Source organism: Schistocerca americana, chromosome 1 (genome assembly GCF_021461395.2).
Source record: "Schistocerca americana isolate TAMUIC-IGC-003095 chromosome 1, iqSchAmer2.1, whole genome shotgun sequence".
NCBI lineage: Eukaryota > Metazoa > Arthropoda > Insecta > Orthoptera > Acrididae > Schistocerca > Schistocerca americana.
The window spans coordinates 472914090-473035985 of NC_060119.1; the positions used below are offsets into that span (position 1 = coordinate 472914090).

The window sequence follows — 121896 nt, forward strand, 5'->3', positions numbered from 1 at the left end:
AGTCGATTCATTTACTAAGTGGGATGCTAACAACTGCTTATCTGCTCTTTCTAGTAAGAATACTCTCCTAGCCTTCTTGAACGATTTTTTAACTTTCGTAACCATAGTCGTAATGACAATATCATGATCACTAGTCCCTGTCTCAACACTGACACCGCCGATGAGGTCTGGTCTGTTCGTGGCTACTGGATCTAAAATATTTCCATTACGCGTTGGCTGTCGATTTAGCTGCTCAAGACAGTTTTCGGATAATGTGTTCAAAAGTAATTCGCACGACGGCTTGTCTGTACAACCTGTAATGAATCCATAGACATCCCAGTCTATACTAGGTAGATTGAAGTCGCCTCCGACTAATATAGCATGATCCGGGTACTTCTGCTTTACAGAATGTAGACTCCCTTTGAATGATTCTAGAACTGTCACGGTGGAACCTGGTGGCCGGTAATAACACCCCACAATTAACTTTATTTCCCCTAGCCCTGTTAAACGTGTCCAGATAACTTCACAACCACACTCTACTTCGACCTCAGTAGACGCAATATTTTTGTCAACTGCAATGAAGATACCACCTCCTAAGGTGTCTAATCTGTCTTTCCGATACACGTTCCAACCCTCACTAAATATTTCAGAACTTCCTATCTCAGGGTTCAGTCAGGTCTCAGTCCCTAAAATAATTTGCGCGCCACACGCTTCCTGGAGGGCAGTAAATTCAGGAGCTTTATTCCGAACACTCTGAAAATTTACTGCTAATATCTTGATAGCTGAAGTGTCTTTACACTGAGCACGTCCTGATTTCCCTGCCTGCACGTCGACTGTATTGGATCCTATGTAAATGTCTTTTATTGATTACAGCCACTAGTAAATCACATTCGTGGTACTCTCGTATCTCGAAACAAGTCACCTTTTTCAAACCTATCGGCTACAGTAAAACTCCAACTTGGTGTTTTCGGCAGCTCCTATGCATCTTGTAACTGTTCCTCAGTATCTGCAGCTTTGTCCATGTGATCATTCCAATTTAAGTTGGAACTGAGAAGAAGTCAGAGAGCGCTACACCTACCACCTTCTGCAACCCACGTAGAAACAGGGTGAGCTGAGTTAGTGCGACAGGATCATGTTTTTACGATTTGGTCGAAATGGGAACAGGTTGACATAGTTCCATCAATAGTGTATGATGTGTAAGAACATCGCCAAATGAAGCTTTCTCCGACAAGACACACACTCGATGATTTTAAATAAAAGATAGTCACAACATATGGAAACTGGAAGAGTTTTATGGCATTGTGGGGCGTTTCCAAACAGGTTTCCGAAGGTGATTGATGGCCTCTACATTTAAACTCATCTTTCATATTGATGGTATAGCTGATACCTCAGCGTTCCATTTTGAATTATTCCTCATATCGCAGTCTGTATGTGATCATTGTTTCAGTGCTAGCTATCCCTGGAAAGTGTCACCCCTCCACCAAGACTCTTTCTCCATCTCAAACAAACGATGTCAGTCTATCATTATGTGATAATCAACAGCATACCAGTGGATGGATGGGATGGAAAAGACACCTTTGATGTACTGTAATAGTAAGAACCACAGTTGATAGTACAATCAATATCAGCAATTTTTCTGTAGTTTCAACTCTGACCAATAATGCGGCAACATGTTTCCCAATTTCTGCATCATCGCTAAACCGCCACTCCACTACTTTCTGAGTACCATATACTTGATTGCAAATGTAGATAGATGACTGTGCAGTACATCCATTCATTGTTAATTCTCGAACATACGCACCAAAGTATACCAGACAGCAATCTACATATTTCTAGAACTTCGATGACAATGCGTAATTTACGATCTTTCCCTATGCGGATGGAGGCCACAGAGCATTCTCCCATTCTTAGGATGAAGTTAGAGATTGAAAGATCTCCTCGCATTGTCTTTGACCAACCCTCCCTGCAGCACTGTCACCAATTTAATCTACAGCTGACCGGAAGTAGACCGCAAAATCCCATGTCTTATTTACATAGGAACAGGGCGTGCTGAGTCCATAACTGCTGTTCCACACCAAACATACTCCAAGTGCACAAGATTTCTTCAGATGCATGCATGTCAAGGAGGTTAGCATCCATCATTGCTGTATAGTAGATGTGAAAGTGTTGTGATGTTAACAGCAGGTGGTTAAGGAGCAGAACAAGAAACGGCTGGTTTTTATACATGATGGAGCTCCAGACAGACGGAGTTTCAAATGTTTTACATAAATCAACTGCACTATCAATTCTTAAGTATTGTTCTAATGTCTGGGATCAGTACCCAGAAAGTATTGGTACATATACACACATCAAAAAAAATTTTGCATCACCTTGGTTCCGTGAATTTTGGAACCTGGACAGAAAATGGGAATATAGATCAACAGATTCATCATTTCCGCCCTGTTTATTCCTCATGAAAACCACACATTGCTTGTTGTACCGCCATACAGCGAGACCTTCAGAGGTGGTGGCCCAGATTGCTGAACACACCGGTACCTCTAATACCCAGCAGCACGTCCTCTTGCATTGATGCATGCCTTTATTCGTCATGACCTACTATCCACAAGTTCATCAATTGGTCCAGATTGTTCCAGTCCTCAATGGCGATCCGGTGTAGATCCCTCAGAGTGCTTGGTGGGTCACATCGTCCATAAACAGCCCTTTTCATTCTATCCAAGGCATCTTTGATAGGGTTCGTATTTGGAGAACATGCTGGCCACTCTAGTCGAGCGATGTTGTTATCCTGAAGGAAGTCATTCACAAGATGTGCATGATAGGGGCGTGAATTGTCCTCCATAAAGATGAATGCCTTGCCAATATGCTGCTGATATGGTTGCACTATCGGTCGAAGGATGGCATTCACGTATCGTACAGCCATTATGGCACCTTCCACGATCACTAGCGGTATACATCGGCCCCACAAATGTCACCCCAAAACAGCAGGGAACCTCCACCTTGCTGCACTCGCTGGGCAGTGTGTCTAAGGCATTCAGGCTGACAGGGTTGCCTCCAAACACGTCTCCGACAGTTGTCTGGTTGAAGGCATATGCGACACTCAATGGTGAAGAGAACGTGATGCCAATCCTGAGTGTTCTATTTGGCATGTTGTTGGGCCCATTTGCACCATGCTGCATGGTGTCGTGGTTGCAAAGATGGACCTCGCCATGGATGTCGGGGGTGAAGTTGCACATCATGCAGCCTATTGCGCACAGATTGAGCTGTAACACGATGTCCTGTGGCTGCATGGAAAGCACTACTCAACATGGTGGCGTTGCTGTCAGGGTTCCTAAGAGCCATAATCTGTAGGTAGTGGTCATCCACTGCAGTAGTAACCCTTGGGCGGCCTGAGTGAGGTATGTCATCGACAGTTCCTGTCTCACTGTATCTCCTCTATGTCTGAACAACATTGCTTTGGTTCACTCCGAGATGCCTGGACACTTCCCTTGTTGAGAGCCCTTCCTGGCACAAAGCAACAATGCGGACACGATTGACCATGGTACTGATCGTCTAGGCATGGTTGAACTACAGACAAGGCGAGCCGTGTACCTCCTTCGTGGTGGAATGATTGGAACTGATCGGCTGTCAGACCCCCAAGGGTTGACAACCCTGACCGGTATGGGCATAGCCTTTATTTTCGGCGACAGGAGGTGTCCTTTATGGTTACCCATTGATATGGACATGTCAGATTCTTTTAAAACATTCATACATACATTTTTTTCCTAACAAATGTGCTTGCTGTAACCGTATAGTCCCATTGTTGTCATTTTGCATCCACAGTGTTTAGCTTGCAAAGCACAACATCCGTTACTGTACCAGATCCTGCTCACATGTTTAGTACAAATCCAGAGTGTCCTGTCATGCTATTACACTAGCTTTCACTGCACATATTTGTGAAGCTCACGTTTAGCAGTGTGATCCTTTGTGAAATCTTCAATGCAGTGACAACTGGTTTCCATATCAGCAGACTGAGGAATTGATGTCACCTTGTTGCTCTCACTTATTCTGTTGGAATATATATATATATATATATATATATATATATATATATATATATATATATATATATATATATATATATATATATATATATATATATATATATATATATTCAATGTATACAGCAGCAGCCGGCCGGTGTGGCTGAGCAGTTCTAGGTGCTTCAGTCTGGAACCGCGCGACCGCTACAGTCACAGGTTCGGATCCTGCCTCGGGCATGGCTGTCTGTGTTGTCCTTAGGTTAGTTAGGTTTAAGTAGTTCTAAGTTCTAGGGGACTGATGACCTCAGATGTTAAGTCCCATAGTGCTCAGAGCCATTTGAACCATATACAGTAGCATAACTTAAGTAAATATATTGTAGTTTAGGGTCTCTTTCCATGTATAAAATCCATTAGCTTTTCTTTGTATGTGTTTATTGTGTAGATACTTGTAGTATAGATGTTGCCTTAATTTTCTATGTCCCTGTTTAAGCAACAGGCCTTACAAATGCCAGTGCAGGCTGTAGCTCATATGGTTAGTTTGTTTTGGGTGCCCCAACACTCCCAGTTGTGTCTGTCTGGCACACATGCGGCTGCAGTTTGACTAGCTTGCTCCCCGATGCACATGCGCTATGCCACTCTGATACACTTACATCATGGCGAGTTGTGTATTGCATTGCATGCTACTGTGCGTTTCACAGGTTCGTTTATTTGTTTACAACTGGGCCACACGCAAGGCAAAGTGCTGTATTTAGAGTATCATCATCTCTAGACACATAAAAGTAAAATTCTTCTTTGTTACATCCACTATATCTTACCGTTTACTCATTTGACATATAAGTAAAAACACACACACACAAAAAACAACTAACAGCATAAACTCTAGAATATGAATTTCCAGCATCCTAAATCTAATATTATTATACACATATACAACTTAGAGGGTATACCACTCTTCTTCAATATATAAATGTTCTCAAGTCTTTGTGTGGGTAAAGGCCATTGTCTTTACCCATGTTCATGTGTACCAATCTGTATGCTCCCGGGTAAGGGATTTTAGTAATTATGTATGGTCCGGTGAATAGTAGTTGCCACTTATGCCTCAGTTTTCCAGTTTTTGGGATTTGGGCTGTGTGCTAAGTAACACCTTTTATCGTATATAAAACTGTGTTGTACATTCCAGGTTTCTGTCATAAATAGCTTTAGCCCAGGTTTCAAGGTTGATTATTGCTTGTCATAATTTATCATCCAGTGATAATTTCGGTATTGGTATCTTGGACAAAGGTCTTTCCCGCTCGTCAACTTGTTTGCACTTGAACATCAGCTCATTTGGTGTAAATACAGTTGATGTATGGGGAAGGTTGTTAACTGCCTGTATGAAGGGAGAGACATATTCAATCCACTTGGTATATTTACGAGGTATATAGGTCCTCACAAACCCGTTGAATACCTTAAACACCCTCTCTACAGGGGATGCTTCTGATGAAACTTGAAAACTGAAATGTCTTTGATTTGATTGGAATCTACAAATTCTTTCCATTTACATCCAACAAAACATGAGGCATTATCTGTTAATATGACTTCTGGTTTTCCTACTCTTGCAAAATAATCCTCTTTGATTTGTCTTATAATTGAACTGGCTGTGATGTTCTGTACAGCATACAATATTATGTACTTGATGAAAATATCATGTAGACCTACTATAAATTTTACTCCCCCCTTACCTCTGGGATAAGGTCCAGCCACATCTAACAATACCTTTTCTTGATGTTTTTTTAGCCACAGTGGGATGTAGTTCTATCTGTTTGGAGATATTGGAATGTTTTGATTTCTGGCAAACAATACACTTTCTTACCATCTGTAGCACTCTCCATCTAAGGTTGGGGAAATAACAGTATTTACCTATTATGTCAGTGCATTTTTGCAGTGCCATAATGACTCCAAGCATAGTGTGTGTAAAAGATAAAATGATCCAATATTCCTATGGCAAACACACGTGCCATTGTTGTTGTTCAGGATAGTTCCCATGGAACAGAATGCCTTTTTGAACAGTGATAAACCATTTTAACTTTTCATCACTGTCTTGCATAAGTTTCGCTCTTACTTTACTCCAGCGTGTGTCTTCCTGCTGTAATTGTTCCATGTTTTTACACATGTGAACTAGTATGGTCGGAGTGTTTTGTCCTCCATCAACATAGCTCTTATTTCACTTTACTGCTCTAAAAGATCGTTGAATTCCTCTAAGCCTTGTAGTAATCAAGAAAGAGCATAGGCTATTATGTTTTGATGTCTTTTTATGTACACTATTTCAAAATCATATTCTTGAAGATACGTACATGACCTGGCTATCCATTGGTGCAGTAATTTACAAGTTAACAAAAAAGTAGGGACTGATGGTCACAGTATACTTTTGTGTGTAATATATTCAAACTTTTGAAAGGACCAAATTACAGCCAAACCCTCCAGCCTCGTAACTGAATATGAATGTTCAGCTTTGGATAAGGTGCATCTGGTGAAGCTAATTACTTTAGGGATGAGATTTCCCTCTTCTACCATTTGAGTAGACATGTTGGTGCATAAACAAAAATCCTTCTTCATGTTTGATTGAGGCAAAATATTAGCATTTTATAAGGTGTGCTTGATGTTCTCCAAACCAGTTTGACATTGCTTGTCCCATAAACCAGGTCTGTTTTTCCAGAGAAGATTGAGTAAAGCATCCATGTTCATAAACTGGTTAGGAATGAATTTCCTGAAACATGTGACTAGGCCAAAGGATTGCCTTTACTTATCTCTTGTTTTAGGAACAGGGCAATTCCTAATGGCATCGAGTTTTTTAGGATCTGGCAGTATACCTTACGAAGAGATTATGTGTTCTAAAAATTTAACCTTTCCTTGTACAAAATAAGATTTCTTGAGATGTGCTGTTACTCCACATGTGGAAAAGCGGCTCAATACTTGTCCAATTAATCGTAAGTGGGTATAGTGACTAAAAGGTCATCCATGTATACTGTTACCTTACTCAAAAGTTCGGGCACTAGCACTCTGTCCAGTGCGAAGATAAATTCACCTGCACTTACATTTAATCCAAATGGTAATACTTGAAGTTTGAAGCTCCTGCCCCCACATACAAAGGTAGTATACTTCCGACTTTCTTCATGCAGTTTTATTTGCCAATATGAAGACCGGAGGTTGATTATAGTAAGAAATGTAGCATCATGGAATTTCATAAGCTGTTTCTCTATATTGTCTGGATGTCTTTGGACTGGTAGAATAATCTTATTAATGTTATGTACATCGAGGACTAAGCACACTTTGCTATCTGGCTTACCCACAGCCAAAATAGGACTACAATAAGGGGAAAATGATGGTTGTGTTATGACCCATTCAAGCATCCTGTTAATCTCTTTGCTTACTTCTTCCCTCATTGTTCATTATATATATATATATATATATATATATATATATATATATAAAAAAACAAAGATGAGGTGACTTACCGAACAAAAGCGCTGGCAGGTCGATAGACACACAAACAAACACCAACATACACACAAAATTCAAGCTTTCGCAACAAACTGTTGCCTCATCAGGAAAGAGGGAAGGAGAGGGGAAGACGAAAGGAAGTGGGTTTTAAGGGAGAGGGTAAGGAGTCATTCCAATCCCGGGAGCGGAAAGACTTACCTTAGGGGGAAAAAAGGACAGGTATACACTCGCACACACGCACATATCCATCCACACATACAGACACAGGCAGACATATTTAAAGACCAATGTTTCCTTCCATTATATATATATATATATATATATATATATATTAAATATGTCTGCTTGTGTCTGTATATGTGTGGATGGATATATGTGTGTGTGTGTGTGTGTGCGAGTGTATACCCGTCCTTTTTTCCCCCTAAGGTAAGTCTTTCCGCTCCCGGGATTGGAATGACTCCTTACCCTCTCCCTTAAAACCCACATCCTTTCGTCTTTCCCTCTCCTTCCCTCTTTCCTGATGAGGCAACAGTTTGTTGCGAAAGCTTGAATTTTGTGTGTATGTTTGTGTGTCTATCGACCTGCCAGCGCTTTCGTTCGGTAAGTCACCTCATCTTTGATTTTATATATAATTTTTCCCACGTGGAATGTTTCCTTCTATTATATATATATATATATATATATATATATATATATATATATATATATATATATATATATATACTTCTTTAAAGACAAAGAGTTTGGGCAGAGATGTCAGTCGAGGCGGAAGTGCAGAGGCAAAGATGATGTTGAATGACAGGTGAGGTGTGAGTGGCGGCAACTTGAAATTAGCGGAGATTGAGGCCTCAATATATTAGGTATATTTTTCCCATGTGGAATGTTTCCCTCTATTAATTCATATATATATATATATATATATATATATATATATATATATATATATATATATATATATAATAGAGGGAAACATTCCACGTAGGAAATATATATCTAAAAACAAAGATGATGTGACTTACCAAATGAAAGTGTGGCAGGTCGACAGACACACGAACAAACTCAAACATACACACAAAATTCAAGCTTTCGCAACAGACTGTTGCCTCATCAGGAAAGAGGGAAGGAGAGGGAAAGACGAAAGGATGTGGGTTTTAAGGGAGAGGGTAAGGAGTCATTCCAATCCCGGGAGCGGAAAGACTTACCTTAGGGGGAAAAAAGGACGGGTATACACTCGCACACACACACATATCCATCCACACATATACAGACACAAGCAGACATATTTAAAGAATATGTCTGCTTGTGTCTGTATATGTGTGGATGGATATGTGTGTGTGTGCGAGTGTACGAGGTGTGGCTAGAAAAAAACCGGACTAGTACTGGTGAAACAATAAAACGAATGCAATAAGGCTGAAAGTCGCGTGGCCTGTCACGTGACTCTCGCTCCGCCTACTGCTCGAGTTTCATCTGCCTCCTGCACTCAGTCTGCCCGTGGCGTCTGTTTTAAGTAGTTGACGTTTTGTCTGTGTGTCGGAAAATGTTGAGTCTACAGAAAGAACAGCGTGTTAACATCAAATTTTGTTTCAGACTAGGAAAATCTGCAAGTGAAACGTTTGTAATGTTACAACAAGTGTACGGTGATGATTGTTTATCGCGAACACAAGTGTTTGAGTGGTTTAAACGATTTAAAGATGGCCGCGAAGACACCAGTGATGACACTCGCACTGGCAGACCATTGTCAGCAAAAACTGATGCAAACATAGAAAAAATCGGTAAACTTGTTCGACAAGATCGCCGTTTAGCAATCAGAGCAGTGTCTGAGTTAACAGGAGTTGACAAGGAAAGTGTTAGGCAGATTCTTCATGAAAGTTTCAACATGAACAAAGTGTGTTCAAAAATGGTTCCAAAGTGTCTCACAATTTCACAGAAGGAACGCCGAAGAATGATTTGTTCTGACATCCTGGAAAACATTGAAAGTGATCCCACCTTCTTACAATATGTTATTACTTGCGATGAATCGTGGTTTTTTACTTACGATCCCGAAACTAAACGCCAATCGATGCATTGGAAAACTCCTGGTTCTCCACGACAAAAAAAAGCACGAATGTCAAAATCGAAATTCAAGGCAATGATGATTGTTTTTTTTTTTGACATCAAAGGGATTGTGCACATTGATTGGGTACCAGAGGGACAAACAGTGAATCAGCATTACTACATTAGCGTCCTGGCTACCCTACGTGAGCGAGTACCGAGAAAACGGAACGATTTGTGGAGAAAAAAGTCATGGATCCTTCACCAAGACAATGCCCCAGCTCACAGTGCGTTGTCAGTGAAGACGTTTTTGGCAGAACACAACATTCCCATCTTAGATCATCCACCCTACTCACCTGATTTGGCCCCCTGTGACTTTTTTCTTTTCCCTAAAGTCAAGTCAGCTTTGAAAGGAACTAGATTTGAGACTGTTGAAGCAGTAAAAGAAAAAGCGACGGAAGTAATGTATGGACTTACCGAAAATGATCTGCAGCATTGCTATGAACAGTGGAAAATTCGTATGGAGCGGTGTAGAGACCGAGGAGGAGAGTACATTGAAGGAGATAACATGAAATTGTAAATAATTGTAAATAAATGTTTTTTCCAGCATCAGTCCGGTTTTTTTCTAGCCGCACCTCGTATACCCGTCCTTTTTTCCCCCTAAGGTAAGTCTTTCCGCTCCCGGGATTGGAATGACTCCTTACCCTCTCCCTTAAAACCCACATCCTTTCGTCTTTCCCTCTCCTTCCCTCTTTCCTGATGAGGCAACAGTTTGTTGCGAAAGCTTGAATTTTGTGTGTATGTTTGTGTTTGTTCGTGTGTCTGTCGACCTGCCACACTTTCATTTGGTAAGTCACATCATCTTTGTTTATATATATATATATATATATTTCCCTAATTTCCACCTAATGTTCTTGAGACAAACACTTTGATTCACTTACCTTTGTGCTTATTGTATCAAAATTTACTTCTTCTGGTGCCAATTGTTCGTTATTGTATGTGTTGGCAAACATAACTATTGGATTTACTAACTGAACTTCAAAGTCGTGAGTAACTTCAGTTTTATGTCTATTAGTACTTCCCCTGATTAAGTCTATTACAAATAATTGGCTATTCACAGTGGAATGACGCTGGCCTTTTCCTATATCAATTTATACTTGCTATGTCCCCACTGTATCCATACCGATTAAACAATCAACTTTTAATTTCTCTACTATCAACATATGGCATCGTGCAGAAAACTGTTCTAATTGTACAAGAATTAAGGCTTGTATTTTGACTCCTTTCAATTTCTGACCAGCGGCACTTTGTACCTTGCAATTTTGCACTGGCAGTATGGGTATACGCCCACATTTCTTCAGCTCTTGAAAGAATCCCTGTGACATCAAATTAGTCATAGCACCTGTGTGAAGCACCAGGGGTACATCAAGATCAAATATTTTGGCTTTAATTGTAGCTTGTACCTTGCTCTCTGTCAAGCTTTTCTGTGTACCCTCATTACTTTGATACAGATCATCTTTCACATCACTACCATAATCGTATCTGATAAAGCAACTGTCAAACAAGCTTGTGCCCCTACTCTCCTCCACAGACACAGAACGGGGGCCTACTGTGACTGTTCAAGTTTTCCAGCATCGCAGTGGCATTGGTCTCTGGCTTAGGTGTAACTTCTACCATATTGATTATGTCACTGCCTGTGTGGCTCTCAGCTGAAATTCTCTTTGTTTTTGCGCAGTATTTGGCATATGTGTGTTATTTTGCTCTCTGAATCCTGCTTCTGTGGGTTATTTGGCTGTCTGCTATTGTTTTGTGTTTGCCAGGTGATCAGCTTATTATTGCCAGTAGCTTGTGTCTGTACATATTGTACAGGCTGGTCATACGCTACTTGCCCGTTGTAGTTGCTTTTTGTTAAATTTTTTCCCATTTCTTTTGTATCCACCCATGAATTTATGGCTTTGTCCATTGCTATTGTGATTATCGTTACCATTACCGTAGGTCTGTGTAGGGTAAGGTTGCCATCCATGTTGTACTACGAATCCGTTGTCTACTTGTTGGTCCATAAATCTATGTGGCACTATATGTGTATTAATATGCATGGGTTGTACTGGCCTCTCTTTGTATATAAGATCTATTGAATCCAATACAGATACAAAGTATTCGGTGTCATGTTCTGGAATGGTAATTAATTTTTCCCCTTATGTGGGCAGGAAGACAACTTTAAAATTTTCAGCACATCTACTTGAGATACCAGGTTGGTCCAGTATCTGGTTTATTCAAATATATTTCAAAATAGCCCCTTAAGCTCCCATATTTACTATTGAATGGAGCTGGGTTGAATTCTTCATGTCTTAGCCTCTCTTGTATGGCATCAGACTAATAATTATCAAGAAAGGCTCTCTCAAACTAGTCATAGCAGAGGCAATGTTCCTCCATGTCCATAGCCCATAGCACAAGTCACTTGGGTGCATCAAACAACAAATCTAATTTTGTGGGCTTCAGTCCAGGTATGAGGTAAAACATTTCGAAATGGCCAGTACTTACTCAGCTCAGTACAGCCGATAGATACACAAAACAGAACAGAAAATTTACGTTCCTAGCTTTCCGAACTTTGTTACTTTATCAGGGAAGAGACAGGGGAAAGAAAGGGAAGAAGGGAAAGTGGATTCAGTTACTCATATCCCAGGTTATGAAGCAACAGGGAAAGGAAAACAGGGAGGGTAGCAAGGATGGAGGCATGGTTGTCAGAGGGAAGCCAAAGATATTCTACTGTAAGTACTGTGCCAGCTTCAAACCAAAGAGGATGCATACAGATGTAAAGAGGTATATAGTATAAAGATAAACACAACTATGTAGGATGAAAAGATGAATGATTGGCTAAAGAGGAAAGGGAAAGAGGAGAAGACTAAAGAGTAAATGGGAGTGAGGTTGTTTAACGTAGGTTCAGTCCATGGGGATGGCGGGATGAAAGGATGTGTTGGAGTGCAAGTTTCCATCTCCGCAGTTCCGAGGGACTGGTGTTGGGTGGGAGAAGCCAAATGGCACATATGGTGTAGCAGGTTCCTAGGTCCCTAGAATTATGCTGGAGGGCATGCTCTGCTACTGGGTACTGGACATCTCCTAGGCGGACAGTTCGTCTGTGTCTGTTCATGCGCTCAGCCAGTTTAGTTGTTGTCATCCTGATGTAAAAGGCTGTGCAGTGCAGGCATGTCAGCTGATAAATGACATGTGTTGTTTCACATGTGGCCCTGCCTTGAATTGTGTATATTTTACCAGTAGCAGGGCTGGAGTAGGTGGTTGTGGGGGGATGCATGGCGCAAGTTTTGCAGCGGGGTCGTTACAGGGGTAGGAACCGCTGGGTAGAGAAGGTAGTCTGAGAATATTGTAGGGTTTGACAAGGATGTTACAGAGGTCTGGGGGGCGACGAAAGGCAACTCTGGGTGGTGTGGGGAGAATTTTGTCAAGGGATGATCTCATTTCAGGGGTTGACTTGAGAAAGTCATATCCCTGGTGGAGTAATTTGTTGATGTATCGAGGCCAGGATAATATTGGGGGACAAGGGGGATGCTTCTGTGTGGTCTGGGGATAGGAACACTGTTGTTGGACGGGGAGGAATGTATTGCTCGGGGGATCTGTTTGTGGACAAGGTCTGCAGGATAGTTGTGTGAGAGGAAAGCACTGGTCAGGTTATTGGTGTAATTGTTGAGGGATTCGTCACTGGTGCAGATATGTTTGCCACGAATACCTAGGCTATAGGGAAGGGAGCGTTTGATGTGGAATGGATGGCAGCTATCAAAGTGAAGGTACTGTTGTTTGTTTGTGGGTTTGATATGGACAGAGGTGTGGATGTGAGCTTCAACAACATTAAGGTCAACATCCAGGAAGGTGGCTTGGGTTTTGGAGAAGGACCAGGTGAAATTCAGATTCGAAAAGGAGTTCAGGTTATGGAGGAAATTGGGGAGTGTTTCTTCACCCTGAGTCCAGACCACAACGATGTCATCTATAAACCTATTCCAGGCCAGGGGAAGCAGCTGTTGGGTCTTCAGGAAAGCCTCCTCCATGCGGCCCATGAAGAGGTTGGCATAGGATGGAGCCATCCTGGTTCCCATGGCCATTCCCCTGATTTGTTTGTAGGTCTGGCCTTCAAAAGTGAAGTAATTATGGGTGAGGATGAAGTTAGTAAGTGTGATAAGAAACGAGGTTTTTGGAAGATCTTCGGGTGGGCGTTGGGAGAGGTAGTGCTCAAGGGCAGAGAGACCATGGGTATGTGGGATGTTTGTGTAAAGGGATGTAGCATCTATGGTGACAAGAAAGGTTTCGTGTGGGAGAGGAGTGGGAATGGATTTGAGGCGTTCTAGGAAGTGGTTTGTGTCTTTTATGTAGGATGGGAGTCTGCGGGTGATAGGTTGGAGGTGTTGGTCTACCAGAGCTGAGATGCGTACTGTTGGGGCTTTGAAGCCTGCTGCAATGGGACGGCCGGGATGGTTCTCTTTGTGGATTTTGGGTAATAGGTAGAAGGTAGGGGTACGTGGCTCAGGTGGAGTGAGTAGGTCTATGGAAGCCGTTGTGAGGCCTTGTGAGGGACCTTGGATTTTTAGGATTTTCTGCAGCTCAGTCTGGATGGAGGGAATGTGATCCTGGGTAACAGCTTTGTAGGTTGAGGTGTCGGAGAGTTGACGCAGTCCTTCTGCCACATACTCCACACGGTCAAGTACCACAGTTGTGGAGCCTTTATCTGCTGGGAGGATGACAATAAAGCGGTCTGTTTTCAGCTCCTTAATGGCATGGGATTCAGCTGGAGTGATGTTGGGGGTTGTCGAGATGTTCTTCAAGAAGGACTGGGAGGCAACACTGGATGTGAGGAATTCCTGAAATGTCTGCAAGGGATGGTTTTGGGGGAGGGGAGGAGGATCCCTTTGAGAAGGCAGTCGGAACTGTTCTAGACAGGGTTCAACACTGGGTCTAGCATTTGGGGGGCTGTGTTTGGGTAGTGAAGTGATATTTCCAGTTGAGGTTCCGGGTGAATGAGAGGAGATCTTTAACCAGGGCAGTGTGGTTGAATTTAGGCGTGGGGCTAAAGGTTAAGCCTTTTGATAGAACAGATGTCTCTGGAGGAGAGAGGGATCTGGATGAGAGGTTTAGAACTGAACTGGGACTGGTGATAGGTGGCATTTGACTGTGGTTATAGTTGTGATTTGGTCTGTGTGGGGTATGTGCTGGGATTGGGAGATTGAGTAGGGTGGCTAGGCTAGGTTTGTTGGCTATGAGGGGGTTTGTTGAAGGTTCTGTTGTGGTTGGTGTTTGTGAGGGATAGGGAGAGGGACCCCACTTCTTAGGTGTTGCACTAGCACTGTGGATAGTTTTTTCAGGTGGTGTGTGGCATGGAACTCAAGTTTACAGCTGGCTTCTAGGATGATGTTCCTGAGTGTGTTCTCCAAGCAAGGGTTTGAGAGGTGGAGGACTTTGAAGAGAGATAGGAGCTGTTGGGAGTGCTAGTTACATGAAGTAGTGTAAAGATTCAGGACAAGTTGGGTAAGGCCTAAGGATTGAAGGTTCTCGAAGTCCAGGAGAGACTGGTGGAAGGAGGAATTGCATCCAGAGATGGGAACTTTTAAGGTAAGTCCTTTAGGGGTAATTCCAAAGGTTAAGCAGGACCGGAGGAAAAGTATGTGGGATTGCAGTTTGGCTACGGTGAATGCATGTTTCCGGAATGAATGTAAATAATGTGGTATAGGATTAGGGTACATAGTGGGTAACTGGTGGGTAGGGAAAATAAATAACTAAAGATAAAATAGTAATAATAAGAAGGAATAAAACAGAGAGGGAAGGACGAGAAAGAAAGAAATTGTGTTGGTAATGTTCAGTACCAAAGGAACACCACTAAATAAGAAAAGTATGGATAAAGGTTCATCAGACCAAGCAAGTATGTCCAGATGAGGGGAAAAGAACACACGTTGCTCAAAAAAAGAGATAGCGAGTGGCGAAAATGAAGATCGCGCGTGTCGTAGAAAAGATCGCGGGTGCCGCAGAAAAGATCGCGTGTGCCGCAAAAAAAGATCGCGCATGCTGCAAAAAAAGATCGCGTGTGCCGCAAAAAAAGATCGCGCGTGACGCAAAAATGTTCGCGGGTGGCGCAGAAATGTCCCCAAAAAAAAAAAAATTTCCTGCGGCAGATAAAAGATAGCCAATGGCACAAAAAGATCGCCAGCAACACGAAATCGACGGAAATGGATGACACTGGTAGGTGTGGAAGAGATTGTTGGCTGGAAAACAGAGAATAACGAGCGTTAAAACTATGGAATGCTAAATAAATAAATAAATAAAGAGAAGTGAACCATAAACAGAACAAGATGATAGGGGAAATGAAACTAGCACAGTTGGTGACGAATATATATATATATACTGAAGAAGAGAAAGTGTTTAGATGACAGATGTAAGTGATAGCTCACAAAAAGGACAAAACAATGAAGGATGTGGACCATATAGGTGATCTAAATGATTAATGGAAAATTTCATTTAAAGATGTGAAACAAATCCTAACAAAGAGATAGAGGGGCTGGCCAGTACTTACCTCAGCTCAGTACAGCCGATAGATACACAAAACAGAACAGAAAATTTACGTTCCTAGCTTTCAGAACTTTGTTCCTTCATCAGGGAGGAGAGAGGGGAAAGAAAGGGAAGAAGGGAAAGTGGATTCAGTTACTCAAAACCCAGGTTATGAAGCAACAGGGAAAGGAAAACAGGGAGGGTACGGTAGCAAGTAGGGTAGCCTACGTAATGCTACGTCATCGTGACGTAAATAACCTAAATCGACTAAATGAGTACGTATATCGATCTTTGCAGTTGTAGCGGTAACGTAAAAGCTAAATGTAAATTCATGTGTACAAACGAAGTGGCAGAATTTGTGTGATATGCTCATCCCAGCTGATTGAATTATTGAATGTAATGCCTACAATTTGCAATGTTATTGTGTACTTCATGAACATAATTAATGTCTGAGCGAAGGAGCCATAACGAAATAAAAAAAGCTTGTCATTATTTTTAAATCCGACGAATCGTGGATAAATCGTGTGGACAGAAAAGTGAAATAATTAATTATTAAGCTGCAATCCAAAGAATGTGGGATGTTATTGTGTGTTTTGTGACCATAACGAATATCTGAATGAAGGAATCATAACCATAACGAAAGTTAAAAAAGTGTCTAGTCATATTTTCAATCCAGTTAATATTGAATAAATAATGTCGGTAAAAACGTGAAATAGGAAGAAATTAAAGTGTTTCGCATTTTTATAAAATCCAATTCTTTGTACATTATTCATGTGGGCAGAAACGTTGAACTGAGAAATTGAAGTGGTTCTGAAGATAATTCCGAATGTTGCTAGAAACATTAAACCATCTAGTTCCATTTAATTTTGCCTTTGTGTTGTAAATCAACTAAGAAAGATAATGAAATCTTTCAGACCCTCTTCATGGATCTGCTCGTTAGAGCCCATGTTCAGAACGACGTACGCGCTAGCAACACCGGACAATAGGACAATGAAAGGACATAAACAAATAACAATGCAGATTCAAGACGCACACAACAGTCGATAGGATGATACATGCCTACGTCACTATGACGTAGGGCTCTCCTCACCTAGCGTGAGATGAATGCTACCCTAGCAAGTATGGAGGCACGGCTGTCAGAGGGAAGCCAAAGATATTCTACTGTAACTACTGTGTGAGCTTCAAACCAAAGAGGATGCATACAGATGTAAAGAGGTATATAGTATAAAGATAAACACAACTATGTAGGATGAAAAGATGCGTGAATGGCTAAAGAGGAAACGGAAAGAGGAGGAGACTGAAGAGTAAATGGGAGAGAGGTTGTTTAACGTAGGTTCAGTCCATGGGGATGGGGGGATGAAAGGATGTGTTGGAGTTTTGGGTTTTGGAGAAGGACCAGGTGAAATTCAGATTCGAAAAGGAGTTGAGGTTATGGAAGAAATTAAGGAGTGTTTCTTCACCCTGAGTCCAGACCACAAAGATGTCATCTATAAACCTATACACAGTTCAAGGCAGGGCCACATGTGAAACAACACATGTCATTTATCAGCTGACATGCCTGCACTGCACAGCCTTTTACATCGGGATGACAACAACTAAACTGGCTGAGTGCATGAATGGACACAGGCGATCTGTCCGCCTAGGAGATGTTCAGTGCCCAATAGCAGAGCATGCCCTCCAGCATAATTCTAGGGACCTTGGAACCTGCTACACCGTATGTGCCATTTGGCTTCTCCCACCCAACACCAGTCCCTCAGAACTGTGGAGATGGGAACTTGCGCTCCAACACATCCTTTCATCTGCAAGTAATGTTGACAAAAATGCCGCGATGTCAGTGACAGGCATGTTTGTGTTTGCTTGTGTCATAGCACATGGCAATTACGCTTGCTCGACAGGTATAACTGCTGGCAAGTGTTCTTGTATTCTGCAACCTTCGCTATTTTCCTTTGATGGCTAGCCCCGTGTTGTGGGTAACCAGTGAAAGTATCTAACCTCTCTAAAAGCATGGATTTGTTTCCTGTCAAATGTTGTTGTGGAATGTCAGTAGTTCTAGCAATACTGCCTCATAACATTTCCTCTGCTTCCTTTAAACCTGTATGTATCCTGGCTTCAACTTTTTCAGTTATATTTTCTTTACATTTGCTTTTTGGCAAATTTTTGACTCTAACTTAACTGGTCTACTCTTAGACTTAACTTTTGTACTTCTCCAGGTAAGTTTTTGCATATGTCTTGCAGCTCTGTGACTGTGTCCATCACAGTTTTTACCAAGGCATCCACTTGCGTCTCCTGAGTTTGAGAGTATGCTTCACTAGAGTTTTGTAAATCACCTGCAAGTTGTTTCTATTTACCGTCTATGGATCATACATTTTCTGTTAACGTATTTATATTGCAGGACATGTTGGTAATTATTTCCTGTTTTAGTTGTTTACCTAGCTCAGAAAACTTTCCTGATAGATCGTCAGATAATTCAGGGCATATAGTTTAGCTCACCTCTTTGAACTGTTTACTAATACTGTTCTTGAAATTGTTAAATGCCTGCTTTTGCTGTGTTAGCTTTTTTCCTATATTTTCCTGATGTTTTGTGAACTGCTGTGTCACACCCTTTAGTTGTTGTTTTACACTTTCTTGAAATTCCTGTTGTTCTGTAAACTGTTGTGTTATTAGTTACACGAGTTGTGTCAAATTGTGTGTTTCCCTAATATTTACATTGCTTTTATGAACTGTTTCCTGTTTTTGCTTTTGCAACATTGTGAGCAAATAATCAAAGAAAGTTTTGCTGTTGTGCACTTCAGTTTCACTATATGAAAAAATGTTTCCTGGTGATAAATGAGAAATTGTCACATCAAGAATCATAAAAGTGACATGATAAGTTATATTACCAGTGTCATCATTTTTTGATAATGGGACACCAACCTCTTTGTTTTGGTAGCTGTCAGTCAGTTCATGAGTTGGCGCATTACCTTCAACTGTTGCCGAGCTCCGATTTCCAACATCATGACATATTGCATTTTGTAATGAATTTCCAACTATGGCCATTTCATTTGACTCCATTGTGAATAGTGTTTAAGAAAATTATGAAAAAATATTCAAAAATGAAATTTTTTCTGTATTAGTACTTTTCAACTAAAGTATATTTATCTGCGTACTCACCAATGGACCTGATTATTATCTGACATAGTAATATAGAATTTAATTACTTATCTTGCACTTTAATTATGACTTTCCACAAGTTTTCATCTTTTCTGTAGAAATGCACTTTCCATATAGGATATTATTTGGAAGGAAAAGAGATTACCTACTGCCAGAAAGATGGCGCCAAGGGTGGCCATAAAAACATACAGAATACCAGCCTTACCATAGAAACCAGCATTCCCAGCGCATCTCAGTGAAGAGCAGAATTTAATTTTAATTTGCTCCTTCAATGTTTTTCTTATTCCCAATCTCTCAGAAATGTAACAAATACCCCAAAAGTTTCATTAGTTTCTTGCGAATTCTGTTTGTGTAATTGTTCTGATTTTCCTGTCTGTGCTTAGGCTCTAGGGTGTGCTTCAAGAAATGTGAAAAATAACGTCCTGGCTCCAACAGCAGGAGATATAAAACTAAGCCCAACCCCTGTTTAAAAAACGTGATGAACACTGCAGCAGCTGTAGGACTCAGAAGTTGTTCTCTCTCTCTGGCAGTGCCTTCAAACAAGCAGATAAAACTCGAAAAGTGGTGAGCGACCTCTTTAGAGTTCCAGAGATTTTTATTTAGACTGCCAAATATCGTTGTTTTGGTGTGTAAAACAAGATATTGCAGCTGATATAGGTTTCAGGATCTGTTTCTCACAAAAGTATGTGAAATCTCTCAGGGAGGTTTCACAAGTGTGCCACGATCTTTTTTTACAATCTATGTTAAAGTGTGGCAGTATACTTGCAAAACTGAAGCAAACTGTTGTGTAGTGATCTTTCTGAAAGTGCGTTTAGAGACATATTCAGTTAGATTTAGTAACTCATAAAACAACCCATGCTCAAAGTCAAGGGTATTTCCCACAAAACTGCACAAAATATGTGTGTGAATTTCTAAGGGACCAAACTGCTGAGATCACTGGACCATAGACGTACGTACTACTTAAACTAACCGAAACTAACTTATGCTAAGAACAACACACACACCCATGCCCGAGGGAGGTCTCACACCTCTGGCAAGGGGCATGAAGTCTGTGACATGGCACCTCAAACTGCATGGTCACTCCGCACGGCCACGCATAATGCCTCAGTGGCGGTTTCACAAGTGAGTAGCGATCTTTCTAGAGTCTGCGTTCAAGTGTGGCAATGGTGGTATTCCTCAGAAAAAAATGTGTAATTGTGTAAATTTTCTTGTGACATCTGCAAGGCACTCTCTCCCTCTCTCTTTCTCTCTCTCTCTCTCTCTCTCTCTCTCTGTGTGTGTGTGTGTGTGTGTGTGTGTGTGTGTGTGTGTGTGTGTGTGTGTGTGTGGTGGTACATTTAGTTCCTGTGATACCTTCAACTTATGTCTGTGACAATATTCTGTAACACCAGATGTAATAACTCCTGAAGCAGTTCATGTTCAACAACAAAGGGTATCTGTGTGCTGGGGATGAGGAGGGGGAGGAAGGCCACGAGTATTTCCAATGTGACAGATGAACTCTGGGTGAACGTCTCGCCTCTTGCACTTTGTAAGACTGACTGACTGGATTTAGATCAAATGATATATGATTATAGGACAAGCATTTATTAATATGATTTGTGAAGTGTAACTCAGCCCATCTTCATTATTTCAAGAAGGGTATTCGTCTTCACCAAATTTCATTGCTATTGACACATGGGTGCAACACGTGCAAAATTAAGACCTATGTCCATCCTATTCAGCAGTCCATTACAGACTGAGTCCTTTACCAATGATTTTGGGATTGGGGAGGGGAGTGTAGGAGAGGGGGGGGGGGGAGGGGAGGGGGTTTAGTTTAGTGGAGGTAGCTCAATTGACCGATTTTGTTATGAAAATTTGAACTTCCCGCCATGATGTCACTGTGACGTTGCCACATTTATGGCCGTCATTTTGAATTCGCCATCTTGAATAAATTTATCAACAATGAAACATGGGGAGATGTGCAGGTCACCCCACCACTAATCTCATCTTTTTTCAGCATCTGCTTTCGTCAAAGCAAATTAAGACTTATTAAGTAACTGTTCTGTAAGCTTTTCAAAACAGTTCCGTGTTTTGGTTTCTCCTGTTTTACATTTTGTTTAATTTTTTTGCTGTTTGATTCACAATTAACTTTTTCCATCCTTTGCTGCCAATAAAATTTTGCCGTCCTAGGCAGCCATCTAGTCTTAGCTAATGGTACAAATGGCCATGATATTTATTAAGTAGGTCAGACAGTCCAGAGGCTGCATAGTCATGAGCAGGATAGTTGGGAATCCACTGTACTTTGACTACTGTATATTAAATATGACAGAATCAAATTCACTCAAATTACATACTCAAATTGCCACATTACAAATTACTCAAATTACATACCTTAATTTTATGATAAGAACCATGTAAAACATTGTGTTGTGTATGACGGTAACCCATGAATGGATGAAGAATTGAACAACATGCCACGCGCAAGAACTTGCTGGCTACATGATTGTGTGGAGCATAAAACTGTGTGACCTCCTCCATGTAGACCAGCAATGATTCTGAAAACAATGATTGTGTTAAACTCAACTCACACTTTTCTCATAAGTCATGAGCTCAGAAAGGTCTGTTAACCGGCATGGTTGCCTCTTGTCAAACAGATTGCAGGCACTACGCAGTGATACAGTTGTAAAATGGCGCTCATTGGGAGCAAGACAGCTAACGTGAGCAACAGTTCTCACAATGAATAACTGTTGCCTATACTTGCACTAGTTTCGTGGAAATGTAGAAAGAGGGAAATATGAAATTAACACTAAATGAAAAGATGACGGGAAATTTCACTGTTTTTGCAAGGAACTGTGGTCTTGTGAAGACAGTTTTTTCACTTATTTTTGAGCGTCTCACAAACAGTTAGAAATGTTACACAAGATCATTTAACCCAAAATCTAAAAAACTAGAGATAGCTCATAGGTTTAGAGGAAGGACATTCCAATTTGTTTGAGGCAAGCACATGATGCTAACTGAAGCTGATGTCACTGCTTGGTAGAACATTGTTTATGTTAGAACCATTTACTTTAGTTTGTTATTTACTGTAACTATATATTTTTAAAAACAGTAATAATTGTAAAACTTGGAACTATGCAAGTAAAATACAAACAGAAAGACATTGTCAACACTGTGCACAAATGAGTGTAAGCTACAGGTTAATTGTCTGTGATGTACACTGAAACTTTGGCTTTCTCATACATTTCTCTGGTAGTAGAAAAGTCATTGGAAGTTTTTCCTGGCTCCAAAATTGCAATGGTGATTTCGTTTTATGATACAGTATCAGCACTACATTGTGACACCACTGAGCTAGGTGATGCAAAGTCTGTGGGGGATAGATATGGATGTTTTTCATCATTTAATATCACAAATTCAGTCTCTTCAAATAAGATGCCAGCTGCATTTTGAATGCATTTGTGTTTGAGCTATGAATGTCTTGAAAGAGTGTGCATAACTAAAAAATAAGTTGCCATATGGTCGAGCTCGCGATCTCTTTCTCTCTCATTGTCTGTAGTGTGTCGATAATTTGTGACTGCAGCTACATCTTCAGTTATTTCTTTTCTTTTTGGCTTTTTTGCTGGATGAATTGACATTACAGATTCAATTATGCTTCTTCCTCTCAATCTCCATTCTCAAGAAATGGTTCCTCTGACTCTTCAATGTTTCATGGTGCTTGAAGTGGCGACAGTGTCAGGAAGAAACTACAAATGTCCTGCCCATGGCCATTTATGATACTTCTTGGCTGAACCTGTGCTTTGCTTTATGAATATTAAGTATTTGCCTTTGCCTTAGGAGTCTCTTAGGTTCTTCCATTTTGCTCAATCAGCGTCACCTGTTAGTCAAACTGTATGCAAATTATTTTATATCATATGATGCATTTATTACAAACAAATAGCACATTATGTTCCAAATATTTGGCCCTTGGTGTTTCACACCATTCCATCACTTTTTAATTCCACATGGGAAGGACAACTGCCTCCAGCTTAGTCAAACATGTGTGTCAACCACTGTGTTTACCTCAACCATAAGAGGAACTCTGGAAGCAAGTTGACATGGGATTGATGGAATGGTGCTAGTTTCATAACTGCACTGTCAGATAGATGGGAAGCATGTTAGAATGAAGTCTCCTAAAAACAGTGGCTCAAATTATTTTTGTTGCAAAAGCTTATTTTTGATTGTTCTGCTAACAGTTACTGATCATGATTACAACTCTGTGATTATTCATGTGGCCAGCTATGATATACACCATTACAGCACAATTTTTGAAAAATCTGCATCTTTCTGCGAATTCAGACAAGGAAAATGTATTCTGCCTGCAAAACCATTGCCAGGCATAAACGGGCCTGTCACTCATGAGCTGAAAGGTGTTGAAGGGTTTAAATTACAAACATAACTGGTACCCCTTTCTTGGAAGAGCAGTCATAATCAATTTTCAAATATGGAGGTGCCTTCTTGTGGTGTAAAATGCCTTTGGTATACTCAGTCACTTTATGCCCTAATGTGATATTACAATTGATACTGCAGAAGCTACTATCAAAGTAGCTTAAATTGTACTACAATGGCACCACTAGTTTGAGTGAGCATATTATTGTTTCAATTGATGGGTGTTGTACATTAAAATATTCATCTGGTACTATATCTGTAACTGCTCATTTCTTTATAAACAATGGAAACCAGCTAGATGAATACACATGCGTCAACTTTCTTCTTTGTTGCTGTCTTTTGCATCACATTTTTGTAATAACAATGTCATATATTGTACAAAAATACAATTGCATGCACCCACAGGAAACGCCAACCTGCCAGCTGCAAGCCACAGGAAAGGGCAGTGTACCACATGTACCCACTTTCTGTTTGAAGAGGATGATGCCAAGGCATGCAACACTGAGACCGTGGCAGACGCCTGTGCAAGTTGCATGCTCCCTGTTTGAGAGAGCCTTAATGCACTTTTTCATGGAAGACACTATACAGGTGGACTAGTAGTAAAATATGAGTTCAATGAGAGGTATAAATACTCCTCAACACTATACAAATAAGTTATTGAATGCCTGAGTGTTGATGCAGTGAACGTTAAAATTATATTTAAATATATATGTTTGAGTACATGGTGAAAACTCCCGGATATGGCAAAGTTAAAATTTATTAAAAAAAAAAAAAAAAAAAAAAAGCAGCAATTGACCATAAACATCGGCAAAGACATTAATTATGGATGTGCGGTAAGGCACAGACAAATGAACAAAAAACATCATTCACTTTTCTTTGTACATGATTTTGTTTCTTTCTCTCGTAAGAAGAAGGGTGGTTAAGATGTATTGCTCAAAGTATGATGTGCTACGAGTGTTATGTATTATACGTGATTCTCAATAAGAGAATGCTTAACAATAGTATTAAGTATTATTATTGAAGTGAAATGGAGCCAAGTTGGGAGGATTTTCTTCATTTTTGAGATGCACTGGTGTCCTTGGAGTGGGCTGCCTGCATCTTCAATTGAAATGTAAGAGAGGAAGTCTGAATAGCACAACTTCCTACACGCAAAACATTTACTAATAATGCAATTATACTATACTTTAAATTTTTTTTTCCACGACTTCAGAGCACCGGTTATAAGTATGGTTTGTTAACTGTTCTTATAGTAAGAAATTTCTATGGCATTGTTATTGGTCATAAAAACTAATTGTGTGTATTTTCTGCTTGCATGAATCATAATGGAGAACAAGTAAAGCAAAAAGGCAAAAATTGAGAAGAAATTTCGGAAAGAATTAAGAATTGGGCGCAGGTTACGTAAAATTTGTTTGGTGCAGCAAAGGCAGGACGGCTATCCAAGTTGCTTGCATGGTTATGCTTGGTAGCACCTCTTTCGATGTAGATAGAAACCTTTTCCTCATTATTCCCTTCCTTGAATTTTATGGTGGGAAATTTACAGAAATTTTTCACTGAGATATGTGATATGCATTGTCAGCGAAACATAAAGGACTGCGACACTTAAGTTTGCATATCCTTATAGACAGAAAACAGGCTTTGACATCATGTAAATTACAATTATCAAGTGTAATAATTAGCATATGAAATTTTGACATTTTTTATGAAATTTTTATTTTTGCATATTCATGCAACATGGCAGATGGATATATATGTCCATTGTTGATAGCAATAATGAAAATGCAATCATCCAAGATGGCATAGAATTGTGTGATTGAACAATTGAAGTTCAGGTGCCATGCATGCCTATCACAGAAAGTTTAAGTAGGTCAGAGATGAGTGTTGTAGGTGTGACAAATGACAGTGATGCTTCACACCACAATAACCTTGATGACACAATGTTAACAATTCATGAGACAATGTCATGCATCTCCCAGAGTGATATACCGCTCATGAATGAAATAATATAGAGTGATACAAATATGAATCTTGACAAGACACTTGTTCACAACACAGCTGTGTTTGACAGTAAAAAAGGTAACTGTTGTGACTTGCCGATCTTTCAAAGTGCCGCCGCGCAGTTACGCGTGTCCTCTACATGCGGCGGGCGCTGTCTGCCATCCATGCAGCACCAGCACCACCTAAGCGGCCAGCCAGCCAGCGGCTGCTAGACTCAGACTCAGTTATGATTTGACTGTTAAAGTGTACACACATCATACTCTGTTTACTTGATCTGTGACTTTCATGTATTGCATCTTCCTTGAAAGATATTTGTTCAACTTGAAGTTATAACAATGGGCGACGAGGATGGCATTTTTCTTTTCCATCGTTGACCCACATGTTTCCATGGCTACTTTAGAGCAACTATTGAAAGGTCTCATAGAACAGCAAACGCTTCTCACAAATGCGATTCGTGATTTTGTTGCAGCATCAAATGCGGGGCATCTCTCCTCATTGTCTCTACCTCCTTTTCCTCCTTACGATGAGACGGTGGAAGACTGGTCTGATTACGAAAAACGTCTTCGACAGCACTTCTTGGCATTTCATGTCGCGGATGAACAAACATGTAAGTCTCTGTTCCTTTCATGGATTTCACCTCAAATGTATCGGTTGTTGTCACAATTGGCTCCTTTGAAAGATCCTGCGTCTTTGTCCTTTGCTGAAACGTGCTCACTTCTGTCCGTCTATTTTCAAAAGCAAATGAATGTGGTAGCCTCTTGTGTTGCCTTTTATTGTTGTCAAAAACAACGAAATCAATCCTATCGCGGTTTGGCTGCTGAGCTTCACGGCCTCAGTAGAAAGTGTCAATTTCTTTCTGAAGTTCACAAAGAATCCTACGCCGATTCCATGGTATGGGATGCTATTATCCTATCGGTGCCCGACAAAGAAGTTAGGCAATGTGCCCTTCAGTTGGCAAATCTGACTCTAGATGAAGTCCTATCCATCGCTCAGTCTTTTGAAATTTCTCGCACCACTGGAACGCAAATAGAGGCATAGGGCGACGTCGGGGAAATACAACCTCTGTGCGATGTTGATGAAGCGTGTGGTGTGTCCCCGCCGGCTGACGTGGCCGCAGTACACTCCCAAGCGCACCCTTGGCCTAACCGTAAACAAACCTCTAAGAAACTGCAGCAAAACCCTTGCCATCTTCCTTCATGTCCGCAGTGTTTTACGAAACATTCATGAGAAGATTGTCCGCAACATTGGGTCGTTTGTCACAAATGCAAAAAACAGGGTCATGTTTGCAAATACATGATGTTCATGAACATGACACTGATTCTGATTCTGTGTTGTCTGTCAATTGTACTTCTTCCCTTTCAGGGAAGTTATTCCTCACTGTCCAAATACTTTGCATGCAGGTGGATACTGGTTCTGCTGCCACTATCATCAATTCTCAGACGTATCTTCAGTTGGGTTCTCCAATCCTGTCACCTGTCACTAGGCAATTACAGACCTACAATAAACAGAAGATTTCTCTCTTGGGACAATTTGATGCTGAGGCATCTTACAAATCTGTCGTTCGCACTGTTTCCATATTTGTGGTCGACCATAGTAACGCGGAGAATCTTTTTGGTTTTGATGCCTTTCACGTTTTTGGGTTCTCCATAGATGACTCTGTCAATATCGTCTCTGATGCTATTCCTCATGCTCAATTGGATTCCTTGTTGACGACTTTTTTGACCCTATTTTCTCCTGGGTTAGGCCGTGCAAACGACTTTGAAGCTCATATCATGCTCAAACCCACTGCTCGGCCTAAGTTTTTTCGGTCTTGGCCCATTCCTATGGCCCTTTGTGATCAAGTCAAATGAGAGCTGGATTGTCTCACTGCTTCAGGGGTCTTGCTTCCTGTCACTTCCAGTGAGTGGTCCTCTCCTGTCCTTGGCGTAGCTAAGCCAAATGGTGATATTCATCTCTGTGGTGATTTAAAAGCCACTGTAAATGCTCAATGCCTTATCGACACTTACCCTATGCCTCGAGCTGAAGAACTGTTCACTAAACTTGCTGAAGACCAGTATTTTTCTAAACTTGACCTGTCAGAAGCTTATCATCAACTTCCTCTCGATGCTGCTTCCTGGCAGTTTCTGGTCCTTAACATGCCTTTCGGCCTCTATCAGTACCAACGATTGCCATTTGGGGTTGCCAGCGCCCCTGCTCTCTTTCAGCGATTCTTGGAACAATTATTGCTCACTGTCCCTGGGTGTATAAATTACCAGGACAACATTGTTGTCACTGGCTCCACCACTGACGAACATCTTCAAAATCTCTGAATACTTTTTCATGTCTTATAGACTGCCGGTCTTAAGTGTAATCTTCAGAAATCAAAATTTTTTCAGGCGTGTATCACGTACTTGGGGTTTCAACTCTCTCAGGATGGTATTCGACCACTTCATCAAACTGTCACTGCGATCAATGCCCTTTCTCGCCCTACATCTTTTCAGGGACTGCAAGCCTTCTTGGGGAAAATAGCATACTATCACAAGTTTAACTGTCTGCTGCTTCGGTGGCTCAGCCGTTGCATCGCCTGTTACATAAAAACGTGCCTTTTCTCTGGTCTGCGTCATGCAATGCAGCTTTCTGGAAATTGAAGACTATGCTGAAACAGGCCCCATGCCTGGCTACTTATTGACCTGGCCAACATCTTGTTCTTGCCATGGACACCTCTCAATATGGGGTCGGTGCAGTCCTTGCGCACCATTTTTCTGACGGTTCTGAACAACCCAATGCTTATGCCTCCAAAACACTCACGGATGCCCAACAAAGGTACTCTCAAATTGAAAAAGAAGCTTTGGCCATTATTTATGCTCTTTATAAGTTTGGTGTTTTTCTCTATGGATCCAAATTTCATCTTGTTTGGATCACAAACCACTTGTTTCCTTGTTTCATCCATCAACGTCACTTCCCGACAAGGCTGCACACCGCTTCCAGCGTTGGGCTCTTTACTTGTCTCGTTTCAATTATAAGATTCATTTCTGGCCGACAGCTCAACATGTGAATGCTGATGCACTGTCTCACCTTCCCATGGGTCCTGACCTGGCGTTCGATAGGGACGAACTTATGTGTTTCCACCTGGATGATGCCGAGCAGGGGGTTGTGGACGGGTTCCCCATCACTGGGGATGGGCTGGCGGCTGCTACGAGTTCTGACCCTACTGTCTCCTGGGTTTTACGCTGTAGTCAGAAGGGTTGGCCAGATTGTCCGTCTGCTAAGACTTCTGATCCATTGTGGAACTACTACACTTTGCGTTACCGCCTCACGGCTAGGGATGGTGTTATCCTCCTTTCCACCGAAAATGCTTCACTACGTGTTGTGGTACCTGCGTCTTTGCATGCTTCAGTCTTGTGCCTCCTTCACCAAGGGCACTGGGGTGTCTCTCACACAAAATCTCTGGTGCGCCGTCATGTGTACTGGCCCGGCATCGACTCTGAAATCGCACACATGGTCGCTGCCTGCGGCCCTTGTCGTCACAGGTCGCCACCCCGAAGTCATCTTTGTCACCATGACCTTCGCCTGAGAAGCCCTGGGAGCGTATTCGTGCTGACTTCATGGGACCTTTTTTAGGTACTTATTGACTTCTCATTATTGACGCCTACTCTAACTTTCCTTTCATTGTCCGTTGCACGTCGCCTACCACCGTGGCAACCACCAACGCTCTAGCTCGCATTTTCTCTTTGGAAGGCCTTCCCTCTACTCTTGTTACTGATAATGGTCTGCAATTTTCCTCTTCTGATTTTGAGGATTTTTGTGCCCATCACAGCATCATGCATGTCACAGCCCCTCCGTTCCATCCACAGTCAGTCGGTGAGGCTGAACGACTGGGCTGCACATTTAAGGCTCAGATGAGGAAACTCCTGACTTCTTCTGCTGCTGATGATGTGCTTCTCCAATTTCTGGCTTTTTACCATTTCACCCCCATGGGCAACCACAGCCCGGTTGAACTCTTAAACAGCCGACAGCCCCGCACGCTACTTCATCTTCTGCGGCCTTCCACCTCACGGCCGCGGGTGCCTTCGCTTGGCCGGTTCACTGCCAATGACCTTGTATGAGTACGGGTATATGGCAGGTGGCCAAAATGGAGTCCTGGCCATACCTTACAACACCGTGACCAACGCCTGTATGAAATCCAGATGGACATAGGTGTTGCAGTGCGTCATTCGGACCAGCTTCGGCCTCGTGTGCCGGCAATGCCTGTTCCGGATGCCGCTACACCACCTTCGGCTCTGCCTGGTACTCGGGATACTGGCATCTCTCATTACTCACATTGAAGTCCTCTCACCATCACATCAGTGCCAGCACAAGAACTTATGCCACCAGGAGACGTGCCCATGCAGGAACCGGATGACCATCATCTGTCGGAGCAGCTCTACTCGCCTCCTTCTCCTACGGACGCAGACACATCGCCCATGTCTCCTGTTATAACAACCGGACTTGCCGCAATGGGCAGATTGGTGGACGGGGCCCCAGCAGATTCGACCCCCATGTCTCCTGTCATCTCGACCCATTATCATCGGGGACACTTCCGTCCGTATGGGAAGCCTCCTCCTCGAGACTTTACAGCCAGTCAAACAACACCTATGGACGTTAGCAATCTACAGGCCACCTCCATCAAGACCTGTGCAAAAACTTCAAAGGGGGTAAAAGTGTTGTGACTCGCCAATCTTTCAAAATGCTGCCGCGCAGTTACGCGTGTCCTGTACATGCAGCGCTATCTGCCAGCCATGCAGCAGCAGCGCCACCTAAGCGGCCAGCCAGCCAGTGGTCGCTAGACTCAGATTCAGTTATGATTTGACTGTTAAAGTGTACACATCTTACTCTGTTTACTTGATCTGCAACTTTCATGTATTGCGTCTTCCTTGAAAGATATTTGTTCAACTTGAAGTTATAACAGTAACCACTGTCGTTAAACTAAAGACTATGAAGGTGAACCTCTAGCTGTAGAAGAGTTTACTTTAAGGGTAGCAACATGAGAAGTTGACTCAGCATGTGCTAAGAAGGAGTGAGAGAAGATCAATGAAAATCTAAGTGATATCATTAGTCAAGCTGAAGCAGGTACATTAGATAAGAGAGAAATTAGTAACTGATTGTAAGTTATACACAGTTGTAGTAGAAAAGGCTATTCAGAAAAAAGAAAATGAAACAGTGAACAAGATAAACATTAATCTATAAGCCGCGGAAGATAGCATCCGCAATCTTTTTGAAGAAAATATTACTGGATCTTGAAATATGCATATAAATAATACATAGGCTACAGTGAACAAACCACAACTGTCGGTATTTATCCACAAATTGTTACAAGTCCTACAGCAGGTATCAGTGACAGTTGCAGAGTGGAAAATGTAAACTTACCCACAACACCAACACCTGAGCAATTGCCAACCAGGATTACAGGTAACTACAGTAACAACATAAATATGACCACAAAAGCTATGTGTCTATCAAACATTTTTGCAGACGAAGGTTTGCTGTGGCATCGACAGTTTACTACATTAATTACTGAAGGTAAAGGAATGAACCCAGTAGTATTTATCAGTGCTTTTCAGCATGTATTTCCACACAACTGGATGGAAGCACAGAAAACCAGATTTGTTGTGGGATATATGCAAGGTGACATTCTTTTAAGGGCAATTGAAGTGGCCAAATGTTGCAGCAATTATATCCACTTTCCTCAACAAATACTGGTCTGAGATAGTACAAGAAAGACTCAGGAGCAAGGTTTTCAACTCAGCACCATTCAATGGCAAATACAGTAGTCTATGCAGATACTTTGAAAAATAACTGAACAAAACACATTACTGGAAGAACCCAATATTACAGGTAGAACTGTTAAAAATTTTGAAAAGTCGTTTACCATTGCACATTAGAGAAAAATTAGTCACAACACCAGAGCATGACACTGAATATTTTCTGTCAGTGCTTGATCCTATTGACTTAATCTATGAGGAAAGACAGTGCCAAATAGAACAACAGAAAATCAGGCATAACAACAACATAGTTATGTAAATCAGTCAGTGAAAAGTGATCTAAACACACAGCAGGGATGGTACACACAAAAACATACCCAGAGGTAATGAGTATGGCAACAGGAACGGAAAAAACAAATGATTCAAAAGAAATTTTTGAAACAACAGGAGTAATTTCTATACACAATCAAATTACAATCCAGCATCACACTGCCAAATACCAAATATAAACAGAGACAGTCAGCTGCAGCAGCAGCCGACGCATGACAACAATGCCATGCCTTACACTATACTGCAGCCAACCTTTGGGCAGCAAAGTAACAGCATAGCAGCCAACAATACAAATTTGTAAAAAACCCACACTGTGCAACTAACTGAAATTACTCCAGGTAATAAATTGAGTCACACTATGCCATCGGAAACACCAACTGGTCGTAGCTAACCCCCAGGCTATTGACCTCTCTGGTATTGGGGGCAAGGGGGCAAAGCGAAACTACAAATATGTTTCATAAGATTTGACAAACAAGATGACATCAAGGATGATCTGTATCAGCATGAATTAGATACAACAAATGATATCCAGGAAGAACAAGTACGAGCAAACATTAAAGTGAAAATATTTAATATTGACACACAGTTAATTTTAGATACAGGTTCATCTACCAGCCTAATGTCAAATGCATTTTTCTGTTAATTGAAGAAAAGAGGAAAATTTCCAACATTTCCTGCCCAAAATTTCAAGGTGCAAACTGCTACAGGCAGTAAGACTAAACTAGTTTGACATCAGGCACTTATTCCATTACAAATTGAACTTTTTTAGTGATGTGTAATTTTATTATAATTGACAATCTCATAGTTAATTGTCTTATTGGCATAGACACATTTAGAACATACAAAACACAGGAAAGCAAATTTTTTTATTTATTTATTTTATCCATCTTTCAGCAGCTACATGCAATCGATGTCGTCAGAAGACTTACAGCTATTTGTACATTATGTTTTACATACCAAAATATTACATAGTAAAAATATAGCAATGTTGTAAACTATTGGCTTACAACAGCCTCTACACCTAGATCCATACATAACAGTAAGCCATAATTTATCAGCATTAACATGCAATTAAAGTTGTCAGAAGTATTATAGCTATTTGTACATTATGTTTCATATAGCAAAAATATTACATGGAAAAAAAAGATAGTGTTGTACCCTATTAGCTTATAGCTAGCTGCCTCTACATCCGTAACTATACATAATAGTAAGCCTTAGTTTATCAATAAATTAGATCATTTTTACAACTATTCTGAAATTCTTCTACACTGTAGAAAGTATTTTTCTTCATCCACACTTTGGTTTTAGTTTTGAAAATATCCATTGAAACCAATTGAGCCTGTACGGGTAAAGTGTTGAATAATTTTATGCCTATGTATTCATAGCTAGATTGGGTTTTCTTAAGCCTGGTTGTGGGTATATCAATCATATTTGTTTGTCGAGTATTGTGTTGATGAACTGATTTCCTTATATTGTAGTGGTTTAAGTTTTCTTTTATGTTTAATAGGCAACAATATATGTAAAGAGATGGGACTGTGAGAATTTTTAAGTCTCTAAAATAAGGTCTACATGAGGTCTTGTTGTCAGTGATTCTGTACAAACGTCTAATTGCTTTCTTCTGCCAAGTGAAAATTTTTTTGGCTCCTGGAGAGTTACCCCATAAAAGAATGCCATATTGTAGATGGCAATGAAAGAAGGCATAGTATGGCTGAAGCAATAAATCTTGTGTAACACATGTGTGTAGTTTGGCTAGTAGGTAGATAACTCGTGATAGCTTTCGACATACATAATCTGTATGTGTGTCCCAAGTTAATTTTGAGTCAATGTGTATTCCTAGTAGTTTAACAGATGATAACTCCACGTTACTGTTTGATAAACTGAACATTATCTTGACAGTCTTTTCATGGTTCATAGATAAGTCATTAGCTTTAAACCAGATATTAGATATTTTGAGACACTCTTCACTTTCCTCCTTCAATATGTTTATATCCTTTCCAGAATTAGCTAATGTTGTGTCATCAGCATAGAGGATAGATTTACAGGGTAAGTTGTTCGGAAAGTCATTTACAAACAATATAAATAGTAGAGGGCCAAGCACTGAGCCCTGAGGAACACCTCGTTTTATACTTAAACTCTGTGACTGTTGCTCATTATGCTTTACTATTTGTTTTCTATTGCTGAGGTATGATTCAATTAGTGAGAGTTCCAGGTGTTTGATTCCATAGCAACACAGTTTATCTAATAATAATTTGTGGTTAACTGAGTCGAAAGCCTTACTCAAGTCAATTAGAATGGCTTCAGCAGATAATTCTGACTCAAATGCACTTAGTACAAAAGAGATAAGGTTTTCAACTGCTTTGACTGTTGATAAGTTTGACCTGAATCCATACTGAGAATCATTTAATATATTATTGTCTGATAGGTGTATGCATATTTGCTGCATTATGCAATGTTCTATTATTTTTGAAAGAATAGGCACAAGTGAAATTGGTCTATAATTATTGATACAGGACTTGTCACCCTTTTTGTATAATGGTATGACAACTGTTTTTTTGAGACATTCTGGAAAGTGTCCACTCGAGAGCATCCAGTTTATCAGTATGCAAAGGGGGTATGTTATGAGATCTACAACATTTTTAATTACATAGTTTGACAGGCCATACACATCTTCAGATCTAGAGTATCCTAATTTAGAGGTTGCTTTAATTATATCAGTTACTTGTTCTTCTCTCCATTTACAAGCTGACACTATGTTTGTAATGTTTTGTTGAAAATTTCTGCCAGATATGGGGTGAGAAATAGGTGTATGTGTTGAATTGGAATTCTGGTTGCTATGGGTTGGAAGGCTAAGATTGGCAGAGTTGACAAAAAAGTGATTGAAATCATCAGCAGTGACGTTAGCAGCATTTGTGTTGTCTTTGTAGTTTATATCCATACCTAGCTCTGCTTTTATTACTTTCCATGCAGCCTTACATTTATTGTGTGATTTTTAAATGAAATCACCATTTGCCTTACAATTGGCTATTTTAATTTCAGATCTATATTTTCTTTTCAGGTTATTGTAAGTTTCTTTATCTACTGCTCCCTTTTTGACCTTATCGTGACAAGTAATTACCAATAGTCTCAGTTTTTGTAATTGGGGTGAAAACCACTTCTGTAAAGTTGAGTGGCTAGGTTTCCTAACATTTTTGTTTTTTTGTTTTTTAACCAGTGGACAGCATGTGTGGAATATTTCAGAAATGATTTTGAGGAATGTGCTGAAGGCTTCATCAACATTTCTGGAGGAATGTATAACAGTATTCCAATCTATAGACTTAAGTTCTTCTCTATACTTGCTAATATTTGTATCTGTAGATAGTCTGACACACTGAGTTTGTTACTCGTCTTCTTTTGGTTTTTTAGTAATTAGTTTCACCCATATACCTCTATGGTCTGACAGGTAATCGACATTAAGTAAGCCTAGCTCAAAATCACATTTGTATACATTTGTTATTAGATTGTCAAGACAGGAGGAGTGCCTTGTAGGACTTTCATTAGCACAAAAGAGATTATAGGATCTTAACATATTTACTAAATTAACATTTCTGGCTGTCATTTTCCTAATGTCTATGTTTAGATCCCCAAAGATTAAAATTTTGTATTTAGTATATTTTTGTATACTGATCACAAGTTTTTCTAAACGTTCTATAAATTGTTCTACATTACTTTCAGGAGTCTGATATAAAGACACAGTTATGAGCTGTATACTAGGTATAACAAAAGCAGCTGCTTCAAAAACACCTTTAGTGCATAGGTCACTAACTTCAAGAACAGAAAACTTTAGGTCTAGATCATTGCTAATATATATGGATGAACCCCCATAGGATTCACTGGGTCTGCAGAAGTATGTAGCTAATCTGAAACCTGATGGTACATACAATTTTATATCTTCTTCCTTTAACCAATGTTCGTTTATACATAAAATCATTCTTTTGTTACTTTTTAATAGTATACCAAGCTCATCAGCTTTATTTTTCAGAGACCTGACATTTAAGTGCAGAAATAAGATAGAGTTACTGTCACAGGAGGGGAGGAGTACAGTATTATGGGGCAATGGAGAACATTTAATTGTTTTTTCAGCCCTGGAATCTACGTTAGGTGGCGGTTGGACTTCCTTGGGATAAACCATAAAAAATCTTCATTTCTCTTAGGTAATTTTTTGGGTCTGTTTGAAACACGGTTGGAAGTTTGTTTCACTTTACTGTCCACAAGTTTTATAGGAACATGTTTTCCCAAATCATTTGGTATCACTTCATCATGAGACAAAGATGATACTTTACTTACTGTGACTGGTCTATTCTTTTCTGCTACTCTTGAAGGTGATGGAGGAGGAGCTTGTACTGTTTCTGCTGTTGGTGGAGGAGTTGTTTCTGCTATTACTGGTAAAGGAGTTGGTTCTACTACTGCTGGTGTGGGAGATGGTGCTGCTGCTATAGGAACTAGTTCCACTGCTGGAGGAGTTGCTTCTCCTGTTGTTGATGGTGTTTCTTCTGCTATTTCTTGTGAAGTAGTTTGTGCTGTTACTGCTGGTGAGGGAGATGGTGTTACAGATTGACATAGGTAATGGTAAATGCCACTTTTGTGTAAAGGATCAGATTTTGTCTATTGATTTAGTCAAAACACCTGATGAAAGTAACAAATACATACCAGAGTCAACTGTAATAGTACAATCTTCCCTTCCAACTGTATATTTTACAAACAAATTTGATACTGAACATGAAGAAAAGGCTGGTTAGTTACAAAATAGTAGAGCAGAAACTAAGTGAAACATAGATGTTAAATGATATGCAATGACAAGAACTTTCTAACTTGTTATTTAAGTATGCAAATGTTTTCAGTAAGGAACCAGTAGTAATCAAAGTTTATGAATATAATTTTGGAGTTTATCCACATGAAACATTTTGTGTAATGTCATATCCTATTCCATGGAGAAAATGAGAGTCAGTAAGGGAAGATATCAATCATATGATTAAAAGGGGAATTATACGACCTGCAATTTCACCCTGTTGTAGTCCTATATTACCAGTAAGTAAACCAGACAGTTCTGTAAGATTAGTTCTCAATGCTAGAGGTGTTAATAAGACATTGGTACCAGTATGCGAAAGACCAGACAACTTGGATGAACAGCTTTTAAAGTTTTACAATACAAATTACTTCAGTATACTCAATCTTAAGGCATCCTACTGGCAAATAAAGCTCCATGAAGAGAGTTGAAAATATACTACATTTGTTTGTGATGGCAGAAGTTATGAACTCCGTTTTCTACCCTTTGGACTGAACATTAGTGCAGGTGTGTTTATATCTGCACTGGACAAGTTCTTAGGACCAGAATTGCTTAGCAAAGTCACTGTTTATGTAAACGACTAAACTACATGCTAGTAGCCATACCCACTTGGTTAGAACACATCATGCTGATTGAACAGGTACTTTAATGATTTGCAGATTACAGAGTAACAGCTAATTTAAAAAAAAGTCTAATTTTGGTAAGGAGCAAGCCAGATTTTTAGGACATCTACATCTACATTTATACTCCACAAGCCACCCAACGGTGAGTGGCGGAGGGCACTTTACGTGCCACTGTCATTACCTCCCTTTCCTGTTGCAATCGCGTATGGTTCGCGGGAAGAACGACTGTCTGAAAGCCTCCGTGCGCACTCTAATCTCTCTAATTTTACGTTCGTGATCTCCTCGGGAGGTATAAGTAGGGAGAGGCAATATATTCGATACCTCATCCAGAAACGCACCCTCTCAAAACCTGGCGAGCAAGCTACACCGCGATGCAGAGCGCCTCTCCTGCAGAGTCTGCCACTTGAGTTTGTTAAACATCTCCGTAACGCTATCACGGTTACCAAATAACCCTGTGACGAAACGCACCGCTCTTCTTTGGATCTTCTCTATCTCCTCCGTCAACCCGATCTGGTACGGATCCCACACTGATGAGCATACTCAAGTATAGGTTGAACGAGTGTTTTGTAAGCCACCTCCTTTGTTGATGGACTACATTTTCTAAGGACTCTCCCAATGAATCTCAACCTGGTACCCACCTGAGGAATGAGAGAACAGGTCAGGGTAGAAGCCGGTAGAGAGGATGACATTATAGAGATGGGCGAGGGCAGTCAGGAAGGAATAGGGGCTATCTCGAAGGTGGCGGTAGGTGACACAGTCGTGACCAGGGGCCATGTTGCATTTGGACTGGAGGATGAATTTAACGTCTTGTGCTGTGATGGGAGTGTTTATGTCGGAAGGGGGCAACTGCCCCAAATACTGGAGACTAGGTGGTGGTGGTGGCTAGTGTTTAACGTACTGGAGACTAGGAGCAAGTGGAGTGACCAAGGTATTGGCATGTTCCATGACGGTGGGGAAAAGAGAGTAATCAAAGTGGGGATCATCTGGGATGGAGAAGACCTCGGAAAGGTGGGAAGCGAAGTGGTTGGCCTTACCGAGGTTGTAAGGAAGGGGGCAATCATTATGGAGAAGGGGGTAGTGGGGAGCGGAAAGGGAACCAGTAAGGCAATGGAAGGCAAACCAGTACTTGGAGGAGTTGATAGGGAGGGTGGCGTTGAGTCGTGTGAAGGTCTGGCACCAGTCTCGGCATTTCGTTGCTGTAATAAGGTTCCATATGTGTCGCTGTATTTGCCGGTGGCGTTGGAGTGTATCCCTGTCATGAGTGCGCAGGAAGGAGCGATAGAGGCGGCGGGATTCATGGAGGAGGAGGACAGCATGTGGAGGGAGAGTGGGACGGTGGGGATGGATTGTTTTAGTAGGAACATGGGCCTCCACAGCATCAGTAATTACCTTCTGAAGGAAGGATGAGGCGTGGACGATACCGTCAGGATGGCAATAGGTAAGAGGGTGGCTTTCGACCTGGGTGGTGATGGATTCCCGGTAGACATCCCAGTTGGTATGGTGGTAGTCATGGATGACCTTGGGAGGGGGTGCAGGGTGGGGAGCCGAAGGGGGGCCGGTGAGCAGACGTTATGGTGAGATGGACGGGGAGGCAACTGCTGTGTCTGGATGCAGGCTGAGTTGGCATCCCTTCGCTCCCAGCTTCAGGCAGTGTTGGCTTCAGTCACACAGCTTGAGGCTGTTGCCAATGGGCATCACTGTGGGGGTCCGGATGGGGGTTTGTCGGGGACGGCCAGCTCGTCCCACACATCCCCCGATCGGACTACGACTGTGGTTGCCCGGGAAACTGCCCGCATTGAGGCTGATCCCTCACCTGTGGTAGAGTGGGAGGTCACCTCAAGGTGTGGCAGGGGGCAAAAGACATTCCGGAGGGCTGAACAGAAGGCCTCTCCAGTTTGTCTGACGAACCGGTTTCAGGCTCTGTCTCAGGCTGATACTGATCTTCGGCCTTACATAGCTGCTTGTCCTGTTCCAGAGGTTGCCCCTCAGTCTGCAAGACCCGGGCGGTCGCAGAGGGTGGGCTTACTGGTAGTTGGGAGCTCCAACGTCAGGCGCGTAATGGGGCCCCTTAGGGATATGGCAGCAAGAGAGGGGAAGAAAACCAATGTGCCTCCGTGTGCATACCGGGGGGAGTCATTCCAGATGTGGAAAGGGTCCTTCCGGATGCCATGAAGGGTACAGGGTGCACCCATCTGCAGGTGGTCGCTCATGTCGGCACCAATGACGTGTGTTGCTATGGATCGGAGGAAATCCTCTCTGGCTTCCGGTGGTTATCTGATTTGGTGAAGACTGCCAGTCTCGCTAGTGGGATGAAAGCAGAGCTCACCATCTGCAGCATCATCGACAGGACTGACTGCAGACCTTTGGTACAGAGCCGAGAGGAGGGTCTGAATCAGAGGCTGAGACGGTTCTGCGACCGTGTGGGCTGCAGATTCCTCGACTTGCGCCATAGGGTGGTGGGGTTTCGGGTTCCGCTGGATAGGTCAGGAGTCCACTACACGCAACAAGCGGCTACACGGGTAGCAGGGGTTGTGTGTCATGGGCTGGGCGGTTTTTTAGGTTAGATGGCCTTGGGCAAGTACAGAAAGGGCAACAGCCTCAACGGGTGCAGGGCAAAGTCAGGACATGCGGGGACCAAGCAGCAATCAGTATTGTAATTGTAAACTGTCGAAGCTGCATTGGTAAAGTACCGGAACTTCAAGCACTGATAGAAAGCACCGAAGCTGAAATCGTTATAGGTACAGAAAGCCGGTTGAAGCCAGAGATAAATTCTGCCGAAATTTTTACAAAGGTACAGACGGTGTTTAGAAAGGATAGATTGCATGCAACCGGTGGTGGAGTGTTCGTCGCTGTTAGTAGTAGTTTATCCTGTAGTGAAGTAGAAGTGGATAGTTCCTGTGAATTATTATGGGTGGAGGTTACACTCAACAACCGAGCTAGATTAATAATTGGCTCCTTTTACCGACCTCCTGACTCAGCAGCATTAGTGGCAGAACAACTGAAAGAAAATTTGGAATACATTTCACATAAATTTTCTCAGCATGTTATAGTCTTAGGTGGAGATTTCAATTTACCAGATATAGACTGGGACACTCAGATGTTTAGGATGGATGGTAGGGACAGAGCATCGAGTGACATTATACTGAGTGCATTATCCGAAAATTACCTTGAGCAATTAAACAGAGAACCGACTCGTGGAGCTAACATCTTGGACCTACTATTAACAAACAGACCTGAACTTTTTGACTCTGTAAGTGCAGAACAGGGAATCAGTGATCATAAGGCCGTTGCAGCATCCCTGAATATGGAAGTTAATAGGAATATAAAAAAAGGGAGGAAGGTTTATCTGTTTAGCAAGAGTAATACAAGGCAGATTTCAGGCTACCTAACAGATCAAAACGAAAATTTCTGTTCCGACACTGACAATGTTGAGTGTTTATGGAAAAAGTTCAAGGCAATCGTAAAATGCGTTTTAGACAGGTACGTGCCGAGTAAAACTGTGAGGGACGGGAAAAACCCACCGTGGTACAACAACAAAGTTAGGAAACTACTGCAAAAGCAAAGAGAGCTTCACTCCAAGTTTAAACGCAACCAAAACCTCCCAGACAAACAGAAGCTAAACGATGTCAAAGTTAGCGTAAGGAGGGCTATGCGTGAAGCGTTCAGTGAATTCGAAAGTAAAATTCTATGTACCGACTTGACAGAAAATCCTAGGAAGTTCTGGTCTTATGTTAAATCAGTAAGTGGCTCGAAACAGCATATCCAGACACTCCGGGATGATGATGGCATTGAAACAGAGGATGACACGCGTAAAGCTGAAATACTAAACACCTTTTTCCAAAGCTGTTTCACAAAGGAAGACCGCACTGCAGTTCCTTCTCTAAATCCTCGCACAAACGAAAAAATTGGCTGACATCAAAATAAGTGTCCAAGGAATAGAAAAGCAACTGGAATCACTCAACAGAGGAAAGTCCACTGGACCTGATGGGATACCAATTCTATTCTACACAGAGAATGCGAAAGAACTTGCCCCGCTTCTAACAGCTGTGTACCGCAAGTCTCTAGAGGAACGGAGGGTTCCAAATGATTGGAAAAGAGCACAGGTAGTCCCAGTCTTCAAGAAGGTTCGTCGAGCAGGTGCACAAAACTATAGACCTATATCTCTGATGTCGATCTGTTGTAGAATTTTAGAACGTTTTTTGCTCGAGTATCATGTCGTTTTTGGAAACCCAGAATCTACTATGTAGGAATCAACATGGATTCCGGAAACAGCGATCGTGTGAGACCCAACTCGCTTTATTTGTTCATGAGACCTAGAAAATATTAGAGACAGGCTCCCAGGTAGATGCTATTTTTCTTGACTTCCGGAAGGCGTTCGATACAGTTCCGCACTGTCGCCTGATAAACAAAGTAAGAGCCTACGGAATATCAGACCAGCTGTGTGGCTGGATTGAAGAGTTTTTAGAAAACAGAACACAGCATGTTGTTATCAATGGAGAGACGTCTACAGACATTAAAGTAACCTCTGGCATGCCACAGGGGAGTGTTATGGGACCATTGCTTTTCACAATATATATAAATGACCTAGTAGATAATGTCGGAAGTTCCACGCGGCTTTTCGTGGATGATGCTGTAGTATACAGAGAAGTTGCAGCATTAGAAAATTGTAGCGAAATGCAGGAAGATCTGCAGCGGATAGGCACTTGGTGCAGGGAGTGGCAACTGACCCTTAACATAGACAAATGTAATGTGAATACATAGAAAGAAGGATCCTTTATTGTATGATTATATGATAGCGGAACAAACACTGGTAGCAGTTACTTCTGTAAAATATCTGGGAGTATGCGTGTGGAACAGTTTGAAGTGGAATGATCACATAAAATTAATTGTTGGTAAGGCGGGTACCAGGTTGAGATTCATTGGGAGAGTCCTTAGAAAATGTAGTCCATCAACAAAGGAGGTGGCTTTCAAAACACTTGTTCGACCTATACTTGAGTATTGCTCATCAGTGTGGGATCCGTACCAGATTGGGTTGACGGAGGAGATAGAGAAGATCCAAAGAAGAGCGGCGCGTTTTGTCACAAGCTTATTTGGTAACCGTGATAGCGTTACGGAGATGTTTAACAAACTCAAGTGGCAGACTCTGCAAGAGAGGCGCTCTGCATCGCGGTGTAGCTTGCTCACCAGGTTTTGAAAGGGTGCGTTTCTGGATGAGGTATCGAATATATTGCTTCCCCCTACTTATACCTCCCGAGGAGATCACAAATGTAAAATTAGAGAGATTAGAGCGTGCACAGAGGCTTACAGACAGTCGTTCTTCTCGCGAACCATACGCGACTGGAACAGGAAAGGGAGGTAATGACAGTGGCATGTAAAGTGCCCTCCGCCACACACCGTTGGGTGGCTTGCGGAGTATAAATGTAGATGTAGAGGCGATCGCTACCTGTGGGGTCAAGGATGGCGACGGCGATATGCCCAAGGAGGTTGGCGCAGGTAATGACAACATCTGGGGTGATGTCACTTTTGGGTCGGGTGTGTTGGGGAAGGGGAACAAGGTCACTTTGGATTGTGGAGAGGAACTGATGCCACCGCCAAAGGGCGGTAGGAGTGCGGCTATGGATGTTGAGGTCAGCGGTAATCACATAGGTGGAGAAGGTGCGGTCAATGTGTGAGATGAAGTCATAAGGAAGAGGAGCATTGGAGCCGACATAGATGGTGGCACAGGTAGTGGTGAGGGAGGGGAAGAAGACGCTGCGGATAAGGTGTTCAGTGGGGTCATTGAGGAGAGTTTGTGGCCAGACAGGGATATGCTTAAGGTGGCCAATCGCGACTCCACCCTGTGCACGAGGACCAGGAGCATCAGTGCGGTGGAGGATATAGGGAGAGGTGCGAATAGAATGGTGGGGCTGGAGAAAGGTTTCGTTCAAGAGGAAGGTGTGGACCTGGTGGTGGGAGAGGGTGTGCATGAGTAGGCATTTGTTGGAGCGGAAGGAGCGAATGTTCTGGAAGAGGATGCGATACTTGTGCCGCGCCATGGCAGGAAGAGAGGGGGGAAGAGAGGGAAAGGAAGAGGCTTAAACTACGGTGTCGAGGCGGGTGAAGGTGAAGTAGACTTGGTTGTGGGAGTAAGTGGCAAAGGTGTTCAGGTAGAAAACGGAGCAAGCGGCAAGGGAGATTTGTTGGAAGGTGTGGGGGCGCTGAAAAGGGTGAATGTTTTGGAGTACAACGGTAGGGAACCGGATGATGTCCTCTGCTGTGGGGGGTGGACGGAGAGAATTGTTGGGGTGGACAGGGGGATCAACGGGATGAACAGGGATCGTAAGCTCAGGAGTGGCTGGAGGAGGTTTGGCTTTACACTTGTGGGAGTAGGTGGCATGGAGGCCATTGCAGGTGTTACAGGAAGGTGGAGCAGTGAGGTTGGGGCAGTTCCTAAGAAAGTGGGAGGCCTTGCAATGGAGACAGGTGGGGGGGGGGGGGTTTGCAGTTGGGAGTCAGATAGTCATTGTACATCAGGCACCACTGACATTGGTAGGATTGGGAAGGGGATTTGGAGGATTCAACAGGGTGGCAACGGTGGTATATCAGGGCACCCTGGGTGAGGAGATGGTCAGTGGAGAGGGCGGACTCAGAGAAGACTCGCATGAGGTAGGTGGAACTAGAGGCATTGTGGATACGGCGGGCAGAGTGGATTTCCAGGTCTGGGTGGGAGTTTAGTTCTGCCAACACTTCATCCTCCGTGATCACCGGGCAGTGTAGGTGCGAGAGGGGGGGGGGGGGGAGGGGGGGCGATGGGGAGGCTGGGGCCGATGAGGAGTGGAAGAGGAAAGGAAGGGTGTCAGAGATGCACAGGGGCCAAACATAGCTTGTAGGAGTTTACGGAGGAGGAGGTCCGTGTGAAAGGAGGGGGACAGGGACTTGATAAGGACTGAGTCCCTGTGAGGAATGAGTTGGGAGATGGGAGCACCAGGTAAATACTTCCGTATCTCCATGGTGAGGGTACGGGCATCAAGGACCTTAGGATCGGGAGTTGACAGGACAAAGGTGTGGCGGGTGGGGGCCGTGGCATGGGTGGCAGGAGAAGGGGGGGTGTCCATGGAGATGACAGGAAGAGGGGGAAGTGGTATTGACTTTTTGGGGGAAGTGACAGGAGCAGAGTCGGTAATGACGCGCTTTTGGGGTCTTTTGGAGACTGGAGGCTGAGAGTTGGGGAGAGGGATGGGGAGGAGAGGGAGATGGCGGGTGATAGATCCCTGAGGCATAGTGGAGGTGCCAGGAGAAGCAGTCAGTTCAGTGGTGGCGATGGTGGCTCGGCGTGACGTGATGCATGCTGGGGATGCAGACGATGAAGTGACGGGGTGGGTGAGAGAGGGGAAGCCGACCACCTGAGGGGTTGCAGCAGAGGCAGCAACAGAGGCGTATGGGAGGGGGGGGGGGGTAGGAGTGGGAGTTATTGAGGGTGTGGAGGCTGGAGGAAGGGTGTAGAGGTGGGGGTATACAGCAGGGGAGGAGATAGGGGAATGTGTAAGTGGGGGAAGGGGACGTGAGGTGTAAGGAGGAAGGCCAGGGGCGGCACTCCAGGAAGTGACTGTGGAAGAGGGGGAGGGGGAGGTGTAGATGACAGTGGAGGTGGGAGTACTCATGGTGGACAAACAGCAATGGATGGACGGATGGCCAGCAGGCGGAGGTGGCAGCGGCAGTGGCGATGGATGTTGGACGGCGATGGATGGACGGCAGGCAGTGGTAGCAATGGACGATGTCGGTCGGACAGCGACGGACGGACAGCAGGCAGGCAGCGGCGGCGGTGATGGATGACAACAAACAGACGGATGGACAGCAGGCAGCAACGACAACGATGGGCGGCAAGCAGGCAGGCAGGCAGGCGGATGGACGAACAGCTACAGCAGCGATTGGCGGACAGGCGGACAGACAGACAGACAGACAGACAGACACAGCAACAGCAACAATCTTTGAAGACGGAGATTCCACCCTGAGAGTAGCCCAGGCTTTGCAATCAGATGTTTTCGAAGGAGTGGATCCAACCCTCTAGATGCATGGTTGGCTCTCTGAATGAGCTTCAATAATGGCCAACAACTCGTGGGCAGATGGTAACACCCTCCACGGTGACCAACGGTAGTTACATGCTTAAGCAAGAAATCGTAAACTTTAAAGTTTGTTCCTGTTGTAATGTAAAATATAATAAATAATAAATAACTAAGTAAACCTCGAGAAATTTACAATTAGTTAAAATTGAGGTGACTGTTGTCCCATTCATTTTTTGCATCATTTGTGAATAGAGCAGCGCCCTCTTATCTTTTGTGGTAGGGACACCGTTGCCATGGGCGATAGTATATATCAAGCGCCCTCTAGCCTGTGTGGTTGGGATGCTGTCGTCATGGTAGCTGCTTTGTATAAGTCGTCTGCTGTATTAGTTCATGACGATACTGCTTATCCTTCTCAGTTATGTTAATAGTGTATGACGATGTATATGGATACTACTTTTTACTATAGTGTTTTAATTTGATAATGAAGACCTACAATGTTTTAAAGATTTCCTTACATAAGTCCTAAAATATTAATATATAATTCAGAAACAACTTTTTGGGTGAGTATCCATAATACAACAACTTATGTCGCTCGACAGCAGCATGAGGAAGGGAGGATTGTGGTACACCAATGCTATGATGTAGAATGCCGTGCTACAGCAGACAACATATATGAGGAGGCTACTATGACGACGGAATCCTAGAAAAATAGGCTAAGAGGCACTTGATATACTTCTTTTTCTAATATGTTAATTTTATAATGGAGAATACACTGATTTTGAAGTGTTTTACTAATTACTAGGAACAACTTTTATGGATAGCAGCCAGAACACACCACGACAACACAAGCTGTACAAAGATAATGCCGCAGCACAAGACCGCATGGATTGACAATAACATGTCGGAAGAATAGTTATGGTATGCCATAGCCATAACAATGAACACCACGCAAAGACGGTATTACAGCAGAGAACTTATACGAAGCGGCTATCATGACAACAACGTCCCAACCACACAGGCTAGAGGGCACTTGATATATACTATTGCCCATGGCAACAGCGTCCCTACCACAAAAGATGGAGGGCTCTGCTCTATCCACAAATGATGTGAAAAATGAATGGAACAACAGTCACCTCAGTTTTAACTAATTGTAAATTTCTCGAGGTTTAATTAGTTATTTGTTATATTTCACATTACAACAGGAACAAACTTTAAAGTTTACAATTTCTTGCTTAAGCATGTAATTACCATTGGTCACCATGGAGGGTGTTACCATCTGCCCACATGTTATTGGCCGTTATTTAAGCTTGTGCAGAGAGCCAACCATGCGTAGTTACCAAACGTGCACAGGCAGGGTGATGACTCCAGCGAGCGATCAAATGAGTATAAAAATTTATTTATTTATGTAACTTTGACTAATTGCTTGTAGATTATGTACATGATTACTTACTAATATTATAACTTTACAGTGTTAAATGCCCTGAAGATGACCCCATCGTGGGTTGAAACCGGTTGTCGGCAAAATAAACTAATGCAATTGTGACTGTCGTTTTGAATAACTGAAAATAGTCCAATGTGTCAAAATATATAAGTGCATAACTCCTTTCATGCAAGTTGTCAATAACATTCCACATTCTTCAACAGCTTTCACACCTAATGATTTGATGTTCCAGACAAACGGAATGAGTGGGAGTCGCCCATGCCAAAAGTACACATTACCGAAATGGCACTACAAGACAAAATCAAGCAAGCCATAATTACACTAGAAAACAGGGCTGAATATAGGAAGAAAATTAAAAATAAGAAACTGAAACATGTTACACAATTTTTTGAAGGGCAACAAGTCCTCTTAGGGACACTCCCTAAATTGACAAACTTTGGTAAACTGAATAAGAAGTGGCAATTACTCTTTCAGGACCATATATAATTTTCAAAATACTATACCCTGGGATGTACTGATTAGCCTTTGATAAAACAGGGAGAGGCAAGGGTCTCCAACCTCACAAAGATATAACAGCTTTTATAGAAAGATGAAGTTAGGTAGCATTTTTTTCTTTCTATCACAAAATAAATGTACATAGTGTACATAACTCTAAGTGTAATTTTTTTCTTCTGGAGTGAATTTTAAGGTAAAGTAATGTGTATATGTATATGTAATTCTTTTGATTTGTAAATGTAAGCATAAAATCAACAGGAATGGGAAGTAATACACTGCTTCATGTGAAGCAAAAGTATAAACAAAATTAGCTTATGGTTCAGCTGTGTGTGCTCAACAATATGCGCTGATGTCAGTAGGAGAAGAGGAGGCATTGACCTGTGTATAAGAACTACGGAACCTATTGATATATGTACACAGAGATTTAATTAAATACTAAGCAATATACAACATATTTACAAGCAAAAGGAAGCATTATGAAAAAATATATGTGATGTGTAAGCTAAGAAATAATGACAAAATACCATAAGAAATGTCAAATAATTTTCTTTTTAGGGTAAGTAATCATGAGGGGTAACAGAATAAATGAATGTCTATAAATTTAAACAGAATATGGAAATATCTGCAGGTGAATGTAATGGCCAGATGTATCAGTGGCCACTGAGCTATGCAGTGCAATTAGTTTTAAGTTTTTTTTCTTTTATTGACCAGTGCATTGTCGCTACACAGAAGAAGAGAATTATGTCAAGAGTAGCACGTACCAAATGAAGAAATGGCCGTACCTTGAATAAACAATTTAGTTATATAGATATTTATACAAAGGTCATGAGGCAACTGAAAAATGAAAATATGAATCGTTGCAGTGTATCTCTTTGACATTTACCAGTACCTATTCACTGCAGAGTACACATAAACATTTAAGCATGTGATTTTACAAAAGCCAGTTAATTTTTATCATGTCACATGAAAGCTTAGATAATGACATTTCCAGGTATTTGAGAAAGATAAGTCTATGATGGCTGAAACTTCTTCATACTTAACACTAAGCTACCAGTAAACTGAAGAAACAGCACTAGCACAGGAAGAAACAACATGAAAGTACATGAATGAGTCAGTGCACATCATTTCCATGAAATAAAAGTTCCTTAGCAACTAGCCCATGACTGTACGAGTAACATTTCCTCATAAATCCTTGAACCAGCAGATGAGTACTTCTTTCCTTCCCTCCCAAACAAAGGAGGTGGTGCCAAGCATAGTTAGGCCAGCAATACGTAATGCTTTAGTCCTATTTTGAATGTTTTTTTCCCTCCTCTACATAAGGAAGAAATGAGCTCCAATAAATGATAAAAGTCTGTCTATAAAATGAAACAATGGAAAATCCAGGATGGAATGTAACAATACCAGAGAAGGAAAGTTGCTACTCACCATATAGTGGAGATGCTGAGTAGCGATAGGCACAACAAAAAGATTCTATAAAATGAAGTATAAATGTATCATATGCTTGAATTGTATCACAATAATATGTTATGTAATTAATTTGTATATGTGATATGAACAAAGATAAGTTAAAAAAAACTAACAAACAAACTGTAGTATCAGAACACAGCTAATGAAAAATTTATAATGTTTTAAAATTTAAGAAATTTATGTTCGTAATGTAAGCAATGGATGGAATATCAGCCATAGGTATATAAGTTGTCATGTTATGTATATTGTTGTAATTCAATACTTATATGAATTTTCATTGGAAACCAAACTCCATGTAAAGGGATGAACTTTAAGACAAGCAATTTGTACAATATTTGGATGGCTATATGTGTCTTTCAGCAAAGTGAACGGTGAAGTGTGGTGACATTAACATACATGTGCAGCAAAGTAATCTCTGAATATTGTGTTTCACAATGCCTGATACATTAATAAGTGAACTACAGTTGTTTGAGACAATACTTACCTCATCAATGGATGATGTTGGCCAGGATTCTCTCTGCTGAAATGCAAGTATGATGGGTAATAAAGACACCTGGGCTGTAAGAAGGGAGATCTTCTGCCAAAGCATCAGATTTTGAACAATAAACACCCACCCACTGTGCCCAGAATGAAGACAAATGCCATGGCAATTCTTTAATATGCAATACTCAGGTGAAGGTGTGACACTCAATATGAAATTGACACTAAGAAAACAAGTGCACAGACATGCATCGGTAGCAACTAGAATGTTGACTGTTAGCGACTCATGCTTAGCCATCAAAGCTACTACTCCACAAGTGCAAAATCTGGCAGCAAGGATGAATTAAACTGAACATTATTGTCAGAATGCTAAATTAAAATATGTAAAGAACTATCCTATTATGTATATAATCTTCCAATTTCTTGTAGAACTTTAGCATACATAGGATAAGCTGACATACCCATTCCATTAAATAAGGGAGAAGCCAACAAATAAAGGGCATAGACCCCTATCGGCAAATGCAAATATAAATAGGTACAAGCAAAAACACTGTACGTCTCTCCATACCGTGTCAATGTACAGTGTGGGGCAATTGTGTAGGTACATGGTGAAAGACCCCCCCCCCCCCAGATTTGGCAAAGCTAAAATTTATTTTTAAAAAAAGATAGTTATCTAGAGAATTTCAATCTTCTAGTTACCTGCAGCTATATTGTATGCATTCATCCCCTTAGCTTTAGAAAAGCAGTAATACACTTCAAGCCATTTGGGGAAATCTCTACGCACATGGCTGGCCTCGGTGGTCTCGCAGTTCTAGGCGCGCAGTCCGGAACCGTGCGACTGCTACGGTCGCAGGTTCGAATCCTGCCTCGGGCATGGATGTGTGTGATGTCCTTAGGTTAGTTAGGTTTAAGTAGTTCTAAGTTCTAGGGGACTGATGACCACAGCTGTTAAGTCCCATAGTGCTCAGAGCCATTTGAACCATTTTTTTCTACTCACATGACAACTCAAATATTTATCCATTCCAGGGAAAGACACTCTTAATGAACAGTTGGTCATGATGTCAGAGGACAGATTTCTTATGAAAATTATCTATAATACCTTCTGTATGGATTAATGTTTCTATAAACTGCCAGAAGAATATTGCCCAGATTATAATACTGCCCTTATCATTCATGTTCTCAGGCAGTGATTGCAAAGTATCATTTATGTTTCTTGAGATCCATTGACATCTATCTGTTTTTTGAAGCAGTATACATGACTGACTGGAGGAGACAACCCAACATCAATCATCAGCAGTCAACTTTGATATTAATGTACAAATCCAGGTATTTTTCTTCAAAGCCCTGTTTTTAGGATGGGTCGTGGCTAAGAAACCATGAATTTCCTGAAGTTCCATCTATAATAAGGTTCTTTGAACTGTTGTCATTGACATAAGGCTGATATTTCCCTGCATCTTTTGGACAGTGAGCTTGTTCTGTTGTAGCAGTCTGGTTTGCGATTGTAATGCAGCATTGACAATAACTGAAGTTCTGTGTACCAATAAAACCCAAGACAAAAGTTAATTACAGTGGCAAATCTGACTGCTACAACAGAACAAGCTCACTGTCCAAAAGATGCAGGGAGCTATCAGCCTCATGTCTACTACAACAGTTCAAAGAAGCTTGTTATATATGGAACTTCAGCAAATTCATGGTTTCTTAGCCATGACCCTTGCTAAAAACAGGACTTTGAAGAAAAATACTGGGATTTGTAGATTAATATCAAAGTTGACAGCTGATGACTGATTCTAGGTTGTTTCCTCCAGTCAGACAATGAAGACACACTAAATGGTTCACAGACTTTGAAAAATTATTCTCCTTTGCAATGACAGTGACCAGTTAATGCATACAGGTAAAAAGAATGTAATGAACCCATCATCAACTGGTGGGTTGGTCTGAACACCGCAGTGCCTTATTGGGCACTGTCTTGCTGGAGGTGGTACATGCAACATTTTACTTGCTTCCAGTTCACTTAGAAAATACAAAATTATAACTCTGTATGCACTCCTTTTGCATAATCTATACAGAGCATGTAATGCTGTAAATGAAGTATAGCAGCAGTTAAGTTAGAATAATAAGTAATAACACTTCCCTTTCATTTGTTGTTCAGATATCAACAATAGTGGCGAGCAACATTTCATGACAGAATAGCATTTTCCAGGTTTTTGTTATGTGAGATGCTTTTTGCAAGAAACTAATGGAATGATAAGCACAGTAATTTAATGTTCACTTGCATTTTAATGAATATTTGGTAATTTTTTCATTGTGCTGCAAACTCTTCTTCCCAATTCTATTCAATACCTCCTCATTAGTTATGTGATGTAGCCATCTAATCTTCAGCATTATTCTGTAGCACCACATTTCAAAAGCTTCTATTCTCTTCTTGTCCTAATTATTTATCGTCCATGTTTCACTTCCGTACATTGCTACACTCCATACAAATACTTTCAGAAATGACTTCCTGACACTTAAATCTATACTCGATGTTAACAAATTTCTCTTCTTCAGAAACACTTTCCTTGCCATTGCCAGTCTCCATTTTATATCCTCTCTACTTTGACCATCATCAGTTATTTTGCTCTCCAAATAGCAAAACTCCTTTACTACTTTAAGTGTCTCATTTCCTAATCTAATTCCCTTAGCATCACCCGACTTGATTCGACTACATTCCATTATCCTCATTTTGCTTTTGCTGACATTCATCTTATATCCTCTTTTCAAGACACTGTCCATTCCGATCAACTGCTCTTCCAAGTCTCTGACAGAATTATAATGTCTCTGGTGAACCTCAAAGTTTTTATTTCTCCTCCATAGATTTTAATACCTACTCCGATTTTTTTGTTTTTTTTTTTTGTTTTTTTTGTTTTTTGTTTCCTTTACTGATTGCTCAATATACAGATTGAATAACATCAGGGAGAGGCTACAACCCTGTCTCACTGCCTTCCCAACCACTGCTTCCCTTTCATGTCCCCCGACTTTTATAACTGCCACCTGGTTTTTGTACAAATTGTAAATAGCCTTTTGCTCCCTGTATTTTACCCCTGCGACCTTCAGAATTTGAAAGAGAGTATTCCAGTCAACATTGTCAAAAGCTTTCTCTAAGTCTACAAATGCTAGAAACATAGGTTTGCCTGTCCTTAATCTATCTTCTAAGATAAGTCTTAGGGTCAGTATTGCCTCATGTGTTCCAATATTTCTATGGAATCCAAACTGATCTTCCCCGAGGTCAGCTTCTACCAGTTTTTCCATTGTCTGTAAAGAATTTGCGTTAGTATTTTGCAGCTGTGACTTATTAAACTGATAGTTCAGTAATTTTCACATCTGTCAACACCTGCTTTCTTTGGGATTGGAATTATTATATTCTTCTTGACGTCTGTGGGTATTTCACATCTTGCTCACCAGACCTGTCAGGACTGGCTCTCCCAAGGCTGTCAGTAGTTTTAATGGAATGTTGTCTACTGCTGGGGCCTTGTTTTGACTTAGGTCTATCAGTGCTCTGTCAAACTCTTCACGCAGTATCATATCTCCCATTTCATCTTCATCTACATCCTCTTCCATTTCCATAATATTGTTCTCAAGTACATTGCCCTTGTATAGGCCCTCTATATACACCTTCCACCTTTCTGCTTTTCCTTCTTTGTGTAGAACTGGGTTTCCATCTGAGCTCTTGATATTCATACAAGTGGTTCTCTTTTCTCCAAAGGTCTCATTAATTTTCCTGTAGGCAGTATCTATCTTAACCCTAGTGAGATAAGCCTCTACGTCTTTACATTTGTCCTCTAGCCATTCCTGCTTAGCCATTTTGCACTTCCTGTCGATCTCATTTTTGAGACGTTTGTATTCCTTTTTGCCTGCTTCTTTTACTGCATTTTTGTATTTTCTCCTTTCATCAATTAAATTCAATATTTCTTCTGTTACCCAAGGATTTCTACTAGCCATCATCTTTTTACCTACTTGATCCTCTGCTGCCTTCACTACTTCACCCCTCAAAGCTACCCATTCGTCTTCTACTGTATTTCTTTCCCCCATTCCTGTCAGTTGTTCCCTTATGCTCTCCCTGAAACTCTGTTATTATGTTAACAAATTTGAAGTCACACAAAAATTAATTCTGTTTCAGTTAGGTCACATTGTGGCACGCATGATGAAATGCTAACAGTTTGATCGCTAAAAAATAACAAAGCATTTGATAATTATGTCTGAAACTTATAAAATAAGCAGTTTTAACATTGTGTAGACTATAAGTCTTAGTTAATAACATAACTAATCCATTTCTAGTTTTACTAACATTTACAAGGTGTTACAGCAGCCGGCCGAAGTGGCCGTGCGGTTAAAGGCGCTGCAGTCTGGAACCGCAAGACCGCTACGGTTGCAGGTTCGAATCCTGCCTCGGACATGGATGTTTGTGATGTCCTTAGGTCAGTTAGGTTTAACTAGTTCTAAGTTCTAGGGGACTAATGACCTCAGCAGTTGAGTCCCATAGTGCTCAGAGCCATTTGAACCATTTTTTTTTTTTTTTTTTTTTTTGTTACAGCAGTGGCCATTTTTAAGTTGTCTGTTTGTTTTTGTCTGAGATAATCTTTGAACGACAAATATAGTAACATTACACGTCTGATTAAATGAGCTTTTACACATCTGACAAAAGAATTAACTTAGAGAGCAGCAAATGGTGATAGGTTTGCTAGTAATCAACAGAAATGAATCAACAAATTCATGATATTAGAACATACATGTTAAGGTACAGAATGTGAATTGGGTGGTTTACTGAATATGGTATCCATCACTTCAGTAGTCTTTCTTGGTGTGCCACATTATATTGTCTTCCTTCCAACCTTTGACCTGACTTACCTTGTCTGTTATAGGGGCACCTACAGTTCAATGAGGTCTCCAAGCCATGGTGCAACTAGCTATTTTTTCACATTTACAAACATTGCCAAAGGTGAAAGAAGTGACAAGGGACAGGTAAATATTCTAGGACTGACTGAAGATTGAACTTGAGACCTTTGAATTCACCACTGATCCACCAAAGCATACAGATAACCACTTAATTATCTTTGGGAACTACTTCTCCAGATACATGCTGCTAATGAGCTGGATACTGTAGAGATAACATCTAATAGATAGCCATAAGAAGGTGACTTGATAGTGTGTTTTCCATTCAAATTGTATGGAAAGTATAATAGTAGATTACTGTATCACTCTTTGGAGTTTCTAAAGAACATGTGGTGTATGAGAGTGGTACAGACCCAGTAACACAGTGAAAGAAGCATTGCAAAATTACCGCTTGATAAAAATAGTGAGATATTGATAGAAATGAGTAAATGAATTTGAATTTGGATAGTTTCAGTTTAGGAGAGTGCTCACTGAATTTATCTGGATTATATGTATATATTTTTATATATTTCTGCAGCTTGGAATGTTACCACTGATATTCATTGCTGGATAGTATGTAAACAGTGCACCAATGCAGTGAATGTGATCTGCAGTGGCATGTTTGTAATTACTTTCACCTTTAAATCGTCTCATTCTTCACTCATGCCTCTCCTTCAACTTGTGGTCCTGCTATGCAGTGCCACTCACAGCTATATCTAATTTCTTCACCACCTGCAGGAAAGCACTGTGATAATGAAATCACATAACCATTTCTTTTCAAAATCCTTCTGTATTTAACAGTCCCCATAACACATCAAGTAAACATTCACATTTATGCTCTTAATAAGCAAACTTGTCAGCAGACTGCTTGTTAGTTTCCCAAATTTAAGAAGGAAGTAAGTAATTAATTCAGTAATTCCATAGCTTCTTCTTTTGTTTAAAGAAACAATCTTTCAGGGCTCAAAAATTTCTGTTATTCTGTTAAGTACAAATTCTACACCAACAAAAGAAGCTACAATATTTCCTAATAAAAGATTTGAAGTTTAGCACAGAATATATGTAACTCTTCTATTGGCAGAAGTAAAAATGGCAGTGTTGCCAAAAAATCTGTTTTTAAAATTAATATTATCATTTTATTTAAAAGAACTGTACAGCTGAATCTGTGATAATAGCATTTAATAGGATTGTATTACATTAAATACACACACAACTACTATAAATATGACATCTGTTGGCACATGGCAAGCAGAAACTTGATTTAGTTTCAAAAGATTCTGTTATGAACTAATACTGAAAATGTTTCATATTACTAGCATCTGCTTAACTCTCCTGATAATTCAGGTAAAGTATTTTCATAACTGCTATTTCTACATTGGTGATCTTCAGATGTGCTGTAAAGTAATTCAAACGTCTTGGAAAGACCTAGAGTATTCACATTTTCAATTGATTATGTAGTGGTACTCTCATCATATAATCAGTTGCTCTTAATAATCATTCTTGTCAACTTATTCTACATACCTAATTTTTCCCAGTGGTTTGCGTAGCTGATATCATTTGTTCATCAGTTGATTCTGAACTGTAAGAAGTACCCTTTTCTGATTTGCTTGGGCATGACTAATTTGCATACAACATGTGTTTCTCTGAGTTTCTTCCTTACATATTCTTGTGATGCACAGGTTTCCAATGCAAACATTATGTAATTCTACCCAGTAGAAAGTGTATTGCTCTTACTCATTGCTAGTTTACATAGGGATAAAAGTTAATGCATGTGATTTTATTAATTTTCATTATTGGCAATTGTTTCAGCCATCAAAATTTCAAAATTACTGTCTAGAATCTGTTCAATGCCTAAATCAAAGGAAATTTGAAGTGAGCTGTCCACTGAAGAGCAGTATTTGCTAGAATTGCAGTTGTTATTTTTTATTTTGAGAGACTGGTTGTAGACTTGATTCAGGGCAGTTATTTCTTTTGCATCATCTTTTGGTGCTGCTGCAGTTACTTTCTCCTGCAATGGCTTTTCATGAGTGTTAATTTGGTTTTGATGTATAATGCAGTGTGAATGTTCTCTTTCTGGTAACTGAAATATTTTTTCCGCTATTTTTTTTGGCGTATCATCAGTTGAACCACTCCCTCTGTAGAAGCAATTTAGCATTTTAACGTTACTTGTTACAACAGAAACAATGCTGGAGTCTTCCTTGCAGCTAGCTTGACTCACTGAAGAACCTTCGGACATGTTACTGTTTATCAACTGATTACCATACTTTTTGGGATTGATTTTGACTATCATGGGTTCTTGCTGTGCCGTGGAAGAGCAACTGTCTATGGAATATTGTTGTCCTTGATCAGAAGCATGTAAATGTGTATTGTTGTTAAAAAGTATTTCATGGACCATGCGAGCCTTTTTGCTGTAATTAAGTGCAGGTTTTCTGAACTGCTTCTGCAATTGTAAAAATGCTTGATTAGAAATTGTTTGACTCAATTTTATTGGTCTACAACATGGCTTATCAGTTTCATAAATCTGTATTGTTTTCTCTGGCCCTTTCTTAGAGTTAGTTGGAAATAGTTGTTTCTCTTTCAGAGGAGTATGCAGAAACAGTTCTAGAGAACAGTTAGGCTTGTCATTTTCGAGCCGAAATCTTTTGCCACCAGTTGTCTGCAAAAAATGATCTGTAGCTGCTTTGAAATCTAAGAATGAAGGACGCCGTTTCTTACTTTCTTGTGCCATGTTTTCTTGTACTGTTTCAGGAATATTTTTAGTGCACTTATAATCACTATTTCTTTCTTTATTAACTGTCAGATCTGGTTCAGCTAATGGGGTTTCTGAAATCTTTAACAGTTGTATGGTTGTACGTACATCTATACCCACCCAGTATTCACTAATAACATGTACAAACACATCTTTAACTTTTTCTTCTATCTTTAATGTCCATCTTTGTTCACTGTCAATGATATGCACATCTTTGAGTCTCCTAAAAATGTGAAGTTTGTTGTTTGAATCGCCTATTATCACACAAGGACCATGATTAGGACCTGCTGTATTTGCAGTCCTTATCGCTTCACTGTTACAAATTGAAAGCTCTATTTCAATATAATAAGTGTAGTTGAAGACAGTTGATTTTATTTTTATTTGATATTCTGGTAAATGCATTGCAGATTCCTGAAGTTTGTTTCCCATTGGTGGTGGCCGATTTAATATTCTCTCCAAATCTCTTGGATTGGAATCAGCAATATCTTTGAAAGATTTTTTCCCAGTCACCACCAATAATTCTGATAAAACAGGACCAATTCGATCTAACTGCCTAGAGACATAAGGGGAGTTTTCCCATAAGCGACAGTGGAAACATTTTGCTAAAACTATAGAATTTAGAACACCTCTGTAGCAAGATTTTAGCAACATACAATGTACCAGGCATTTAGTTATACGTTGACCAATTCGTATAATATGAATCATTTCTTGGTGCAGAGATGGGTCTTCTACCGTGAGACATCCAAAAGCTGCCTGTATAAGACAATTTACTTTCATTTCTTTTGTCTTTATACGGCCTTTTAGAGGATAGCGTAAACCCACTTTATTGAGGGAATTCAAACATTTTTTGTCACTTGTCCGCAACTGGAACACAGAAAATTCTGAACAGCTTGTCACATGCTGAAGCATCAGTGATAAGTTTTCTTCTCCTGTCATTGTGCTAAAGATCTTCATTGTTTCAAATGCTATGTAATAACGTGCCATTAGGCGTCCTGTTTCTGTTGGTTGTACATCAAAAACATCCATTTTCACCAGGTGATTTGTTGCTAGTGCATTAAGTTCTCGCAGACACATTTCCTGCAGTTTGTTTTCTATGCCTTTTTTTGTAAAGTGTGTAGGGATTCCATAATACTGTGGGTTTCTTATTGCACGTACATAAAGGAAAGTGGAACGCATCCAATTCATAGCAACAGCTGTCTCTGTAATTGTACGAAGAACTACTTCTGAATTAATATGTTCTTTTAAATGTCGGTGTAGGTTGCTTTCTATTAAATCCTTGCCTTCAATAAGTTTTTCATATTTCTCTTTTTCATTTTCTTTTGTCATTATTATTGCTGTTGCTTCTGTATCATACTGTGGCCTTCCAGCACGGCCAATCATTTGAAGTACTTGGCTGTCTGAATAATTTGCATACACTCCTCCCATATAATGCTGTGTTGACTTGACAATCACTAGATGGGCTGGTAAGTTTACGCCAAGTGCTAATGTTGATGTAGCAACTAGTACAGGAAGGTAACCACTTCGAAATAGTGTTTCTATGACATAACGATCATTAAGATCCATGCCCGCATGATGGAAGCCCACTCCACAGTTAACACATTCTTTTAATTTATTTTCCTTTATATTTGAAATTGCTTTAATTATATGCTCTCTTTGACTAACATTAAAATGAAATGTTAACTGCTGACAAAGTGTGTCTGTTGTCTGAATGACTCCTTTTCTTGTGCTACAAAAGATGAGTGTAGGCTTACCATCTGAGTACTGGAGCAGAAGTGGCTTTAACTTGTAGCTTAGTGATATATCGAATCGAAACTGGGACATATTTTGAGGACAGTTATAGCCTAGCACAATTTTATGTAATTTTACTGGACGATGTTCTTCACTTATTTTGAAATATTTTGCAGGATTCTCAAACTTGCCAAGCCATGTAGCAATGTCTTCAATATTGGGGAGCGTAGCAGATACTGCTATGAAACGAACAGGAAATGGGAGACATTTGTGACTGATCTCAGGTTTCTTATAATTAAGTGTTTCTTCTATTATTTTCATACGGCTTATCACTGCTTCTATGATGGGTCCTCTTCTTTCTTCACTTAGAACATGGACCTAAAATTTGAATTATATACTTTTAGATAAAATTAACATAAACATTACTGTTGATGAATAATGCAAATAGTCACAGTAACAGAATAACAATTTGTGACTCATTGTATATTTCACCAACAATCATTAAGGAGTATGGGGTTCACAATGTCCTCCATGGATAAAATGATCATTAGTAACTTGAGATGTGCACTGACAGTCAAAAAAATTTTAGAGCACAGCCTTGCTGGATAGATTTATCAGTATTGCAAAAACAGTTGTATTTCCTTTTTTTGTTGATAGTATTATACAGCTTCTATAATTTGTAGAAATGACATGAAATAGCACCTTAAACTGCTGTTCAATTTATTTGTCATTCTGTGACCGGTTTTGGCCAAAGAGCATTACCTAGCACAGATTTTTCTTAACTGAACAATGTCAAAAATATAATATTTAGTATCCCTCCACATATCTACATCTACATATCTTACCGTTATTTATAAATATTTTATTTTTGACAATGTATACGTAACTCTTGATGTTAACAAAAATCTTTTTTTGATAATGGTCTTCGACCAAAACCATTCGCTCAATAAAGAATAAACTGAGCAGTAGCTTAAAGTGTCAAATGATGTCATTTCTAAAAGTTGCATTGTCATTAGATAATAGTGAAAATTCAATGAACAATATTGCTGTTGAAACTTCCTGGCAGATTAAAACTGTGTGCCGGAGTGAGACTTGAACTCGGGACATTTTCAAAGGTCCCGAGTTCGAGTCTCGGTCCGGCACACAGGTTTAATCTGCCAGGAAGTTTCATATCAGCACACACTCTGCTGCAGAGTGAAAATCTCATTCTGGAATATTGCTGTTTTTACAATAATTTTACTATTTTGAATATACATAAAATGTCTTTATGAGAAGTATCTTAAGGCAGAATAGAATGGCACTTTTAAATTCAGTAGTGCTGTCATCACATGTAGAACTCTGATATATGTTCAATAATTCAAGGAAGAAAGCGTAAAATAATTTAATGGTACTTATTACTAAAAAGATAAGTTAAAAATTGGAAAAGATAGAAACTTTTGTGAGATTTAATTCTGTAGTTCTGCTTGAATATCCTAATTTTGAATCAATCTGTTTTCTGTACCTAGATTTATGCAACTTTGTCAGTTACAGCCATTCAACTCCAATGTCATGTAAAGCTGAAATGTTTTGTGGAGGGAATGATAAGGAATGAACTGCATGTTAATCTCCAGATCTCATCTGAAAAACCTTCTGAAAGGAATGAAGAATTTTATGTCTTCGTAGAGCATGATAATGTGTTGTATATGGGATATCAGAAGCTGAAGGGAAAATAGACTCTCAAAGCACAACAATTCAGAACTTTATTTGTTTCCTCTGTTTACGCATCTTTCAAAATGCAACACCTCAAGTCAGAATACAGGAAACTTTACTAGTATTATATAGTAAACTGCACTTTCCTTTATTCTTATACCAGCAATGATAAGTGATAATTCTCATCAGGCCATAAATTACCCACTGAACGCCTTTTCTTTATCAATCCCCTCCTTTTCTGGTCCTTTTTTCACACAAATAAGTACTCATTCAGTAAAAAAAATTGCAAGTAAGTCACTGAATCCAAAATTTGGTATTCCTGTTTTTGACTGATCTGTTGCAAAGGCTGATTATTTCTGCCTGATAGAGAAGCAGTTCCCTCAACTTGTTCATCAGCTGTTCTGGACTTCCTGTATGTGTAGGAAATTATGGGTAAGGAAAACCTGTTTTTAGTTTAGAACATAAATAACTTCATGGTGCACCCAGGGGGGTCTAAATCTCATAACATGAGGGGGAAGGAGTGCTCTTAATTTATATTTGTGCCAGTGTCACATTTTAAACATTGTGACATCCATTATGAGAAGTTATTTATTCTACAGAGGATATATAATAATGAGAGTTAATTAGGTGAAAGTATAGGGATAATTGAACTAAAAACATTTAAGTAAACATTAGTCTGCAGATGAGCCATTTGCAAGATAATTGCTAATGTGGCGTTGCAAGCTCCTACGGACTTAAGTATAAATTTTGCACTAGTTGGTGAAATGTATTTGAAATGTAAATGTTTTGATTAGGTCCCCACCTAATTAGGTTCAAATTTCACCCATGACTTACTTTAACAAGAAATACAATACTTCTTCAGCACATGATATGTTACAGTTTACTGTAGACTTGCATCTGTTTAAGAAAGTGTCCCACATGTCCTCCTCACATTTGGATGCACTACTACACTTGTCTATCAGTGAGTTACAGATTCTTTTAAATGGCCTTGGATTATCTCATAAATATTGACAAGACTGTAAAATTCACTGCTCCAGTTCTTCAACAGTATCAGCTTGAGTACTGTATCCTTCACTTGTGAGATGACTCCAAACACAAAACTCTAGTGATTTGTGGTCATGTTACCTTGGAGGCCGAGGTACAGATCCTGCTCACCCTATCAATTTTTGACCATATTGCCATGTTACATGTCATTGTATATCAGCAACAAAATGTGCTGGTGCCCCATCATTAATGAACCTCATACCCACATCTTGGACCATGAGTGAAATTCAATGCTAATTTGATGGGGACTCAACCAAACAATATACATTTCAAATATGTGACTACAAATTATAAATTAAAGCCCCTGCCTTGTCTGTCTGTTTATGAAGTTTAATCCCAGGAACTACTGTAGGGATTTTGATATGATCTTCACTAACAGATAAACTGATTCATGAGGAAGGTTTGTGTATATCACTTATTAATATTTCATGCAAGTTGGCTGAACTATGATGATGATTGTCAATTAAGTTATGCTTCCTGAGAACTTTCCCGGCATGTGCTGCCTGAATTATGTCAGCTATACTAAAATTTGGAGTTAATATTCAATAACTTAACATTGTTTCCAAACTTTAATCATATGCAGTAGCCCACAAACTAATTTAGCACTGTGTGAGCCAAGTTGCCAACACGTAGATATGTGGGGCTACAATGCAAAGTTAGGGGTGTTGCTAGTTTGTTTAGTTAAGACAAGACTTAATACTGCAATGTACCAACCATATATACGCATATTGGCATGAGCCTGAATGATGAATTGCAGCACCACTGACAGCAGGTGAGAGGAGGATGTTCTCATTGTAATAACTCAGAAAGCCCGACACAATGTTGCAAGGCAGGCTAGCTAGTGCTGCACAGACTTGTGCAGCAAGCGGCAAGGCAGATTCCTCACTAACAGTGGCAGTGGTGTTTTAGGATACAACATGAGTAGTGGTGCTTATACACAACAGATGCCGACTGAAAGTACTGGATGATTTGTAATGATATTATTCTCAGTCTCACAGTCTAACCAGTTGGTGATGGGTCTGTACTGGATGAGGCTGTCACATGGACCTGCCAGCAGAAGTCATAAGTTCAAGGCCATGGCAGGGTAACAGCACAACACACTATGTTCCCCCCAGACTTAGTGCTATGATGCAACTGGCCATCCCAGAATAACTACAGCAATGTGGCTGCCTCCTGCCCAGGGGGCAGCAGTTCACTACCTGGGCACACCAGTCGTCATTCACTATCACAGGATGGATGTCTTATCATGATGGGCATCCACTACTGTGGAGTAGATACACCATCATTTGGTACACACACAGTTGGCATTAGGACCATGCTGCTGAGCTGAGTAACAAGGCCGCCAGTGTTCAGTGGAGAACCTGTGTCAGCATTGAGCGGCATGCAAGCAGCCAGCGTAGCAGATTTCAGTGGCTAGCTGGCCACTGGCCTGGTGCACTATGTAGCACAGATGCTTCAATAAAGAACTTGTTTCATTTGTAGCTGTTTTCTCTGGAGCCTCCTGCACTCACATCTCTTCTCCATCACCCACTCACACCATCCTGGCTCATAGCCACCCCTCCCTGCACTGGGATACCATAATTTGGTTTTAGAATTTTTGTCATAATCTTCACTCAGCACAACCTAAAGTACCAACACAATATGGTAAGTGAGAAAACATTTGGTAGTGTTTTGGAGGTTGTAACAGACATGGAAGGGAGGCATGACTGTCTTCATAATTTAAAGATTACATTTTTTTTAGGATTGCCTTATCTGACATTGATGGAAATACAATGAAATTTTATGCACCTCATGTCTCTTAGATTTATATGTGAATATTTACCAATAACAAGCAAAATGCTTGAAGGTGAATAAATTCTAAATTTTAAGGGTAATTGTAGAGAGCAGTATTTAGTGTCTGTAAGGTGTACACACTGTAACTTGCTTGGACATACTGAGCCATACTGAGTCAGTGCCTCTAACCTGTTGTACAGGTCATTTTTATGGTCATATTGTACGGCACTGTAGAGAGTCTATGTGTTTCAAGAAACAACATACAGAGTAGTTTATGATGATTTTTTGGAGTTGTGATTCCTTGTTGTATTATTTTGTGTAATGGAAAATAAGGGTGTTGCATTGGCAGACTGAGAGACACAAGATGTCCCAGAGCCAGAAGCAGTACAGAAGGATTACATTAGTACAGATATTGTCAGAAAAGGTAGGCAACTGACATCAGATAATATGCAGTAACATGAGCAGTTGACAGCTCAGGATGAATAGTTAGCATTGTTTCAAGTACCACACCATGAGGTGGATCCAGCTTATGCAGGATTAGTTGTTCCCTTTACTGGAACATCATCTGAGGAAGTGTGGTCATTCTTAGAATTCCTTAAAACATTGTCAGAAATGGCTGATTGGACCAAAAGTCAGTTGTAACAGATAGTGACTAGTGGGAGAAGTGAAAATGTATGTGAGGCTTACAGACGCATTAAAGAATGCAGCAAACTTGGAATCACTGGAGAAGGGCTTTATAAAGATGCAAGAAACAGAAGAGTGTGAGGCATTCTTGGAAGCAGTTGAACATTACTACAAAAAGGCATGCGGAAATTGTGAAAGATTTTCCAGAAAGGATAAGGAAATGAAATGAACGCATGAACAAGTTGGGGCAGAGTAATGCAGCAAATGCAATTTTGTTGCAAGAAGCTGAGCAGAGGGTGCTCAATGCTCTTATGAAGGTGTTGCCATTGGACATATCATGGGGTGCACACAGTGCACCAAAAGATCTGCATTCTGCTGTTAGGTTAGTGATGGAAAGCAATGAAACATTTATCCATTATGGCTGGGGAACACTGCGACTGCGATGAATAAAGGTTTCTTGAAACTACTGCATCCAGATGACTGGTTGCAGTAATTTCAAGAAGCCTGGAATGCAATGAAATTGACATATCAACATGGATATGAGATAGACGTGGGATATTTTTGGTGAAAATTAAGTGTTACAGGCATGAGTGGAAGGGGCAATTATAGAGGCAGTGTCGCCAGCCACAGGAAAACAAAGGGAATTGAAGGTATCACTAGCAGAATTTTGGTAATGGGTGTAGGGGTGGATGAGGAGGCGATAAGCAGTCATTAAACAGAAGGGGAAACACAAAGACCATCTAAAGGCATTCCCATTTACTTAGCTGCAACAAATACTTGAGGTGAGATGGAGCATGCAGTAACAGCTGTTGTAAGAGGTAAGGAGTACAAGCTTTTATGGGACATAGGGATGTGTGTGTGGGTTGTCAGGAGAGTCTTGGTGGGTCAGAGGCAGTGGCACCTGTCATGTGGATAATGATGTGACACTGTTAGGGTTGATGGATGTTGGTCAGTATGTGCTTTAAGCTCGCTCGTTACTCATGAGAATGGCAGCTGCTTGGGAATGGGACAGCAAGAAACTCATGGATCGAGCGCAGGTACTCATGAGTGAGGCAGCTGAGTCATATTGATAGTGGATGGGGAAATCGGCCAGGTGTGGTAATCAAAGGTCTGCAATGAGAACTGCATGTATGATGTGTACAGATTTGATGAATTCATTATTTCATCTTCATAATATTTTGAGCTTTGCATTTCCATGCTGTCTTGTTCAGAAACATTACAGAAGCAAGGAATAGTCATATGAGTTGAGCAAGTGCCAAGAAGTAAAAATTTTCTCTGCTATAATCAAACTCAATTTATGAAGTTATTTCATGGCTGTTTAATGGAAGAAATAACATTCTTTATACTTAAATGAAAAATAAGATTAAAACTACTTGAGTAGTAAATGATCAAATGAAATCAGTAAATGAGGTATAGGTTGAAGATAATGTAATACGGAATATAATATATCTATATGTCTAGAAAGCAAACATCTATTGGTAACAGAAACTTCTGAATACAAACCTGTATGTTATATTTATAGTATACAAGTGGAGATCGTTTACACATATTAGGTGTGTTCCATCTCCTATGATCCGACTGTTTTTATTAAACAGTTTCCTTGTCCCTCTTATTATTATGAATTAATAAAATGTCGTAGATACATTTTGGATTGATACAAGCAATGCTTGTTTCATACAATTAAGTCTGTACTGCTAAAATTTCTTTTGCTTGCAGCACTACTAGTGGGAATGCATAGGATTTCTTTTTTTTTTTTTTTAAATTCTCAAAATTCTCAAATTCATTTTTTGGTGAATGAAATGAATCTAACATCAGGTAGATGCTGTTTCATCAGTTCAACATCTTGATGTAATGTTTTTTCCAAACTTGCCATCAAATCAGAGGATTTCATACATATCGTTCAGTTCTGCGCACTGCCTGGATGGATTCATAAACATCAGGCAATTCTTCACTAAGGAACTTGTCATTCAGTGTCTTAATGCTGTGTGTATATAGTGCACTCTGCATGGCACACATTTATGGTGTTGAAGAGCTTTCTCATGTTCAGCCCATGATCCACCACAAATTTCATTTGTTTAGATCCAGAGGAGATATATCTGTCTCAGGCAATTTTTCTCGTAACTCTCTAAGAATATTTTCACTTGTTTTTGAAATGGCGAGAAACTTCATTGTCAGGAGCACATTAATTCTCAGTTCAGACCTGTCCTCAGAGTCTACAATAATACTAGGATGTGACAGTCAGATAATGTACATGCGATAATTGTCAGTCCAAAGATCGCACATCATAGAACACTCTTTTAGGACAATAGCTTTCTTTACTTGAGGTAAGACCACACTTCTCATTCAATATACCTTGTATATGATGAGAGACAGTTCTCAAAGAAGCCAAACTCTCTTGTACTCTCACTGTCCCATACTTGGCACCAGTATTGATTTGATGAATTCATTATTTCATCTTCATAATATTTTGAGCTTTGCATTTCCATGCTGTCTTGTTCAGAAACATTGCAGAAGCAGGGAATAGTCATATGAGTTGGGCGAGTGCCAAGAAGTAAAAACATGTGAAAGGCTAATAAAGTCTTCCCCACTAACATTGTTGAACAGCCATAGTTCCAACGCACGCATTTTCACACACTTGTCCCTGATTGTGTCTTTATTGCTGTTTGAAACTGTTGTAGATTTTGAATGTGTGACACTTTTGCACATAGTATTTTCATGCGTGTTGTGCTTCTCTTGTGTATGAGTAGCACTTTGCATCCCTCTCTTTCACACTGAGTTAGATCAGAGGATCACACATATCTGTTTCAGCCACTATCTGTAATTAAAAATAGCAGTAATAAACATCTTTTCTGTCAAATACATTTCCTGTTTTTTTCTCATATCTTTTTAACATAATTAAGCAATTTTTTTTGAAAATATAAGATAACATAAAGTGGAAAATATTATGATTATTGTTTCCACAATGTCCACAGTTGAAATCGGGTAGACAGTACCTTCAGTACATTGTAAATATCATTCAGATCTCAATAAAGTCGAAGGAACACATTTTCTAATTCCATTAAAAAAAAATATCGTCCATTTTATTTAATTTTTTAAAGTGACCTTTGTCCATGACTGAGCTTTTCAAATTTATTTTGAGCTGAGTTAACTTAAATTATACTGTGAGCAAAAGATATGTAACAGTTTTTATAGTTTGCAATGAGCACATCCCATGTCTTGGCTATCTGTCATTAATTGTGTTTTCTAAAACTTTGAATTAAATGTTAATAAATTTGGCATCAGACACATAAAAACAAAGCATAGATAATGAAAAATTACAGTGCACCATCATAATATTGTTTGTCCATTAGAGAAGAAGGCACTTTCGCAAATTAAGACTTTAATAGCTAGAGGCTCTTTGATAAACTTTCAATCAGTGGACCTGATGGCTCTTCAAAAAATGCATTACTTATTAATTCAACTTATGTAATGACTTAATAATTTAAATCAGGCGTTCACAATATCTGGTAGACAATGATTTATTTACACTAACAAATACAGATCATACATTTCCTAGGAAGTCTTAAACAGACAAAGCAGAGCATTTCTGGCTCACTTACTCCCTAAGCATATTTGTTATGAGCACACAAAAGACCGCATTCATAATAACATTTGCAAATAAACTGCTTACTCTCATAATATACCACTAGCTTTAACCCATGACTGTTCAGAAAATAATAGAGGCCTGAAAATATATCTTGAGCACTCTTGTGTGACATGGCTACATGAGTACACTTCAGGAAAATCAGATAACATTATCATGCGGACCTTGTTCATCTAAAGTGAAATGTACACAAATTCCTAACAAAATTCAGCTAGTACGTGTAACTTCTTCTAGCAGGAAATACCCTGGCTTGATCCAGGTCCATCCAGAGAACATACATCACATCTACTAACATTCACAGAATGTCCTCTTTCATCATTATAGCTCTGTAAGAAACACCACTGGATTGTCTGTGACTCACACAAGTCTCACAAGTACAGTGAAAACTTGTAACAGGCAAACCGTGGCAGGCTCGCACAGGTCTATTGCTCCTCGTGGCCGTTAGTATGGTTCACGGCAGTAATGTGCTATGATTGAGCATGAAGGCTGAAGTGACTGCCTCCAATGGACATAGATTTTCATGTAGGGACTGTTTGCTTTAAGCGGTGTAGAGAGATTACTGCATGTAAGCGAAGACTGTAGTATAATCCTGGGATTTGTCTTTTTGTATCAACATTGTGCTGTAACTGACTTTTGTCAACATACAGTAGAACTTAGTAGAATGACATACCAGCTAGGGGAAGCTGTTGCCAGTATAGAAATGTTGTGAGGGTTGTCTAGCATATTAGACAAACCAGTTGAACCACATACAATTGCACTAATACTTGATTCAAATGATTAAGTGCCAGGTGGTACCGGGAAGGCACTTTAGTGACTGTGAAGCTATATCTACTTGTGTGTAAGTTACATGTTCTAAAACTTCTAGAAAAGAATGATGTATTAGATCCAGCAAGATAGATGGAGAAGTGAAGATAAAGAGGGGGATGTTGATAACAAGTTTGGATGATCCAGATGAGGATGGGTGGTGCACAAGGAGTGTGGACCACAAGCAACCCTGAACCACAGTTAAGACTCCAATAGTATGAAAGTGGAGCATCTCAAGGGAGTAGAGAGAGAGAGGGTGAATGGAAGAATTGTCTTTTGAATTTTTTCCCCATAGTGTCTGTTGTAAGAAATGCCTGTGACTTGATACCAAATGGCACCGATGTATCAGAAACCATATTGCACACAAAGGCATTTTCAGCTGATTATGGAAGATTTTACTAACAAGTAGTTAACTGATGGGATAATAGAAGAGAGTAGTAGTATGTGGGATGCAGGAGTCATGGTTGTACCAAAAACTCTGTGGATTGTTCTAGACAATACAGGTCCTGCTATGATTACCATCACTTGAACAGCAAGACCATAACAGATTCATACCCCATCCCCAACATTATCATAGCCATCAATAATCTGGGACAATGTAATTTCTTTTTGATCATGGATTTAAACAGTGGTTACTGTCAATTGGATGTTGTTTCTGAAGACACACCAAAGAGCATTTTTGGTACCATGGGGCACTATCAGCTCAAGAGAATGACCTTTGGATTGAAAAATGCACCTACAACATTTCAGTTTTAGGTGGTGAGTTTGGAGGTTTGAAACCAAGCCAGTATCTACTTTACTTAGACAGTACCACTGAATTAACAAAAGACATGGAGCACAATAAACAGCGTCTGAAGAAAGAGATTGAGGGCTGTGCATCTGTTGTTGAGCACAGAGAAGGTCCATTTTGCATTAGGAGAGGTAGGGTACTTGGGCCCTGTAATTAGTAAAGACAGAGTAATGACAGATCTGAGTCTTGTGCTAGCTACATGGGAGGTCCCAGTGCCTAAGCCATTTAAGGAACTACAATCTTCTTTGGGGATCGCAAATTGCAGCAGGAAATTTGTGAAAGGGTTTGGTGAAATAGCACAAGTACTCACATAGTTGTTAAGGAAAAGTGTGAAATTCATGTGGACAGAAGAGTGCATTTGAAGAATTAAAGAGATTTTTACCACCCAGACCAGTTTCTATAAACAATCAATATATTTTCCTCACACATTTTGAGTAACTTTGTCTACTTTGTTGAGGACATTATTTACACTTCTGTGCCATGTAAATGTACCTTTCGACTATTAATTCATGCAAATTTACTTTCCTTACAACATTGTTGTATAATTGCCTTCTCAATAGCTCTGGGATCAGAAATTAAAAACCTGTTCACCTCAGAAGTTTTTTATGCAGTAACACACATCCACACAAACATCTTTGTTCAAAGATAAACATTTAATTCAGTTTGTATGAAAACTTGCACAATCAGAATTGTATCAATGACAGAAGATTTGTTGCAATTTGTTTTATTACATAAGGCAAAAAAAAATCTATTATAAAACATACATTTTTGACGCAAACAATGGAAAATCCAGGATGGAATGTACCAATATTATGAAAAGGAAAGTTGCTACTCACCATATAGCAGAGATGCTGAGTCGCAGATAGACACAACAAAAAGACTGTCACAAATAAGCTTTCGGCCAGTAAGCCCTTTGTCAAATCTAGGCAACACACACACACACACACACACACACACACACACACACACACACACACACATGTGCACGCACACACACACACACACACACACACACACACACACACACACACAAAAGAATTTCACACACACGACTGCAGTGTCTGGCAACCGAAGCCACACTGTGAGCAGCAGCACCAGTGCATGATGGAGTGGTGACTGGGTAGGGGTAAGGAGGAGGTTGGGCAGGGAGGAAGAAAGATAGTAGGTTAGCGGTGGGGGACAGTGAAGTGCTGCTGGAGAGCATGCAGGGACAAGGTGGAGAGAGTGTAAGGCAGCTTTGTGCAGTTTGGAGGTTAGACGGAACACAGGGGACAGGTCAGGGGAGAGGGGGTGGAGGGGGATAGCAGAAAAGGAAAGAAGTAAAAAGAATGTGTGTGATTGTGGAATGAGGGCTGTGTACTGCTGCAATGGGAACAGGGAAGGGGCTGGATGGTTGAAGACAATGACTAACAAAGATTGAGACCAGGAGGATTACAGGAAGGTAGGACATATTGCACGGAAAGTTCCTATCTGCGCAGTTCGGAAAAACTGAGGTTGGTGGGAAGGATCCATTTGGCACAGGCTGTGAAGCAGTCATTGAAATGAAGGATATCATGTTGGGCAGTGTGTTCAACAACACAGTGACCCAGTTGCTTCTTGGCCACAGTTTGTCGGTGGCCATTCATGTGGACAGACAGCTTGTTGGTTGTCATGTCCACATAGAATGCAGCATAGTGGTTGCAGCTCAGTTTTTAGATCACATGACCTGTCTTTGATGGGATAGGTGATGTTTGTAATTGGTCTGGAGTAGGTGGTAGTGGGAGGATGTATGAGACAGGTCTTGCATCTAGGCCTATTACAGGGATATGAGCCATGAAGTAAGGGTTTGGGAACAGTGGTTGTGTAGGGATGGATGAGTATATTACATAGGTAAGAGGGGTGGGAAGGATGATGGGCAGGACATTTCTCATTTCAGCGCACAATGAGAGGTGTCAAAACCCTGGTGGAAACTGTAGTTCAGTTGCTCCAGACCTGGGTGCTACTGAGTTATATGGGGTTTGCTCCTCTGTGGCTAGACGGTGAGACTTTGGAAGGTGGTGGGAGATCAGAAGGGTTAGGCATGGGAGATTTGTTTTTGTCAGGGTTGGTAGGATAATTATGTGCTGCAAAGGTAGTGTTCAACATACTGTTCCTGCATTATTGCTTGGTTCATGGAATCCCCCATATGGCCTCACCAAGTTAGCCATCTCCAGCTGTCATCCCTCCTTCCAAAATGACCTCCATATGTTCAGATTCTGCCAATCCTTAGCCCTCACCTACATAGTCCTGTAAAACCACATCAACCAAGCCCAAATCTCCGTGCAATATCTTCTCTCCATCTGCAAGATTCTCCTGCTATTCAATCCCAAATTCCTGGAACCCATAACACACATTGAAATTCTTGCCCTCCAGGAACTAGAGCAACATGCACAATGCCAACTCAAAAAAACTCTCCACTCTGCACACTTCCTACTCCCACCTTCACGTATCACTCTCCGCCACCTCAATAACAAACTCTAAACCTCCACCACATGCCCACTTAGCCGATAAACCCTGTCTTGTAAATCTACTACATTTATCCCACCCTCAGAAAGCTTCCTCCCACAACCACAAAGAATCCAGAACCTAAACAGACCCAGAAAATGGTCATGAACCTTTCTCCAGAAGCCTTAGCCCCACAGAAATATCAGTTCTTTCCAAAGGTCTCAACTTTTTCCCCACTCCCAAATTCAATCATGCATCACTTGTAAATGACCTTCTCTCCTTCTCCTGGACCCTACAGTAGAAACACTTTTTTGCCACCAAACCTACCACTCAGACTCAACCAAAGACCAATGTTGAACCCAGTCTAACTCAGTTCACTCCTCCATCCAATTGTGCCCCACTTTCCCCAAATCACCCCCTGTTGACTTTTCAGAATTTCTTATCTTCAAACCTTGCCTCATGATCATTCCCCAAATCCCTCAAAATGCAAACTAACCTTACATCTGCAGAAAGAACCACAGTCCAACAGCTAAAAACTGATCCTGACCTTATAATTCTATCTCAAGACAAAGGCTCCACCACTATTGTTTTGAACCATGAGGATTACCTGGCAGAAGGACTCTGCCAGCTGTCAGACACCTTCATATAAAACCTTGCCACAATGACCCCATTCCAGAAATCCAGCAAGACCTCCAGTCACTCCTCACATCCTTAAGTCCATCCCAGAACCTCAGGCCCATCCCAAGATCTCCCCCCAGACTCCATTTCTCTTCTCACCCCTATCACTCCCCGCACTCTTACCTTCTACAAGCTTTCTAAAGTCCATAATCCCAAACACCCTCCTATATGAAAGATTCCAACCATTTCCTCCACTGATGCTCCACAGTTCCTGTCCCTTTACCACATGGTACCAGCTCATCACTATTGATGCCACCTCCCTTTACACTAACATCCCTAATGTGCATGGCATTACTGCTATTGAACACTACCTTTCCAAATGCCCAGTGGATTCCAAACCAACAACCTTCTTCTTTGTCGCCATGACCAACTACATCTTCACCCACAAATACTTCTCCTTTGAAAGCATTACCTACAAACAAATCTGGGGTATGGCTATGGGCACCCACATGGCACCATCCTATGCCAACCTGTTCATGGGCCATCTAGAGGAATCTCTCCTAAACACCCATAATCATAAACCCATCACCTGGTTCAGATTCATTGATGAAACCTTTGCGATGTGGATCAAGGGCGAGGGCATCAAATCCACATTCCTCCAAAACCTCAATAGCTTCTCCCCATTTGCTTCACCTGGTCCTACTCAACCCAACAAGCCACCTTCTTAGAAGTTGACCTTGACCTCAAAGACGGCTACATCAGTACCTCTGTCCATATCAAACCTACTAACCACCAGCAGTATCTCCACTTCGACAGCTGTCCCCCATTCCATAACAAGAAGTCCCTTATATACAGCCTAGCCACTTGTGGTTGTCGCATCTGCAGTGACAAGCAGTCCCTCTCAAAATATACTAAGGGTCTCACTGAAGCCTTCACAGAACATAATTACCCTCCCAACCTTGAATTACACTCTGATTTACACAACTAAATTACACTTTCCATCAGATTTTTGACTACCTCTCATCATGCCCTGAAATAAGAAGTGTTCTGCCCACAGTGGTATTCCACCATCCGCCAAATCTACACAATATACTCATCCATCTCTACGCAGCCACTGCTCCCACCACCTTACCTCATGGCTCATATCCCTGTAATAGACCTAGATCCAAGACCTGTCCCATACATCCTCCCACCACCACCTAGTCCAGACCGGTTACAAACATCACCTACCCCTTCAGAGGCAGAACTATCTGTGAAACCAGACATGTAATCTAAAAGCTAAGCTGCAGAGACTGTGCTGCATTGTACGTGGACAGACAACCAACAAGCTGACTGTCCACATGAATGGCCACCGACAAACTGTGGTCAAGAAACAAGTGGACTACTCTTTTGCTGAGCATGCTGCCCAACACGTCATCCTTCATTTCAATGTCTGGTTCACTGCCTGTGCCATATTTATCCTTTCCACAAACACCAGCTTTTCTGAATTGTGCAGGTGGGAACTTTGGCTGCAATATATCTCATGTTTCCATAACCCTCCCGGCCTCAACCTTTGTTGGTCACTGTCCTCACCCATCCAGTCCCTTCCCTGTTGCCATTCCAGCAGTACACAGCCCTCATTCCACTGTCACACATAGTCTTTTTACTTCTTTCCTCTACTGCTATCCCCCCTCCCCCTCACCCCCACTCCTCTTCTCATCTGTCCCCTGCACTCCATCTAACCTCCCAACTGCACATAGCTGCTCTACCCTCTCTCCAACTCGTCCCTGCACACTCTCCAGCAGCACTTCACTGTCAGTCACTACTACCCTACTATTCCTCCCCCTTTCTGCCCAGCCTCCTCCTTACCCCCAACCAGTTGCTACTCCACCATGCACTGGTGCTGCTGCTCACAGTGTGGCTTCAGTTGCCAGAGACTGCAGTCGTGTGTGTGAACTGCGTTTGCATGTGTGTGTGTGTGTGTGTGTGTGTGTGTGTGTGTGTGTGTGTGTGTGTGTGTGTGTGTATGTCATCTAGTTTTGACGAAGGCCTTACTGACTAAAAGCTTATTTGTGACAGTCCTTTTGTTGTGTCTCTCTATGACTCAGCATCTCCCCGTATGATGAGTAGTAACTTTACTTTTCATAAATTTTTGATTGTAATTTTATAATGTGACACTGACAAGAATGAAATTTGGTGCCTGTAATTGTGTTGTATTATTTAATGTGGCATGGCAGTGACCCCACAGGTTAGTTCTTGTGGAGAGTTGTTATGGAGCTAGGCCTCGTGGAAAGTTGTTGGAGTTAAGCTGCATTCAGTACAGCAAGATATGTTAAAATCAATATACTTTATTGGATTTTGTCAATATAATGGAAATGATTTTCAAAGTTGTTAGTACACATTGTTAGTATTCAGAGTGGCACTTTTCCTGTTCCTACTTGCATAATGAACCCAATTAAATAATTGCATTGCAGTGAAGCAAGATCATCAATACTTACCCCTACAACAATGACAAACATCTAAGATAGCAACAATGTAGGAAAAGATAGACTACTACTTACCATAAAGGAGACATGTCAAGTTCCAGACAGGCATGATTAAAAGACACTCACATATAGCTTTTGGCCATGGCCTTCATCAGTAAACAGAGACACATACACAACATTCCCACACATACATCACGTACACACAACCACCAACTCCATAATCTTGGGCCGGTTTCAATCATGCCTGTCTGCATCTTGACATGTCTTCTTTATGATAAGAAGAAATCTATCTTTTGCTACATTGCTGATCTTCCTATCTGGAGTTTCCTTGTTTGATTAACATCTAAGATAAGCAGCATTCTACTACAAACAGTAGTATACTCTTCAAAGGGCTATTAAAATCAAAAGTCAGAAAGGTATGTTATTTTTTGTAAAATTTAAAGTTTTAGATGAGTTGTTATTGCACAGAAAATAAAAGTGATGTTTAGTGAAGAACTGAAATAAATTTCTAGACTTTATGAAAATATTTTTGGTTTTGTTGTTTAGCTGATTAATTATTGTACTCTATTTTAATTATTTCATATGTTTTGCTTGTTGTCTAGTACAATTATATGTTGAGCATCTGTCTCCTGAGTGCTTGTTGCCTTACTTAATATTCAATACTGGAAATATGATTTGAAGTTGCAGAATGCCTTTGATATTACACTGTGTAGTGATTAATGTCAGAATTAGGTTGTGTTATGATGATTTTATAATTTAAAAACCAGGCTACATGACATATTTAGCTAGGATTTGGCGTTAACTATTTTGTGATTGCTTTATTCACAGGTTACACTTTTGTGCTAACTGCCAGAGGGACATACGTTCTTTGTATGTCATACGCAGTAGCCTGCACAGTCTTGAGCTTTTGTAGCACTGTTTCCACTTTTGTCTTTCGTGCTGCATCCTCTTTTCTTCTGTCAACCTGTTAAAGTTACCTTCTACTATCATTCCAGCCATCTGTCCTTAGTTATCAGCCTTGAGTAACTATTCTTCTGATCATATGATTAATATTAATGTACCCAGACACGAGTTAAAGATGTTTTCAGAACATTGTTTTACTGATATTACTGTTACTCAGGATGCCATTTTGGATGTTCTTTATGAAATGTGAGGCTAATTACATGAAGGCTATGCAGGCAATTTTTCCTGATCTGTGACTATTCAGACCAACAAGTTGTCAAGAAAGACATACTATGTCTTGTTGAGAAAAGTCTCCTTACTGCTCTGCGGCGTAACATTTACGTTTGTATATTGTGAATGCTAATGATTTATTACTAATTTCTGCTTTACTGGTTTTCAGTATTTTGTGATGCAGGTAAAGTAGAGATATAAACATTGAGTGCCTTGCACTTTTGTGTTACTTGTAAATTATGCTGAGAAAGGTGAAGGATTTTATGTTAGAGAGTATTTTAGATATGCAGTCTGAAGAATTTATTCTTTTACTGTACTTAGTGATTATGGTAGGTTACAGGTAGAGTAAGGAACTCTTTAATGTACATATTGTTGACTTGATGATTTACTATGATATTAAATTGGTATTAATATTATGATTTGTACAAGACTGTGATACTTGTTACGGTAACATATAGGTGATGATTTTTGCTGCAATTGTTAGTGTTAGGGATTTTATAGCATTATATTGTCACAGTGATGACTTCAACTATGTGATGATTGACATTTAGGAAAGTGTATTACTATTCACTGATAGTGTCATTAATTAATCAAACTTCCACTAAATCAAGACCAAGTGAAACTTACATTAAAGAAAAATGAAAATGCCAAATTCATTAAAGATAATGATTTGATAGTGACTGTGGAAAGGAAGCTAATGTTACCTGCAGAGGACGTTAATCTGAAGTTAGGAAAGCTTTACACTATTTGTGAGTAATTTTCATACTTACAATCATATTTTGTATTTTTATTATTATAATTTTCTTGCTGAGTTGATTAGGATATCTGGTTGCTTAAGGAAAAGAATAAATCAGAGGAAGGAATAAAATGTGAAAAGCACAAACCAAAATACGTCAACATAATCTTTCCATTTTATGTATTAAGTACATTTGTGTTTTTGTAAATAACTGCCCATACATTGGATATTATACTACATTTTCTGTCACTGAGAAGGGAATGTGTCTTGTGGCAATTATGTTGATTGCATATTTACTTTGGGAACAGCAAAGCTATAATTAATGGTACATGTAAGAATGAACAAGAGGGATGAATTTGAAAGCTTTCAGTGGTCTGTCTCTAACTACAACTGCAATTCATTGGTCATATTTCTTATGAATCAGATATGTCACTGCCCGTGATGCATTTTTTCTTTGCATCTTGTGTTTAAATATTTCACTTTGTCTTTGAAAAAGTTATTGTATATGAAAGAAAGAAGTACATTCATGTTAATAAAGTACAAACAATATGAAAGTGTAAAGTTGTTGAGAGCTAATTAGCTTATCAAAAGAACTATTGTGTTAATTTAGTGGAGCTATGATGTAATGAATATTCCAATTGGGTGAGAGATGATTAAGATGAAATACTGTTACTGTTAGAAAGCAGTGAGGATGCTTTGTGAGTGTGCATTTTGCATAGAAGGAGTCACAGCATTTACTGCAGTATATCTAAAATGGGACAGAGAATATATAGCAATTATTGCCGTGTACAGGTCACCTGATGTGTGGATGCCTTTTTTAAAATCTGTCAAACTCTTGCTGATTTTATAAATTTTCTGGGTTAAATGGCCATGTAAATATTATAATAAATTGGGATATAAATACAGACTTATTAACCAGTGACGCCTACCCCAAAAAGCTACACCACCTACTCGATGAATTCAGTCTGACCCCACTCATCCATGGCCCATATAGAGAAATTGGCAACAGCAAAACATATCTGGACAACAAAATAACAAACATTACCCATCTTTCCTACAGTACATCTGTTCTAAAACAAGCCATCTCTAATCACCGTGCACTACAACTTCAGCAGGAGGCAAATGAGATACCCTCTGTCCATAAAAAGAAACTGTATGTAAGCAGATGAATGATGTATAATGATAACATCAACAAATTGAGAACTGCATCTTAGCACACATACCATGGCCTGAGAATGATAGTTTTTCCTGTGATAGTGTACTGTTTTTATGTCACACGCCCAGATTTAGCCACAAAAGTTAAACAAACAACAAGTATAAACAACAGTATCTGGAAAAATAATGGTGTCATTGAAGCAAGGGAAAAATTAAAATTACTCCATAGTGCATCTACATCTACATTTACATTTATACTCCACAAGCCACCCAATGGTGTGTGGCAGAGGGCACTTTACGTGCCACTGTCATTACTTCCCTTTCCTGTTCCAGTCGCGTATAGTTCGTGGGAAGGACTGCCGGAAAGCCCCTGTGTGGGCTCGAATCTCTCTAATTTTACATTCTTGATCTCCTTGGGAGGTATAAGTAGGGGAAAGCAATATATTCAATACCTCATCCAGAAATGCACCCTCGCAAAACCTTGACAGCAAGCTACACCAATGGTGTGTGATAGAGGGCACTTTACGTGCCACTGTCGTTACCTCCCTTTCCTGTTCCAGTCGCGTATAGTTCGTGGGAAGGACTGCCGGAAAGCCTCTGTGTGCACTTGAATCTCTCTAATTTTACATTCTTGATCTCCTTGGGAGGCATAAGTAGGGGAAAGCAATATATTCAATACCTCATCCAAAAACGCACCCTATCGAAACCTGGACAGCAAGCTACACCAGAGCACCCCTCTTGCAGAGTCTGCCACTTGGGTTCACTAAACATTTCCATAACGCTATTACGCTTACCAAATAACCCTGCAACAAAACGCGCTGCTCTTCTTTGGATCTTATCTATCTGCTCTGTCAACCCAACCTGGTACGGATCCCACACTGATGAGCAATACTCAAGTATAGGTCGAACGAGTGTTTTGTAAGCCACCTCCTTCGTTGATGGACTACATTTTCTAAGGACTCTCCCAATGAATCTCAATTTGGCACCCGCCTTACCAACAATTAATTTTATGTGATCATTCCACTTCAAATCGTTGTACACGCACACTCCCAGATATTTTACAGAAGTAACTGCTACCAGTGTTTGTTCCGCTATCATATAATCATACAATAAAGGATCCTTCTTTCTATGTATTTGCAATACATTATATATGTCTATGTGCCTATCCACTGCAGATCTTCCTGCATTTCACTACAATTTTCTAATGCTGCAACTTCTCTGTATTCTACAGCATCATCCGTGATAAGCCGCATGGAACTTCTGACACTATCTACTAGGTCATTTATATATATTGTGAAAAGCAATGGTCTCATAACACTCCCCTGTGGCACACCAGAGGTTACTTTAATGTCTATAGACGTCTCTCCATTGAGAACAACATGCTGTGTTCTATTTGCTAAAAACTCTTCAATCAAGCCACACAGCTGGTCTGATATTCCATAGGCTCTTACTTTGTTTATCAGGCAACAGTGCGGAACTGTATCGAATTCCTTCCAGAAGTCAAGGAAAATGGCATCTACCTTGGAGCCTGTATCTAATATTTTCTGAGTCTCATGAACAAATAAAGCGAGTTGGGTCTCACACGATCGCTGTTTCCAGAATCCATGTTGATTCCTACAGAGTAGATTCTGGGTTTCCAGAAATGACATGATACATGAGCAAAAAACATGTTCTAAAATTCAGCAACAGATCGATGTCAGAGATATAGGCCTACAGTTTTATGCATCTGCTCGACGACCGTTCTTGAAAACTGGAACTGCCTCTGCTCTTTTCAAATCATTTGGAACCTTCCATTCCTATAGAGACTTGTGGTACACAGCTGTTAGAAGGGGGGAAAGTTCTTTTGCGTACTCTGTGTAGAATCAAACTGGTATCCCACCAGGTCCAGTGGACTTTCCTGTGTTGAATGATTTCAGTTGCTTTTCTATTCCTTGGACACTTATTTCAATGTCAGCCATTTTTCCGTTTGTGCAAGGATTTAGAGAAGGAACTGCAGTGTGGTCTTCCTCTGTGAAACAGCAATCTTGAGTAACAAAGACAATATCGAGCTAAAGAAGGCGTTCAACATTTTTCAAGAATACTATAAAGATTTATTAATATAGACCACAAGCAACTATGTTTCAAACAAGCTTCAGCCTTCACACAATGTAACAACTGGTGTTTGGGAAATAATAAACAGTTTTAGAACAGGAAAATACAAATCACATATGGACTCTATTATTGCCCACAGTGGGATTGTCATAAAATACCCACTTGAAATTGCATATATTTTCAATGAACATTTTTCTTCGGCTGTCAGTGACAAACATAATAGCCTGCACCACAATTTTAAAGGCAATCCATCTGAGCATAGCACCTATCTAGCCCCTACAAAAAATGAAAAGAAATAATGAACTTCATTCATTCTTTGATCTTCCAGTTCTGCAGGGCATGATCACATCAGTATTAATGTATTAAAAGGGTATAGACAAAATGTGTCTGTACTTCTATCTGTAGCAATAAATAATAAAACAGAATCAGACCGACTCCCAGACAGACTAAAACTAACTCTAGTAACATTGATCTTTAAAAAATGTGACAAATGGAAATTTGAAAAGTAAAGGCCAATCTCAATACTTCCTGTCTTTTCCAAAATAATAGTTAAAAAAATTGCATCAAACAGAATTATAAATTTTCTCAACAAAGACAACTTAATGTTTGAAAATCAAAATGGATTCTAAAATATAAATCAACTAGCACAGCAGCTGCTCAATTAATTGAAGAGGTAATAAGTGGCATCAAGAACAAACAACATGTTGCAGGTATATACTCCTACCTTGAGAAAGTTTTTGACTATGTGAATGCTGTTATTGTATTAGATAAGCTAGGGATCATTGACATCAGAGGCACTGCTTATGACATAATAAAGTCATACATGAGGAGCTGGATACAGTTTGAACTGCTTAAATCTGGATATTCACAAATCCAAAATCACTAATATAAAATATCGAACGCCCCGAGGCTCGGTACTGGGTCCTTTTCTGTTTTTGAATTTTTTAAATGATATAAAATATTGAACTCAAAGTTCCTAAGTAGTCCTGTATGCAGATGATAAAGTCATAATATGGAAAAAGGAATCATATAACAAACTAATGACTTACTTTAATAGTGTGACAAATGAAACTGTTCAGTGCTTTGATGAAGCTAGTTAAATGTAAACACCAGTAAAACATCTATCAAGGAGTTCCACAACAGTAGTTTTAATGATAAAATTGAACTATACCAAGCAATGAATCATTAAACAAAGAGTTTAGTATAAAATTCCTTGGTCTAACAATTCAAAGCAATCTAAAATTGGCCACACATGTTGACACTCTTCCATGTGAGTCATATTTGCAGTTAATACAGTTAGCAAATTCTGCAAACACATTGTTGTCCTAAAGACAGCATACCATACTTTATCTTCCGCTCATATGAATTACAGAATAGAAATTTTGGGAGCAACAACCAAAGGAAAGCTTCTTTCCAAAAACTGGGGTGCTAACTATAATAAATGCGTACCTTCTGAAAGCTGTATTACTCCTTAAAAGACTGCAGGCCAACATTTGTTATGATTTGCCCCAGTACAATACAAGAAATAAAGCAAAATTTTGCACAGCAGCCACAGAATAGCACTCTGTTGAAAGAGTCTACAATATTCAGGTTTAAAATTAGTTAATGCACTGCCCAGTACAGTTATGATCCTTCCCACAATAGAAGCTTAATTAAGCTAAAGAAAGTCCTGTTACAAAATCCCTTTTAGACATTAGAAGAATATCATACTTAAATGTAGAACAAGAAGAGCTTTGAAAAAATATGTAAATTGTGTTAAGCAAATCATATTACTTGTACTCTGACCATTTTGTTAATCAATGACATATTCAGAAGAATGTATTATTGTGTTATGTAGCAAGAATTGTAACCTGTTGTTGTACATATGCAGTGTATCATTTGGTGTTGAATAAAATGTTATTATTGTATTATTATTGTAATAATAATAATAATAATAATAATAATATGTTAATATAATAGAGGGAAACATTCCACGTGGGAAAAATATATTTAAAAACAAAGATGATGTGACTTACCACACAAAAGCGCTGGCAGGTCAATAGAAACACAAACAAACACATACATACACACAAAATTCTAGCCTTCGCAACCAGTGGTTGCTTCGTCGGGAAGGAGAGGGGAAGACGAAAGGATGTGGGTTTTAAGGGAGAGGGTAAGGAGTCATTCCAATCCCGGGAGCGGAAAGACTTACCTTAGGGGGAAAAAAGGACAGGTATACACTCGCACACACACACATATCCATCCGCACATACACAGACACAAGCAGACTGTTTGTTTCTGTGTATGTGAACGGTGTTTTTGTTTGTGAACAGTTGCTTCAGAGGCAAAAATAGAAGAGATTTCTGCATCAAATTGTGACTAGGGACGAAAAATGCGTTCATTACAATAATCCTAAATGCAAAAAATCATGGGAATATCCTGGCCATGCTTCCACATCGACGGTCAAACCAAATATTCACGGTTCCAAGATCATGCTCTGCATTTGGCGGGACCAGCTCGGCGTTGTGTACTATGAGGTATTAAAACCAAGTTAAACAATCACAGGTGCTCATTATCGAACACAGTTAATCTGTTTGACCAGAGCATTAAAAGACAAACTCTCTCTAAATTAATGAATAGTTCTGTATTTTTCAGTTCAGCCAATTTGTTGAGATAGTTGCATCTCAGCTGGTGGAGGCCAATTTTTTTATATTCTAGTGGTTCATGTTGTTATTGCGGCTGTGAAACTTTTGGCACAAACGTACCACGTTTGTGAGTCTGCAGATATTTTATACACATCCATGCTGACTTCTTCACCATCAGCAGTTCAATTTTAGTCATTAACATACAACACAAATAGCAAGGGTCCCAACACATTCCCCTGTGGCACACCAAAAGTTACTTCTATGTCTGACGATGACTCTCCATCCAAGATAACATGCTGTGTCCTCCCTACCAAAAATTCTCAATCCAGTCACAAATTTCACTTGATACCCCATACGATCATAATTTTGACAATAAGCCGAGGTGTGGTACTATGTCAAATACTTTTTGGAATCAAGGAATATTGCATCTGCTTGGTTGTCTTGATCCAAAGCTTTCAGTATGTTGCGAAAAAATTGTGAGTTGAGTTTCAAATGATCAATGCTTTCAAAATCCGTGCTGGCTGGCATTGAGGAGGTCAAATTGTGCTAGGTACATCATTATGTTTGAGCTAGCTCAGAATATGTTATAAGATTCTACAACAAATTGATGTCAACAATATTGGACAGAAATTGGGGGATCACTTCTACTACCATTCTTGCAGACAGGTGTGATCTATGCCTTTTTCAAGAACTGGTTATGGTGTTTTGTTTGGGGGTTCAACAACAGATTAAAGTTAGAAGAGGGGCTACCTTATCCGCAAATTCAGAATAGAATCTGATAGGGATTCCTCTGGGGCCTGGAACTTTGTTCAGTTTTATCAATTTTAGCTGTTTCTCAATACCACTGACACTAATACTTATTTCGTTCATATTTTCAGTGGTTTGAGGATTAAATTGGTGCAATTCTGTTGTTTTTCCTTTGCAAAGGAACATTTGAAGATGGAGTGTAGCATTTCTACTTTTGCTTTGGTGCCCTTAGTTTTAGTTCTTGTCTCATTTGCTAAGGACTGGACACTAACTTCGGAGCCAATAACAGTATTTACATATTACCAGAATTTCTTTGGGCTCTGTGAAAGATCAGTTGATAGTATTCTGCTATGGTAGTCATTGATAGCATCTCGCATTGCTCCCTTGACAGCCAAATGCGTTTCATTCAGCATTTCTCTTTGTATAGCCCTATACTTTGTTTTACATCTATTATTCAGTAATCTCTGTTTCTTTAGTTGTTTCTTTACAGTGACAAGAGCTTCTGTTTTGAAATACTACAGGCTGTTGATAGGTAGGACATACCTCCACCATATTCATGATAAATTACGTATTAACATTCAGAATTGGTGTGTCAGGGGAGAAACATGAAACTGGATTATATCATAAATCCACAAAAGAGGAGATACAACACATGAAGTAAATGGCTCAGTTGGTACTCATCAGTTAGATTTGTTTGTGGTCAAACAAGGAGTTCCTCAAGGTTCCATATTGGATCCAGTCTTATTTTACAAGGTGTACAACTTCGCTTCCACCGTTTCTTCCCCAACATTTGAGGATTTAATGAAACAAATTGGTTACACATTTGTCATTCAAAGTATTTTCCATTGTTGGCCACAACTTTCTCCCATCTTTTGGGCAGTGTAAGAATCCCACGTCAAAAAAATTGTTCACCGTTTGAAGCAATCTACGAATTGATCCAATTTGTGACTTCTTCATGAGATCAGAAGTGTTGGTCAGACAGGCCATGCGCCATTGATCTAAACAGGTGATAGTCAGAGGGAGCAATGTCTGGAGAATACGGCGTGTTGGGTAGGACTTCCCATTTTAACATTTCCAAGTACGTCTTGACCTCTTTTTCAATGTGGGGTCGAGTGTTGTCATGCTGCAAAATCACTTTGTCGTGCCTCTCACTGTATTGTGGCCGTTTGTCTTTTAATGCTCTGGTCAAACAAATTAACTGTGTTTGATAATGAGCACCTGTGATTGTTTCACTTGGTTTTAATACCTCATAGTACACAACGCCGAGCTGGTCCCGCCAAATGCAGAGCATGATCTTGGAACCGTGAATATTCGGTTTGGCTGTTGATGTGGAAGCATGGCCAGGATATCCCCATGATTTTTTGCATTTAGGATTATTGTAATGAATGCATTTTTTGTCCCTGGTCACAATTTGATGCAGAAATCCCTTCTATATTTGCCTCTGAAGCAACTGTTCACAAACAAAAACGCCGTTCAATGTCTCTTGGTTTCAGCTCACATGGGACCCAAGTTCCTTCTTTCTGAATCATACCCACAGACTTGAGACATTTTGAAATGGCTTGCTGTGTCACTCGCACTAATCATGCCAATTCTTCATGAGTTTGATGCGAGTCTTCACTCAGCAATGTCTCTAATTCTGCATCTTTGAAAACATCCTCTCTTTCACCGCTATGCCGGTCTAGGATATTGAAGCATTGAAACCACTCACGACACATTCTTTCACTAGTAGCATCCTTACCGTATGTACTTAAGAGCATTTGATGTGATTCAGCTGCTGTTTTCTTCATATTAAATCAAAACAGTAACACTTCCCACAAACGAGGAGAATTAGGCTCGTAAACTGCCATTTTCAATCAAGAACAGCATTACGATGGAGACACAAATCAACTAATGTTTGAGTGAGGTTATGTTGACTGAGGTCCAAGCTAACTGCCTGACATCTGCAATCTGTTTCTTTCGAGTGCTACTTACCATTCGTTGTTGACACCTATGGGCAAACGGCAGGAGCAATGTGAATGATTTAGATATAAGAAATGGCGACACAAAACTATGCCAATTTACAGATGATGTGAGCATATTAATTACGGAAAGTACCAAACAAATCACACAGAATATAGTAGAGTACTTTGATGCAAACACTTTGATTATAAATCTGGGATAAACTGGTGCAGTGGTCTTGTTCACCACCCAGAGTAGGACACCAACTAATCTTCATACTGAAACAAATGGACAAACATTGGAAAAACAAAGAATACTAAACTACTCAGTATATGGTTCAACAGAAAATAAAAGAGGATACACACATTGACTGCTGTAGTACACATTACACAATGTTTGTAATTCAGGTTGCCTCTGGATTTGGTCAGAGATCATGCATATAAGCATAAGACCTTGAAGGGTGAATTATGAATTTCTGTCATGTTTGGACATGACTTGCTGGTCCCAGAAAGGTATTAACAAAAGTGTGTATGGCCATCTTAAATTCTCATTTTACTTCTGTTATTGGGGAAAGGTACAAGTATGTTCAAAGTAATAAATCATAATTGTGTTAAAAGTTATATGTGCATACTGCATTCTCATACTCTTCCACACTGTGTAACATTTATCAAACAAAGCAAAAGAGTTTGAATATCAAATAACTGAAAATACTTTTAAACTGTTTATAGTGTGCTTTGTATTGACTTTTATCTGGATTGGCAGTTACTTGAGATGATAAATGCTCAGATTGATCACAGTGGAAAAAAATGAATGTGTAGCCTTCAGTTAAGTTATTATCTATTTTTTCAAAAATTTACAAAAGAATTATTTTCCCTGTTTGCTCTGTACCATCAGATAGGGCAGGCATTTATAAGATCTGTTGCTTTGCTTTTGTTAAATACATGTGCACACTATACTACATAAACAGAAAACTGAACAAAACACGTTTCATAACACAACTATCAAGTAGTAGTGTATCACATAATAATCTCAGGACCATACACTTGGTTGCATTCTCTTAATATTGAAATTTGGTGGTGTATTTTGGTGAAACCTAGGTAAACTGAAAGGACCAGAGGTTGTAGAGAGTTTCACAGAGACATTAGGGAACCACTGACAAGTACAGAAGAAAGAAATACACTAGAAGAAGAATGGGTAGCTTAGAGACATGAAACAGTGAAGGCAGCAGAGGATCAAGTAGGTAAAAAGATGAGGGCTAGTAGAAATCCTTGGGTAACAGAAGAGATATTAAATTTAATTGATGCGAGAAGAGAATAAAAAAAAAGCACAACACGGAAATCAAAATTTTTGATCACTTACCCAGTGACATATGTGACAGACAGTGATGTAAAATTTGAAAACAAACTGAAAAGTTTCTCCTAGACAGCACTTTTTATTCCACAGAAGGATTTTATTATTCTAATATGTAAAAGGTAGTGAGTGGGAATTACTAACTCATATCTATATGTCTTTTCTATATAAAAAGAACACTTCTAAATGATAAGAATGTAGCCACATTTACAAAATGATTTGTCTTTGATACCATTATTCCCAGTAAATTACTTAGAGAGATAAAAAATTAACATATTAGTATTACATTGCTCCTTTATGAAAGAAAACATCTTCTAAAGTTTAAGCAAGCAGAAACTAGAACAGTCAATATCCATCAGTTAGCTTTATTCGTTGTTAAATTTGAGGTCTTTGAAGTTTCCATATTGAGCCAAGTACTGTTTTTATTGTAGGTAAATGAGTTAAACATACATAACAGTAATAGTGAAATGTATCAGCCTGCATGTGATGCTAATGTTTTAGTAGCAGCAAGAGGCAAAGGAATATTTATGTTCTCACTAAGTAAATAGTAGAGTACTTTCACACAAACAACTTAATTATAAATCTGTCCATATGAAGTTTGAGAAAGTATTGGCACAACTGAGGGCGCAAATTTTATCTATATTTGGATACAACTAAATGTGAACTGGGATACACTTATAGACAAAATATATAGAACAATGAGCACAGCAAGTTTCATAATCTGAATACTAATGAACTGTATCTCATATAATAATATCAGGGCTCATATTTTGCATGTGGTCAGTCTTTATTGAAATGTGATGTAATATTTTGGGAAAATTGTGAAGTAAATTAGAAATCATTTAGATTATAGAACAAGATAATCATACTAATTGAAGGAGTAAGTTAAATAACACTGCGCAGACATCTATTTAGAGAAAATAAAATTCCACCACTTCCACTTATATACATGTTAAAATATTTTATTATTGGAAAACAGAAATTCATGAACAATAGTCACTGCACCTTTCATAATGTATCCCTACACAGTGGTATACAAACAAATAATGTACAACAGAGCAGACTAATGCAGCTTTGTTTCTGAAAGGTATACTCCATCTTAGCACCATACCAAATAAAGCACTAATTAGATGTAAGAAATAGTAATGTATGAGAACCATTTTAAGACATTGGTTGTTGAATTGGGGGCTTAAAGCCACAAATCTGATTTATAAACATGTTTTCTGTCGCTCTACAGTTTGCTAAATTGAAATGAAAATTAAATACCTACCTCATCGATCAAAAATAGTTTAACAACTTCTACAAGCATGTGATTATCTCTCCATTTTCTTGTCAGTGAATCCCATTTCTCTGGTGTTGTAAATAATATATGATAATCTAATAAATGGTATAAATCAGTGGCATCTGAGTCCCCAGTGACCTCTTGACACTTCAGGCCCAGGTAGGAAAACTTTGAGGTCCAGTCTTGAACCCTTTCTCTACATAATGCCTTAATAGGAGCCACTAGAATATGAGTTTAAAATTATAGTAAATGATCTTATGAAGAGCGAGTATTAGGAAATAAACTACAATGCTTACATTGTTACACTTTTCTATAGTAATTAAAGGTGAGAATTGTATGAAACATACTTACTGTACACTATCTTGAAATTTGCGTCACGGGTCTGTTCTTTTATCTTCATTAATAACCATATTATACCTAGCTCAAATATAACTGTTTTTCCAGAGCCAGTAGGAGCTGCAACTACAATAGATCTGTCTGGAAAAAAAAAGGTTGTTATGGTCTTCCTGATGTTGCCATGAGCTGTTTTAATGGAACTGTTGACATAGTAACCCAGGGAAACATGAGTATGAACCTAATGTGGATAGGATTTGTTTATTTAATTTTAATTCAACTGAACATCTGTGTTCATGACACAACACCTTGAACACATCATAACATTCACAGAACTTACTGAAAGAAAACAAAAGAGAGTACTGGAATCTGGAAGTATAATTTTAAGGAATAAAACTGAAGACAACAACAACAATAAACACACAATGTAAGAATTTATTTCATTTAAGAAAACTTAAAGATGATCAAGAAAAGTAGTAACTGCCTTATGGGAGTGAGGGGTTCAATTCCCAGTGTTAACAAGGATTTTTACTTGCTACAAGGACTGGTATGGGATGCACTCGGTCTCTTGAGGCCAGCTGGGAAGCTAGTTGACTGGTCAGTAAGGATTTCAAGATCAAGAACCCCAACAATAACTAGGATAGTGGTGTGCTTCCCACATGGTCCTGCAGACTACACCTAATGATGCCATTGGTAGAAGATGACATGGCAGGCAGTCAGGTCTGATAGGCAGATCTAGGGGTAGAATGTGAACTTTATCTTTTAGTATCTTGAAATTCACTCATAATGATTTGAGGAAAACATGTAAAATCAAATTAAAAGACATCGGATCAAGTAAACAGATAAGTTTCCATGAACAGCTTTTGTTCATTCCTGTGCAGTTTAAGGACTAACAGGTACCACTGTTGATTAAAGACCTTAAGCACTCATATGTGAACATTTTTGTCAACTATCCTTCCTTCCTTTCTGGTGCCTTTTATCTGGCCAAAGCCATGTTTGGACTGGCATGGTACTGTTCCAGTTTCACAGAGAACTAACTATGCCATATATGGGCTATTATTACAATTAGTTCTCCACTTGCAAAGGCATTTTAAAGCTACTGCCACCTCTCCTCCCACCCCCTCCCCCACCCGCCTTTTGTTTATATCTAGCATAAAATGTCATATCATTTTTCAAACTGTTTCTACATCATATATCTAAAGTAGGACATGGGAACCTGTTGAATATTTATCTAGATGTATGTGAAAAACCACCTGAAGCCACATCTAGGCTGGCCAGCACACAGGCTCCCAGTATTAATTCACAAGGAGGATTTGATCTGTCCGCATTCCTCCCTATGTTTCAGAAATGGGTACTTTAATGTGGTCAGATATTTGGGCAGGTTGTTGTCAATCATATTATTCATTAACTGTGTGTAAAGTATTCATCCAGAATGAAGTTTTCCAAGAGAAAGGGCTTCAACTCTTCTGGATGCCTGTTAAAAATGTATGTTGCAGAGTGCTATAAACACTTCTGCCTAGACTCTCCTATACCTCTTCGAGCATAATAATATTATTACTCACCATGTGGTAGAGATACTGGGTCACAGATAGGCACATCAAAAAGACAATCAGAAAGAGAGCTTTCAGCCAACAAGGCCTTTGTCTAAACAGACAACATATGCACACATACTTATGCAAATGCAACTCACATGCACATAATCACAGTCCCTGGAAGCTGGAGCCAAACTGCAAGCAGCAGTGCATGATGAGAGAGGCAACCTGGGTGATGGTGGTAAGGAGAAGGCTGGGGCATGGAAGGGGAGGGATAGATGGGTTGGGGTGGAGGACAGTAAAGTGCCACTTCTGGGAGCATACAGGGATGGGGAGGAGACAGCATAGAGCAGTTGGTGCAGTCAGGAGGTTTGACGGAGAGTGAAATGCAGGGAGGGGTGGGGGGTTGGTGGGTAGGGGGTGAGGGGGGAGGTAGCGGGGAAAAGGAGAGAAGTAAAAGACAGCGGGTGCATTGGTGGAATACAGGGCTGTGCAGTGTGGGAATGGGAGCACAGAAGAGAATAGGTGGGTAACGAAGGTTGAGGCCAGGAGGGTTACAGGAATGTAGGATGTATTATAGGGAGACTTCCCACCTGCGCAGATCAGAAAAGCTGGTGTTGGTGGGAAGGATCCACATGGCACAGGGTGTGAACCAGCCATTGAATTGAGGAACTTTGTGTTGGGCAGTGTGCTCAGCAATGGGGTGGTCCAGCTGTTTTGCTAGCCACAGTTTGTCAATGGCTATTCACGTGGACAGACAGCTTGTTGTTTTTCAATGCCACAGAGACTGCAGCTTAGCTTGTAGATCACATGATGGGTTTCACAGGTAGCCCTGCTTTTGATTGGATATATGATGTTTGTGACCAGACTGGAGTAAGATTTCCCATTATTTAACTATACTTCTTTGAGCAATGGTTAAGGATGTGCTTGCAACATAAAGATTATTTCTCTCTCTTATGTTCAGTGTAGGGGCTCTGTTGTTGCTTTAAAACATGTTATTATTATCAGTCACATTCTGTCTGTGCTGACTTATGTCAGACATTACCCCAAATGACACTACAGAACGAAAGTATTTGAAGTGAACTACTTTCAAAATGTACTTACTTTGTGCTGTAACTCATATTATACCCTTACTCGCAAGAAACTGGTGTTTCATGTTTCATTAACTGTACCACCTTTGTATGAAAAATAGAAGCAAGTACAAATACAACTGTGTAAGAAACTGGTTCTTTTGTCTTTCATTTGCAGTAGAGAGGCAGTGTATAAGGTGTAAAACAAGAACTTAGAAGTGGTTTAAGTAAATAACTTAAATATATCATTTAAGTAATGTATCAACATTGCTCATTAGAGGAACACATCTAAGAAAAACATGTGCTTGTTGGGAGGTATGGTGAAAAATTAATCAATGACAATTGGATTGAGCCAGTACTACTCACTGCACATTGTAAATGGCTTCTGTGAAAATCAGTACATCTAAAAACAGAATACATGGAGCTAGCTGGCAAGATGACTGAAGTACTTTGTGTATTACATAGTCTTGAGTCTTACATAATTGGAATGAATAATGTTTAAGTTTACTGAAGAAGCAAATGAGGGATAGGCATTTCCAGCTTCAGACAGATTGTTCGTTTTTTACAGAAGGAGATTGTACAAGGAAAAGTTGGTTCACAGATTAACAGCTACCACAGTTGTAAAACTGTTATTTTGAAATGATGACTTTATGCATCTCTCACATTTTAGTCAAGATTACAGGTAAACTTTTTATCAAACATTGATTATTCTGTTCCAGAATAGTATTTATTTATTTATTTATTCATCCGTGGAACAATAAATATTGTATGGATGTCGTCAGATTACAACACATGAGCACACATACATTTACAGTTAAACAGGTTTCTCATATTTTGTGTAGTTTTTATAACTAGTCATACACATATTTATAATTACATAATATTTTGGTGATAATGTCATACGTTGCTAATAATCTACATCTATGTTAAATATTCTTTTACAGTATAACAACTTTTACTTACTAAAAAGGTTTTAAGCTTTTGTCTGAAAGTGAGGGGCTCATTTGTTTCTTTAATTTCTTGTGGTAATTTGTTATACAGTTTTATCCCATTATAAAATATACTTTTTTGCGTCTTTGCCTTGTTCTTTCTATCTAGATGGAGGTGGTGACAAGCTCTTGTTTCATGGTCATGTATTAGGCTGTTTGTGTTGTACATGTTGAGATTTTTCTTAATGAACATTATGTTCTGAAAGATATACTCACAAGAAACAGTTAGAATTCCTAGCTTTCTAAATAATTCTAGACAGTGGGCCCTGTTGTTGCTATTTGTTATTATCCTTATGGCTCTTTTTTGTACTTTGAACACAGTTTGTATGTTACTGGCACTTGTTCCCCAAAACATGATCCCATAGCTGAGGACCGAGTGTAGATATCCGTAATATGTTATTTTAAGACAGGTATTATTGCATACAAGTGCAAGGATTCTAAGAGCATAGCATGCTGTGGATAATTTCTTTGCCAAAATGTTGACATGTTTTGTCCATTTCAGTTGGCTGTCTACATTCATCCCTAAGAATTTGGTACTTGTTACACATTCTAATTCATTATTATTAATTTTTATTCTAGTGGCATTGTGTTTTTTGTTCAATTGGAAGTTAATATAGTTAGTTTTCTTTACATTTAGGGCTACTTTATTTTTTAATGACCAGTTGTGGACATCATTGAGTGCCTCGTTTGCTCTTTCTGACAGTTGTGTTGGATTTTCACCTGTTATTACTATGTTGCTGTCATCAGCAAAAAGTATTTTTTCGCCATGTCTGATACTTTGTGGGAAGTCGTTAATGTATATAAGAAACAATATTGCGCCTAATACAGTTCCCTGTGGGACGCCTATATTCACATTTTCTGGGTCAGACAGGTGTTTTATAAGGGAATTGTTTGAAACTTGTGATATCTCAACTCGTTGAACTCTGTTTTCCAAGTATGATTTGAACCACTTCTTTGTCACACCTCTTATTCCTATTTGCCCTAATTTATGAAGTAAGATTTTGTGGTCAACTGTATCAAAGGCCTTGGACAAGTCTAAAAAGATACCACTTACATTTTCACCTTTGCCCGGTGCTTCTAAAATTACTTTAGTGAACTGTGCTATAGCATATTGTGTGCCTTTTCCGGGCCTAAAACCAAATTGGTCATTGGAAAGAAGATTATATTTATTCAGGTAATTTAGCAGTCTCTTTTTGACTAGTATTTCTATTATTTTAGAAATGATAGACAGTATAGAGATCGGCCTGTAGTTCTCTACATTTTCCACATCTCCGTTTTTAAGGATAGGTAAAACTTTTGCTTGTTTTAGGTACTCTGGAAAGTATCCAGATTCGAAAGATTCATTAATTATGTCTGTTAATGGGCCCTTTATGGAGTCTATACAATCTTTAATTACGCAGACTGGGATTTCATCAAGTCCTACTGAAGTTTTATTTTTTAGTTGGTGTACTACTAGTGCCACTTACCTTTCTATAGTTGGCAAGAGCCCCATTGAGTTTGTTGGCTGGTTCTGAGTAGGTAAATCATATGTATCTGGAAATTTCTACTGTAATTTTTTTGCAATACTACTGAAATATGAGTTTACAAAATGAGCTAATTTTTTAGGGTTGCCTACTGTTACATCTTTGTTTTTAATATGTGAATTGAGGTCCTTTTTAGCAGAGTTAGATGTTTCCTGTTTGACGATGTTCCAGGCTGCTTTGCTCTTGTTTTCAGCTTCAAGTAATATTTTGTTGTTTGAAAGTTTTTTTGCGGCTAGCTACACCTTTCTGTAAATTTTCCTGTACTTTTTGTAGGATTGCAGAACTTCTGGGTTAGATTGATTATTTTTATGGAGTTGAGATATCTAAGAGTTTCTGAGAATTTTTTGATACCTGTAGTCACCCACTGATTTCTCTTTGTAGTTTTAATTTGATAAAGAGTTTTGGGAAACATCTCTTCAAATCTGAGTTTAAAAATTGACATGAACTTGATAAATTTTTGATTTGCATTGGTTTCTGCATAGACTTCCCTCCAATCTTCATATTCTAGCTGGGATTTAAACTGATGCAGGACTGATTTGGAAAACATTCTTTTGTATGTACAAAGTTTAGGAGGAGTTTCTACATGAATGTTAGTTTTTAAGATCTGGCAGAGGTGGTCTGCTAGGCCCAGGTTTTGGACAACAATAGGACATTTTTTACTATCAATATCTGTAGCTACATGATCTATAGATGAGGAGGATTCTTTCATTATTCTAGTTGGACAATTAACAAGGGAGGATATTCCATAACAGCTTAGAATATTCACATATATGTTGCTACCCTTATCAGGCTTCATCATATTAATGTTTAAGTCACCACAGATAATTACATTTGCTTTTGGTCCAGAAACCTTGTCTAAGCTTTGATTCAGTTTTGAGAAGAATATATCAATGTCTCCACTGGGAGAGCGGGAGAGTGGTACACACAAAATATGACTAATTTTTTTGCTATGCCAGGTCCTATTATTTCAACAGCGGAAAGTTTGAAATGTTTGTCCACACCTAGATCTAAAAGATTATATCTTACTTTAAATGACATACCTTTTTTTACATAGATACATGAACCTCCACATGTGTGACTGAAGAGATGCATGAAGGATATAGCCCATCACTGTTTTGGGCAAAAAGACAAGCACATGCTTAGAGCCTTCATTGATGATATGCCTGAAGAGATGTAGGTTTGTGTCACTTTGGAGGAAAAAGCCCAAGAACAAATTATTTGCTAGATTTAGTCAAAAAATCTCAAACAGATTCACTACCCTGGAGACTCTGAAGAAAAATGTGCAGATAACCCAAGGAATTCATACACACTCTAGCAATACATGGAGTAGGTTCGAAGGTAATTCTAATATTAATCAGAGTGTTAAAAAGCCAAGAAGATTCTTCTGTTAGGGAGTAGTCATTGGAGGGGAATGCTTGAACAAAAACAGAATTCTATATCTAGGTAATAAATGGGATCTAATATTTTTAAGCCAAGTGGAGGACTCAATTATGTCAATAGCGATATAAGCTTCCTGATAAAATATCTTGGTAAAGACATCATATGGGGATGGGAACAGCTTGGACCACTGTGCAATTGAGGGTTGACATCAGACACATTTCTGGGAATCCTAATAACACAAATGTGAAGATAGTGTCATCTTTGAATGATATGACAAACACTGGATGAAGTGTTCTATTGAACGTGTAAATGCAGAGCTTCAGGAGTCACTCAATAGAGAGATACAACCACACTTGGGTGTGTTTAATGTGTTGATCCTTACACAGTAACATCACACACTCATGGCCCACTGCTGAATGTTTCTAGCAAGAGCACAACAAATTTACAGAAACATTCAGTGAAACAGAATACTGTCTGCCCAGTCACTGTTATTTCAAAGATATTCACTAGGACCTTGTTTAGGGTAAATACTTCCAAAATACAGAGATCCCTAATAACTATGGATATAATTACAATTGGCAATGGAGAAACAAAAATGTCAGCTTGGATAATAAGAAAGGTAACAGTCGTAACGCCTTTGGAAATTTCCATCAAAATATAAAAAGCTAGTTAAATAAGAAAGATGGGCTTCTTTTGTCAGTAGAGGCCACAGAAAAACCTAAAGTTATTTCTGCAGATACGCTGTGCATGGCAAACATCTCTTGGAAGCCACAGATATTAAGTAAATGCTCCTAAATGGATAAAAGCTAGCACCACATGGTAGCCATAACAACAGGATAGGGAGAGTGGCACTGTACATAAAAAGTAGGACAAAGGGTGAGATCATAGACTTCAGTGAGTACTCCATTGATAGTTCTTTGATTGCTGCACGTCATTAAAGGACTGGTAAACACACAAGATAGCAGTTCTGACAGTATACATGCATCCAACAGGAAATTTTATAAACCTCATTAAGGATCTTAATAACATTTAAAATAAATAACTAGGAACAGACTGTATGTGGAGATTTCAGTACTGATTTCATCACTAAAAGTTATTGTTGAGGCCATCCACAGTTACTGATGTCCATCATTGGTTAATTCCCCACAGTAGCATTGAAAGGCAATCTATTTGACCTACTTAGACAGGCATTCCACATTCTGCCACTAGATATCATTTTTGACAAATCATCATAAAAATCATTAGGTAAGTAAACACGAGAAAATCTTCTGGTTAGGATGGTATTTCAATCAAAGTACCTAAATCTTGTGCTACTAGGTAGTTCCCCCTTTTAATACCTTTGTATTCAGTTGATGGGTCAAAGTGTATCTCCTGAAATAATGAAGTGTGCTGTTGTAACACCCTTTTACAAAAGTTGTGATAAGCAAATGACCTGTAATTGTAGACTCATCTTTCTCTATACATTATTCTCAAAAAGGTTTCAGGAGGTAACATACAATAAAATTTTGTATCACATTTATGGAAATAACATTTTAACAGAAGCTGACGTTGACTTCAGTAAAGATTTTTTAATGATTACAGACATGGTTCTTTTAGAACTGAAAGAAAAATTACCCTATTGACATCTACTGTTATTTTTCCAAGGTCTTCAGTTGTGTGGATCATTACTATTGAATGGATGGAAACTTATCTTAGCAGCAGAAAAAGAGGGTCACATTAGCAAATGTTGTGACAGGAAGAAGTGCAAATTGTATATGGGGAAACATTAAATTAGATATTCCACAAGGTTCAGGGCTTGGCTTACTCCTGTTCTTGACCTATATAAATGATTTATCTGGGACTTTGGAGGTTTCTTAAAATGAAAACTGCAATGTTTGCTGTGACATGTAAATTCATAAACAATTCCATTATTCTCCTAGCAGTGTCTAGTACGGGTGTGTTGGGGCTCTTTATGAATTTAAGTCTATCAGAGAATCTGCAGAATATTTTTACTAAACACGTGCACATAAAAGTTAACTGTTTGCAAAACAGTTCACATAACGAATAGCTTTGTATCTCTGATTGTAATGTTAACTGTTACTTATCTTTCATAAATACTTATTTTCTATTATAATAAGTTATTTTTGGAATGTTCATAATATTTTGTTTATTGAAGGATAAGTAATTTTACTCTTCACAATTACGTAATTTGCAAATGAGAAGAAGAGTTTGAAATATATACAAAAAACATTAAATGTATTATTCTTAAGTAATATTTTGTCATCCTTCATTTAACTGATGCTTTTACTCTTTCACTGTTAGTCATTATTCCTTAATTAGTAGTTCTATCAAGCAACAAAGTTCACAGATGTTAAATGAAAGTTTTATATAGTTCTCAGTATCTTAGCTACCAAAATTAAATAAGCTCATTACTTTCAATATTTTACTTTTCTTTCACTAATGGTATTCTTGGAGTCAATTGAATAACAAAATGTTTAGTGCAGCAACTGCTACAGTGTAAATGAACTTCACCTCAATTTGTACCTAACAGGATCCTATCCTTGACTCCAAGGATACCATTAGTGAAAGAAAAGTAAAATATTGAAAGTAATGAGCTTATTTAATTTTGGTAGCTAAGATACTGGGGACTATATAAAACTGTCATTTAACATCTGTGAACTTTGTTGCTTGATAGAACTACTAATTAAGGAATAATGACTAACAGTGAAAGAGTAAAAGCATCAGTTAAATGAGGGATGACAAAATATTACTTAAGAATAATACATTTAATGTTTTTTGTATATATTTCAAACTCTTCTTCTCATTTGCAAATTACGTAATTACGTAATTGTGCAGTATAAAATTACTTACTCTTCAGTAAACAAAATATTATGAACATTCCAAAAATAACTTATTATAATAGAAAATAAGTATTTATGAAAGATAAGTAACAGCTAACATTACAATCAGAGATACAAAGCTATTCATTATGTGAACTGTTTTGCAAACAGTTAACTTTTACGTGCACGTGTTTAGTAAAAATATTCTGCTGATTCTCTGATCTCTGCCCAAACTCTTTGCCTTTACAAATGTCTGCTTGTGTCTGTGTATGTGCGGATGGATATGAGGGTGTGTGCAAGTGTATACCTGTCCTTTTTTCCCCCTAAGGTAAGTCTTTTCGCTCCCGGGATTGGAATGACTCCTTACCCTCTCCCTTAAAACCCACATCCTTTCGTCTTTCCCTCTCCTTCCCTCTTTCCTGATGAGGCAATAGTTTGTTGCGAAAGCTTGAATTTTGTGTGTATGTTTGTGTTTGTGTGTCTATCGACATGCCTGCGCTTTCGTCTGGTAAGTCACATCATCTTTGTTTTTAGGTATATTTTTCCCATGTGGAATGTTTCCCTCTATTAATTCTGCTGATTCTCTGATAGACTTAAATTCATGGTATTAACTGAGTTTTTACATCTGAACTCAAGTCAGTGCCTTTGGTTCTGTTCTCACCAGATTACAGTTCAGTGATTAGTTTGTAATTACAAGCTCTAAAAATGTAATAACCATACTGAAATTTTTACTCACACAGTAAGCCAGCAACTGTTCTTAAATAATTTGCAGTCTAAAATTTTGGCAGATTTAGCTTATTTATTCCAAATTTCACTAACTATTTCCTATTTTGACATTGTTTTTGTAGATATTTCTTTCAATTGTTATTGCGTGAAAGTAGTTATGCAATAACAATTTGGTTATAACTGTACCTGCACTTATCTGCATATGCATTATTCTTCGGAATAGGGAACTTTCCCAAACAGCAGACAATATTAGGTACATATGTCATTTAAAAATCTTAATTAATCAGAAGTGTAAATCTCTTATAGTATCAGTATGGAAATAAGTTAACCAAAAACCTGAACTCTGACTATTTTGTAATTAACAATCTTTTTAATTGTGTTGGCTTACAGTACTGCCCTATGGCATAATCCTTGGTTACAATGCAGCTAAGTCAAAAAAGGATTTAATTTACAGAAGTCTAAAGTAAGAATAATTTGTGAAGTTGTTAGTTAGTTAGTTACATGTTCCATTAATCAAACTCATGGTAACCATTATGATGTGAAACATGACAAGTGCATAAGAAATGCACACATGAATCAAGGTTTTTTTCTTTTTTAAAGCTTAAAATTTTTATTACCTACCATATTCCCTTAAATGGCACAAAATTTAGATATTTTACCTACAGATTTATTTATTCCTATTGAAGAATTCATCTATGGTACAGAAGGAGTTGTCAAGGATACATGATTTCAGTTTGTTTTTGAATCTATTAGTACTGTCTGTCAGATATTTTATTTCTTATGGTAATTTATCGAAAAGTTTTACATCAGAAAATTTTACCCCCTTTCTGTGCCAAAGATAGGTTAAGAAGAGGATAGTGTAACCTTTCTTTCATCTGGTATTGTAATCATGAATGTCACTTTTGTTTTTAAACTGGTCCATGTTGTTGAGAACAAATTTCTTTACTGAGTAAATGTACTGTGCACTGTTGTAAGAATTCCTAATCTGTCAAACAGATGCCTACAAGATGTGGGACTATGAGCCCCACACATTATTCTAACCACTTTATTTCGAGCAGTGAATACTTTTCGCTTAAGAGTTGAGTTACCACAAAATATTATTCCATATTACATCAGAGAGTGAAAGTATACAAAGTATGTTAGCTTGCTAATTTCTATATCCTCAAAATTACCAATTATTCTGATTGCAAAAGTTGCTGAACCTAGTCACTTTAGGAGACTCAAAATATGAAATTTCCATTTAAGATTCTCATCTATACATACATCCTAAAACCTAGTATGCTCTACCCGGGCTACTGACTTCTGTTGATGTTTTATATTTATTGAAGGAACTGTAGTCCCATCAGTAGAAAATTGAATGTACTGTATTTTTTGAAAAGTTCAGGGCAACTACTTTTGCAGAAAACCAATCAATAACTTTTCCAAAGACATTATTTGCATCATTTTCTATTGGAGTTTCTTTTACTGGACTAATAGTGATGCTTGTACCATTAGCAAACAGTATCAGTTTATCTTCTTGTTTCCAATAAGAAGAGAGGTCATCCACATATATCAAGAACAGAAGGGGACCCATAATGTATTTTTCACCCCAGTTAGATGAAGTGGGAAACTACCTTAAATCACTTAAACCATATAAAGAAATTTTTTGCTTCCGTTCTGTAGATATGACTTAAACCACTCATATGCTGTTTCATTTATACCATGGAACAGAAATTTCTCTAACATAATGTCGTGGTTCACATAATCAAATGCTTTGTATAAGTCACAGAAAATACTTATTGGTAATATTTTACTATTTAAAGACTCTATTATTGGGGCTGTGAAATTATATATTGCTGTTTAAGTAGCACAGCATTTTTGAAATCCAAACTGTGATTTACTAAGTATCCCATTACTGTTGAGATGGCTAACCACTCTTGGGTACATTACTTTCTCAATGATTTTTGAAAAATGTGGTAAGCAAGGATACTGGCTGGTAATTATTGACATCTGTGGTGTCCCCTTTTTTGTAGAGAGGCTCAACAATGACATATTTTAAACTGTGTGGGAAAAAACCTTGAGTTAGTGATGCATTACAGATGTGACTCAGAACATCTACTGTAACTGCTCCACATTGTTTTAATATCTTGTTATAGATGTCTTGCATTTGTAATCTCACCCTCCCACACATCACCATTAAATTTATCTTAGTGCCTTCATTAACTTCAAAAGCTTTGAGAGGCATAAGATATGCAAAAGAAAAACTTTTTACTTATCTTCATTTTCTCTTGTTGTTGGCTTCAAGACTTAAGTCTAGAGGTACATTCTTGTGGCTGAAATTTTTATTTAAAGTTGTGGGTTCCTGATGACTAAATAACTGATGAATGTTTTCCTGTATATTTCTTGAATTTTGTTCTTTGTTACATTATTAAATATCACACTGACTTCACAATCACCATTTTCATAAAGCCATCAAATACATCGTTGTAGACAAAATTAAAAAATACATGCATTTCCATCAAGGGCATGCCCACTAGAAATAGATTCTGTGGTGCTAACAGTATTCCAAAGAGTTTTACATAGCAACAGAGTTTACATACATTCTTCACAAAAGAAGAATCTTTATTAAGCCACATCATTATTTTATAAATGAATCCAGAAATATATTTAATAATTAATGTTAGACTGTGCAACGAATAAGATGAATTTTAAGTATGCCAAAATTTCTAATTCCAAATATTTCTAAAACAAGAATAATTCTAAACATTAGTACACATAGAGTGTAACAAATTAATTTCTTTTTATACATTTTAGCCTGAAATATAATACACCATATACAAAATCAAATGGTATTCTTTCAGTGAAACATACAAGAATGTTCACCTAAACAAGAATCAACAGTATAAATGGTATCGGTTATTTCTATATAAATAAAAAGGTACTGTCGGGGAGGGTTTCCCATTTTAATATCCTGATCACAAAATTTGGAAACAGGGTGTTTACAATATTTTGTGTCAGACTATAAGGTTTGCCAAACAGTGAACGAAATGGTGCCCAGGATTGCATATGGATGTATAGAAGTATCTGATACATACCATATTAAAGAAAACATAAGAAACATATCTACTATACAAATCATAATCTATACATATATCAGGATATGGCATTCACATTTTCAGAACTGTGGAACATACTGTCAAAAGAAAATACTACAAAATCAAAACTACAACATTACACCCCTAAACTATAGAAATAATTACAGACACATGGTTAATTACTAGAATTATAAATTTTAAGTTTAATCATACAACAAAACCTTCAAAATTTTCACAACATCAGGTACAAACCAGAAGAACATACTCAACCATGAGTAGGACTCAATCAGCCACATAAACCAGAGTATTCAAGGATATGTTGAATCATGAATGAACAAAATAATGGAAAAATATTAGGGCCTAAGTTTACGATGTAGGGATCAACCCCTGAATCCAAACCACACCAAGAGCAGCAAAAAAGTTTCAATACAAAAAATGAATAAAGTTCATAATCATATCATAAGGTAATACACACAGATATGCTCACATACTATTCCTAATCTTTGCAGTACGTATTATGAACATTGTCCACTTCAAAATTGCAAAAAGCACTAATTTATTCCCATGGCAAATATGTATCAAATTCTAAAGCACAAATCTATTACAGAACACAACTATATTGTGTATCATAGATTTTAATTCAGTCAACAGATAAGACAAAGCTTTATAAATCAGTTCATCTTACATACTAAATTCCAGACAATTAAAATAAAATTATGTAATTTTATAAATCTACAGATAGATTTCATTTCAGTCAATGGATAAGATAGAGCTCTAGAAATCACATGTTCCTATATACTAAATTCATGACAATGGAAAAAGAACAAAAAAGCAAAAATTAGATACTTATGGATCACCTCTATATGCTTTCAGTTCAGTGATATTGCACAATCCAGACAACTTCTTAGATTTAGGATACACAAGTCTGTATGCATTAGGATATGGATTTTCAAGAATTTTGAATGGTCAAATACAAATATCGAAAAATTTCTTTATCTGAGATGTCAGCACTTTAGACTTCTATTTGGCTTTCACCAACACAACATCTCCTATTCTGCTTCAAACTTAGAAAACCTATCTTCACCATCATGTCTCTGCTTTTTCCTATCCCCCCATTTTTTCATCAACTCCCCAACACATTCTTCCCTCTCTTGCAGTGGCATAATTTCACATGGTGGAAATTCAACATTTTCAAAAATAAAGCTAGCTCGTCTGTAATTAAATATGATTTTTAATGGTGAAAAACCCGCTGAAGAATGTTGTAAGGTGTTCATAATATCCTCAAAATCACCGACCTAATCTATCCAACTGATATGATACTTTCTACAGCATGTTCTAAACAGTCTTCCAATCTGTCTCATATATCTTTCTGTAGGTTTTCTTGAAGGATGGTATGCCAAGGTTAGAATATGCCTATTTTTGTGTGATCACCAAAATATTTCCAAGCTTGTGATGTAAACTGAGGATCATTATCAGATAAAATTGTTTTAGGAATACCTACCCAATGAAAATATGTGTTTTCAAACTTAAAGATGATTTGCTTACTGGTAGCTTTCTTAAAAGGAAACAGCTTCACGAACTTCGAAAATACATCAACCACCACAAAAGCATAACAAAATCCATTCTTAGACTTAGGTGAAGGTTCATAAACCTCCACAGACACTAGATCAAGGTTACTATTAGGCAGTATGTTTTGCATTTGGTCTCTCCTTGTTTGGTTACTTACCATCGCCTTTTGACATCTGGGTCATTCCATGCCAAACTGAGCCTGAGGCTTATTTTTTGAAAAAATGCCAAATTTAACAATGTTATAATTTTTTGAATCTACAAAAGTTGAATTTTACTGTCCTGAACAAATTATAAAAATTACATGATTAGCTGAGGAAATATAGTTAAACAAAGTTGGCGATTCTACAGATGAGGATGGAAAAGAAAAGGTTTGCTTTTTGTGTTGGCAGCTGTTTAAATTTGGGTTGCAGTGATTGTTGATGTTTTAATTGTTAAATTTCAAGATCAGAATCTTATCTTTCTGACAAACTTCAGTTTTGAAAGAAAGGTAAGTTATTAAGTATGCAGCTAATTCACAAAAGTTACTATGTATTTAGTGTCCCACCCGTGACAAAAAACATGAAAAAGTTTACCTTCTAACTCAGCATTTATAGTAATTCTATGCATTTTAGCTTAGAAGTAAGAAAAACAAATAAAAACATCCAATGAACCATAAGGCACCTTCTAAGTTGTAAATGGTCATTTATAAATGTTAAAAGAAATTGTGTCCCACCCGTGGCAGGTTTTTGATGTTACTCAAATCTAAACCATTTGACACTTCTTGTTATTGTTAAGTTAAATTGGTTGATATAACAAGTGCTTTGATGGTTTACAATAAATAAAAACTTACTGTTTATTCAGAAAACGGGGAAAACATCAGCAGAGTGTATGAGAAAACTTCACGAAAAACTGAAGAAAGATACCAGCAAGTACAATGTCCATAAAGAAAAAGAAAGAGAGCGGGATAAAAGAAGAAGGGAAAATATGAAGATGAAGGTATCCTCCAGTGAAAAATCTTTATTAGAATATCGAAAGAAGGAAGCTGAAAGAAAAAGGAAGTACAGACTTAAACTAAAATCCGTATTAATTAAAGATCAGTCTGAGACCTGTATTTCCCAGTTAGGATCATATAACTGTCCTCAGTCTCTTGGCAAAGCTGTTTCTCGGGTAAAGAAGGTGCTTCCTTCAAGCCCCTCAAAAAAATCAGCAGTAGTAAGAAAGCTTGTAGGTGAAAGCTTACCTAAAAAGGTAGTAAAGCAGATTTTCCCAGTAGTGAAGAAAACATCTCGTAAATCTTGTAAACTTACAGGTGATAATCTGCTCAAAATACAAATTTTTTTCACGAATGATGAAATCAGCAGGCAGACACCTGGTATAAAGGATGTAAAGTCTATTGTAGACCATGAAACTGGGAAAATAGTTAGCTTGCAGAAACGTCACATGAATATGACAGTTAAGGAAGCATTTTTTTCTTTTTAAGCAAGACAATCCAGATATTGATATCAAGATTTCAAAATTCTACGAGTTGCGGCCTAAAAATGTTGTTCTAACGTCTCAAATGCCTCACAATGTATGTGTGTGCAGATATCATGCTAGCTTCAACTCCATCATTGAAGCCATTCACAAAGAAATAGCTAGTTTCCCTGCTACTCACACTCACCTTATGAATCTTGTTTGCTGTGATGTAGAAAGTGCAATATGCATGACAAGTCAATGCAAAAAATGCATCATGAATTTATACACATTAATAGATGGAAAGTTTGATTTGTGTGACATAATATCTTGGAGAAAATGGACCGAACATGAGTGTCACCCTAAACAGACTACTACCAGTGGAACACTGTGAAGCTCTCTCTGAACTTCAGTCTCAACTAAAAACATTCAAGGAGCACTTCTTTGTCAAAAGGATGCAATCTGGAGCTTTCAAGACTGTGAAAGCATCAGTTAGTGATGATGAAGTGATATTGCAAATAGATTTTGCAGAAAACTATGTAGCACTGGTACAAGATGAGATACAAAGTGCACACTGGAGTCATATACAGATTACAGTGGTCACTATTTGTGTTTGGATGAAAACAGGGCTACAGTCATTTGCAATTGTGAGCGATGAACTGTGTCACGACAAGTACTCAGTTTATGCATGTTTGAAGAGTATAATAAGTAAGCTGAAACAAGAGCTTCCCAATTTGACCTTGATACGAATTTTTTCTGATGGTTGCGCAGGTCAATTTAAGAACAAATTCACCATTTCCAACCTTTGCTACATGATGCAAGACTTTGGAGTGTCTGGAGTTTTTTTTTTTTTTTCCAACATCACATGGGAAAGGTGCAGCGAATGGCATTGGAGCTGTAACAAAAAGGGCTGTTTGGAATAAAGTTAAGCAAAGAAAAGTCATCATCAGCAATACACAGGAATTTTTAGACTGTGCCAAATCATCTGTTTCTGGAATAAACTTTCTTCTTCTGACAAAAGATCATATTGATGAAAACAGAGACCTTCTGGATGGTCGCTGGAAAGCTGTTAAAAAAAATAAAAGATATTCGCAGCAAGCATTACTTCAACGGTTACAATACCTGTAACCTAGTATGTGGTAGAACTTTCCTAAAATCAGATTTAGAGAAAGTGGAGGTTTTCCCACTTTCGCCCAACATACATTCACTAATCTACACAGATTCTGAGATGAGTGATGAGGAATCATATCCTGATGTCCTGTTGACACCCAATTCCCAAGAAGTTACAGGTTCAGAACCAGCTGTGGAACAAATCATGCCAGGAACATTTATTTTAGTCGAGTTCCAAACTGCAAGAAAGAAATCCACTACATACAGATATGATGCAATTGCACAGAGAAGTGTAGAAGACAATGGGGAAATACAGATTATGTGTATGCGATCTGTTGGGGACCCAGCAAAGGTATTTAAAGCTGACAAGCAGAATGTATCCTACGTAGAGTTTAAACAAGTTCTTGCTATTCTCCCGAATCCAAATGTCAAACATGTTAGGGACACCTTATATTATGAGTTTCCCGGCAATTTAGACATTTTCGAAAGTGGGTGAGAAGTCAAGTGTATTTTTTCAAAGTGGTACATTCTTCAAGTGAAATAATTAAGTACTCAGAACTGTAAACCAATACTATACCAAAATTTATATTATTTATAAGCAACAAAAATGTTCTACAAAGTTATTAAAACTTAACGTGCCCTCTAAGTATATGTTACCTACCGATTCATAGCTAACTGACATAATAAAATCAGTTTAAATTAAAAAAAAGATTGTACTTCACATGAGTCCCACCCGTGACAATTCCTTGTCCCACCCGTGACAGTCTTTGATTGCAATTATTGTACGTAAGTATTACTAATCTAATATTTATTGATATTATGTTATGTAGAGAATTGTTTTATTAATGTGAATTCAATATTTTAAAAAGAAAATAAGTGCATAAATCACAGAATTCTTCTAAAATGTTGGTGGTTATTCAATGCTACGTCTATTTGCTGTCCCACCCGTGACAAAGTTTTAAAGATGAATAACAGCTCAATTTGTAAACTTCTGACATTCAGATTTAAAGGGAAGGTAAAACAATTATTTGTAAGGCAACCAGTCAATTTTTACTTTATTTCTATTTATACTTTATGTTATATCAGCACCTGACTGTTGAAAAACGTAGTGCAACTGTCCCACCCGTGACAATGGAATCCCCCATCTATCACAGCTGGCAATCTTCTTCTTGACTCTCCTACCTGTGTTATAAAAATAGATGTTTTCCAGAATCTTTTCTGAGCATTTGGTTGATTAACAATGACCAAAACTCTCATGTGAATAAGTAACTAAAGAATCAATACACTGTTCTGGCTAACATAATTTACAATCCTCTGAGTCAGTCTTATATCTCCTAAATGAAATACCCTTGTGTACCTTATAATACTGTCCTGTCTTTTCTCCTCCATTCTTACCCAACATGGTCTTAACCAATTTCCAATTTTTATCATGATTTTGACACCTAAAGATGTCTTTTCAGATTTTCAAGATCTCTTTTTCCTCTTTCACACCTCTCATGTACATAATTTTAAATTCTTTTTCTCCTTTCCCAAAGTTGTTAGATGATTCACTTCCTAAAGATAGCCTAGACAAAGCATTAGCAACTACATTATCTGTGCCCTTAACGTATTGGGTTTCAAAACTGAATAAATTTTTAATGTTGTTTTTCAGGTGATTAAATGGTTATCTGAAAGTGGACTCTCCCTTAATTTTGAGAAACCAGATTGTATTCAGCTCTGAACAACACATAGGTTCATACTGACAATTGATGTATCACATGAACAGGAGTCAATAATAGGGTAGAATGCTCTAAATTTTTCAGTGTACTCATTGATGAAAACTTGAACTGGAAGAAGCATATTACTGAGCTTCTCAAACAACTAAGTTCAGCTACTTTTGCTCTTCATAGAATTGCTGTCTTGGAAAAAAACAAATCAATATCCTGACATATTCTACACATTTCCAGTCAATAATATCTTGTGAAATAATTTTCCAGAGTACTTCATCACTTAGAAAAAGAGCATTGATTGCACAGAAGAAACGAGTAAGAATAATATGTGTAGTTTATCTGCAGTCATCATGTAGGTAACGCATCAAAGCATATTAACTGCAGCAGCACATTTGCTAGTGAAATTTTTCATAAAGAATCCATCACAATTTATGAAGAATGCGATGTCCACACCCACAACTCTAGAGGCAAAATGACCTTTGTTACCTATTGTTAAAGCTGACAATGGCTCAGAAAGAAGTTCAGTATGTGGTGACAAAAATTTTTGATTGTGTACCCAATAACATAAAATGTCTGACAGGTAGCAAAGCACATTTTAAATCTAAGCCCATAATCACTGTCCCCAGACAACTCCTTCTATTCAGGGGGTGAATTTCTATTTAACTGGTATCCTTTTCCTTTTTTTAAGTAGATTTTTAGTATAGTTACATGATTAGGACTTAATAAATAATGTGTTCATTAATTTTTTACAGACAACATATAGACGTATACTGTAAACTGATTCATTCCTCATCACTGTGATATAAGGATCATTCAGATGATTTAATATGTAACTACTGTTACCAGGGAGGAGGCACATTGTCTGTATTAAATAGACATTAACATATTTTCATGAGATAGTCTTTCCAACTCTAGTTTGAGGGCATCTTTAAGAGCCAAGGGAACCAGACGGGCTTTGAAAAAAATGTGGAGTCTTCATTCCTTTAAGAATGACATGAACACTAAAATCAATTCTCTTCCCTAGTCCAGGTGAGAAAATTTGGGCATTTTTATCACAGAGATTAATTAAAATTAAAAGAAAATTATACATAAAACATCAGACAGTTAAATCATGATGACCAGTTTTGGTTCCGTATAACAACCCTCTTCATATTTATAAGCAAGCAGAAAAAGGAATCACCACAGAAAAATTCTTACCATAATAATATGTAGTTTAAAACTGTTACAGCCTACACAGTGTATGGAGGGAGAGCCTACAGCTTTAGTAAAATGAACATACAACACAATTTGATAAAATTGTCTTGAGCTACCAGCCATGACAAATGATTTAAAGTCAATGAGCTTTCGACAGGGTACTCCTCGACCATTGTCAAGTGGTGACGTCTTTTGGTTGCTGCTATCACCCTTATGTAGCTGCCCTTCCTTACATGGTGTCACTGGCGCTGGAGCAAGCAGCTATGACATCACAGACGTCAGTGCGGCTATATAAGGACAGTAACAGCAATCAAAAGACAGTCACCATTTGACAATGACCAGGGAGTACTCCAGCAAAAGCTTACGGATTTTAAACCATTTGGTGCAGCTGGAAGCTCAAGTGAATTTTATCAATGCATTTCAAAACCATGCACTCTTATAATATATCACAATTGACTTTATAGCACTCTATGAATAACAATTTACATCTTTCAAAGTAATGTACTTATAACTCCACAGTAACAAACAACAACTATCTTAGCAACAAAAATGTTGCACATTAATCCAGATAATCATGAAATTTTAAAATAACAGGAGGAAACACAATTATATGACTGAGAACCTATCCTTTACAACAACATACCATGTATAAAAAATATATCCTATGTAACTGTCAAATGACATGAAAGCATTAAAATTTTAGTGTAATGTATAAAATATAAACACAGACCATAATCTTGAGAGACACAGATATAAAAGAGGAGGGTTAGTTGCATAAGTAAAGTTGCATTAATCATAAGCATTTGTAAAACAGTTAATAAATATAAATGCATACCATAATCTTGAGAGACACAGATATAAAAGAGCAGGGTTAGTTGCATAAGTAAAGTTGCATTAATCATAAGCATTTGTAAAGCGGTTAATACAATGATAAAGATTTAAGCAATGGCAGCAAGAGTTACAAACTGGTCCACACCTGTAAAATGGTATGTAGTAATAGTGAGAGTTGAACCTATGTTAACAACAGTCACCAAAAAAAAAGGAGAAAACAATACACTGGTTGAGATGGGAGCAATCCATAATAACATACAAAATAGCCATATGTACTTGTTACTGACAGAAATCACACAAAATCAGCGCTACCAGATTGGCAAGTCATACGCACTTTAACTGTATTATGCAAGGAATTGCATACTTCATTAATAAGAATAAAGTTAATTTCAATAGGAAAAAATAAAAATTAATTTTTTTCTTATTAATCACTCATTATCCTGCAATGTGTAACTGCAGAATATGCATTAAAATTCTTTATTCATTCATCTCAATCTATGTAAATGTGTGTACTCATGCGCCATTTGTTGATTACTGTTATCAGGCCAGTGTGATTACTTGAGTAGTTCAGTCATTCTTAAAATGGGAACGTCTTGCCAGTCTGGCTGTGCTGGTTTTATTTAATTTCTGTAAACAATAAGTACATATAAGGTAACGATGACTATTTTATATGTTGCGATGGATTACTCTTGTGTCATTTACGGTATGGTTTTCTCCCTTCTTTTATTAATGGTGTTAACATAGTTTGTATTTTAATATTGTTGTGTATTGTTTTACAAGTGTGGAACAGTTTGTAATTCTTGTTTCCATTGCATTATGCTTTCCAATTGTATTACCTGTTTTACAAATGTGTATAATGGATGAGTGATGCAGTTTCACCTGTGCAACTGTCTCACCTCTTTCTTAACTGTGTCACAAAATTGCAATATGTGTCCATATTTTTGGTGTTACACTAGAATTTTAATGCATTCACGTCATTTGACAGTTACATAGCATATGTCTTTTATATGTAGCATATCGTCATAAAGATAGAGTCCCACTCTTTTAATTATATTTCCTTCTGTTATTTTGAAATTTCAAGATTATTTGGGTTCATGTACAATATTTTTGTTGGTAAGATAATTGTTGTTTATATCTGCAGGGTAATGACCTGGCTCAACCATCATGATGCTTTTAATATTAAAATTGTATTAGTGTGGTTGTTTTTTAGTACAAATGTTTGTTTTTGCATGATGTTCACTCTTGATACTGTTCAGTGCATATTCATCTGCATTTACAATTTGAGCCATATGTTACTTTGAAAGAAGTAAATTGTTATTCATAAAATGCTATAAAGTTAGTTTTGATGTCTATTCATTTTACTAATGGAGTAGGCTCTCCCTGTATGTATTGCGTCGGCTTAACATTTTTAGACTTGTGGCGGTTATCGACTGCAAGAGTCGACCGCCTCATCTTTGAGAATGAACTTCTTTGAAAACTGTTGATCTCAGTGTGTTCCGAACTCTGTATTCGAGCAGATGTGTTTGTTCCAACATGATCAAAATAAAGTTAATTCATTATAAACGAGCAAATACTCAATGTTAGGTTCAATATTACCACACATAACATCTCAATCCCCACACTGGTGACCCCGACGCTCATAAATGATGCTAATGACGCCCGAAATGTGTACTGGAACATCGCCATGGACAAACAATGCAGCGACCCCTTGTCGCATTTCTACGTCCATCGACTTTGCATCGCGCCGCATCTGGATGCAGTGTACAGGAAGTGTAATTAGTGTGTAAATTCCTGACTCTTGTGTGAATCGTGCTTTTTGGTAACTTTCGTCACCTTCTCACACATCGACAATGCAACCGAGGCACACACGTCGTCCATCAAAACCCGCTCAACGTGTCGATAATTTCACTTCCTTACAGTGCAGTGCTCCTTCACTGATTAATTTGGACAATTTTGACTTGCTTTTGTGCAATGAGTTAACTTTGTGCAGTGCTTCAACATCAGACAATCATGCCAGACAATGGACTGCAACAAACGGGGACTATGTTGCAAGTCCCAGTTCACACGAACACCAAACTACGGCTAAATTGCAGGCCTGGTCGAATTCACAGGAACAATTTCATCAAATACATCCTACCGATCAACAACAATGCACCAATTACACTGACGACAATGCCAGCTGTTTCTCAGTGCAACACTGGATGTGCCATGCCTCTCTCTACACAGCACCTGAGCCGCACCGACTCTGCTTGACCACTACCAACAGCGACATCAAGGCCGCCGCCTGCTGGCTCACTCACCTCGATCCAGTCAAAACAAACAGCTACATGACATATAATCCCGCCACGGCTATCGCACCCGCATCTTGTCAACAACTCGCTGAGACTATGCATGCTTACCGCCCGGCCATTCACTACTGGACCACGCCCGCAACTTGTTCACCCACCCCAGAAGACAATTTCAGCCATATCAATGCTACATACAGCATTGAACGTGCTCTCACTCCGCTGCTGCTGAGTACTGAGTTTCACATTCGCAATCGCACACAAGATCTCGTCTACTCAAACTGTTACGTCAATACTGTGCCGCCAACCTTGTCTTGTGCGCCAGGTTACCTTTGATAGAGATAGATTCTGATTTTGACCCCATCTTATTCAGTGATACACAGCAGACTGTTTCACGACATACATTTTTGCCTGAACAACTGCAACAGCTACGTGAGCAAATTGTGACATACAACTTGTTGGTATAAGATCAGTTACACATGCTGCAGCTGACACCAACCGAGCACGACATGCAACGAGATGCTCCTGACATTGTTCCGCCTCTGACTGCTGGCGATCCTTTGCAGTTGCTACCAGCTACAACTAAAACCCTGACAATCATGCTACATGGATCTATGTCCAAGATGTCACACCTGTCATCATCATGCCGCCTCAAGTGGAAATTCTACGTTACTGATGTGATGCAAGCAACTTATTTACACTGCTGCCACCTTTCCTTGGTAGTTCCAGACACTTCATTTCTCTGCCACAGCACAACCAGCTGAATTCCAGTGCCGCTTCCTTTGCTGCCCTCTTCACTACCTCCGCAATGTACGACCAACACATCTGCCGTTTCTACTTCGACGAGTGAGCATCTTTCTGCTCCGACACACGACTGTGCAGCAGTTTCATGCGAGCAGCTTGCAGCCTTACGACTCGACCACAGTGCCGACAGCGACAGCACACACCCAGCTCCAGTTCCATCAAACTGTGTCGCCTCTCCGCCACGGACCAGTAGTTCATCCACCGATTCGACATCTTCACGTTCACATTACGTCTCATCGCCTTCCTGCTCCGACCATGGTTTCGCCGACCATGTCCGCCTTCCACCACCTCTCGCCATCACCATGCCTCATGCACAGAGCTCACGGCCACACCCCCAAGCCTTCGTTCATGGCTGTTTTGCACATCAAAACACCAACACTGTCAACTCCGCTTGGAACATCCTGCCATCTAACGCTGTAACACACTCACCGTCCACGGACTCTGAGGTGACACTTCTGTCTACACCAAAGTCATCCACCGCCAAGGTCAGTCATGTGCAGCTTGCTGTTTTCTCCCCTGCTGCAACATCAAGTGCCTCTATAACTCCGTCATTACTGCGAGTGTTGCTCATCCGGCATCTCTTACGCAACCTGTTAAGCCACAGGATGCTTGCTCCTTTATGTCATACGGCCAATAACAAACTGTCACCGGACACGTTGCACTTACCATGGCACTTGCTGGCAAATACTTTGGCAATACTTCGCATTGCATCTTTGACGCACTCCGTGCCTTTGATCGGATCAAAACCCTGCTGTGCCATATGGCCTCAGCATGACGATGTTCTCCCCACCAACACACCGCCGCTTTCTGCTTCCACCGTGCCATCAGCAGCATGACACGGTCAACCTGTGGACACCTTCCATACCTCCTTCCCTCTGCTGGTCATGCCTACCAAGACATTGAGAAATGGTTCGATCACGCCTCACATCAGTGCCTGCTCCGACACGATCGTTCACGCGCACCTGCGCCATCAGCCGGCCGAGTGCACACACGCCTCTCATCATTCTTACCGTGCTCCGCACTACTGGTGGGGGCTCTGTGGTGGTTATCGACTGCAAGAGTCAACTGCCTCATCTTTGAGAATGAATTTCTTTGAAAACTGTTGATCTCAGTATGTTCCGAACTCTGTATTCGAGTGGATGTGTTTGTTCCAACATTATCAAAATAAAGTTAATTCATTATAAACGAGTGAATACTTAATGTTGGGCTCAATATTACCGCACATAACATCTCGATCCCCACAGACCATATATTAGAATGTTAAGAATTTCTCTAAGGCAATTTCTTTTTCTGCCTGTTTACAGATATGAATGTAGTTATACAGAACCAAAAATACTTATCATATTTTAGTTGTCTAATATAAAATGTGCTCTAGACACTAAAGGATTTTTGTACAACTTTTTTTTGTATTTTAATAAATTTCTGTAAGACTGCTGTCTCTTTTCCTGATAATATCAGGTTTCACAAATTAGCATAGAGAGTCTTTTCAAAGAAACCTTGTATTACTACAGGTATTAAAGTGTCTTCAGAAAGAAAAAGAAAACTGTATGAGACAGCAAGAACTAGTAAAGATCCAGGAGTAATTTTACACTATAAAGATTATTGTAACATACTTAGAAAAGTTGTAAGGAAATCAAGAAATATGTATGTTAGAAAAGAAATTAACAACTCCAGCCATAAAATCATATCAATATGAAATGTTTTTAGAAGGGAGACAGGAAAAGCAACCACTGGGGTAGGTAGTATTACTGTTAAAGTGAATGAGACCATCTTCACCAACAGTACACAGGTAGCCAATGTATTTAACCATCACTTCTTAAGTGTAAGAGAAAAAATTGGTGAGAATAGTTCAAAAGAAAAAGCCAGGCAGTACATGGAAGAGTCAGTTTTGAAAAATTTTAGGCAGATTAAGTTTCATCTAACAACCTCTTGTGAAATAAGGAAAATTATTTAATCTTTGAAAAACAAATTTTCTGTTGGAGTAGATGACATCTCTAACAATTTATTAAAACAATGTGGAGCAATTACAGCTGATGTTTTGAGTCACATATGTAATGTATCACTGACTCAGGGTATTTATCCAGACAGGTTAAAATCTGCCATTGTCAGGCCTCTCTACAAAAAGGGGGAAACCATAGATGTCAGTAATTACTGGCCAGTATCCTTGCTTACAGCATTTTCAAAAATCTTTGAGAAAGTAATGTACTCAAGAGTGGTTAGCCATCTCAACAGTAATGGGATACTTAATAAATCACAGTTTGGATTTCAGAAATACTGTTCCACTGAGACAGCAATATACAATTTCACTGTCCACATGATAGAGTCTTTAAATAATAAAATGTCACCAGTAGGAATATTCTGTGACTTACCCAAAGCATTTGATTGTGTGAACCATGACATTATGTTAGAGAAATTACAATTCTATGGTATAAATGGAAAAGCATATGAGTGGTTTAAGTCATATCTACAGAACAGGAAGCAATAAGTCTCTTTATATGCTTCAAGTGATTCAAAGGAATTTGCCACTTCATCTAACTGGGGTGAAATTACATTAAGTGTTCCACAAGGTCCGATCATGGGTCCCCTCCTGTTCTTGATATATATGAATGACCTCCCTTCTCATGTGAAACAAGATGCCGAACTGACAATGTTTGGTGATGATACAAGTATAATTATTAATCCAGTAAAAGAAAGTCTGATAGAAAATGATAGAAATAAGGTCTTTGGAAATGTTATTAATTGGTTTTCTGCAAATGGGCTTGCTCTGAACTTTGAAAAAACACAGTACATCCAATTTTTGGCTGCAAAAAGTATAATTCTTTCAATAAACATAACACATCAAAAGAAGTCAATAGCCAGGGTAGAGCATACTAAGTTTTTGGTTGTGCATATAGATGAGAATCTTAATTGGAAAAGTCATATTTTGGATCTCCTAAAGTGACTAGGTTCAGCAACTTTGCAATCAGAATAATTGCCAATTTTGAGGATGTAGAAATTAGTAAGCTAACATACTTTGCATATTTCCACTCTCTGATGTCATACGGAATAATATTCTGGGGCAACTCAACACTTAGGCAAAAGGTATTCACTGCTCAAAAGGAAGTAGTTAGAATAATGTGTGGGGTTCATAGTCGCACATCTTGTAGGCATCTGTTTAAAAGGTTAGGAATTCTTACAACTGCTTCACAGTAATGAAATTATTTCTCAACAACATGGACCAGTTTAAAATCAACAGTGACATTCATGATTACAACACCAGAAAAAAGAAAGACCTACACTATCCTTTACTTAACTTATCTTTGGCACAGAAAGGGGTAAAATATGCTGCTATAAAACTTTTTGATAAATTACCAGATGAAATAAAATGTCTGACAGAAAGCAGTAACAGTTGCAAAAATAAATTGAAATCATACCTCCTTGACAACTCCTTTTACACCATAGATGAATTCTTGAATATGAGTAAATAAATCTGGAGTTATAATACATGCATTTTGTGCCATTTAAGGGAATGGGATAGATAATAGAAATATTTAGATATAACACTATAATGCAAAAAAGAAAGGAAAAAACTTGTTTCCTGTGTGCCTTTCTTGTGCATTTGACATGTTCCACATCACAATAGTTTTTCCATGCTATTGATCAATGGAACACGTAACTAACTAACTAACTTAAGGTAGTACAAGACCCTTGATATTGCACAGCACATGCTACCTCATGAACCATGAATTCAAAAGTCTTGAAAGAGTTTATCCCAAGAACATGGTCCATTTTGGGGTCAGATAGATAAGGGACTAATACTGGAAACTTTCCCCACAAAGGCACATGGTTTCATTCATAAGCCCAAAGATTTGTCTTGGCTGCCTGCAATGGTGGTGAACCTAAACTTTAGTAAGAAGATTGTTTAGCAATCATGCAGAAACACTGATGTCCAAAAGGAACCTCAATGGGTGTTTGCTAGCGAATGTATTCAACTAAATTTTCTGGGTTGTGGCTTGAGAAGTCAGAAATTCCATAAACTGCTCATTAACTTCTGCAACTTGGGATGTGTTTGCTGCAGAACCACTAAACAATACCTCTTTGCAAGTATCTCTTTTTGTTGCCCTGTGGGAAATTGCACATGAGTGGGACTTTATGCTGTGTATGTGGTGAAGGCAGCAATATTTACAGTGAGGCAATGTCATTATTCCTGGTGTTGCTAATCATCACTGGTGAGGTTCTTAATGGGACTGCCATAACCGGGGAGCAGATGAAGGCCTTGACAGAGATGGCATAAAGCCCATGTGACTGGCACCAGAGATCTGACTGCCACTTCATCTTCTTATGTTGTAAACACATTTCAGGCTGTGTGAGCAGTTTCATGGGCTTGAGCTATTCACCTTAGTTCTATCTGAGAAAGGTCAGTTTTCCTCAATATGTGATTTCTCACTTCCAAATGAGGTATGTGTCACATAGTAACATCCTTGATTACAGAATTTGCAAAGCAAATATATGAAATTTAATTTGGATTTTCAGAGCATTTTATACTACTTACCTGTATATAGGACATCTTCCAGGAGCTTTGATTGCATTACATTGAAGGAAGGGTATGATGAAAATATTTGTTGATATTGTTCAGCTGAATATTGTTAAGGAATTGATTATATAATTGGTTAATTTCAAACAGACTTCCTACAGAGTATCTTATCATGGAATGTATTTACACATCTCAATTAACAAAAAAAATATACTAACAAGCTGACAAGAGAAAGAAATATGGTAAAAAATTATAGATTTTGGAAATAGAGGCTTTCACAACCAGGAAACAGATGGAAAAAGTTGAAAAAAATGAAACTTTTCATCAGTTGTGAGGATATTATACTCCAGTTGCTTACAATTCTTTCCTCTATTTTGCTAGAAATAGAGAGACTTTGGCTCTAAAATTTATCATTTTTCCTTTTTTATGTCCATTTCATAAATTTATCCTCTTCTTCCTGCAGGCCATGTGACATGTTTCTGTACACCTTATGGTGGAGTCATGGAGGTTACTGTTAGTGTCTGATCAGATGGTGAATCCTCACTGAAAACAAAACACAAGCTCTTTGATGCATAGATAACAATGGATGTGTGACAACCATAGATCACCATTGATGATAGAATGAGCACTGCTCTATCTTCGAATTTGGTGAACTTTTGATCTTATTGTGAACTATGTTTTGTATCTGCTCAATATGTGTTGTTTGCTAGTTGTTGTGCATAATAAAGACTTTGTAATCGTAACTGGAAGCTTGGCAATGTTGATATAATACTGACAGATGTATTGTTGTTATTGATGCCCTATTGTTTTTTAACCATTTTCATTGACTCACTGATTTTTGTTTGGACCTCTTTTACTCCATTATCCACCCAGTGAATGCATGAAATATATGAAACATTACTCTATATGAATAAATAAAGTCATGAAGTTTTATTACCACTTTCAAAAAATGAAGTTGCATAATTAACTCTGAGCATGTTTTCAGGTACATGTCTGCATTCAAGATGCACACTAAAATCCCTGCACCACAACAAGTCACAACTTGTCGTTAAAGTGAAGTGCCAGTGTCATGCAATTTATCAATAGGCTACACCATTTTGTTTTGGCTCCATTAACAGTGTGCTGCAGTACAGTGGCATAGAGATTACAGTATGTACCAGGATTGCACACATGGACCAACAAACAAACAAAAAATTAATTATATGACTTTATTTTTTTCATGTGATAATTAAAACTTTATGGCCAACCCTCACATATAGTCTCTATAATTAATTTTAAAATAAATAAGTAACAAAAATCATTATTAGCAATAATATAGACATTTATGTGTAATTTTATACAGAAAATTTAATATAAAAACTACGTGTGAACACAAGCTCTATGGACTTCCGTACCCAAGAATATCGCTGCAAAAACAGTACCTCTGGACTTTGGGCAGTGTGTTATGAGATACCAAGTGTTTAAGTTGTAACTGTCCATATAACAAGTATAAATGAATATTGTGTATGTGAATCAGTAACGTTCACAGTCATTACATATCATGAACATTGTATTCATTTCCCAAATCCTACATTGGTGACCCCGAGTTTGTTGACAACCGCACCACGACAATTTCATGTGACATGTTGCTCAACCTCCACCCAACATGAAAACCCAACACCTTGCTGACGTGGATCCTACACACACCGATGGTCAGCCAGCTACAGTCAATGACAGCAAGTGTTGTGAGTGTTTATCTAATGACTTTTCACTGCTACAAGAAGAAAAAAGCAATACTTCTGTGTTTAATATCCACACAACAGTACAAACATTGTCACATCAGTGCACACATAAGGACTATGATACTGAACTTCCATCAACCACAGTGCGTTTAACAAACCCTGAAAATAGTGCCACAAGTACTTATGTGGACACTAACCTCGTCAGACTACACAATGAAGGGACAATGACAGTCGGCAGTAATGAACAATGGCACTACCCTACCACTCCTACCATTCTCAAGTGCAATATTCCAATTGATACACATTCAGCTAGTACTAATGCTACTCACACGTCTCTCTATCAACTGAGTGACTCTACCATTATTGAGATGTCAGGCACAGTGACATAACAAACGACGAACTATCAGTGACAACAAACAATCATGTAGGTCAGTGTACTTGGTGGTCTCAGGCACAGATAGTGCCAGTTAACAGTGATTTTGAACAGGATGGCATTTTTCCGCAAACAGCTTCCATTCTCACGTGTCACGCAGGTGACGTCATGGAAGCTGTGCCATGTATTACAGTACGTCTCGGACATGATGTCATGGCCCTGCTGAATGCACCACTCCCCACACCCCAGCTTGCACTGGGATAAGCTCATGCCCACTGTGTGCTGTTATGGATGCATGAAACAACTATTTTACCATGACCACACATCAACAACTACCAGGATGCCACAAGAGACACATCAAAAGCACTACAACCGCAAGATGGATATCAGAATTACAACCTGACCTCTACACGACCCACACTGACAATGAAGGGCATCAAGTTCTTGCCAGACATCACCACCATGCCTACAGTGAACCCCATACCACATGGGCTGATGATCTACCACAAATTTGTGGAGCTGACGATGATAACACAACACGCCGGTGATCCTATGGGCACACTGCACGGACCTCCCATGCTTCGATGACCTCCGACCGACTGTGACTTCACCCCACCTGCTGCAACATGCATTATGACTGAGGGGTGCAATGCCATTAACACAAACTTACTTCCTGCATCACCCGTGCTGCACACTGCATTTCATTACAACAACACCGCAACAACTGCCACGCCCGCGATGCGACTAACAAAACAGTATGCACAGTGGACACACCGACAAACACTGCCAGAAAACTGTGATATCCAACAGAATTATACTTCTCCTCAGTCTGCTGATGTCTCTATACATCACACAGATGACAGAGATATCAGCCACCCCATAACACTTGTCACTCCACAGACGTGACATCACCACCCGGCCAGCCACGGCGCATGCTGGACCACAACTCCAATCGGAATATCACACCACACCAGGCCGACAAGTACAGCAAACAGTGGCCATACCTCATCAGATCACCACAGTCACTCCAAGCAGTGCCATAAAATTACAGCACTTTGACAACTCAGTGGGACCAACACAAAATTACCACTACAGAAACCACTCACCATCTATCAAACTCCACCTGCCACCCATTCACACAGACTCACTAGAAATGCAGTTTGCTCTATGCAAATTTATGGTAAGGACAGCAGGGATTGAGGACAACCAGAGCAAGCTGTTAATACTTCTCAATCATCTCAGTGAACAAGTGGATCTACTACTAAGTACTCTGACTGCACACAAGTATGAGACGGTGAAGCCACTAATATTGTAACAATTATCACGCACACCAAAGCAACAACTGCACCTCGCCATAACTGAGATGACACTGGGTGATGACACACCATTGGCATTATGGCACAAACTGTGCCTGAAAATTGATAACAACCTACTACCAGACGGGCTTTATGGTCATTATTGTTACTCAAGCTCCCAGAGCAAATACAGACAGCACTTCTAGTACATGTGGACACACTATTGGAAATGCACTTACAACTGGTCGATAGGATGCTAGCACTCGCACATCACTGGATACTAATAAGTGTTAGGACACCTATCTACTACTACCATGCCAGCGACGGATATGGTGCACAACAGACAAGGATGGCAGCAGTGGCAGACACAGCGCAAAAGACTCCTCCTCCTTGCAACTGAACCCCAGCTGTCTTGCAGGCCACAGCCGCTGCAGTGCTGCAACAATCATGGCACAGGCACCCAGCTCCTGCAGGAAATAAACAAACAATGGAGATGGCCAACGCCTGTGCCGCCACAACACAGCCCAGCAAAAATGAAAACGACAAGTGGCTACTGCTGGTTCCATGTGCGTTTCAGCACCAACACATGCTACTGCCAATAGCCATGTGGCTACCCAAACTACACCAGTGGACTGGCCCAAGGCACACCAGCCTACCTCCCTACAACAAGCTGTCTTTCTACCAGAGATACCAAAGCACATAACAACCACACAAATGGGCAGACAGCGCACGACTGTTTGCTTACGACACCTGGATACACCAGTACCTGCTGGTCAATAAGGACATGGACATCAGTATGCTACCCTCACATCTCACCACAGGAGATTACAAGTGCTCAATCATACAACTCTGAGCGGCAAATGATTCAATATACCAGTAATGGGGACAACCTCCACGATGCTCTGGCTAGATGACAACACATCACGTCCATGGACTTCCTTTGTAGCCGAAACGGTGAAACTAGTGCTCAGAGTGGACTTCTTCCATCATTACTGCCTCGTCCCAGATCTCAGCAGGGTATTATTACAATGCGACGGACTACACTCTATAGGGGACCTCTGCAATGACAGTCTGCCGTCCAACATAGACCCTCCTCCTCTACCACAAGACATGGAGACTGCAGTGGATCTTGCATTACAGCATGCAACAGTTTGTGATAAACTCCATGAAAAGATCATGGCCTATGTGAACAACAAAACATGTACAGAGAATGAGCAGCTATACAGCTGCATCACGAACTGGACAGCCAACTGCAATGATTCCGGCAGCAATTACAGACAGCCCAGTGCAACTGAGAGCCAATGGATAAGTGTACAACCACTAGCACAGATACACAGATTAGTACATTGCCTATTATACTTGAAGATACAGCTCTTGCAAGTGGGTTGAACAGTGACACTGTTTACGCTCTCATGAGCAGGACGAATAGTGACAGTGTTTCAGTTCTCATGAGCGGGTTACCCACTGACAAGGCTACCATGTCTGTGAACAGATCAGACAACAGGATTTTGCTACCTGGACCACCCCTACCAAACAAAACAGTCTGCATCGTTACAAACTACTCGTCCACAGAATTAGTACGACGCTGGGACTGCCTGTATGCTGCCGCCCCCGCCATCTAGCCCCCTGCCCCTCCCCCCTTCCCCCACAAACTCAGGGCAGCCATTGAAGAATTTCTCCAGGACAGTATAATCAGGCCTTTGGACAATGCATAAGCATCAACTGTCACTATGTGGCCAAAGAATGACGGTACATGGGGCCTCAGCAGCGACTGCTGGTACCCCAATACCAGAACGATTATAGAAGGGTTGGAACTTAAATAGTGGCAACTATTTATTCACAACCGATACAAAAGAGTTACATGTTTACACCTGTTACTGTCCTTTAAAGTAGACACCAGCGTTGTGTAGAACTCATTGCCAGTGATGTGAAAGGCATAATATACTGTTACCAAAGCCTGTTCTGTTAATGGTGCGAATGGAGAGGTCTACTGCCTGTCGAATCTCTGGAACAGTTCTGAAGCGAATGCCACAAAGTGGTTCCTTCATCTTCAGAATCAAATCAAAGTCACAAGAACTTAAATCTGAGGAGTATGGTGGATGGTACAGTACTTCCCAGTCCCATCGACTGAACAGAACAGCACAGCTTGCGCTGGATGCGCCCGTGCATTGTCGAGCAAAATGATGGGTGGATTGCATAGAAAGTGTTG

The 121896-nt window shown here is 39.1% G+C and overlaps 1 protein-coding gene and 1 long non-coding RNA gene across 2 annotated transcripts; one reads left to right on the plus strand and one right to left on the minus strand.

Annotated features, from left to right (window-relative positions):
* Positions 1-17129: 17129 nt before the first annotated feature.
* On the plus strand, positions 17130-24402 carry LOC124606381. Its single transcript, XR_006978707.1, has 2 exons — positions 17130-17264; positions 24006-24402. It is a non-coding gene; the product is annotated as an uncharacterized LOC124606381 (long non-coding RNA).
* An 11371-nt stretch (positions 24403-35773) lies between these two features.
* On the minus strand, positions 35774-118662 carry LOC124563030 (probable ATP-dependent DNA helicase HFM1). Its single transcript, XM_047130963.1, has 6 exons — positions 118542-118662; positions 116317-116400; positions 87758-87883; positions 87395-87627; positions 56087-58775; positions 35774-36207 (listed from the first exon to the last, which is right to left on the minus strand). The coding sequence occupies exons 1-6, from the start codon at positions 118660-118662 to the stop codon at positions 35774-35776; spliced, it is 3687 nt and encodes a 1228-aa protein (XP_046986919.1).
* Positions 118663-121896: the final 3234 nt, after the last annotated feature.

Bases quoted from the DNA above. Each gene is read 5' to 3' on its own strand.
- LOC124563030 (XM_047130963.1), bottom strand. From the start codon at position 118,662: ATGAGCTTATCCCAGTGCAAGCTGGGGTGTGGGGAGTGGTGCATTCAG. The intron at 116,401-118,541 runs GTGAGAATGGAA...AACAATATTCAG, and splicing joins TGACGTCACCTGCGTGACAC to CTGAACAATATCAACAAATA. The intron at 58,776-87,394 runs GTAGGTATTTAA...TTCAAATTTTAG, and splicing joins AACTATTTTTGATCGATGAG to GTCCATGTTCTAAGTGAAGA.